The sequence below is a fragment of the Elaeis guineensis genome, chromosome 1 (genome assembly GCF_000442705.2).
Source record: "Elaeis guineensis isolate ETL-2024a chromosome 1, EG11, whole genome shotgun sequence".
NCBI lineage: Eukaryota > Viridiplantae > Streptophyta > Magnoliopsida > Arecales > Arecaceae > Elaeis > Elaeis guineensis.
In genome coordinates, this window is record NC_025993.2 from 81,275,101 (window position 1) to 81,419,279 (window position 144,179).

The window sequence follows — 144,179 nt, forward strand, 5'->3', positions numbered from 1 at the left end:
CTTCATGTGTTACTTCTAACCTATCTCATATTTCTTTAGCCGACATGCATGTTGAAATGCGATTAAATTCATTAGCATCTAAAGCATAATATAAAACATTCATGGCTTTAGTATTGAGTTGAGCTATTTTCTTGTCAACCTCATCCCATTCTCTTTCGGATTTGATTGATTCTACACCATCAATTATCTTAGTAGGTGTGTGTGGTCCATTAACTATGATACTCCACATATCATAGTCAAGTGCTTAAATAAAAATTTTTATCCGAGCTTTTTAAGAGGTGTAGTTTGATCCATTGAAAAGTGAAGGTCAGTTTGTGGACTGTCCCTCGGCTAGTGAAGCACCAACTTGAGTTGCCATAGATCTTTAGCGCTTTGATGGTTAAATCAAAGTAAGACTAGAGTATCGAGCTCTGATACCACTTGTTGCCCAGCTATGCAACCCAAGAGGGGGGGTGAATTGAATTTTTGAAATTTTAAAGTTAATTTAGAACCACAAGGATTAAGTAATAGTAAGCAAGTTATATGTAGTAAGTGATTTAAGAAAAGTGTAGAAGTGAGATGCAAGAATGCAAGAAAGTAAAGAAATTTAGATAAAGAGCAAGTAAGCACATCACAAACAATCAAAGTTTATAGTGGTTTGATGTCAACCTTGCACCTACATTCACTCTCCAAGCTCTTACTTAAGAATTTAAATCCACTAAAACGTATTCAACAAGAATACAACGTCTGTACCTTCGACTCTAGCTATCCTAAGCTAGAACACTTATTTTTCAAATATAAGCCAACCCAATACAATCTGATTCAAGGTTCGGATCAACCTATCCAAATTTTAGAATCCTTTCAAAACTAAAGAACAAGGCAAAAATAGAGTATAAGAGTTAATGACAAGGAAATACAAGTTTAGCTCCTTTAATGAGCAAATAAAATCTTAAATATACTTTACACAACAAAGAAGAAGCTTTCTGATTTTTCTCAAGATTGTTGAAGACTTGAATGAGCTCTTGAGGGGTTGGCAAACTTGAAATGAATGCTTCTTTTGCTTAAAGAGGGCTTTTTGCTTAGGACTCAAATGAATGCTTGAATCTCTTGCTTTTTTCCTCCTTTAACTGCTTTTATATCTTCAATGGATGATAGAGAGTAATCTGGACAGGATTAAAACTATTGAAGAGCATTAAATAAATATTAAATACGATCAAAATGAGCTGAAAAACTAATCGTTATGGAGATTTTCCGTCACAGGGGTCGACTCATAGGGTCGACTCATACGGACAACAAAGGTCGACCCCTAAGGTCATCCCTTTTGGGTGTGCCAGCCAAAAATAACGTGCCATTCAGCCTCTTTTGACAGGGATCGATCTTTTTCTGTAAACATGATTTTCTCTCAAAATATACATCCAAAAAATATAAAATTACCTCCAATAGATCACAAATCTTCTGTTCTTGCTCTTGAGCCTTTCGAAACAGAACTTGATAAAATTATGATTTTATCTTTGAAATATAATAAATCTTTTTTCAAGTCAAAATCATTAGTAATCCCCTCAAATATTTTGTAATCATCAAAATCAATTCATGGAGCAACAATAGGTCTCAACCTTCCCATCTACGTCCCTTTTCCTTTTGAAGACCCACTTACACCTTATAGGTTTTATCCCTTCACGTGGATTAACCAATGTCCACGCATTGTTGATCTTCATGGACTCCATTTCAGATTTCATGGCTTCAAGCCATTTCTCAAAGTCGGACCTCTGCATTGCATCCATTTAGGTGACTGGATCCTCATTGTTCTCATCGAGCTTCACAAGATCTCCATCCCAGACCAAGAAACCTAGGTATCTATCCGACTAACACGATACTCTATCAGATCGCCTTAAGGATGTTTGTATATCAGGCTCTGGATTTGATCTTATCAAATTCGATTCAGATTTAGTTAATGTTGTCGGTTCTTCTACCTATCGAACTTCGTCAAGCTCGACTTTAAAGATACTTGTTCCTTCACTAAGAAACTCTTTTTTTAAAAAGTGTGCCTTACTGCTGACAAATACTTTTTATTCAGTAGGAAGGTAAAAGTAGTATCCCCTCATTTTCTTGGAGTACCGTACAAAATTATACTTATCGGATCTAGGTCCGAGCTTGTCAGTTTGTAATTGTTTGACATAAGTCGGATACCTCCAGATCTTAAAGTAAGTGAGGTTTAGCCTACGTCCTGATCATATCTCATATGGTATTTTACTAATTGACTTGTTTGGAATATTATTGAGCACAAAATAGACTTTCTCAAGTGCATATCCCCAAAAAGAGATCGGTAGATTTGCAAATCCCATCATGGACCGAATCATGTCCAACAAGATTTGATTCCTTCTATCTGAGACACCATTATGCTGTGGTGTCTCTGAAGGAGTCCATTATGAGAGAATCCTATTCTCTCCTAGATATGTCAGAAATTCATTGAAAAGGTATTCAATCCCTCGATCAGACCGAAGAGTCTTAATATATTTTTCAGTTTGTTTTTCTACTTCATTATGAAATCGTTTGAACATTTCAAATGATTTAGACTTATGTTTCATCAAGTAGACATACCCATACTTAGATAGACCTAAAACTTCACTAGCTCGTTCACCTTTTTTAGTAAAAGGTGACTTAGTTATCTTTCTAAGAAGATAAGACTCATAGGTCGGTAATGATTCACAATCATTGATATTAAAGATATCCTCTTGTGCTAACTTGTTTATCCTACTTTTGTTAATATGATCGAGCCTGCAATGCCAAAAGTAGGCATCTGTAATATTATCTAACTTTGGATATTTATTTAGAGTGTACATTATACTCATATGCTGTGATAATACATAGATGTCATTTTTTAATTGTCATCACATTATTGTAACATCATTTATAATGATATCACAATAATCATTCTTTATTGATAAATTATAATCATCTATGGCCAAAAGACCAACAAAGATTATATTCATCAAGAAAGATAGAAAATAGTGACAATCACTTAAAATGAGACTATTAGACTTGAAAATAAGCTCGATGACTCCTAAAGTCTGGATTGAAATTTGACTTCTATCTTCCACATTTAAGAATCTCTTATCATTCTTAAATTTTCTACTAACTTAAAGTCTTTGCAATGAATTGCATATGTGAACTGGACTTTCGGTATCTAATACCTAGGTAGTAGAGTCACATATGGAGAAATTATAATGTATTATTATATAAGCACCTTGATTAGCAATTAATTGCTCATTTCTCTTTAACCTATTTGGGTCATAGTCTGCTTGACTCGATTCAGTCCTAAACTTTTTAGCTAGATAAGGCTCAAGACCATTATTCAACTTCCGATACTGACTATCGAAGTTGGATCCAATAAGCTCATCACTGTCAAACAGTGAGTGGAGCGATAAATTACTAGCCATTTTTGAAAAGAAAAGAAAACACAGACCTAATTAGTATATAAATTAATCAAGCCTAAAAATATGAACTTTAGTCTCTCACTATTTTATACGAATTGGTAGCCTCTATCTCCAATTTGAGAAATTACCTTAATTTCTTAGTAGGTACTAGAATCTACACAGACTGCATACAGGCCCGAGTATGGCTCGGCCAACCCATATGCATCTATGGATAGGTTCTAAACCAATTATTTTTCTAAATAATTTTTAGTAATTAGTTTTACTCCAAATTTTGTTTCAGTAGGCGATGGGCCTCCATTAAAAATCCTGGTTAGATCCAACCATTAACATGAATCTACTTAGTAATTCTAATTAATGAATAATTAGGTTTGAATATGGCTCAGCCAATCCAACCATTCATCAGATAGTATAATAGAGTCATCATATGATGAATAATAATTTTATTATTTAGAAAAACACCAGATGGATGGCGTCTATAATGTCAATCAAAAATAATGGATCCATTATCATTTACCTTAATGGGAGGTTATGATCTAGTTATCACCATAATTAGCTCATTTTATGGACCTAATAATTTAAAAGATTTGATTAACATAATTTATCATAATTAAATACATAGACCAACTAATCTCAATCCTTTCACTGACTTCATCAAGTCAGATCAGGATGGACTAGAAACAAGCCAGTCTAACTGACAAGTCATCAATCCTCTCACTAACTTCACCAAGTCATATCGAGAATAAAGACAAGTTGCATTAGGGGCACCTAAATCAATTGAATTGATTTCCTAGTAAGCATGGGTCAACCCTAATCATTAAGCGATCTGATCAAAACTTGATTTACCATGTTGGTTAGGTAAGTGAGATCGATGAGAGAGATATGCTGTTAACTCATCATAGACTCAATCTATAAGAGTAGCTTCCAATTAAAGATCATCGGTCAAGACTGCCAAACTTATCTTAGACATCAACTGGTTAATCGATTTCAATTGGATCTACTTATGGATTTAGATTTGACCGCTGAGCTCAAGATCAAAGTCCATTTGGGTCTAATCAAAGATATGAAATCGACCAACTACAACTATTGTATTGACTCTAGAGAAATCTTGATTTAATCTAATTTTTCTTTTTAATCCATTTGATCTTTGATTCTAACCCTAGGTCTAACCCAATTAGGAGGATCTGATCAAACTAACTCATAAACCCATCATCCATGTTTTATGCGAATGACATTAGATTTTTAATTCATAATTTTAGATCTAATAGGTTCAACTTAATTCTCAATTAAGTTTGAGACAGTGGGTAGGAGTTCAATATTTGAAAATAATTTTAAATTTTATAAAATATTTTTATAATTAATTTTATGCATAATTATTTATATCTGAAATTTGAATCAGTTCATCTCTGAATTGAGCCTACTCATCACAATGGGTCGACTAAGTTTTAAAACTTAGTTGACTCATTGATAATGAATTATTAATCATAATTTTTAGCCTGTAATAATGAGTCAGCTCAACAGAAATTGAGCTGAGGAACTAGGGTTTTGAGTCGATCCAAATAATATAGAGTCGACTCAACAAGCGAACTACAATAATTACATTAATTTCAGATCAAAATAATATTACGTAAACAGTAATAAAATCTATCATAAATTATTTTAAAATTATTCTAAATATATTCATAATTTTAAATTTTATTTGCAAAGATTAAATGCAGCTACTTTTCATATAATGTATTATAAACACAATCTTAGGATTTTGAAAAAAATAAAATTTTTTTTCGTATTCATCTTCATAGGATATAGTCAAAATGACACTCCTACACAACATAAGAGGATCCAATTGAATAGAAAAAAGAGAGATCTAATCTCTATTACCTCCTATGATCGAACGGTCTGGTGACAAATCCGATCTGATTACTTCGCTACTCAAATCATCTAATCTAAATAATTTAGATCTAATCTAAATCATTTCAGATCTGATTATTATATTTTGATCATACAAAAATTAGATAATAATCATCATAAATAAATTTTACATACTTCAAATTAAAATCAGACTTTATAAAGATCAGAACAAACTAGGATAACCTTTGCACTGTAAGAGGTAAATCTTATAGCAGGATAATTTTATATCAGTTTGCGTGATCAGATCTATAACTAATTTTAGATCTAAATATCATATATCAAATCTAATTAAATTAAATTATAGATCTAAATGCATATAATATCATGTCATATCGAATCTGGCTCTGATACCACTGTTGGGATATACGGAGGTTTCATGCATGCATTTCAAAAATTTTTCAGTGAAATAATATTAGATTAAACTATTTAATCTATAAATATATGTATAAGATCTGATCTTAAAATTTTTACAAATAGATCAATGGTATAAATTTATATGCATAAAAATTTGAATCTAAAATGATAAGCATGTGAACCAAAAATAGCATTTAGTAATAGATCTAATCTACCACTTCTAGGATTTCGAACCTAATACTTGAGCATGGATAGTCAAACTCCATGATCGAGAATATAGATTTGGAAGTTTTCTCTAATCGCTCGTAGCTGTACAAATGTCCGACCTCCATGGATGGTCCACATGGAGCCCCTCGAACCGATCAACCCTCCACGGGAGTGCTAGCTCGCACAGTCAGCTTCTGATGGCAGATCTGACTTGATCTCCTTCTTTGATTATCGTGAACCTTTTTGATATCAAAGATAGATTAGAGAAGGATGCTGGATGGTGGAGAAAAATTAGTTGAAGACTTTCTTCTCTTTAGTTTTTTTCTCACTTAAAAATCTAGAACAGTTCTAGGTCTCTCACCCGAGAGGAGAATGGTCTCCTCTTTTGTTCATGCCAAGGAAGAATGAAACCCACCAAAAGCTCATGTTCCAAAGAAGAATTTTTGTCCCACTTTCTCTCTGATATCGCACAATGATAAGCTCTCTTTTTTTGGTGCATAAAAATGTGGCCTTTTTATGATGTCATGCAAACCAGATAAGACAGGATAAGGGTTGGAGTTTGTTATAATTTAAACTATTTTAAATTTTAATTTAACTCTAACTTTTTCTCATTCTTATCTAACATAAAGAGAGATTTATCAGAGAAAACTGAGTATGAAAATCAATTGGAAAAACTTTTTTTCTCATACACAATGGGCACCTTTAGAAATTGCCAATGTGTGGAAGGATATGGATAAGATTTTAAGTTAAAATTCAAATCAATTTGAATTTAAATCAAAACCAACCAATTCCTATCATTAATGGGAGATAAAAGAAGGGTTATTTTTTGGTTTTCTCATGTACAAACTAATTTTATGCGGTGAGAAAAAGTGTGAGATAATTTAGGTAGCACAAGAGATAGAGTCCTATTCATTTGGGACTCTAAGATTTAACTAATTGGATTTCTTTCAAACCCAATCCAACTAGACCCAAATAAAATATGATGAACCTAATCTAATTAGGCTCCTATAATCTTAATTAAATTTGATCAAATCAATAAATTAATTGAGCCATAGATCTAATCAAATCAGGATCATTTCTCTCTTACCGATTAGGTCATCTCATAACCTAATCAAACCTGATCTGATTGAATCCAATTCAATCATACTTGATCTAAATTTTAATGCTCAATCAAATTAAGCTAATTAATAATTTAATCATTAATTAATCTTTCATTAATGATAGAGTCCAAATCTAGTGGGACTCTTCTCTAGAGTCTCCGTCCAGTGGGATTCTTCAACAGAGTCTCCATCTAGTGGGATTCTTCATCAGAATCTCCATCCAGTGAGACTCTTCAGATTAGCCATATGATCGAAGAGAAACTTCTAATGTGTGTTACCCCATAGGTTCGAACCTAAGCCGGTAGCATAGGAACTGATTTCTGTACCAATCAGAGTAACCATCTAGCAATGGTACCTGACGTTCGGATAGATCGAATGTATGCAAAGCAACACTCAAGAAGCTATTTGGATATAGTTATCATATAATTCATCCCTTTGACCCTTGATGTCAGGATGACTTAGAGTTTAAACTGTCAACTCTTAACAGTATATCTATTATGTGTCTCAACATGATAAATCCTGTGACTCCTCACAAAGATTGTCCTGGCTAAGGTCTTACTAAATTGAAACACAAAATATTCTCTCCAATCTCTTAGAGTAGTTAATTCCATCTTGACTCACGCACCGACTTCACAAGTACTTGACTGTGCTCAAAAATCTTTCGATTCTGAATTAGAAATTCAGATAGTTCGGTACCAAAGTACAATGAGTTGCTTGCAAGTCATCGTGGTAATCTCAAATCGGAGGAATATTTATACCTATATCTTTTTAAAGTGACTCTTGACAGCAGAGTACTCCGGAGTTGGTCATATTCAGTAAAATATACTCCTACATTTCACCTGCATGCCATACCAGCATCTTCACGCTCCTTGGTTAAGAGGCCAACCAACCTATATGGCACACAATGACCTACACTTGATATGTCTATCGTCTTAGTAATAGCATACCATTTAATCGCGAACTCATTTAAGGACTCAATGATAAATCTTCTTTTATCGATTTAAAATAGTCCTAAGGACTTTCATCATAACACAGAAGTTTGATGTAGAAGATGTACAAGCTTATGATGAAAATTATCAAATAAATATTTTATTAATTAATTCATATATAATTATATCAAATAGCACAACCATCAACAGACTGATGATTGGCTTTGGGGTATATTTTTTAACAAAAAGTATTGATATAAATAAGATGAATATACAAAGAGGATTGTAGAGGCTATAGATTCTATGGGAAGAGATATCGAACACACGGTTGGAGTTAGAATACTTTTAATGAGACCTTCACTTACAACAAAAACTTTTGAAGATCACAGTAACAATGGAGTGGTCAAAGCAGTACTATGAGAGGGAGATTATTTACTTTCTTCTTCTTCAGTATCCAGGTCAACTTGTATGGATGATGGATTCTTGATTTTTCTTTACCAAAGACAAAGATTGATTGCCGAACTAGGAGAAGATTGATGAGCTAAAGATTTATGTCTTTTAGGCTTAGGCGGAGCTAAGGTCGATTCTATTTCAGGCCTGGACTCAGGTTCTTCAATAAGAAGAGCTTTTGAAAAATCTTAAGAAGAAAACCAAGTTAGTGAAGAATGTCGAAAAGTAAAAGATGAACATATTAATCTTACCCTTATATGAGGGGTCAATTGCTATTTCTTTTTGGTATGCCGGCCACTCAATATCTGAACAGTATAAATCTGACCAGGTAATCCTCTCATTTTCAGTAGATTCAACGAGTGCGATAAGATTGGCTAGTCCAAATTTGAACGAAGGTCCAAGAGGCCGATGCTTATCCAACCATCTATAAAATTGTCTATAACAAAAGGATCAATCTAGATGTTTATCTAAGACATTTCTAAGTATGTTTCCAAACTAGAGTTAAAATTTAAGTTTAAAGTCTTCTAATATTCAGTCTTTAACCTCTTTCCTATGTAGCATATTAGTGTGATCTTTCTATCCAATATATTTGTCTTCAGAAAAATTTTCATATTTTTTGATAGATTTGTAAAGCTCCAAAAAAGTACCTTTGTTCGAAGGAAATGCCGATGAAGTTTCACTTGCATCCTGTATAGAAAGTTGAATCTCAGCTAGTAGGAAAGTTCCATCTTGAGTAATTTGAGTAAAAATATTGGAAACCGATTCCCATTAGATGATCTTCAGATGAGTCACCCATCATGTTAGGAAGTCTTCAACAGTATCCGATTTGAGATTAAAAGGATGGAATTCGAAAGCAGCATAGGATTGATTGAAAATGTAATCAGCTAATTCTACGATGGAAGGATTGGTAATAGAGATTCGATCAAAAAAGTCATAGTTCAAAGAAAATAAGAAGGGGCATGGTATAGTCTGGGCTAGATCGAATTGACGAGCTACTAAACTAGGAGAATATTGCTCAACTGAACATTTATTATTCCCAATTAGTTCGATAATCGAACCAACATGTAAATATCTAAAGAGAAGGAAGGACCGTCAGAGTAAATTAGTAGACTTTATTTCATTCTCAGAGGCGGTGGATGAATGTAAGAGAAGCCATGAAGGACAAGGAACATGCAAGAAAGAGAAAAAGAAAGAGTCTTTGCATTGGGAAAGTCCTTCATAGAATTTATAGAAATATTCAGAGAAAGATAAAAAAAGGACCTCCCAAGCGAGCTAGCTTAAGTCCAATGGGCATGGAAGATAGAGACATGATTGTATGCCAAAATTCAGAAAAATAGGCATATAGCCAAATTTGAAGCAACTAAAGTAGGTCACCACAACTAATGGAGCTCGAAAAAAATTCCTTTAGTCCTCTTAATAAAGAACCTAAAAGAAGGGGTGAAAGATAAATTGGATGATTTTTGATCAGTATTGCAGTAAGTTTAAGATGAGCTTTTACCATTTTGATAGACTTACAATAATAAAGAAATTTATAAATCCAAACAAAGTAAAAAGTCATTAATTCTTGATGTATCAAAGGATCATTTCGGCTATTATAAAAGTCAATGTATGAGGAATAGCTAGCTATTTTACCTAAATATAGGCCAAAATTATCATCCGAAATGAAGATATCAGATATTGCTGAGAAATTTTCATCAGTCGATCGAAGGTCAAATAAAAATCCTAAGTCAAAGAGAGTAGGGGTGGACATACCATGATTGAAGTAAAAGGTATTCGAAGAAGAAGACCAAAAACATACTGTGGCCAGTAATAGGGATCGATTTTCTACCATCTGAAAGGTGGAAAATTTTATAAGATTGGAAAAACCATTACGTTCCCAATATGCACTTTTAAAAGAAGAGACACGATGGACCAAGTGGTTCCAAGAGGAAGAAAAAGTAGGCCTGGATCTATGAGGGTTGGTACCCTTCCAGACATTAGTCTTAAAGGCAGATTATTGATAAAGAAAGATCTCTTTGTAATAGATTGAAAAAATGAAAGAAAAAGATGAAGGGACAAAGGATTTGAAGATGGGACCTAAGATCGTAAAGTGAGAAGATTTAGATATAGGAAACTTGGGATTAATAGAAGTAAGAACAACAGAAATCTTGAGTTCTCTTTTATGCTTCTCATACCGTTTGGCCAAAAGAAGACACAAAGATGTCATGGAAGAAGCTTGAAATGAAGACACAAAGATTGATAAAGAAGAATGAAGAAGAGGTTTGTTTAAATGCGATGGTTTTTTGAAACATCTATTCAATAAAAGCTATCAACGAAAAGTGAACACATGTGAAGAACACTCGGTATCTTGGAAATGAAAGATTTGCATTTATGGTCAAGATTTCAAAAGGATATTCATTAGTTAAATGAGGCCAAGAGTAATGGATGATGGAGATGAAGCCATGGATACATCTAATAACCTTCCCGACCGTTAAGTTATAAGATATGTAGGGCATTGTTTGTGCCATGAAACCACACCATAAGTGATATGGGTTCGGTTAATCGGTGAGCTACATAGAGGTTTTAGAGAAAACAAAATTAAAGCTGGAAACTATTTTAAAAGATAAAACAGTTATGTAGTAGTGGATTAATGGAGCGTAACCATATTTTAACCTTATGTAAATAAATATAATGGTATGGTAAAGGCATAAAAAAAGATCAATGAACTATTCATTTAACTGCATTTTGTTTCAAATTTTACATTTGTCCTTATTCTTATCTTTATCTTTATCATCATCTTTGTTGATTTCTCAGATTCTATAAAAATAGGTGGTAATTCTGTAATCATAAAATCCTTAAAGTTTTAAGGCAATCCGAATCCAATAGTTCGTTGAATTTATGGCCTTTGGCTGATGGCACGCTGCGCATTTTTCTTTATGTCGCTAATAATTATTCTTCTTAGGCTTCGGCCTCCTTCAACCACGAAAATCAGGGGAACACCCTCCAAATGTGCTTTATCTTTTGACTATCTTGATCGATATCTTTTAGTCCCACATCGGGATAATAAGAATGTTTGAGCATTTTATATAAGAAAAGGATTTGACTAAGCCCTCAGGGACGTTTGAAGAGGTTTGAACATTTTTAATATGCACGCACATTAATTGAACTGGATCAAGCGTGGCATCGTGTGGGTATGGTTGTTGGTGCAAGCTTAGCACGATCCAAAATCTTTATTTTATTCTTTTATTTGATCATTTAAATTTTTAATTATCATTTTAATTTTTTAACATTGGGCCTTTAATATTTTAACGTTCAGAATAGGTTGGCTATAAAAAGGCTCCATTGGGACCTAATCTAGTAAACCATCTAACAGCTTTCTAATCTTTTTCTCTGTTCTTCAATTGTCTACTTTTCCATTATAATTCTTTTCTTCATCTTCTTGGGTGCTGAAAGAGTCTCATCAACTTTCTTCATGATCGTGCTTGTAGATGGAGGATATCGATCGTATCTTAAAATAGTATTTTCGGATATTTCTTGCATGAGGGATAGAAATACGTCTTAGGATAATGCTGTACATACTTCTCATTTTTTTCAATTTTGATTTGCAATCTTCCATAAGTCATTAATTTTTAATTTTATATAAATAAAAAAATAATTTTGTTAGTCTTCTTAGACTACATGCAATCTATTCCTAGACTGTGCTCTGACATAGTTAGGATTTTGAATCTTTTGAGATCGTATCCTAGCAAATTTGATGTCATGTTGTAACCATCAAGATTGCATCGTAACTATCTAAAAATTCATCATAACCACCAAAGACCATTACGGTAATCTCTACTTTCCGCTTAATAGAGAGAAATACAATTTTGTATATCAGGAAACTTGGCTGTGAGCTTAGGATATTCACATCAACTTGGAGAGGATGCTGGTTGAAAATTATTCAACCAAGTTTCGATGTTTCTTGTTAGATGATATGTGACCTAAAAGGCATTTTGGTCTACTTGTCTTGCTTTTCGATTTGATTGATGAGGGATTAGTCTGGCCATATAAGATGCCACATCAATTTTAAATAGACCAATCTGATTATGCTATTTCATTAGGTTCATTTTCCACCACCAACGTAACACTTGCCATTATTTTTAGGCTTCCATTGACCAACATGTCTTTGCACTAATAAAAAAAAATCTATTTTTTTTACTATGTTGAGTAATTATAGGTAAAAATAGATAACCAATACTGCATATAGATATCACCCTTTTGTTTTTTGGTTGAGGTTAGAAATTATTTGTTAAAAAATCGGCCCAGGTCTCAAAATATTTATATTTTTTTCAAATTTTCCTCCTCCAGCCAAGCCAAGATCAGATTACCGGCTCACCTCCCTTTTTCAGTTAAAACTACCCGGACTCCTGTGGGTACGTTTTGTACCGGCAAGCTTACTAGCTCGTAGCGCTCGTCGCCGACTGCGCTCCGTCCCGGTCAGAGTAAGAGTTCTAACCGCACTGAGGATACAACCTGGCCGTGATATGTGACGTGAGTCGGAACAGATGCCCCGTCACCAAAATGATCCCGTTCTCTGGGTCGACAAATGTAGCTCCATCCTAAAGTGGTTTTTTTTTCAAAAAAAAGCAATGGGCCCTTGCCAGGAAAAAAAAAAAAAAAAAAAAAGGAATAGTTAACAGTCTTAATTAGCACCCATGCAGAACTTGTGACAGCAGAACCTAAAGAGTATGTGGAACCCAGTGGTCTCTAAGACACGAGTCGCAATCCTTAGTTCCTTCACAGTATGATGGGAACCCGGTTTCGAACCCGAGATCCGGCATGTGGAAACCGAGAAAAACAAATTCCCAAAAATACCCCTATTCTTTTAATCCTCCTAGCTTTATTCCGACGATCTGAGTTCTAAATATAACCACTCATTATCTCCACGTAAAGCAATAATTAGAAACAAATACTAATTGATTACTCTCCCATTTAAGAAAAGCAGGGGCATTATTAGAATACAAATTTTGTAGGGGTATATCCGGAAGAATCGCTGCACGCTTGGTTGGCCATTAAGAGGCGAACAATCCAAAGACGAAAATGGAGGCGGGTCGTTCAAAACTTGAATATTTTATCTTTCTACCCAAACTATCCCTGTCCTTTTCAGGAATTATGAGAAAGAAGCCGCCGTAATTCCCAAAATGCCCCTCTCCGGTTATACTTGGTAGCACGCGTCCTCTGAGGCGACGGAAAGGACGTGCGGATCTCTCCGTGACGACAGCGCCAGTCATGTTAACGTCCTCACGGTGCGAATCCACTAATTCTACGGTCGAGATCCCCCCCTGACACGGTCTTGCGAGATCACAACCGTATAATGGGTGGAATTTGGGAGACAGGGTCGACGGCAGAAGGTGGGGGCAGTGCGGTTAAGTGGTGACGGAGGTGTATTTTGGGAAATTCCAAAAAGGGGTGGTCTGACACGTGGGCCGGTGCTCTCGGACGGCAGTTCTCAGTGCGAACCGCTCTCAGAAAACACCCGTAAGAAAATTTCTGTGCGGTAAAACACGTTTCGTTCGTCAGCAAGAAAAAGTGTGCGGAGTGTAAACGTGGACGGCAAGTGATGTATGTCGTATACAATTTTTATGCGGTGCTTGTGGGTATGCAGTTTTAGAAGGCGAAAGGGGGGCCGGGGGGTGAGGCAGTAGGGGAAGTACTAAAGAGCGATAGCAGGGAGGAAGAAGCCGTCTGTCTATCTTTTTCTACTTCTCTCTGGGGTAAGCAGGAGTTGATGCTTTCTTCTTTGAAACGGAGAATTAGGGTTCTAGTGGCTTCTCGTGCAGCGTGGAGTAATTTTTTGGGTTAATTTTCTTTTTGATTAGTTCTTTGTTGTCTCTGGTTGAAATCGTCTAGGGTTTCTGCTCCGTTTTTGGGGTATTTTTCTATTTCTGCATGCTACCTTTTTTCTAATGTGTGATTTTATGGTTTATGAAGGATTGGCGAAGAGGAAACGGAGTTGGTGGAGGTTGTGAGGTTTTGAAGAGGGAATACTTAAAAGGTAAAGTGGTTTTCATCTGAATCTTCTTTTCCTCGGTTTTTCCTTGGATTCTCTGTAATGCCGGTGTTGTTTCGTAAGATCTGTTGTGATATCATCATGGCTTTGGTGCCTCTTTTTTTTTTTTTTTTTTTTCCCCTTCCGTGCTCTTAGTATATGTAGACTAGGATGTGTGTTAGTGTGGGTTTTTATAGTTTTAAATAATCTTCTTTCTCTACAGATTTGGTTCTTTACTTGGGAAGAGGTTCATCTCTTGTTTTTGTTTTTGTTGCATTTCTATAGATCTTGTTTTCATGCATTTTTCATCTTCTGTTTCTTTGGTTTTATGCGACATGCTCACTTTCTAAAGGTATTTTGCTGAGCTGCTTCTTAATGTACGGTGTTATGACGCTATTTGTTTGTCGATCTGGATAGGGAACCTATTGTTCATCTTTGTTTGGAATCTATTTGTGCCTATTGTGCAATGTTTATTTGAGCTATTGCTGTTTTAAGTTTTGTTGAGGGTGTTTTTGGTGTTGATGGTGGTGGAGGTAGCAAGCTTGGACAATGCCATTTACGAGATTGGTGCGTGCGCACAACTACCACGTTCGTACCCTGTAAATTAGCTGAACGACTGGGTCACATGAGGGGGCTAGGGTACTGTGCATGCCCTCTTATGCCTCTATGTGAAACGTAATATTCATCAAGTTTGAGCTTATTAGCTCTGGCATTATTAATGTTTGAGCTGGTGTTCAAGGCCTTGTGGTATGCGTTCGCAAGGAGGCCTTGTTCTATGGCCTCATGTTCTTTTTCCTCTCCCAGTTATAAAATCTACTGTAATCTTATTATTATCATATCTTCTGGAGTTATTACGTTTATAGTATGCTTGCTTATTATTCACGGAGACCTGTAAATTTGGCATCATGTGTTTTCCTCCACCCAGTTATAGAAGCCACGCTTGTGTAAATTAGTAGACCATGTGAAATGTAATGTTATTATGCAATATCCTGTAGAGCTATTATGGAGTATGTTGACCAGAGGTGATAATGCCAGTATAAAGTATTTATTGAAGTACTTGTGGCTATGTTTTTTTGTGATGGGATGCGGCAAATTTAAGTAGTCATTTGGACAAAAAGACTTAAAAATTGTTGGTATAATTCCTTACTAATGAGTAGAAGTCATATACTCTGATATGTGATGCTATAACAACAGTTTTTAAGTTTTGCATCTCCTTGTTGGAATGTATTAAAAAGAATATTTGTATATATACTTTTGGAAGATGAAGATTATGGTCTAATTTCTACTTCTTTGAATGTACTTGGTTTTTTTTTTTTTTTTTTTACTTGGTTACTGTTATATTTTCTACCATGCCTATTTTGTGTTACTTGATGCGATCTAAATGTTGAAAGATGTTTGCTTATGTGCTGTTTGATGGGGCATGTTTGATGAAGATCTAGCTTCATGTTATTGTGGTTTGATATGATTTATACTTTTGGATTCTGTTTTTAATTTTTAGCTAGAGATTAGTTTGATGCAGGAGCTTGTCACTTATCCTACTCTTGATCAGACAATTATTTTGTCCAAGCATTGCCGTTTGATCAGTCTTTTTTTTTTTTGCTAAGCAAAATGCCATGCTGTCAAATATTTTATAATGCTTTAGGATAATTGTTAATACTGTCAATTTTGTAGTTCTGGATTTCAGTTTTGCAGCATCTGTATGCTTGTAAATTCATATGTTAGGTATCAAATTTTTCCCACTTGGGTAGGAGATGGAGTCCCATGAGGGTTTTGACCCTGAATCTGATACAACTGATGTTCTGCCTCCACCTCCGCTGGAGATACCTCCAAATGTTGTTCCAATCAAAGCAGATGGTGAACAAAGTTCCCCTCCAAAGAAGGCAGCAAAGCCTAAGAGGGTGCCAGTGACAAGACCTGGCCTTGCAAAGAGAGGGCAGCCGATTACCCTCTTAACCAATCATTTCAGAGTTGCTGTTCGAAATGTGGATGACTGTTTCTACCATTACAGTGTATGCATGTTCCTCCCCTTTTTCATCTCTTTATGTTATCTTGGTTGATGGGAACAGGTTTTGTGATCTCTTGGTTGTCTAGTTGTATTCAATCTTAGATGCCTTGTTAACAGGTTTCCTTAAAATACGAAGACAATCGTCCTGTTGACGGGAAGGGTATTGGTAGAAGGGTAATTGACAAATTGCAGCAGACTTACGACACTGAGCTGGGAAACAAGGATTTTGCATATGATGGAGAAAAAAGTCTGTTCACTATAGGTGCCCTTCCTCAAGTGAACAATGAGTTTACTGTTGTGCTTGAGGACATGGGCTCAGGCAGGTAATTTTCCATTAATCTGCCATTTTTGCTGTTTGTATTGCCTTGGTTGTCTTAATTGCATTCCTTAAGAAAACTTATGACCATATTCTTCATTATTCTCCATTGTAGAACTGCAGGCAATGGTAGCCCAGGGGGGAACGACAGCCCTGGTGAAAGTGATCGGAAGCGACAGAGGCGTCCATATCAGACAAAGACTTTTAAAGTTGAACTTAGTTTTGCTACTAAGATACCTATGCAGTCCATTGCTATGGCTCTAAGGGGTCAAGACACAGAAAACTGTCAAGAAGCCTTGCGGGTTCTCGATATCATCTTGAGGCAGCATTCAGCAAAGCAGTAAGTTGATTTGTTTATGTTTTAATGATTCAAGGCTGAGAGTCATGGGATAAGTAAACAATCTACCTTTCTGATGATTTTGTCCTCATCCTGCTGCATTTTTTTAGGGGTTGCCTTCTTGTGCGCCAGTCCTTTTTTCAAAACAATCCTTCAAATTTTACTGAAATCGGTGGTGGTGTCTTGGGATGTCGGGGTTTTCACTCCAGCTTTCGGCCCACGCAGGGTGGCCTCTCATTAAACATTGGTATGCCTCTATCCTTGTATAACTGCAATATGTAATTGTTCTCATGACTTCCCCATGAACAAACTTGCCCTGGTTTGCCAAAGTCTTCTATTTATATCATCATGATTATTCTTTTGATCTGCACAGATGTCTCATGGTAATTTTTTCCTGCCGTGCAGATGTCTCAACTACCATGATTGTCAAACCAGGGCCGGTAGTTGATTTTCTTATTGCCAACCAAAATGTTAGGGATCCCTATAGCATAGATTGGGCAAAAGTAAGCTGTAACTGCTTGATGTTTTGATGCCTTCCCCTTCCTTTATCATAGTAAATTTATATTGATAATTTAGATGATGAAAGAGATGTGGCAAAACTATTGTGATATTACGGACGCATGGATCTGATTCTTGGTATGTTAACAGGCTAAGCGGATGCTTAAAAATTTGAGGATAAAGGCAGGTCCATCAAATACTGAATTTAAGATTGTTGGGTTGAGTGACTTACCTTGCGACCAACAAAAGTAATCCTTTTTTCTTGGCATCTTCAGATTAATATTTTGTTCTGCGCTAGTACATTTATGTGTTATCTATCATTTTTGAGTGCCTTATTGCCCTATACATTTATGTGTTATCTATCATTTCTGAATGCCTTATTGCCCATGTTCTGTTACTTGGCTAAGAACGGTGGCAACCCTACTGATTTGATTCTATATAGTGTCCATCAATTTTATTATTTTTCCTGGATAGGTTTGCACTGAAGCAGAGGGGCAGTGGGAATGGGGATGATATTCATACAACAGAAATAACAGTCTATGAGTATTTTGTCAAGTATCGTCATATAGAGCTAAGGTATTCTGCGGATCTGCCGTGCATTAATGTTGGTAAACCAAAGCGTCCCACCTACTTTCCCATAGAGGTGTGTGAAACTAGCTCTCTTAATTACTGTTCAATGGATATTCAATGAATTTCTTTTTCTATGATGCTTATAGAAATTTGTTTGCTTCTTTAAATTCCTAGCTCTGCACCTTGGTATCATTGCAACGATATACAAAAGCGTTAACGAATCTTCAAAGAGCTTCACTTGTGGAAAAATCTAGGCAGAAACCCAAAGAGAGGATGGATGTTTTAACAGGGGTACTTTTTTTTTTTTTAATCTCCTGTGTGACATTTTGTTTCTTGAAGCCACGTAAGCTATGTACAGATGACTTGTTTATAACTCTTTTCATGTAGGCTTTAAGATACAACAATTATGATGCTGATCCAATGTTGCGGGCATGTGGTATTTCTATAAATACACAGTTTACTCAAGTAGATGGTCGCGTTTTACCTGCACCTAAGGTTCATTGGTTTTGCAGTATTTGGAGTTGTTTCTTTTTTTTTTTTTAATCCTTTTTGCTTGGCTGCTAGTTCTGGTGTTCATGGCTAAAGTTCTGCAAAACCTTTTGATGCAGTTGAAAGTTGGCAACGGTGACTTCTTTATTCCAATGAGAGGGAGATGGAACTTTAACAATAAAGTGATCTTTGCTGCAATGTTGTGCTGTACTTTTCTCCATGTTTTGTCTGGTAAGTGTAACGATGACACTTTTTCTTGTGCAGAAACTAATTGAGCCCACCACAGTGGATCGATGGGCTGTCGTGAATTTTTCTGCTCGCTGTGACATACGGAATCTCATAAGGGACCTGATCAAATGTGGAAGCATGAAAGGAATTGTAGGTCTATTTTCTTCGTCATTTGCTGTTTTCAAATAAGATGTGCTCTTGTGACTAATTTGTTGTTTGCCAACAACTTGCTCTTGTAGACCATAGAACAACCCTTTGATGTGTTTGAAGAAAATCCTTCCATGCGGAGGGCTCTGCCTGCTGCGAGAGTGGAGGATATGTTTGAAAGGATCAAGTCAAAACTTCCTGGAGCCCCACGGTTCCTTCTATGCCTTCTTCCAGAAAGGAAAAACTCTGATGTTTATGGTTTGTTTCATGCTTATTTGTTTCTGCTATGCTGTTTTCATTTATATTTGTCCTTGCATTTTATGCTGGTGAACTAATAAACATGTTAGGTCCTTGGAAGAGAAAGTGTCTTTCTGAATTTGGAATTGTCACGCAATGTATTGCACCTACTAGAGTCAATGATCAGTACCTTACCAATGTTTTGCTGAAGATCAATGCTAAGGTGGATTTGCTTGTGCTCTCTATCTTGTTTGGACTTGTTTTTCTCATTGCACTAATGTTGCCTGTTTTTGCTAATTGGTGCATCTTACTGGGACAGCTTGGTGGAATGAACTCTTTACTGCACATTGAAGATTCTCCGACCATCCCATTTGTTTCCAAGACTCCCACAATTATTTTGGGTATGGATGTGTCACATGGCTCACCTGGCCGGTCTGACGTTCCCTCGATTGCTGCGGTATGTTGCATGTACCTGAACTTTGTTTACTAAGTTTTTCTCAGGTTTTGGAGTGATAATCCTTTTAATTGAATAGTGCAATACTCATCGCATTACTGTTTTTTCTGCCCATTTGGGTAGGCTTCTTTAAATGCCTAGTTCTTTTTTTTTCTAGCGCTTGTTCATTGATTTACTAATTGCGATTTATTTTTTTTGTTCTTGTTAGGTTGTAAGTTCGCGTGAGTGGCCACGCATTTCTAAATATAGAGCTTCTGTACGGACCCAGTCTCCTAAAGTTGAAATGGTAGACAACTTGTATAAGCCTGTACCAGACGGTGAAGATGAAGGCATTATACGGTAGGATCCTAGGTTATAGTGATTGCTTATGTGTTTTCTTGTAAGCTGTTGAGTTTCAGTTGTCTGTGATTTCTTTCTATGCAATCTAATTTGTTGCCTTGATGTTAAAAAAAATATCCTATACGAAACATGATGCCCATTATCTGTCTTAACATTTTTTTAATAAAAAATTTGACATCAGTGTTATCTGCTGATGTGTTATTCAGTTTCTTACTTGATTTCATTTGATGACTCAAGGGAACTGCTGATTGATTTTTACACCAGTTCTGCAAAAAGAAAGCCTGACCAAATTATTATTTTCAGGTATGCTTTTCCCCAAGGCTGTCCCAAACTCCTGTCTTTCTTACACACACACACACACCTGGTTCAATGCAATTTTATGATTGAATTTTACTGTCATTTTGTGGATATCGTTTGTTTATCTGTGTTTACTGCTACCTTTAGTGCCCTTTCTTTCTTCGTTCTAATTAATCTATCATGTCTGAGACTTGCCACTCATCTTTTCACTGATATGCAAGTACTAGTAAATTAATTTGAAGTTGTAAAAGATGGTCAAGGTGACATTTGGTGTAAGTTGAGAGCATTGTGTTTTGGTTTTATTGCATAATCATTGTAAATCAGATTTGCAGAAAATTGTTGTTGATTTTTCCAGTTCTACTCTTTCTTGATTAAATGTGGTTGTGATTGTGCCTTTGCAATTCTGTCTTTTTCTCCATAAATGTGCTTGTTATCCTTGTTTTTTGTCCACTTAATACTGCCTAAGATGAGTAGTTGGATTTTAGGGATGGAGTAAGTGAGTCGCAGTTTAATCAGGTCTTAAACATCGAGCTGGATCAAATTATTGAGGTACTTAGTTGCACAACTTGTTTTTTGTTGTGGGGCAAACTATGTGAGATTTACTTTCATTTTTTCTGAGGTCCTTGGCATTTTCTATCTTATTGTTGCAGGCTTGCAAATATCTTGATGAAAAGTGGTCTCCTAAGTTCACTGTGATAATTGCTCAGAAAAATCATCACACAAAGTTTTTCCAATCTAATAACCCTCAAGAGAATGTTCCACCTGGTTTGCCTATTTAAGCTCGAACTGTATTTAATTTCACAATCTACTTTGTGCTGTCAATGGTTGAAATCTCCAAGATACTTGAAACATGAGACTTTTGCATTTTGCTTTCTTTTTCATTGTACAGGCACAGTAGTTGATAGCAAAATATGCCATCCACGAAACTATGATTTCTACATGTGTTCACATGCAGGCATGATCGTAAGATTTCTTCACACTTAATGTTTAGTTTGGCTATCAAGTATTGTGGATTTACCTGTAATGGCAGTTTAATTTTGGCGACTTGTCTTGCTTTGTCCACGTTTTGTAATTCGAATGATATTTTGGGGATTCCTTACTATTTGCTCTTAAATGATTAGTTTGTTCTTTCATATTGTTATTGAGGATTAATATTAATCTGTCTCACGCTTACATATAAAATTTGTGGAAGCTTATCTTTTATCTGTCATATAAATGTTTATCTTTTCTTGAACCATAATTACCTTACAGGGTACCACTCGGCCCACTCATTATCATGTTCTTCATGATGAGATTGGGTTCACTGCTGATGATCTGCAGGAACTTGTTCACTCGCTTTCCTATGTGTACGTGTTTCCGTCTGAAAATTTGCTTATTGACTGCTGTACAAAATCGATGTTTTTGACTGATACAAATTTTGGCTACTGTTCAGTTACCAGAGGAGCACAACTGCCATTTCTGTGGGTAAGCGTTTGCACTGAGTTTGAAACCTATATATTGTGCTCCTAATTCATTTCTATGATATGCTATTTCTGACTGGATATTGATCTTTACTAGGCACTCAGATTTCTGGGTTTTGCCATATTCTGTCGGATCTATGTGGCTTACATATTTGTCGTACATTACCTTTTTTTTTAAATAAAAAAAGTGTCTTAATATATGAATGCATGATTGGTTTCAAAATTTTTATACTTGTAAGTGTTGCATTTCTCCCAGTTGCACCGATTTGCTATGCCCATCTAGCAGCGACGCAGGTGGGTCAGTTTATCAAGTTCGATGAGATGTCCGACACTTCTTCAAGCCATGGGGGATTCTCGGCAGCTGGGGGTTGCCCTGTTCCGGAGTTGCCAAGACTGCATGACAAGGTGTGCAATTCCATGTTTTTTTGCTAAGGTGGCTACGTGCTGTATAGCTGAGCCCTTTTTTTGTTAATCTGGATAGAACTAATTTAGCAGTTGCTGGTAACTGTTTCGCATGTGTTAAGGCACCTGCAGCCATTGTGGAATTTAGATTGTGTCAAAGGCTCCTGCAGCCAGGAGATTTAGAAAACAGGATGCAAGTTTTGTTCATAGTCGTTTATGTCTGGAGATTGTTCTATATGAGCATATATTACTCTTTGACCAGTAGGTTTTCAGTGTCTCTTCTACATACAGCTATCATGCTGAATTCTTAAATGCCGGATTGACGCGCTATTTAAGAGGTAAGTTATTAAGTGGTATACCCTGATGTGCGAAGAGGGCCCGATGTGTTTAAAAGCAGGACTGTTAAACTGTTGCTTCTTTATTAGACCCCTCTTTTCCATAATTTTATGATGCATGATTAGTGGGAAGGTCACCATCTCGTGTTGGTGTTTTTGTTATGTTAAATTTAATTGTTCGGATGGGAGATTTTGATGCTGGAGATTTTGGATTTGGGAATAGTAAAATGTCCACGGGAAGCAGGATGCCCTATGGATCAGTATGCCCTATGGATGTGAGGTTTGTTGTGTCTTCTTACCGAGAAATTATTGAATGCACCAGGTGCGAACCAGGGAAATGGCGGAGCATATGCACGGTGGATAGCACGCAATCGGGAATTGGTGAAACACGAGCGTTGCGTGTTTATCCACCGTGGGATCTGATGTGGTGCAATTGCACCTGGTGCATGCGATACGGAGGCCTTGATACTGTGGTTTTAGTGATGTCAGAATCCCAATCACGGCTTTTCAAGTGTCGTTCAAGTTTGTTGAGACAAGTTGGCGGTTTCGTATTTATTCTCGGCGGTAACCATGCTGCAGGGTTCTCTTCTGGTTGGCGTTTTGGCGGGTCCTCTGTGGTGTTTGTTTATATGGCGTTTTGCGTTAAACATTGAGTAAATCTCGATTGAGGTGTAAGCATCATGGGTTAACGTTACAAGGTGGAAGATAGGAGGTTACCGCTGGTATTTCATATAATTTGTCCTTTGGGAAACGTGGAACGGCCCGCCTTCTACCCTCTCCAATCTTCTCATCTGTCTCTAAGGTTGGAAAAGGCATTAGTCTTCCTATAATATCCATCTTCTAGTTTGTTAGACCATCGTTGCTCTTCAGGCAGAATTAACGTCTTTTAAAGTCCGGCCCAGCTCCCGCCGGTTTGGGTGGCTTCTTCGCAAACTCAGGCTCCCACGCTGAGGCTCACGTGGTCGGATTTCAGCCTCATCTTTTAATGTCGGTCACCTCAACTTTCCCCTCCATCTTTAATCCTTTTCACCTCTTGCACCCTGGCCCATCTCTCTTCGTTTTTTCATCCGGATTTATCCCCCGCTGATTCGGCAATCTCGGTAGGAGGATGGAGCTACAAAACGGAAAGATGGATGCACGAAGCAGAGGAAAATTTTTTTAGATGAAACTCAGACGGTTGTACGATGGCAACCAAAGGAAATAGAAAAATAAAGGGACCCATGTAGGCGTTACACTTGTTTCTTATTTTCCATTTTTAAATCATATAAATAAAGATAAAAAACATGTTTGATACTATTTATTATTATTTTTTATTTTTCAAATATCACTATAATTATTTCTTAAACAATAACTTAAGAAAATTTTCATTTCAATATTTTTAAAAATAAAAAAATTATATTTTTCCAGCACCACTATTTTCATCCTGGCCAGGTGACCAATATCTCCCGGCCAGGTGACCAATATCTTTTGCTATTATTGTTGCCATTGTCATTGTTGCCATCTTTGCTATACCATTGTCAATCTTGGCATCATTAACCAACTCATCTTTACTATCATCGTCGTATTTATATTTTCAAAATAATTGATTGATTAAGAATATCTATATTTTAAAAATTTAAAAAATAAAATATTTTTTTATTTAAAAAAATTCATAGTTGTCAATCAAAATTTACTTCACGTATTTTTTTTTTAGAATTCATATCTATCTCAAGTTCGAATCAGGTTGGATATTGGACACTTAATGAGTTAGTTAAAATTACCATCTCTAGATTTTAATTTTGATTTCATTTTGATATCCGATAAGACAACAGATGATGGGATTGCAGTTCATTTGAAGGCATAGCAATTCCACTTTCATATAGAAGAATGGTCATTCACATGAATGTGAGAAGAATAATATTTTTTAATAGAACTAATAAATTATATTAATAATATTAAAACATAATAAATAATTAATAAAATATCAAGTAGTATAGAATAGAATATTATATCTTCTCTTATTCGGAGGTTTACTAAGTACTGCATACTAACAAATAGGTATTTTGGATGTTAAAAAGCAAAAATAGAAATATAAACTTTCAAATAGTATTGAATAGAAAAGATCAAAATTTATTAGATAAATATTTAAATTAATTAAAATTAATTTCTAAAATTACAAAATAGAAATAATAAAATTTAAGAAATAATAAAATAAAGTAAGAAAATTATGATTAATCCAAAAATAGTGTTAGATTTAAGATATGATATATAAATAAAATAAATAATTAAATAATCAATATAAAATTATGAAGTAAAATTAATGATTTATTAAAAAGTAATATAAAATTGATTATGTTATATAACTAGATAAATTGAAATTACATTTTAGTTGCTGTTCTTTTTCTTACGTTCCTTCGTTTCACATCTAAACAAAGGAATTGGAATCATGATTGAGTCTTTCTACCTTTCATCCTCTTTCTTTTCCAATTCCATTTTGATTCTTTTCTCTTTTAGGAATCAGGATGGTATTATATTTTTAATTTAAAAAAAAGGAAATACATTCCATAGTTTTTAGAAAAATACAATTGAACCTTGCTAGTCTGACAAAAGATTCCTTGGGTATGTTGATGTGTCAATAAATAGCATTTACCATATAATTTCGTAGACACATTTTTTGCCACTTATTATATGTTGGAGCTTTGCATGATGGAACTGTTGCATTGGTTTTATTTTAAGTATGCATGAATGAAATGCATAGTTTGAAAGCTGATTCAGACACTATCATCTTATTATAATTTTTTGGTATGTGTCTCAAGTATACTGTTTTTCCGATTAAATTGTTCCTTTGGTGTACCAAAATAGTTAGTAATGAACTCTCATTAAGAGAATATCATAGTCATTATGCTTCATTTTTGAATATTTCATGTTATTTCCCCAACTGTTTGACATGTTTTTTTTTTTTAATCATTTCTCTCAAATGAACATTGGCATTATCATTATTTACTTTTTTAGATTGGAACAAAATTTCCTTAATTTCTTCTTTTATGACATCATAGCTTGACCAAGGATGCTATGCCCTTTCACATATAAAGGTATAGTTTGATTGTTTAGATCATGAATAATAACCATTTAACATAAAGTGGGCTTCTATTTAGTCCACCTAACAAGATCGGGCAAAAAGGAAATGAGAAATTCTTTATGCACCGCGGGTTGTAAAATCCGACATGGTGTATACCATTTTTTTTATGTGATTGGTCCACGTAACTATCACTTTCCAACGCGCATTTAATATCTGTAATTTCACTTTTTCATTTAAAAATTTTATATAACTAAAATATTCTTATTTTTTGAAAAAATTATGACGTCCTGTGGCATATTATGACTTTCTACGTGTAGGATGTCATAATATAGCTCAGAAAATTATGATATCCTATGGCATATTATGACATTCTGCATCAAATTATAACTCCCTGTCAGAATGTCATAATATGACCTAAGATGTAATAATATAGAAGCGGCATTTTTATCTAACCACTTTTTAATGGAGTCTTTTACCAAAATAATTTTAAAAAAAAATTATTTATAAAAATAATATAATTTTTAATTTATTTATCAAACTAATGCAAATCTTATAAAACACCATTCCAAACGGTGTTTTATAGTATCCACGTCACCACCCCTTTTCCACGTGGATGGCGAACAAAAAAAAAAATTAAACTCGTCATTCGAAATGGCGTTTTTGAAAATATCATTTGAAATGGCGTTTTCAAAAATGCCATTTCAAATGACGAGCTTAATTATTTATTTTAAAAAAAATAAAAATAAAAAAAATAAAAATTTTAATTTTTTTAAAAAATAAAAATTTTAATTTTTTTAAAAAATAAAAATTTTGATTTTGATTCAAATAAAAATCATCATTTCAAATTAGTATCCCCATTTCAAATTATTTTTTTAAAAAATTATCTAAAAAAAATGGTGTAAAAAAATAAAAAACACCATAAAAAATAAAAAGGGAAAAGAATTGAAAAAAATAAAAATTATAATTCTAAATTTTAAGAAAATAAAAATTTTAATTTTAATTCAAATAAAAATCATCATTTCAAATTACAATCCCCTTTTAAAATTAATTATTTTAAAAAAAAATCCCAAAAAAATACCTTAAAAATTTAAAAAAATAAAAAATACCATAAAAAAGAAAAAAATAAAAAAATGAGAAAAAAATAAAAATTATAATTTTGAATTCAAAAAAAATAAAAATTCTAATTTTAATTCAAATAAAAAATATCATTTCAAATTACTTTCCCCATTTCAAATTAGTTTTTTAAAAAAAAATATCCCAAAAAAATATCTTAAAAAATTAAAAAATACCATATAAAAAAATGAAAAAAATAGAAAAAAATAAAAATTATAATTTTAAATTTTAAAAAAAATAAAATTTTAATTTTAATTCAAATAAAAAATATCATTTCAAATTACTTTCTTCATTTCAAATTAATTTTTTTAAAATAATATCTCAAAAAAAATATCTTAAGAAATTAAAAAAAATAAAAATACCATAAAAAATAAAAAAATAAAAAAAATAAAATTATAATTTTAAATTTAAAAAAATAAAAATTTTAATTTTAATTCAAATAAAAAATATCATTTCAAATTACCGTCCCCATTTAAAATTAATTTTTTTAAAAATATTCCAAACAAAGAAAAAAAATACCTAAAAAAATACCATAAAAATAGAAAAAAGGGTAAAAATGAAAAAAAATTAAAATTAAAATTTTAAATTTTAAAAAAAATAAAAATTTGAATTTGAATTCAAAAAATAAAAAAAATAAAAAATACCATAAAAAAATAAAAAAGGGAAAAAATAGAAAAAAATAAAAATTATAAATTTAAATTAAAAAAAATAAAATAAAAATTTTAACTTTAATTCAAATAAAAATTATCATTTCAAATTACTATCTCCATTTTAAATTAATTTTTTTTATTAAAAAATCTCATAAAAATAACTCAAAAAAATAAAAAAAATTAAAAATATCATAAAAAAAAATAAAAAAATTGAAATGAAAAATGCCAAAGGAAATGGTGTTTTTGAAAACGCCCTTTGGAACGATGTTTTCAAAAACGCCATTCCTTTTGGCATTTTTGTTGCTTAAGATAAAAAAAAAAAAAAAACTCCCTCTTCTCCGGCATCTTCCTTCTCCTCTCCGACGGCACGGCGGCGAGCTCCGACGGCGGTGAGCTCCCTCTTCTCTCTTTCCTCTTCCTCTCTCTCTCCCTCTTTTTCCTGGGCCTGCCGGCGACAGCCGGCCGGCAGCGGACCTGCGTGCCCCCCATGTCACTAGCCCATCGGTGGGCCGACGGCAGCCGCCCCGCCCCTCCCCTTCCCTTGGCCGGCCGGCCGCCCCTCCCCTTTTCTTGGCCGACCGCCCCGCCCCTCCCCTTCCCTTGGCCGGCCGCCCCACCCCATCCCCACCCACGGCGGTCCCTCCCCAGCGGTGGCCTTGTGGTGACCGACCGACGGCGGCCCTACGGCGGGCCCCCGACGGCCCCACGATGGGCCCTGGGCGGCGGCCCCACGTGGCCCGGCAGTGGCCCCATGCAGCCCGATGGTGGCGGCCCTGCTGCGGCCGACCGATGGTGGTCCCCAGCGGCGGCCCCGCGCCGCCCTGTGGTGGCTGACCGACGACGACCTTGCGGTGCCCTTCTATTTCGATCTTTTTATTTTTTATTTTTGTCTCATTAGATTCAGATTTGTTTTAAAATTCGATTCGACCCTAATTTAATAATTTTAAAATATATTATATTTCATGGAATCATAGATCCGTTAGTTGACCAATATAGGATATTCTACGGTATCCGTATAAAATATATATTTGATTATATATTTTTGTACGAACATCGTAAAATATATATATTGGTCAATTGATTGTCCAGTTTGGACAGTTTAAGAATTTATTTAATTCTATAGGTAATTATATTATTCGAACGATATGCAGAGGGTTCGAGAGAAATTTTGGATAGCATTTTTCTTTAGTTCTCCTCATACATTTTCAGCCGTGTGGGAAAAACTAAAGAAAAATACTGTCGAAATTTCTTTCGGTTTCTATTGCATATCGTTTGATTAATGTAATTAACTTATAAAATTAATCTAATTCTCGAATGGGATAGGACCTATCTGTACCTATTTGTTGATGATATGATGCATTTATCATGTAAATCTTTTGAAATGATAAAATAATTATTAATACTAAATTTTTTGATTTTGATTTTGTCATAGATTTCTCTGAGAAAATGGCCAGTACTCGGGTTCGTGTACTATTGTATTATGATGGCATGATACAGAATGACAAAACTGGTGTGCAGTACAGTCACCTGCAAACTGAATGATTAGAGTATCTTCATCGTTATCACGTCAAGAATTATTGGACCATTTATACAGCAATATTTCTGTAGACAAAGAAAAATATGAAATAAAATTGAAATGGAGATCTCCTAATCTGTCAGGATAGTTAGTGCAGAGTAAGTATATCTTAGTTCCAATTGATGTTGATGAAGATGTCGAAGAAATGCTGAGCTTTCCTTTGAAATATTCAGAATATTGATTTTTAGAATTATATATTAAAAAGGAAGATGTATCGAGCTTTGGATATTATAGTCGGCTTTTAACCCAAGTGGACAATACTGTTGGGCCTTTCTCGCCTTTTATAATTCCTATGGTGCAAACCGACAGTGTTAAGGCCATATTTGTAGAACAACATTCTACTACTATCGGTCCTAGTTGTCCAATTATTCAAAGTCCTATAGTGACTTCTTCTGTGTCTTCTGCTATAGTGACTTCTCTTTTGGTAGAAGTAGTGGTAATACGGGAGACGACACTCATATAGGGAATGATGACTGAGTAGGTGGTGGAATAAATTACGATAATCTAGGCTTTGAGTCAGATGAAAGTGGAGATGAAGATGATTGGATGGATGAGGATAGTAGCAGTCAAGATGATGATGGTGAAGATGAGGATGATGATGAAGATGTTCAGCCTAATATTAATGTGGAAGAACCTCAACCTTGTTTGTATGAACTTCCATAATTTTTTAATGATATAAATTTAGATGATGGTGGTTGTGTTAGTACTGATCGAAGATTGAACTCTGACTATCAGTTTTGGGACTTCTCGATGACTGAATTTTCTAAAGATCTAATGTTTGAGAGTAAAGATTATGTAAGGAGAGCTGTTGATCTTTATCACATTATGAAGCATCGAATATACAATGTAGTTCAATCGCATTCAAAGTTGTGGTCCGTACGATGCGCATCATCAGATAATGTTCAAAATTATAAATGGAGGCTTCGTGCTGCATTGTTGAAAAAATATGAATATTTTCAAATCACAAGATATGAGGATCCTCACACTTGTTTGCTTACGGGATTGAGTCGAGACCACAAACATATCAGTGAAAGGATTATTAGCACACTAGTCCGACATATTGTTGAGAAAGATCCTAGTGTTAGAGTTGAAGCTATTGAGGCAACCGTTAATGATCAATTTCAATATACAGTGTCATACAGGAAAGCATGGTGTGGAAAGCAAAAGACATTGGTTGATATTTATGGAGAATGGGAGCCGTCTTATGCTAAATTACCCTATTATATGGCTGTACTTCAACATGCAAATTTCGGTACAGTTGTTTCATAGATTTTTTTTCAAACTGCGAATTTCAATGTTTGGATTTTAAATTATATTTTCTGGGCTTTCAAACTATCCATCCAGAGTTTTAGACACTGCCGTCCTGTAATCAGCATTGATGGCACGCACTTGTATGAAAAGTTTAAAGGTAAGATGTTAATGCAACAGGAATTGATGCAGAGAATGGGATATTTTTATTAGCATATGTAATTGTGGATGAGGAGATGACTGCAAGTTAGAGTTAGTTTCTTTTCTAGCTCAGAACATATATCATCAAAGATAGAAATCGAATATGCTTAATTTCTGACAGACATCCAGGTATATTAAATGCCATCGCAGATGAGTCTATTAGATGGAGTCCGCTATGTGGCTATCATCAACACTGCTTAAGACATATCTGCAGTAATTTCAACACTCATTTTAAAAATATGCAGCTGAAAAAAGCAGTATGACAAGCAGGAAGCACTCATCAAGTTCGCAAGTTCAACTTTATCATGGATAGGATCATAACAGTGAATGAAGAGGCTTGGAGCTAGTTGTCTGAGTTAGAAAAGGAGAAGTGGACATTGACACATGATGACGGCCTGCGCTATGATATTTTAACTATAAATTTGTCAGAGATTTTTAATAGTATTTTATGAGAAGCTAGAAATGTGCCAATTACAGCTTGTGTTCAAATAACATTTTACCGTCTCGTGAAATACTTTAATACGAGGCATGCCCAAGCCTTGAGATATATACAGGAGAATCCAAATAATCTTTTTACTCCTCATATTGCAATTAAGATTGCTGAAGATCAAGTTAAAGCTAACCAACATCGAGTAACAGCATTCAACCTTCAAAGAGGCATATATGAAGTGCTTACAAGGAGAGCAAGCGCAGAGTTACGAGATAGATAAAATTTTCATACTGTTACTTTAACTGAAAAAAAATATTTTTATGGAAAGTAAAGCATGTATAAATATCCATGTTCACATATTTTAGCTGTGTGCCAAGAAATTGTTGTACATTTTAGTGGGTTTGTGGATGATGCATATACAACTACATCATATATAAATGCTTGGAGTGGCGAGTTTAATCCATTACTATATGAAGATTATTGGATGCATACACGTATGTTCAAATGTATTCATGATCATTATCGTTTGAGACCCAAACAGAAAGGCAGACCAAAGTCAACAAGACTGCGAAATGAAATGGATGATAGGCAAACAAGAAGTAAGAATCACTGTGGTATTTGTAAGGAACAGGGTCATGATCGTTGCCGCTATCCTAGGATACTTCAACACACTTCAACTTCAAACAGTGGAAGAAATTAAAGATTCTGAAGATGTATTTGTAATATTATTTTATGTATTTATGTGGGATATTTTATGTATTTATGTGGGATTATAATTTTAATATTGCTTTCTATCCGAAGATGAACTATATTGTGTATTTAAGTTGTATTATATGACAATATTGTGTTTAAAATATATTTCTTATAAAATAAATGGCTATCATATTTTTCATGCTCTAACACACTTAGGATAATATCATTATTTTAGATTCATTAGTATGCATAGCTTACGATCCGCAGTATCCAGGCCCTCGAGATACGAGTATTCTTACATTGCAGGAGCACCATCGGTCACAGACTATTTTAGATGACGATATAAGCTTTCCAATCCTATTCTTATTATTAATATTTTTTTAAAATCATATACATTATCTAATTATTATATCTTATTGTAGGAGCCCAGACACCTTAGACTACGACGATCCGATGCTGACTTCTGGAGAACAGAGCATATCCCACTTAGAGTGGTGGATTATTTGCGATATCTTAGATTCTATGGAGTATATCGGATTAATCGCATACAGATGGACGTTGGTCTTATTATTGCGTTACTTGAGAGATGACGTCCAGAGACACACACGTTTCATCTTCCATTCGGTGAGGCGACCATCACATTACAGGATGTCAGCATTCTTACCGGACTATCGGTTGATAGCGATCCAGTTACCGGAGTTGATCCCACGCTTACCATTTCAAAGTGGCAGGCTTTATGCTTACGATTGTTAGGGTTTGAGCCCGACGTTCAGTTTTTCGATCATTCATGACTCAGGATAGAGTGTTTGGATGATCGTTATCGATATTTTCACATTGGGGATGATGCACCAGAGGAGATGGTGTAGCAGTATGTCAGGGGTCAGGTATTGCGGTTACTTGATGGTGTTCTATTACCTGATACTTCATCGAACAAGATGAAGTTGATATTTTTGCCATTATTGAAGGATTTAGAGTTCGTTCATAGGCTTAGTTGGGGCAGTGCAGTACCAGCTTGTCTGTACAGGGCTATGTGCTGGGATTTTTATACTGACCAAAGCGAGATTGATGGTTATCTTGTATTACTACAGGTATGTAAATTAAAAATTTATATTTTTAATATTTTTAAAAATTTAATATTGTGGCTTTGATTTGACATATTAGGTATGATTTTTTTTAAAATTTGCAGATTTGGGCATGGGAAAGGATGCTGACTATTAGTCTATTATGGTGACAGTTGCTCGAGATGCCATCAGAACAGCATGACCCTGATATTTCATTCAAACTAGATGGACCATTAGGATATATGTATAAAAATATTACTTTATTTACTTAAAATTTAGTATTGTTTTAAATCCAAAAAAATTTATTTAACATGAGTAGACTGTCAAGCAGATGGAACATTGCATTCAATGTTCATCATATATCGACGAGCGTGGCACGGGTTTATAGGTGCCAGCTGGATACATTAGTTGATACACATAGATAGATAAATTTTATTTATTTATAAATATTATTTTATAGTATTTATAATCTATTAAAATTTTAGCTTACTAATTTTTTTATTTTAACTTTGTCAGTTTTTGTGGGAGCCATATACATATGAGATATTGACTATATTGCCGCAGATATGTACAGTTGGACATGACATATAGACTGCTAGGGTGCCACTTATTTGTTTTGATGTGGTAGAGTGGCATCTTCCCGATCGTGTCCTGCGGTAGTTTGGTCAGATTCAGGGCATCTCAGAGTAGTTTGATACCAGCTAGAGATTTCATCGTATTGATTGATGAGGGAGAGCTCGTATTGACTGGCGTATCAGACATGCAGAGTACATCGAAATTTAGGATGCACGTCGAGATCACATTGTTCATGGTGATCCCATTTTGAGAGGCCGTTCATATACCGAGGACTACATAGCTTAATTTTTTAGCATTACAGTGCGAGTCATTAAACAGCCTCGGTATGCAGTTTTCGGATACGAGGATGAGAGTTTTGCTGTGCGTCTTTTGATAAGACTATGAAACTTATATTTTATATCAATATTTTTACTTCTAATAATTAAGATTTAAAATTAGTTTATATTGTTTGTGTTATATTTTTATTTTATATTTTACAGTATATTACTAATTTTATTTTTATTATGTAGACTGATTCTATGTCGGGTCTTATGTTGGATATTCGTCGTGCTTTTCTATGACTGATGAGGACGAACGGATTTGGATACTGCGTGAGATAGAGAGAACAAGTTTCGAAACATTGGTGGCGATTGGTGTTGACCCATATAGCTGTGCGTCTTGGTATGGAGCAGCTGATGCACCAGATATGAGATATACGCCGTCACCATATATTCCACATATGTCATCACTGCATATTTCGCAGATGTCATTACTAGACGCTGCACAGATGCCACCACCTTTTGATCCACAGATGACAGTGCCTTCTTCTTCCTACATCCCCCAGATGACATCACCGGGTACCAGTTGGCCACATGAGTATGACACTTTCTTTTTAGGCCCATCCGTGTATTCAGATGAGAGGGTTAAGGGGGTCGCTCAGTCCGTAGATGATCCGACAACATTAGTTATTCTTAAGCAGCATGACCAGCAGACCTTCACTGATATAGGAGATGAGCCATCACAGCAGATACAGGAGTAGGAGCAGCCGTTGAGGACCTTCCTGAGAAGGTCCAAGCGACCACGGGCACCACGACATCCTTGTGGGACTTAGTATTTTTAAGATTTGTACTTAGTATTTTTGAAACTTTTATTGTACTATTTTTTGTACACTTGATATTTTTATTCTATTTTATATTATTAATTATTGATTTTATTTTATATTATTTAATTTCAAGTGATCGGATATTATATTTTGTGGACATGGATACACATACTCTCATGTGTTTCAGAACATTAGGGGAGAAAAAGTTATGCTAAAAGGACTATAAAAATTATAACGTAAATAATAATAATATATCGGATAATTTAATTATATTTCTTAAAACATCTAAAAATAAGCTAAATCAGATAAGTCGGTGGGGAACCATCAAAGTTCAAGCCGATTTTTTGATAAATGAGATGAATCAGACTGCACTGGTACATCTCGATCTGGTACGGGCTCGAACAGCTACGTACGGTGCGGTATGGGCCGGTATAGGTCGGTAAGATTTCGGTACATTATGGTGCTTTTACCAACTGCTCGGTGCGATGCGGTTTGGACTGCTATAAGTCGGTACGGAGATGATACGGATTGGTTTTCTATTTTTTTTTTAAATTTATTTGAATTAAAATTAAAATTTTTATTTCATTTTCTCTTTTTTTAATTAAAATTTTTTTTAATTAAATTTTAAATTTTTATTTTTTTAAAATATAGAATTATAATTTTTATTTTTTTATTTTTTTTATTTTTAAAATTTAAAATTTATATTTTTTTATTTTTCTTGATATTTAAGCTCATTTTTAAAAATGTCATTTCAAGTGATTGGATATTATGTTTTGTGGACATGGATACACAGAGTCTCATATATCTCATGTATCTCAGAATTAAATTTTTTATTTTTTTAAAAAAATTTAAAATTTTAATTTTAATTTTTTTAATTTTTTTTCTATTTTTATTATTTTATTATTATTTTTAATTTTTTAGGTATATTTTTTCTTTTTTGAGATATTTTATTAACAAAATTAATTTGAAATGGAGAAAGTAATTTGAAATAGTGATTTTTTTAATTCAAATAAAAATTATAATTTTTTTACAATTTAAAATTATAATTCTAATTTTTTTTTTATTTTTTTACTTTTTTTCTATTTTTATGGTATTTTTTTGTTCTTTTTTATATTTTTTCTCTTTTTTTGAGATATTTTTTAAAAAATTAAATTTGGAATGATATTTTTTATTTGAATTAAAATTAAAATTTTTATTTTTTTCAAAATTTAGAAATATAATTATTATTTTTTTTTCAATTTTTTTCTTTTTTTATGTTGTTTTTTCTTTTTTAAATTTTTTGAGGTATTTTTTTATTTTGGATTTTTTTAAAAATTAATTTGAAATAGGGATGCTAATTTGAAATGGTGATTTTTATTTGAATTAATTTTTAAATTTTTATTTTTTTTAAAATTAGAATTATAATTTTTGATTTTTTTGATTTTTTTGATTTTTTTATGGTATTTTTGATTTTTTTATTTTTTTGACTTATTTTTTTAGATATTTTTTTAAAAAATTAATTTGAAATGGGGATACTAATTTGAAATGATGATTTTTATTTAAATTTAAATTTTTATTTTTTTTTAAATTTAGAATTATAATTATAATTTTTTATTTTTTTATTTTTTAGACCTATTTTTTTAGATATTTTTAAAAAATATTAATTTGAAATGGAGAAAGTAATTTGAAATGATGATTTTTATTTGAATTAAAATTAAAATTTTTATTTTTTTATAAATTTAAAATTATAATTTTTATTTTTTTATTTTTTTTGGAAGTAAATAATTAAAGTCATCATTTAAAATAGTATTTTTGAAAACACCATTTCAAATGGCGACTTTACTTTTTTTTTTTGTCGTCCACGTGGAGGAGAGAGGGTGGTGATATGGCGGCTATAAAACGCCATTTCAAATGACGTTTTATAGATTTGTATTACTTTTATAAATAAGTTAAAAAGTATATTATTTTGATAAATAATTTTTTTAAAAATTATTTAGGTAATGACGTATTTAATATCTGCAGTTCTACTTTTTCATTTGAAAATTTTGAATGATGAAAATATTCTTACTTTTTGAAAAAATTTATGACATCCTATGACATATTACGATATTCTGCATCAAAATTATGACTTCCTACATGCAGGATGTCATAATATGGACATGAGATGTCATATTTTTTTACAAAAGATGGGGATATTCATCTAAAATTTTTAAATCAAAAAGTAAAACTGCAGACATTAAATACGCATTGAAAAGTGATGGCTATGTAGACCAATCACATAAAGCGGTGCATTTCATATCAGATTTTCTACACCGCCCACGATGCACAAAGAATTTTGCAAAAAAAAAATACTTAGTCCACCTAACATAAATAAATTTTTAGTTGTTTGTCCCAGCATAATAGGATAGGGCCCACTAAATATTTTTTTTACTAAAATGACTGCAACAAATATGATTCATTCATTGTAGATTTGAAGCAGCAACACATCTGAAAAGCACCCTTTTCTTGATGTATCTTCTCCTTAATGTACCCCAACACACCCCCCACCCCTCAACACCATCCCCACAAGACACACACACACACACGGTTGTCCACAAGGGGCAATAAGAAAAGAAATTTTGCTGTTCTAAAAAAAACCTTATTGGTTGATATGATGTGGACACTCAAAGCGTCATACCTTTGACTCAAAAGTAATTTGTGAGTACAGCAACCACAACATACTCACAAAGGTTTAGCCCTACATGTGTGTCCCATCTGTTAAGCATAAGTACGATCATAGGGGTTGGCCCTATTTGCTCTTCCTAAAAGAGGTTACTAGGCTAGTTTTTAGGCCTTAGGATATAAAAAGCGAAAAAGGAGAAATAATGACCTGATAATTCAGTAAGTAAAAAACTTGATCAAACAAAAATCTAGCAAATCTAGCTCAACAAATCTATATAATAAAATTATTCATTTTCACAAATGTAAAAATCACAATATTATCCATGTAGTGAGATAATCCATTTTTACTAGAGTGCAGTATAACATCCAAGTCTTATATTCAGATTGTACTTATGTTCTAATATTCGATCACAGATATCAAAATTTAAACCCATTTGAACACTATGGCATATACGACTACGATCATATTTATACCTTGCAATAGAGCCAAAATATTACAATTATATACTACAACGGACCTAGAATGTATATTTTAAAATATCATAAATATTAAAATACAACCTCCATTGATAGGATTGGAGCTGAGAATCAGACAGATGCATGCATGCACACATGGCCACACAAATACATGATACACACACATATCCAATACAAAATGTTTGTTTTCAAATGTTTACAATTATTAGGATAATCCAAGCCTAATTTTCAAAAAAATGAAATTCTTTTAGAGTTTCAATATTTCTAAACATTCACAATTTACAACAATTTGCAACATGCTAACTTATTTGTAAAATAAAATTTTATATGCTCGATCCAATTTGTGAAAATATCTAAAATATTTGCAAAATAATGTGTAGAAACAATGAATCTAATTTAAAAGATATAATTTATCATACACCAATCATGAATTTAAATAATTGCAGTATATCTAATATTAGTAAATCCAAGAATTCAGTTCATACAATTGAAATTATGCAACAAAATTTGAAGTTATGATAATTTTTCATTATTGGGGAAAAGATATTTTATAAAATTCTTATAAAATATTTTTTGAGTATAGAATGTTACCTAACCTTTAAGCACTAATCATTAAGTAGATCAATTACTTTATAGAGCTCCCTCGATAATAACCCCAAATCACAAATATATCAAATTAGTTCCTTTTAAAATAATTTCTAAAATTTCTGAGAACTCTAATTTTAAAATAATTCTATTACAGCTTGGAAAAGCGATACTATTCTAATAGGTAAGCCACAAACATGTTTTTGTTTTCTTCCAAAGAGAGCAAAAATTATTGTGTGCATGCATGGCCATGATAGTGCATGTCACCGATCGCTATGGTGTATTATGGTAGGCCATCACTAGATGGCCAAGTGATGAATGGAACCATGATCACATGTCGATGATGGGTGGTAGCCATGTGATGAATGAAATCCACGCTCACATCTTGGTGATTGGTAGCATGTATCAGTGTGGTGGTGAATGCAATAATTTCTCCGTGGAGAGATGGAAGGTGCAATAGAGACTATATAAGTTTGCCTAGGGAGAGAGCCACTGCAAGTGAGAGAGGATCATCAAAAAAGAAAGAAAGGGAGAGTAAAAAAGATGAGATAGAGAGGGAGAGGGAGAGGGAGAGGGAAAGAGAGATGGCGGATGAGACGGTGTCTGAGACCAAGGTGAGGATATTAGAGAGTGAGAGAAATGGAAGACACTAGCAAGTGTAGGTGGCAAAGCAATTGTATAAGCCACTTCACCAATCTTGTTCAGTGTTTCAAATAGGTCAACTTATAAACATTTAGCTTACCCTGAATCCTAAACCTTACAGTTCCTTTAGTAAGGGGTACCTTCGAAAACACATGGTCATCTATCCTATTGCGGCCAATCCCCCAGTCGCCCGATCATCGGTATCGCACACCTGCAAGAAAAGTCCTCACAGACCGGAGATGCCTCCGACGGAGACCCTCCGACGGTCAAGTCAGAGAGGAGACTAGACAACAATGAAAAATCAGGAGCTCAACGGGGGAGAGAGAGAGAAAGAGCTCAGGAGCTAAGAGGTGCTTCAGAGAGCTTGAGAAAGCTTGCTCCCAAAAACTTACCAAGACTGTTGCCTTACCCCTTTTATAGTAGAATGCGGTATGGTCCCGTCATTAATGGTGCAGACAACTGGAGAGTTGTCAAATCGTCGGAAGCTGTCAAATCACCATGGGTTGTCAAGTCACTGGGATTAATCCATGTCTTTGGCAAGACAATGCCCCAGGACGGCCATACCGCATGTCCTTGACAGGACAACTGCCCATAGCGGTTTACGGCGTTTGGGCGGACTGGCCGACCATAGGTTAGTATTTGACTGTTGGGACGTCGGATGATGACCCGGAGACACCGTCGGCTGGCCCGATACCTTGTGGAAGTCGGACGTCGGCTGCCACTCCTGATAGTGAGTCGGTGATTTGGGCTCGACCGCTTGGCCGGTCTGGAACAGTATGAGTCTGTTCGGTCGACATACCTTCGATCGGATATCATCGGCAGCCATTGTCGGCAGTCATCGTCGATCGATCGGTAGAGTCGGACGTCGGTCGGACCGGTCCGAGAGTAAGTCGGCGTACAGAGGTCGATCGATATATCCCAACAGTTGCCCCCCCACTCCTGAGTCGGATGTCGTATTGGCCAACGTTTCCATGCGGGCGACGGCTTCAGACGAAAGGAGTGATTTTCCATCACGTTATGCTCTGACTCTGGCAACTGTACCAATGAATGATCCGGTGTCGGACGTCCCATTGGGAACGCGAACCGCCATCTCCTTGGGAATGTGAACCGCCGTCTCCTTGGGAATGCGAACCACCGTCGGTTAATCAATTCTGAGATGTAGTTTTTCCACCACGTGTCAGGGGGCTATTGGGCCAGAATCGTTCACGCGGATGGAGGCGACGTGGCTTGATTTGGGGGCAGGTGCGTCGAACCGTCGGATCGAGGAAGGGCCCAGGCGCTGCCACGTGTCGGCATCCGGGAAGCCCTCGTTCGGTGCGCTCTCATCTCGATCGTTGAAGGATCTTATATATATGCGGCTATTGACATCCAAAACTTCACTTTTACTACAAATCTGTTCCTGGCGCTGAGACTCTGTCGAGTTGTCCCCCAGTCCCGGATAGTTGTCTCCGTCCTCTTCCTTTGAAAGCTCTTCTTGAAGTTTTTCCATTCCTGTCTCCTTGTATCTTTTCTCCTTTGCCATTTTCTTTTTGTTCTCCTTTCTGGGGCTAGCGTTATGGCTAGAACCTCTCCTCGAGGAAGTCCGTCGAGAAACCCGACCGACGATTTTCGATCGACCCCGGAGGTGGAGGCTTCTTCACTTTCGGGGGCAAACGTCGAACGGCTCAGGGAGCAGTACAGTATCCCGGAGCAGTTCGAACTCTTCGCCCCTGGGGCTGAAGGTCGAGTTAACAACCCACCTCCGGACCAGGTGGCCTTTTATATCGAGGACCTTCGGGCAGGTCTTTGCTTCCCAATTTTGGAGTTTGTCCGGAATGTTTTGGATTATTACGGGCTTTGTCCGACGCAACTGGTGTCGAACTCAGTCCGGTTAATAATCAGTTTTGCTCTGTTGCGTCAGCTTTTGCCGACCTTTCCCCGCATCTCTCTCTTTCGGGCGTTCTTCATCCTCCAACCCCATCCGAAAGCCCGAAGGTGGTGGTTCTTCAATCTCCGGAAGGGTCTTTCGTTCATCACCGGTCTTCCATCGTCGATCCACGGGTGGAAGAACCAATTTTTCTTTGCTTCTTCTCCGCTACCTTGGGGGTTTCCTTCTCGCTGGGGCAACCCTCGGACTCAGCCGAATGAAAACAGTCAGGTGGAGGCTGGAGACCAAGAGGACTTTCACTGACTGAAGGATGTGTCGGTGCCGAAGCAGAGGGAGCTCGTCACCGAGCAAGCTCTGTACGATACCGGCCTGAGTTCGGTTCTCCATGTAGGTACAGTTCGATCTGTCAGTCATTTTTTTTTATCTTTTTTATCCATCTTTGGTCTTGTGCTGATCCTTTGTTGAAATTGCAGGCATGCCGCCGAGAGTGAGGCTGACAGATGCTGACATTCGGCAACATGCGACGAGGAAGAGACCGGCGCCCGGGGCCAGACCTTCACGACCTCCCAAGAGGCCTCAGATATCATCGCCGACCGACATTGCGATGACGGCAGCGCAGCCCGACACCGAACGTGCATCGTGCTATGAGCCGGTCATCGCTCTGTCGGCACCGGCGGTGCCACCTGAGGCACCGTCCGAGGAAGGGGCGGCTGAGGGGGCAGCCAAAGGAGTGTCGGCTCCCCCACCCACGGAAGAGGTTCGGGCCGAAGCACGTGAGCCTGAACGATCTGCGGCGGCCCCCATCGCGCCCTCGGGAGGGACCCAGTCGAGCTCGAGCTTCCTGTCTCTCTCCGACCTCTGGGTCTGGGCGACCGACCGGGGGAAGGCACCGATGGTGCCAGCGGACGACACAAGGTCGGCAGGCCACGTCGCATCATCCGATGTCCAGGTTCCCAAAGGAGCGTCGGCCCTGGCCAACCATAATTTGGCTAGGAGGTTGTGTCAGGCGACCATCCTCCCGACCGACCGAGAGCTCCTGAAGGGTTGGCCGGTGTCCAACATGCTTTCTGCCTTTTACCCGACCATGATCCAGGTGAGCCCTTCTTCTTTTCCTTTCCCCTTCATTGTTATTTTTATCATTTTATTTTTCTGACGACCGGCTTTCTATTTGCAGCTGATCTACAGCATGTCTAAGCTGGAGGCCGGGTATCGGAGGTTCGGCGACGTCCGAACGGCCTGAAAGAATCGAGTCGAAACCGTCGAAGCGGAGAAGGCAACGCTGGTGGACCAGCTAAAGCTGTCGGTCGACCGTGAGGCTAGGCTCGAGGAGAAGATCTCCTGACTCATCAACGGCCTAGTCGCCTTGGAGGTCGAACTTCAGTCAGCTCACGAGCAGATCCAACGCAAGACCCGCTCCGTTCACCGACTGCGGCGTGAGCGGGATGGCTGCGTTAGGGAGCTCGAGGTCGAGCGCAAACAGCTTTGCGTTAGCCTGGAGAACCTGGCTAAGGTCGAGGAGAACTTGTCCTCCGTCCAAGCCGACGCTGACATAGCGAAGACGGAGGCGGAGTCGACCAAGGAGGCACTGAGCCGGGCGATGGAGGACTTTCGTGGCTCGGACGAGTACCGAGAGGAGCTCCTCGAGAGCGGCTTCGCCTCCTATCGGGTGGGGTACGAGAATGCCCGGGACGCAATTCAGAGTCTGCACCCGGAGCTCGACCTGAGCGGCATCATTCCTCTAGGGTCGGAGGACTGAGCCGTAGAGGAGGAGGCCGACCCACTGCCGACGGAACGAGTTGTCAAAGATGAGGCGGCTCCAACCCCCAGTCCCTCCCCGACCCGAGCGGGCACGTCGGTTGCTCCCGAACTCTATCCGGTGCAAGAAGTCGACTCTGACGAATAGTCGAAGTATCTGTCCATTATCTTTATATTTTTTTTTTCTGTTTAGTCTTTGATATCTACAATCGGGCTTCGTCCCAATTTTGTAACCGAACTTTGACCCAATTTTGTAATCGGACTTCGGCCCAATTTTGTAAGTCATTTTAACTTAACAAAATTAAAAATTTTTCACACTTTTTTCCACGTGCGATTGAATGTGTTTAATTTATCGAGCCATCTCCGAGTGCATAGGTCGTAGCTCCGATATATCTCATTAGGACGTTCGGTAGGGTCTAGCGTAGCCGATCAAAGTAGTCAGTAGCGTGCACCATGCCAAGGACAGCGAAGCCCCGATAGCAGGCCGGCATCCCGATCAGCATACAGATAGCGTAGGATCCGATGGTCGAGTGTCCGTCGCCCGAACCTTGGTGGGGCGTATACGTCAGGCCGAGTGTCGGCCGATCACCGAACGTAGCTCGTCGGATAGGATAACGATGACAAGTCGAATATCCGTTGTCTGGTCCTTGGTCGAGCATGCACATCAGGATGCATGATAAACGATGGCAAGTCGAATATCCTTCGATCGGTCATGACCAAGTCGGTTTGTCGCAAGTCGAATATCCGTTGCCCAGACCTTGATCGGGCGGGTACGTCATGGTGTATGATAAACGGTGGCAAGCCGAATATCCTTCGATCGATCGTAACCAAGTCGGCATGTCGTAAGTCGAATACCTGTTGCTCGGACCTTGATCGGGTGGGTACATCACGGTGTATGATAAATGGTGGCAAGCCGAATATCCTTTGATCGGTTGTAACCAAGTCAGCATGTCGTAAGTCGAATACCCATTGCCCGGACCTTGGTCGGGTGGGTACGTCGCGGTTGTCTTGACATTTTGCCCTTCTTAGTCAAAGCTAAGTGGGCAAGTTAGCCAGCCGTGTTGCTCGAGAGTCGACTGTGGAAGGAGCGCGGCTTCAACTTAGAGAGATTTCATCGCCAGCACTGGCCTTCCGTTAATGTAGACAGAGCGGTTCTCGTAAGAGTCATGTGTCATCGGTGATCGAGCCGTAGATTCGGCGATCGAGTCGTAGACTCAACGTAGGGTTGGCAATCGAGTCATAGATTCGGCGATCGAGTCATAGACTCGGCGTAGAGTCGGCGATCGAGTTATTCGACGATCGAATCATAGATTCGACGATCGAGTCATCGATCGAGTCATAGATTCCCAACGAGGCATGGGGCTCAAGTCGGAACGTTGAGGCTCGTACTTCTCGCAAGGGCCGACCCTCGACGGAGAGCCAAACTTTGTAGACTCTGGAGTTTTGAAATTGTATTGTATTCCGAGCAAGAGGGGCATACAGAATTCATTGATAATATAATTTCAAGTTGTCAGCATTCCAAGTCCTGAAAATGGCCGTCCCTTCCAAGGTTTCAAGTCGGTAGGCATTTGGCCTGCAGGTGTCTGTAATCTTGTAGGGTCCTTCCTAGTTCGGGGACAGTTTTTCTTGATCTTGAGGCTTCGAGACTTTTGCCTTCCTTAGAACCAGGTCTCCGGGTCTGAAAGACTTTGGCCTAACTTTAGCGTTGTAGTATCGGACCACTCTTTATCGGTAGGAAGCCATGCGGAGTTGAGCTTCGCATCGGAGCTCGGGTAGGAGGTCCAAGTCAGCTCTCCGACACTCAGAGTTGTCCGGCTCACGATATTGCTCAACTCTAGTCAATGGTAGCCCAATCTCTAGTGGGATCATTGCCTCCGTCCCATAGGCCAGGTTGAAAGAAGATTCTCCGATCGGGACCCGGGGTGTCGTTCGGTATGCCCACAGGACCGAGTGCAACTCTTCGACCCAGAGGCCTCTGGCTTCATTCAGTCGAGTCTTCAACCCATGCAGAATGGTTCGGTTGGTTACTTCGACTTCTCCGTTGGATTGTGGATGGCCGACTGAGGTCAGCTTGTGCGTGATATGAAATCTCGCACAAAACTCCCTGAAATCATTATTGTCGAACTATCGCCCATTGTCGGTGATGATGGTGTGCGGTAGTCCGAACCTAGAGATGATGGATTTCTGGACAAAGTCTTCCATCTTGCGCTCGGTGATTTACGCCAGGGGTTCGGCCTCCACCCACTTGGTGAAGTAGTCTATTGCGACGACTATGAACTTTCTTTGGCCAGACGTCGGAGGGAAAGGGCCGAGTATGTCAATCCTCCATTGGGCGAAGGGCCATGGGGCGACAATGAAAGTCAGTTGGTTGGCGGGCCGGTGTTGTAGGTTGGCATACTTCTGACACGGCTCACACCTCCGAATCAGATCAGCCGTATCTTTCTTCATGGTGGGCCAGTAGTAACCTTGATGCAGGACTTGGTAGGCCAAGGATTTGCCCCCCAGGTGACTCCCGCAGATCTCTTCATGCACCTCTCTGAGTGCGTAGTCTGCATCCGTCGGTCCCAAGCACCATAGCAAGGGAAGGGAGAACAACCTTTTGTAGAGTCGCCCGTCCATCATTATATACTGAGAGGCCGTCCATCGGAGTCGCTTGGCTTCCATGGGATCTTCGGGCCTGGTTCCGTCAGTCAGGTACTGAACGATCAGGTCTATCCAGCTTGGCTCGATCGTCAGTTGGAGTACCTCCTCAGTCCTGTCGATTCTCGATTGCTCAAGACTCTCTACGAGTGTCCGGCCCAAAGTGCCGTAGGCAGATGTCGCAAGCTTGGAGAGTGCGTCGGCCCAAGCATTCTCCGACCTGAGAATGTGGGAGATCTCAAAATACTTGAGGTGTGCTACGAGTTCTCTTACCTTTTGGAGATATTTCGCCATGGTCGGGTCTCGTGCTTCGAATTCGCCTTTGACTTGCCCCACAATCAGCTAGGAGTCGGAGAAGACTCGGAGGCTATTAATCCCGAGCTCCTTCACCACTCTTAAGCCAGCGAGAAGTGCTTCATACTCAGCTTGATTATTGGAAGCTTTGAAGTTGAATCGAAGGGCGTACTCGGTAACCACTCCCTCCGAGTTGGTGAGCAGGAACCCGGCCCCGCTCCCTTGGGCATTGGAAGCTCCATCTATGTGTAACACCCAGGTTGACCCGGGGTCATATTCAGAAGTCGCAGCTTCTTTGGAGCTCCCACCTTCCGACATTTGGTCGGCTGTCGGGCATTCCGCAATAAAGTCGGTCAGGACTCAAGCTTTCAAAGCAGGTCACGGTCGGTACTGGATGTCAAACTCGCTCAACCTCACCGCCCATTTCACCAGTCATCCTGATGTGTCGGGGTGGTAGAGGATCACCCTTAGAGGCTGGTCGGTGAGGACCACGATGGCGTGTGCGTGGAAATACGGACGGAGTCGTTGCGCAGATATGACCAAAATAAATATCATGTTCTCTGCCCTTGAGTATCGAGTTTCAGCCCCGTGGAGTACTTTGCTAGTATAGTATATGGGCTGGTGGGTTCGGCTCTCGTTCTTCCGGACGAGTACCGAACTAACCGCCTCTGGAGCGGTGGCCAAATAAAGGTACAATATTTCTCCGACCTCTAGCTTTACAAGCAGGAGTGGAGAAGTCAGGTACTTCTTCAAATCTTCAAAGGCTTGCCGGCACTCATTTGGCCAAGAGAAGTCCTTCATCTGCCTCAGGATTTTGAAGAACGGGAGGCATCTCTCAATCGATCGAGAGATGAATCGACTGAGCACGATGATCTTTCCATTGAGCTGCTGCACCTCTTTTTTGATGTTCAGGTGCCGCATGTCGATGATCGCCTTTATCTTCTCGGGGTTGGCCTCCATTCTGCATTGAGAAATGAGGAACCCGAGGAACTCCCCGAAGCTACCTCGAAGGTGCACTTAGTCGGATTTAGTTTCATCCAATGTCATCGAAGAGTGCAAAAGGTTTCTTCCAAGTCTTGGACATGATCTGAAGCCTGTGCGCTCTTCACCAGCATATCGTCCATGTACACCTCCATGTTGTGATTGATTTGATCTTTGAAGACCTTATTGACGAGGTATTGGTAGGTGGCTCTGACATTCTTCAGACCGAAGGGCATCACTCTGTAGCAGTAAAGGCCCTTGGCGGTCACGAAGGCCGTATACTCTTCATCCTCAGGCGTCATCCGGATTTGGTTATATCCGACGAAGGCATCCATGAAGCTGAGTAGTCGATGACCGGACGTCGCATCCACCAGTTGGTCGATCTTCGACAGTGGAAAGCTGTCTTTCAGGCAGACCCAATTCAAGTCGGTGCAGTCGATACAGATCCTTCACTTTCCGTTGGCTTTCTTCACCATGATGATATTTGTGAGCCAGTCGGGATATGTGATTTCTCTGATGAAGCCCACCTCGAGTAGCTTGTCTACTTCCTCGTCGATGGCCTTCTGTCTTTTGGGGGCGAAAGTCTGTTTCTTCTATCTCATGGGCTTCGCACCAGGGGTGATGTTGAGTCGGTGAGTCATTCATTCCGGAGGTATGCCGGACATATCCGCTACCGACCAAGCGAATATGTCAGCGTTAGCTTTCAACAGGTTTATCAGCTACCGTCGTTTCGGGTCAGACAACTGCGACCCGACCCAGACGACCTGTTCAGGATTCTTTGTCATCGGAATGGAAATCAGCTGTTCAGCCGGTTCACCCCGCTCCTCTTCCCGTTGGTCCAGTTTATCGACCGTCAGGGAGTCCTTCGATTCATTGCTCTAAGTAGAGATTTGGAAGCACCGCCGGACGAGCTGTTGATCCCCGCGCATTTTTCTGGCTCCATTTTTAGTCGGAAACCAGACCAGCAAGTAGTATGTCGAGACTATTATCCTAAGGGCATTTAGTCCGAGTCTTCCAAGTATGGCGTTGTAGGCCGAAGGTACTTGGACGATCGTGAATGTCATATGGACGGTGCTTTGTCGTGGTTCGGTCCCAGCTGTCACGGGAAAAGAAATTTCTCCTTCCACCACGACGGCTTCCCTGGCGAAATCCACTAGGGGTGTAGAGACTCTCCTGAGTCGGTCGATCGACAGTCGCATTTGGGAGAAGGTCGAGTAAAACAAAACATTAGTGGAGCTTCCATTATCAACAAGAATCTTTTTTACATCATAGTTTGCTATTGTCGCCGAAACAACAACAGCATCATCATGGAGAGTTTGGATTCCCCGAGCATCCTCATCTGTGAAGATGATTATATTATCCTGGCGTGGCCTCTTCATCGACTCCCCTTCAGCAGTCGTCCCTCGATCCAGTCGTCTGGAGATCATGTTGATGACTCCAGCAGTAGGCTGATTATTTGCTGCCTCTTCAGTCGGTTGGGGTTGTCGGTCGGGAAGGAGCCGAGCCGGTGGGTTCCTTCGGTATCTGAGATACCCTCATCGTATGAGGGCCTCTATCTCATCCTTGAGTTGGATGCATTGCTCGGTGGTGTGACCATGGCCCCGATGGAACTGACAGTACCTTCTCCGATCGAGGCCTTTTGCCTTCAGAGGTGGAGGCCGTCGCAGATATTCTGCTCCTTCGATCTCCATCAGGATCTGCGTACGAGAAGCAGAGAGAGGAGTGTAGAAGTCATACCTGCGATGCGTCGGTCTCAGACTCCGCTGTCGAGGTGATCTCGGACTCCATCGTCGGGGCGAGACCCGTTTATCAGTGAGGGGCCTGCTAGGTTCAGCAGGAAACTGATTCTTCTTCCACTTCTCCTTCTGGCCCGCACTCTCAGTCAAGTGCTGGTCGGAAGCTCCTTCATCCGCACGCATGTATTTTTACGCACGCTCCAGCAATTCGGCATACGTCCGGGGGAGGGTCTTGTCCAAGGAATATGTGAATCGGGACCTTCTTAGCCCCCTCTTCATGGCCGAGATAGCCATGTCTTCGTTGAGGTCCCAGACCTCAAGTGTGTCCACGTTGAATCGGGCCGCAAAGTGTCGGAGCATCTCGTTTTCTCCCTGTTTGAGGGAGAAAAGACTGTCCGAGGTTCGTGATGGTTTCCGACTGGTGCTGAAATGGGCTACGAAAGAATGCTCGAGTTGCCTGAAGGAGTGGATACTCCCTAAGCGGAGGCCAGAGTACCAGGCTCTGGCAGCTTTACATAGCGTGGCGGGAAAGCCGATGCAAAGGAGGGCATCGGTTGCCCCTTGAATTATCATGAGAGCCTTGTAGCTCTCCAGATGGGCAACTGGATCGGTGGAGCCATCGTAAGGCTCCACGTGAGGCATCTTAAACCGACTAGGGATCGATTCATCGAGGACAAATTGGGAGAGAGGTTGGGTGGTCCGGAAGTCGACGTCGTTCGAAGACTTCTGACCATCCGCCTGGAGTTGGGCAAGCCGACGGTCGATTTCTTCGAACTTACGTTCGTAGTCGTCCAACTGTCGATGTTGTGAAACCCCAGGGGTTGAACCTCCCGACGAACTTGAGAGTGAGGCGGACGGTGTCTGCGGTCGCTTCTCCTTTCTCGCCCGCTCCAGCTGGGAAGGAGAAGGATGCCGAGACCGGTGGGTGTCGCGCCATGGCCGCCTCGCCCCTTTTCGGTGGGAGTGCTTAGACGGCCGCTCTTGAGGAGGAGACGGAAGTTGACGCGGATGTCGGCGGCTGCTTCTGGACGGCATAGGGTGTGCCGCTGGTTGTTCCACGGTGGTTGCGGCAATTGAATCGGTTGCTGTAGGAGACTTTTGACCGCGTCCGTCAGAACGGTCATTTGCCGCACGATCGCTGCGATTTGCACCTCCGTAGTTACCACCAGATGCGGAGAGCTGGGCTCCGCCATGGAAGGTGAAGGAGGGGCTTCTTCCCGACGGGAAGAGCGCCTTGCCGACCCGATAGCTCTAGATCGCTGAGCTCTGGTTTTTGCCATCTCTAGAGATTTTTTTAAGCTCTATGGAGCTCGCTGGCTTACCTCTGTCGAATCCTCCTTCCTAGCACGCCAAAACTGTTACGGCCAATCCCCCCATCGTCCGATCGTCGGTGTCGCGCACCTGCAAGAAAAATCCTCACAGACCGGAGATGCCTCTGGTGGGGACCCTCCGACGGTCAAGTCAGAGAGGAGACTAGGCAACAGTGAAAAATCAGGGGCTCAGCGGAGGAGAGAGAGAAAGAGCTCAAGAGCTAAGAGGCGCCTCAAAGAACTTGAGAAAGCTTGCTCCCAAAAACTTACCAAGACTGTTGCCTTATCCCTTTTTATAGTAGAATGCGGTATGGTCCCGTCATTAATGGTGCAGACAACTGGAGAGTTGTCAAATCGTCGGAGGTTGTCAAGTCACTGGGATTAATCTATGTCATTGGCAGGACAATGTCCCAGGACAGCCATACCGCATATCCTTGACAGGACAACTGCCCATAGCGGTTGTATGGCGTTTGGGCGGGCTGACCGACCATAGGTCGGTATTCGGCTGTTGGAACGTCGGATGATGATCCGGAAACACCGTCGGCTAGCCCAGTGCCTTGCGGAAGTCGGACGTCGGCTGCCACCCCCGATAGTGGGTCGGTGATTTGGGCTTAGCCGCTTGGCCGATCGGAAACAGTATGAGTCTGTTTGGCCGACATATCTTCGGTCGGATATCGTCGGCAGCTATTGTCGGCAGTCGTCATCGGTCCGGTCGGTAGAGTCGGGTGTCGGTCAGGCCGGTCCGAGGATAAGTCGACGTACAGGAATCGATCAGTATATCCCAACATATCTGAAAATTATAGTTCTTGCCTTCTCATATCTTTTTAGTTTTTCTGTTTAGTCTGGGTTATATGGAGCTATTCTTCGATCAATAAAATCTTTTCTACTATTTATTGTGTAAGTCCCATCAATTATTTTTCACTAACATCATCCTTAACATATAGCTGGGAAGGTAGTATTTTACTACTAGCCTGGTAACTATTATTACTGGCAAATTATACCAGAGGCAAATGTTCTTCCAAATAATCTTTTATATCAATGGCACAACTTCTCAATATATCCTCCACTTTCTAAATAGTTCTCTCTAATTGTCTATCTATCCAAGGACGGAAAGCAGTACTATAATTAAGTTTAGTTCCTAAGGCTCTGTGTAAACCTTTTTTTAAATTCATATGAAAATGTAGTGTTCTGATGTGATTGATACAATAACCCCAGGACTGCCAGGCAATCTCACAACTTCTTGGATATAGGGTTTAGCCGATCTTTCAAGAGCATGACCAACTACGCAAGCCAAGTAATGAGCTCATTTTGTTAATCGGTTGACAATTATCCAGGTTGTATTATTGCAATTAAGAGATTTATGCAAGTCTATTACAAAATCTATAGTGATATGTTTCTACTTCTACTAAGGGATGGCTAGAAGCTGCAAGTATCATCCTAGTTCCTAAAATGGTCAGCTTTTACTTGCTAACATACTAGATATCGCGCAACAAACTAAGTAATCTCTCTTCGTAATATTCCATGAGAAGATTTCCTTTAGGTCCATATACATTTGGCATGCACTAGTAGGGTATAATATATAGTTGGTATTATAAGTCTCCTCCGAAATTTTCTTTGTCAAATCTAAAATATTTGATATTGCTCACGTTTCTAGAAGCAAGAGAGATTGGACCAAGATGCTTGGCCGGACCAATGCATAGGCATGCCACTGGTTTAAGCTAGAAAGGATAGAGAAATAATAGTAGATCCTATTATCTTCAACCTTGAGGATTTTTGTTACAAAGATGCTGCCTACCTGGGAAGTGGTAACTAAGCAACTAGACCAAGAGAAGAGAAGTGAAGAATAATATTAACTAAAAATAAAAAAGATACAAATAATATAAATGTGGCCATGATTCTTAAAAAAAAGGTTGGTCCTCTATAATTATAAGCCTTTTTAATTGCTGGATAGATGTCTAACTATTAACTTGCCATTTGTCTACCTGCATGTACCATTCCAACCATTTCCTGATGATTATTACTCCTAGTTTAATTCTTGTGCATTATCTCCATTCTTCACGTTTCAACTTTTAGTGATTACCCCCCATTCATTTGATGTAGTTACATCCAACGCCTTGCCCTAGCCTAATATTTCATTCATCCATATCACATTCCAAGTACCTTAACTGATATCCCACCATTTCAAGTCAATAGTCGCTTTTGCTTCTCTAAGTGCGTAAGCCTAAACTGATATCCTTAACCACCAGACTAACATTCTATGTTCAGCCCACACTCTAATATTCATCCCAAGATAAATTATTCGTGCACCACCAGCGGTGAAGAAAATCTAATGCGGAGCACACTGCTTCATTCTACTGGATAATGTAGATATCATTTTGCAATGCACATTTAATGTTCATAATTTTATTTTTTCATTTAAAATTTTGAATGATGAAAATGTCCTTCTTAAAAATTATGATATCCTTAAACATTATGATACTCTTTCACAGAAATTATGACACTCTTTTCCTTCCGAAAAAATTATGACATTCCTTCACAGAATTATGACATCTCTTCATAAAAATTATGATACCCCTTCACAAAAATTATGACATTCTGTGCAAAAAATCATAATTTCAATACAGGTTTCTGGTAGGCCATAGTTTAGTGACTAAAGATTCTCAAGTATCCACAAATAAACTGTGTGGTATTCTATCAAAATCCAAGATCACTTATTATATAATACTAAGAGTATCGATAATATATTTCATAAAAAATATATTTATTAATCATATATAATATATTATAAATAAAATATTACTATATTTATTAATATATTAATAATTAATAGATTCTATAAAAAAATATTTATTAATTCTATAAATTATTAATGCTATAAAAATATACTAATTGTCATTATAGAACTAATATTTTTATTTATACTTATAATATATTATTTATTAATGTGAATATTTATTTTGATTAGAAAAATAAGATAAATTGAAGTAATATATTAAATATTTTATTATATAAATATAAAATACAATAAGATATTTTTATTCTAATTTAAAATTATCAATAAGATATTTTTACTCTAATTTAAAATTATCATTCAATCATAATACGATAATTATATATTATCATATAATATATATCATAAATATAATATATAATATCAAATATAATATAATATTATATATAATATTAATATAATATATTAACAGTATATTGATATATCAATTTTTTTATTAGACTAAGGGATATTTCTATTCTTATATCTCAGTTCAAAATTATTGTCTGGGGATGATTTTAGATTCCTGATGTTGAGGATGAGTATCCCATCATTGGATTGGGGGATGATTAGAAATCATATAGGATCAATATGGTACAATCAAATTCGATGATCCTATCATCTCTATCCATATCATCCTTGATTTTGGATAGATCTCCCCATATCAAACACCTTCTAAATCTAAATCATGGCATGTATAGCCCTCACCTTTTGAATTTAGAATTCTTCTAAATCTCAAGCCTACTGGTGAAGACTTTAATGCCATTATCCTTGTTGACATCCCTGAGGAGTTTGGTTTAGATCTAGGCTAGAAGGCTAGCTTCTCTGTTTATATAGGTACGAACTTATGGTTAAGAAAACAGCCCATATAACCAAACAGGAATGCATAGATTATTTCGTAGTCTATATTTGCAGGTATCTTCTTCCTTTCCAATCAGTCAAGATCATCAGGGCAGACCTTCACATGGCAATTCTCAGCTCACACTGGTTTTAGATAATTAATGCGAAGGTCCCAGGGAACTCTGGTTGCACGCCTACTTTATAGAAGTTTGAAATCCACCAACTAATTCTTCTTCTTGCTCAATTAGAATGGCTTTTCCTTTCTTTTTCTAATACTTTAAAAAAAATTTATGAGGGTCTGGCTCATTGGGCCAATTCCTTCTTCCCAATCACATGGGTTCCTCAACCTTGTTGGCTCTTTTTCCATACGGCGGATATATCTTCTGTCGCTTCTTGTAATTCTATTTCCACACCACTCGATCTATTCAGATGGCCAGGCAACTGCCTGCACATATGATGTAAATGCAATGTAATGCTTGCACCTTCAAATAGAAATGAACACAAGAAGCTAATAACAAAGAAACCGACCCATCATCCTCCAGCCACCTCTTTCCTCCTGTGTGCTGTTAAGTTCAACTACAAGCACAGCGATGAAATCTGCCCGATCTTCTAGCATTAAATTTCATGCAGAATCCAACATCTTGTGCAAGCTTCACATAAATGAGGATAGATTATATATATATATAATGTTGTGAAGCCACCGAAAGAACAGCCACTCATATCATCGACAAGAGGTGCGCTTGGACACGAGTCAATGCCGGAAGACCGCACCATGTGGATATTCCATTGGTTACGCAACTCCGCGCCAGTCCCACCAATTTCATGGAGTGCACGGGAAACATACAACACTTTCCTACCAAAATTTAAACTACGGTCATAAACTTTAGAACAGCATGGTTAATTCCAAGCTTTCTTATTTGTCATTTCCGCAATTCCAGATACAGTCATTATTTATATTCCTTTACCTTATGTACAAATCCGGGATGGAGGGAAAAAGAATTCCTGACCCAGCCACCTTCAACTACCGGCAGAAGGACTCCAAAATCTGCACAGATGAAGCCTAGTTACTCACAACCCTCTTAGCCAAACAAAAGTCCTCTGTCAACCGCCCAAGATGCAAACTAATCTATGGCTTGGTTCGTGCACGGAGGATTCCCAGACTCTGCAGCCATAACTAACAGTTGGTTGATCTATCTCTATCATTAGAACCACTTCTGCTGCTGCTGCTGGTGCATTCTTTCCCTCCTGATGCCTTCTCAACCTTTTCCTTGGCCTTGAAATCTTCCAAGCTACGAAATTCTTCCCTGAGCAGCCTATCCAACTCTGGGTGCTTCTTTAGAGGCTGAACATGGACCCGCATCTCTCGGAAATGGTGAAATGCCCTGCCATATGAACAAGAGAATCATAGCACATAGTGGCAATCTCTGTTCATGCTAGTACCTAGTTATAATTTTGTACCAAAAATATTTTGCCCATGTAACTACCCTGCATGTGTCGAATGATGTCATACAATGCGCACATCCAATTGAACACCAAGTAGATAAACTAACAAGTAGCAGAGACAATAATGGCAGCCAAATGGCTAACGTGAGAATTCAATACTGAAGCTCAAATGGCTATCATCAAAATGGTTCTGATGGTTACAGCAGCAGGCTATATCCGTCCATCAGAACAGTAACATACAGAGGTAAAACCAAAGCAGGCACAAGTAGAAGCAACCAACAAGCTTCTCAAGCACAAAGCAACAGATGACATAAGTTTCTAGTGCACTCTCCTAAGGTTGCAAAAGAAAAAAAATATATATGTGCATAGATTTATGCCCCCTAATATGCATGATGAAAATTAGACCTGTATTTGAGATACAATTTGGAGCCCCATGATTGAAAAGGTAGTGGTCATTCCTGACCTAAGAATTTGGGTATATAATCTGTGCGCTAATTCCATATCAAGAAGCTATGTCTGATCATTTCTGATGGAGGATGGAGCAGCCTCCATTTTAGTCATTTCAAAAGTCTACACATGAACCGGCACACTGATAAACTGAGTCAAGCTGGTGCAAGGAAATGGTTTGCTTTTAAGGTAGTATGGTTCATGTAAAACATTTCTTAAATTCTGAAGGTTGAGAATAAGGAAGCTAAAGTATGAAGAAATATTCAGTTAATGACGAGACTTGCCAATGAAAAATAAGTATAATAAATTAAATTAGCATTAAGTATTACCAGTATTTTTCAAGGCCGTAAATATTGCCTTTATGGTAAAATTCAAGCGTAAGCTGTTCAAAGTCTTCATACAAATCCTCTTTAAAATTCTTCTCCAATCCATAACTGGAAAAATGAAAGCAATGAAGTTTAAAAAACTGTGGACTAATATGTCTAAACAGAGCATGCTTCAACATTTAATTTCAGCATTTTTTTAAGGTCCAAAGCTTGCTAAACTAATACCTGTAAAATCTAAAGAGACATTCTAGTCCATAATTATATTTAGCAGCTGCATCTTCCAGTGCTAGCTTACGAAATTCATTATACATGGATCGGTTGAACATGTCTCTCAGAAAATATGACCAAAACCGATAAAGTGTGTTCATTTCCTGCAACATAAAAAGCAAAACATGATTCACACAAAACATACATTAAGAATAGAGACTGTGTGCTCTGATAAAAGGCTAAACCATACTTCTTATGACCAATGATAGGAGACAGAAATATCTCGAGAAACTAAATTTTAGCAAAATATAAAAAGAAAATTGATTGAAATTTGCAAAACATAAAAGTCAATGCACTGTTGGACAAGCATCAGAAAGGGAAAGAATTGACATTGGAAAGAGTTGAATACTACCGAAAAAATTGATTAATAAGTGTAATAAATAGATATCATTATTCACTCAGGTGAAATTTTATATAAAAACCATTGTTACGCAGAATACTTTAAGGATAATAATCAGAATAACCGAAGTGAGGAACACAAGGTGTTATGCATAGATAATTCGCTACAACAACTTTACATATCAAAGCTCTCATGCGAACCAGTAAATTTGCAAAACTGAAATATTTGACATGAAGCATTTTCGAATATTTCAGAAATAAGTATCTGACAGAAGTCCTTTATGCTATAGCCTACCTCACTACAACCAATTCCTAATCTCTTACGTTCATTAAGACAGCGCTTATGATACTTCAGGTACCTTCATCAATGAATAACAGAATCAGAATCACCTGATGTTGCAGTTTGGGAATAAAAAATAAGGAAATTTTGATGAGAGGTGAAATTATCAAAAATATCAAAGTATATTTAAAAAAAAATCCAAGTCATCTACTTTTGCTGCTTAAACTCATTTTCTTCTAAAAGCCGATGGCTTGGATGCTGAAAAGGTAGCATTGATCCCACAGGTGGGCTGCTTCCAGAAAGAATACCATGAGGAGACCCACTCAATTTGGACAACATCAGGCTGCACCAGTACATCCAAAAGATCAACAAAACAGATCCGGGTTAATATGCAAAATAAGCAGAGCGCGGTGTATTAATTCAACTGGAATAACTGAAAAGTACTCACCCACAATTTTCAGGTGGTGTTGATCCAAAGAAAAAGCCAACCGAATTGCTTGGTGGACTTTCTGAAACAATTCCATTGTGGTGACGGCCATTGCCATGACTTCTAAAATTACCAGGAAACAACCGCTGTTTATGTGACAAATGCGACTTGCTGGTGCCTTTATTTTGCCGTCTTCGAGAATTAACATGTCCAGCCTCTTCTGGGCCATTACTTATAGCAATGTTCACATTTACCTTTGAACTCGAAGATGAATTTCCAAGGCTGGAAGGTTTAAAGTATCCATCTTTTGTCTCCATTCCATGATTATTTCTTTGATTATTGGATCGTTTGGCTCGCAACTCCTGCTAATAACGAGAATTTTAGAAGGATTTAAACTACTAATTCTTAGATGGCGATAGAAGAAACATTTCGAAGATGTATTTATACAATTGAAGAAAGATTAACAAAAAGACACATGCACCATCACATACATACAAAAATTACATTCATGCAAGGTGGACAAAGTACACAAGTAAATAACTTTTTATATGCAATAAGAAGGCATTACCTGTTCATAAAAATAAAGGCCATCATTGATGGCAGTTGCAAGCTCATTTGAGATAAGTTCAGATTCCCCTGAGCCAGTTCTATCATCTTTGTCCATCCGAATTTCCTGTTTAGAAGTTAGACAAAATGAATCCATAAATCAATTCAGAGGCACATACATGGTGATATAGATGGATAAGGACCCTGTTGCTATTTATTAAACCTATGAAGGTTGAAATTTGCATATATCATGTCAACTAGACTTGTTCAACGGCCTGCTTGGGCCAGGCCTAGGCCGAGCTTTGCCCAAGGTCAGCACACTTTTCTTAGACCTGGGTAGCCCGGGCCTATCTTCTAGGCCCTCCTAGTTGGCTTTGGGCTTCGGTCCAGGCCTCGCGTTTCACGCCATTCTTTACATTTTTTAAAGCTAATAAAAGCGCTTCAAAATATCTAAACAAAAAGATAAATATGAATAATTAAATATTGCTAACAGCCTACAACATGTCTATTACCCCATTAAGCTCACATATCAACAACAGTTTTCGATTAAATTTACAAATACAACAAACATAAGATAATAATAAATAAATAAATGGGCAAGGCCAAGCTCTAATCCTCAAGCACAGGCCAGACCTGCTTATTAAACAAACCTATTTCTAGGCTCGGCCCAGCTCAACGCACTCAAATCCTTTGATCCGAACCCATCCAATAGGCTTCAGGTCAAGCAGGGAAGCCCGGCCCATTTATTAAGCAAACCTATTTTCTAGGCCCAGCCTGGCCCGACAGGCCCAAAGCCTTTGGCTCAAGCCTATCCAAAAGCTTCAAGCTTAAGTGGGTTGGGTGGTCCACAAGTCTAACGTCAACACACTAAATGTTTCTTTTCCTTTAGGAGAAGTTGATGGAATAAAGTTGAATTGTGAACAAAATTAACCAGTTCTAGCACCAAAAGAAATCACAAGCAATGACACTAATAACCAACCATAACCAGCTGTCCATTTTAGGAAAGTGCAACACAAGAAAGTCCATACGAGATCAGCTGAAACACTTTAAAAAAAGACTAAATTATGGGAAATTGAAATTATGCTGGAGAAAAAAATGCAAGCCTACAGCAAACCTGAAACCAAAGACTATGGAAAAGCAATAAAGCATTTTAAAAACATATTGATTAATCATGCATCATATATATAGATTATATTGCCATTCATCCCAGATAGCACCGACTAGAATTTATCCTATCTGTGCCACATGCTTAACATGCTGCAAATCCAGTATCTGGTCATCTTTATCAGGTACCTGAATGACACGGTTTATCCAATGCCAATGCCTGTGCCAAGCCAGTATTGCAGAGGCATGCAATACTTTAATCCTCAATTGCATGCATGGTTTGCTACACCACCCCGAATCACCTGGTTCAAGCAGTACCAAGTCATATCGGTAGCAGACCAACATGGTTCTACCCCTAGTTTGAGACACCGACGAGGAAGGAAGGGGGGAGAGAGAGAAAGAGAGAGAGAGGATTTTCGAGCCCCCTCTTCTTCAATGCTATGTAATAGGGGTGGAGCCCCTATTCCAAAACAAAGCACAAGCTGCATCCGCTTTTTCTTTCGAAATTTATTACATGAAGTCAATAATTTTGTACTGTTAAAAATTTTCGAAAAAAAAAGGGTCGGAGCCCCTATTTCATTTCGAAACAGGGGTGAAGCCCTTATTACACAGCATCGGAGGGGACTCTCCCTCTCCCTCTCACTCCCTTCCCCCCTCCCTCTCTTGCTCTTTTCCTCTCTTTCCTTCTTCCTCTCCCCTTCCCTCTTCAACTCCCCTTTGTTTGTATGCTGTGAGTCGGTGTGGCATGGTACTGTACCATACCGCACCATCAAGCAACTGGTATGAATCTCAATACCAGTTCTACTGACCTTGATCACATGTATATGAAATACAAGGGAGTCAAGCAAAAGAATTTGTTCTAGTAGTAGAATACATATAGAGCTTCAATTTTATAACAAAAGGTTGACTTTACCAAAGCGTAGCTGGTATGGGAGTAGAAGATGTTGAGACTAATTAGAAATTAAAAAAAAGTGATACTCAACAATTTAGCTAAGTGTTTGATAATGAGCCTGCACAACTTTAGCTTCTCCTTTAATGTGATGGAATATAGATTAAGTAACTACTTTAAGGTCAAGGATTTCCATTCATCGAATCCCCAACCTTCATGGCCAACAACTTTCCTTTAGGGTCTGTTCTTTTATGGGTAAAAAAATTATCTGAGAATCTATATTTTCCTAGATAAATATTTTTCAGACAACATTTACATAGAAAAATAATTTACCCATGTTCTTTTATATATAGGAAAGTGGCTTCGAAATATTTTACCCATGTTTTTTTGCATTACTTTCCTCGATAAGTTGCTAAAATTTATCCATATTTTCAATAATACCTTTTATGCTTTTATTTGAAAAAAGTGGATGATTGAGTTATTGGGCATTGAATGATAAAGGTATTGGAAATGAAGATGGGGCATTTTAGGAGTAAAATTAAATACCTACTTTACTTACTGATGGAAAAATGATTTAGCCACCCCCCAAGTGGATAAAATTTTTCTCTATTTCATAGGTAAATGCTATCCATAGGAAAGTAACTTACCCATCTTGAAAAGCATGAAAACATAAGTTGATCAATGGAAAAATTGATCAACTTTCTCATGATATTTATCTACAAAAGAACAGACCCTTAAGGTCAATGAACCAAATGGAACAATAGCCTTCAAAAGGAATGTAAAGTTAAAATTAGAGCAGTTATCTCCGGTTCAAAGCATGGCATCAAGGGCATTAGTTCAGTGGTGCAGCCTTTTTCTATTTTCAAATTTTTGACAAGGATTGAAGTCATCTAGAAGACAATTTCCACTCATTTCACCGGTGCAATCTCTTCTGTTTATGTACAAAATCCAAAGAATGTCCTACAGTTGTATCCATTGCCTCTTGCAAAGCAAATCAGTTGTGGTATGAACCTAGCATCTCAGTAACCTTGGTAACCTAAAGATCATAATCCAAGTACAAGAGCAGTTGATATCTGTCACTGGATTAAAATCTTCAAGGAGGCTGGATTCGTTTTGGTTTATAATTTAGTTAACCATTTTTAAGTTTCAGTTTGATTTAGTTCCAAGAACTGTAGAGTTTGTAAGTTATAGTTCTAACCAGGATTTAAGCATTTCAGCAATTAGACAAAGTTTGATATAATGCATGGTACACTAACCAAATAAGCTTTAATTCATATCATAGACCCTCTATTAACAAAACTTTACATAAAAAAATATTTAGTACATGCAACCTTTCAGGAAGCATGTTACTTACTCTAGATAATGAGCATCTGCAATCTGAATTTCTTTTTGGTTTTAAAGCACAATATTAGCTATAAAAATATTAGCATCCACACAAATAATGCTTTTGCCGACATGAATAACCTAATTTGCAACCTAAATTAGTTAAGTATAGAACTTAGACCTACATAGCCACACTTGAGCACTTTATTTGCAGGTTCAGATCTGATTTTAGCTAACCAAATAGTTCAGACAGGGCTCAATGGTTATTGTTATTACATTTTGCCGAATAAAGCAAATGGCACAAGGAAAATCACAATCACATCATTCTGTTAAATCAAGATGTGGATTAAATCCCACATGCTTTGATTTCTTGTCTTAGACATGTTTAAATTGGATGTTGTTCAACCCAACAGATGAATTTAAAGGACAAGTCAAGTTCCAATACTGCATAAGTCGTATGCCAAAACAATAAGGTGAATTTTCAACTGAAAAACTCTGACAAATAGGAGTGTAATGGTATAATCTGACAACCTGATCAAATTGTTATATTAAAAAAAAGACTTTGAACACTAAAACCTAACCAATAAGACCACTGGATCAGGTTTGGATATGGCTTGAAGCAAGTGGATCACCTGATAAATGCAATCATAAGCTGCATGCATAACTGAATAGATATGTGATAAATTAACAAGATTTTCACTAACATCAAATTATTTACGCCAATCTACTATAGACTATTTTTTCAGTTTAGACACTTTTCTGAGAAAAGTTTAGACGCACTTTTAAAATAACTAGAATCTAGAAATTGTAAGATAGCACAGAATCATCAGTCTCCTATCAGGTGAAAACAACATAGATTCATTAAAAAATTTCAAAAATATAATTATGCTAGTTATTTAATTAATAACTGCACAATTATAAGGTTATTTATGTCGACAGTAAAATCTGCAAAAACAATGATGTTAGAATTCCAGTATCATCTAAAAATGGACCCAAACCAAATCCACCCAATAAGTAAAAGTCTAACTTGATGTTTAGATTCAATATCTACGAACAACTAATATTTTCTGCACTTTGTATTAGTTACACAATAAAGAATATGGTGGTTATCTAAACGTTGTTGGTCTAACAATTTGTCTGGATGACTAATCCATATTTGCTATTAATTTATCTTTGAGAAGTGTTGACAATGGTCTTGGCTTTAAGCTTCTAAGCATTTGGCAATACAATTTTCTTCAGGAATTTGGTTCTATTTTAGGTACTTGATTTAAGTCAAGCAGATAAAGGAGATATGAAAGGTGATGCTGTAAGATAAATATAGCAAATGCCAGCCACAGACGAGCAACAAGCAATGTTCGAAGACATGAAGAGGGCACCAAAAAGAGAAAAAGAAGGAGGATACAATTCTGGAGCAGGCCTAATGCCCTTACCTATGTGAACTGATCCATCACAACTCTAATTCACACAGTTTCCTTTCTCGATGAACCTTGAGACTTTTTGATGCAAGGCATATTTCTCTTCAGGTACAACCGAAGCAATGGATAGAAGTTATTTAATAACTAATTGATGTATACCCAAAATAGCATACATATGGAAAACCATGCAAAACCAGTAGCTTTGACATCCTAGTCGAGCACTAAAAAATTACTAAGTACCTACAAACCTTTCTAGGACACAATTAAAAGGAAAAACATTCTCAAAGCCCTGCCTCACTAAAAAACTCTTTTTGCTGCAAAATGTTCCACTAAATTTCACTTTACTGTAATAGAGAAAAAGCTAATAGTACAAACAAGCCATGGTCATTGAAGATCAGCAGCTAAGACCTAAAGGAGGGTGTTATGGCTACAAGAATCATTTCAAGAAAAACTTAGGTTGGTAGAATTAGAACATTGGTCAACCTCACCCTGCTGCGAGGAACATTTACTAAGCAATGAGCAGCTGGCATTTCATCCAATGGCCCAAATTTATCATTTATTAATTAGCTTTTCCATTTTTATTTTTAATGCTTTCAAAGCAGTTTAGAAGTTAATTAGGGGTTATTCTGTTCATGCATTTCTGCAGTATAAATAGTGATCACTACCATTCTGGCTGAATTGGAAATCTCAGTAAGTCTTGGGTTAACTGCGAGGTTTTAAATATCAGCAGGATGGTGGGGAGTCCCATATCAGGACGAGATACCATCCCCACTGTTGGGGCAGGCCAGGTTGGAAAATGGCCTAGGATGGGACAGGACAACCACAGTCCTGTGTTCTCAGGATAAACTAGGATGACCCTTTTTAAAACCTTTGTTAGTTGCATAGTCAAGGAGATTTTGACAGGCTTTGTTCTCTGATATAGTTGAGTCCTAGTTAGACTCAAAATAGGAAGCTGCTGCTGGTCTATTAGTTATTTATGGGATTGCTTTAGGTGTTCTAAAGTATGTACACTGGTTCAGCCAAGCTACTCCCCTCTCTCTCTTTTATTCTCTTCTATTAAATTATCTTTCTTTCTCTATATATTTTCCTTCCCTTTGATTTAATTCCTCTTTCTTAATCTCTGTTATTGCAGAGAACTGATTTGGTAGTTTTAAACCTGCATATACTTTTGATTTTTACATGTTTGGAATCTGGCTGACCTGGTTTAGTTTAGTCTAAATTACCTGGTACTTGTGATAAAGATTAAAGTCTAATCTTGCTGTTTTTGAACTCTCCTTCTTCCTATTCTTGGATTCTACATACTGCATCGCCGTTATCTGAATTTCTTTATAAAGTAAACACTAAGGCTGTTTAAGATTGCCATAAAAGTTTCTCTATTACTGCATACTTATTTCAGCTTTTGTTAGGCAGGACACTTAAATTTTGACACATTCTGTCCTGTTTCCTGAAACTGGACAGCAAGTTTAAAGCAGAGCCTTAACCTAAGGTTTTCCTTCAGTTTAGATCCTTCCATGCATTTTAGACCATCCCTAATTGGTCAAATAAACAAAACTTTCCACTCACCTACAATTTCTGATATGTTGTTTGATAAATAATGAAATTTTAAGAAATCATGAGTTTGTTTTTTTTCCCCCCAATGGAAGGCCAGGAATGAATAACCAGATGTTAGATAAATAAATTACTGGACCAAAAAAAAATCAAGGTCCAGCAAAAACAAAATGTAGCTAATAACCCTGATTAACAAAAATCAGTCTGATACCATATATCATTGGATATGTACATATTAATATACCCATCTCAGAGTCATATTTGATTTTTGTTCTCAAAATAAATGTCCATTAAAAATAGTTAATAAATCCCGCGGTGGGGGGAGGAGGGGGACGTTGAAGCAATATAAGCCAAGAACAATAATGTAACCTTACCTGGGTAATGATTATAAGTTTATGCACATCTTGGTCGTTAACATCCATCTCATCCCCCTCATCATCAATCCTGTTCAGAATAATATTATTTGGGAGAACAAAAGGATTTTGCAAGTAATAAAATACATTAACAAACTATAATATTCTTTTACTTAAAGTGCAAGTAGATGGGATCCAAATGAAATAACAGTTTTAAAAAGCATATACAGACTATTCTTCCTTGTAATTGTCGTTACTGCTACTAGCATTTAAAGATGATAAGCTTGTGGAAAAATGTAAGCAGTTTGCACTAAGAGTTGCCATAAGCTCATGAAACATGTCATTGAAGTCTGATGCCTCAGCCAAGGATTCAAATCCAGGGTGACATGGTTGTCCCGACTTTTTAGTAGACTAGGACATGCTGCATCCCAAAACCTGGGACAGTGGATGTCCCCATAACAGTGCTGTCCTGTACCGGTCTCATCTCAATGCCTAGAAAGACACTGCATCCTTGCACTCGGGATGGTGGGACTCCCAGCGTCCCACCAAGAGTTAAATCCATAGTCTAAGCCTCCAAATGGGAATTCTTAGGATGCCAATTAACCAACTGCCAGTCTGCCAACACCAAGTCCAAGTCTCCTTTCAATTGATGTATCGATATGACATATTTTCCCTTTCTGATAGCCATGAACTATAGTATTTAGCCACTTGAAGATGCATTAACTCCTCCAAAAAAAAAAAAAAAAAAAAAGAAATCTTTATCATCTATTTTGATCAACCACAATAAAATATCAAGGATTATGACATTTACTGGTTTGTCATTCTTCAAACTACATGTCAAACATTTATACAAGCACCAGATTCCTTTAATTCTTTTTTTACTTTTAATATTATTTTAGATAAAATATCATGGTTCATATCATCATCGATTCCCTAGTCTTGCATCCAAATCCACTCGCATAGACACTCTTGCTACTGCTCACCTGATATTTGTTTTGTGCAATGCTACAAATTGATATTTTGGTGGCTTAATAACAGAAGTTGACTTTCCTACAAAGTCAAAACTCTATGGTATTCCTAGAGAAGCACAGTTTCTCACATCCAGAAATACAGTGATTAACTAGTGCATCCACAAAATTAATAGACTTTAACTTTTGACCCATGAGAATCAATTCCAGCAGTCAGATATGCAATCACATTGATCAGTATCTCTGAAATTAATCTCTTGGAATATCAATAACACTATCATGATTCACAGCTTACTGGTTTCATAATTTCATGCAAAGGTGCTAAGGATGAGGTTTGGGGAAGTATTTGAAGGATAAGTTAGTCACAAGCAGCAACATTCATTGCAGATATATCCAAACAAGAGCGCCCTGAACCATGAGATTATACCTTAATCACTGAAAAAGGAACAGAAATAAGTAAAGAACTAAACTATAAAAAATAATCTAAATAGGGGTTTATGGATGTATTAACTCCTTTGTGGGTTTTCGGCCTCTATGGATTAAATGGATCTGCCAGTAAGTCCACTTTCAACTCTTCTATCTTCCCTTATGATGCTTTATGAGTTTTTTTTTTTTGCAAGTTGTGAAGGCCTTAAAAATGGTGACCTCTTTATGTTGCAAAATAGAATTAAACTAGTGTTGACCCAAAGTGGCATCAATGACAAATGTCTTACAGTGTTATAAAACTATTCTTGAATTTGCTAGTGACATCTTTGTCTTTGGACAAGCCATCTCAGATCAGATTGAACATCTTAATTTCTTTTGGTTTTTGATACTTCTATATTTGAGAATAAACTGTAGAGAAGAGTGCTTTAATTTTACTAGCCAAAGACCTTGCTATGTCAAGAAAGGCATATTGTAAACCATAAGTTTGCAAAGTTCCCTGTTACTCTTGAGTCTCGATAGTCACGAACCATTAGAACCTGGAACTGCAAGCTAGAATCTTGGGGCAAATATTAAAAGAAGATAGTCTGGCCAAAAGGGTGAAGCCTATACCCCATAGAATGCTAATGCTCGAGAGCATTCTACCTCACTTCATATCTGCAATCTCTTTTCCTATAGCATATATTACTGAAGTGATAAACAAAGAAGTACTTTATTTGGAGACTAGCAGCCAAGATTGGAAAAAGTTACCCCGTAGAACAACAGAAAAAAGCATGTGAGAATTAAGCACAAGGAAATTGAAGGGTTCCCAACTAAACTGTGTCGTTCAAATAAATTTTAGTGTTTCATAACATATGTGCCAAAACAGAGACCCTAGGACAGGTGAAGAACCCATTCTTTTATCATCTAGATTCCATTTTAAGTGCTTTATGCTAAGACATATAAATCATGAAAAATTAATAAGTTCATAGACTTTGTAACAAGAGGTAATAAACGAATGACCATCTGCTTCCTTTTTCACTCCATCTATTGATGCCGCTTTCACGACCAACCACTAATATGACATTACTTTTAACCACAAGGACCTATCATGTCCTTAAAAATATCTCTTGAGAGTAGCTTGAACTCAATGAAACATAAATATCACAAAATTCAACTGATACCCAGTTAATTAGGAGAGTCGATGAGCTGAGCTCAAGCAAACAGGGTTTAGCTCAAGCTTGGCTCAGTAATTATCCAGCTGAGCTACACCTTACTTGAGCTCGAGATGAGCAGCGAAGACCCAGCTCAAGCATGACTGAGATAATCCAAATAGGTTGATATCAGCTTGATTTGGTGCATGATGGTCAATAGGATTAGGAGAATGAAAATTGGCCGAGCTTTGCGGTAGCGACAGCAGAGGTGCAGCAAGGAAGACAGGAGATGTAGAGACCAAACAGCGAGAGTGCAATAGGGGGGCTGGCATTTCATTGGCTGATGTGAAGGAATTGAAAATATGGGACTCACATGGATTAAGGAGAAACTAGAGGTGTGAGTCAAAGACAATAGAGGCAGCAAGGGTCCATGGATGAGCAAATATCACCAGACAGTGAAACAAGAAAGATTCAATGCTAGTCATGGAAGTGACAACTATGATAGAGAAGGGGGTAAAGGGAGGAAGAAGAGAGGAAAGGGACCACTCAAGAGGCATAGTTGACTTTAGGTTAGGGTCATCGGTGTAGGGTCTTATCTTAGCCGTTCAATCAATACATGATAGTTTAGATAAACCTCTTCTATATATTTTTGTTGATTATCAACCAACAATTCCTAACCATCCATGGTTATGTATGACTTAAGCAGATTCACCATCTTTTTCCAGGCCTTCTTTGCTCATTGATCATTAGTTTTAAACCAAAAAAACAAAGGAAATGATGGCAGCCAAAGTGTTTATGTATCAAGTTACTTACCATTGGAAATAACCTTTGTTTATTAAGCAAGTGCATATGTGATGGACCAAGGCCGAAAACCTACATCATCTCACAAAGGTTTGTCGTATCGGTTGGTACCATAGTATATCGGGCATACCATACCGGTACCATTCCGATATGCAATCTCACATCGTACAGCTACTTGATATGCCTCGCTGCTCATACCATATAGTATGAGGTCCAGTACCGAGATGGCGAACTATGTCGAGTTACCCTTACAGTAAAAATCTTCTAACCCTATCTTGAGGTTGATTTTTGATAAAATATAATCCTAGTCTTGTTAAAATTTAAGATTTTTTTGCTTAATTGGCAGAGTAAGTATTCAATTTAATAAGCTTGCCCACTGGGTACTAAGTATCTTCATTATTTAATCAAGATGTTGCACATGCATTTATTGTCTCCCTTGCTCTATCATAAGAAAATTGGCAAATATCAACCAACTACAATGTTAAGAAACAAGATTTTCCTACTCTAATTGGGTTCTAAGATAATAATAATGTTATGTTGAAGAAGACTTACATTTGCCAAGCACATGGCCATCAAGAATGCACTTGAGCAGACTAGAAATGAGAAAGCAAAACATCATTATGATTTAGTTAAGGATTCAGGTCCCAGCAGGACATCCCACGGGACATCAAGATGGGGTACCATCTCATGCATCAAGATAAGACCGTCTCGCTAGCATCTCAGTGTCCCGATAGGGATATCTTGAGACATCCCCTGTCCCAAGTATCAGGATGGGGCAGGATGGCGGCATCTCTCATTTTATGAAAAAACCGGAACAGCCCCATCCCACAGGATTTAAAGCCTTGGATTTAATAGATGCAATGATTTAGGGATATGACTGCAATCAGATAATATACACATACCTTCAGATTCTAGTTACTTTTATATTTGTGAATTCAGAGCATTCAACAGGATTACAAGATTGGTAGCATTTTTTTTAAAATTCAATGAATCTAGAATCTAGTAACCATATGGCTCAAGGGATGACAAAGTAAAACAATCATTTTAATACCTTCTATTTGATGAGAGATGGTCTTTTTGACTTGTTGTCTGCTCTAATTCAAGTTCTTCATCAAGCATGAATGTGCTTTGTTCCCCAGCAAAGCTGGGAGACACATTATTTGCAAAAGAATTTGAGAAACCTCCTAGACTTGGCATGTCAGGTCTCATATTTGACCTCGTGTTTACTTTCTGAAGGGCAGGAGCACCACTACTGGAAGGATCGATTTTTTCCTGTGAACTTTCAGAGTTAACAGAAATGTGAATGCTGCGATACTTAACATCAGAAATGCTGCTGACAGAATCCTTGTCTAAAACACCGCCACATTCTCCACAAGGTTCTCCTTGTTTAGTGTCCAAAAATGGTCCAGATGCTAATTCTTTGCTCCTTTCCTCACTATCCCCGTTGCATGCTATTGATTCACCAACAGTTAACGGCTTCACCATGTTACATTCCATATTATTCTTAACTTCTGCCTTAGAATAATCAGTCAATGAAGATAAACACTCATCTTTATCTTCACATGTAGTTTGGCCACCATCATTTTCACCAGAGATGCCAACGTTATTACTTCCATTATTGTCATTTTTTTCCATGCCAACAGGAGATTGGCCCTCTGTAGGCTGAGATTTTGTCAAAACTGCATGCTGAGATGATGCTGGAATCCACTTTGACCAGTCATTTCGCCTTCTTATCTTGTCATCCTAAAAATTAATATATAAAAGGAAAAAGACAAAATAATCTATAGAATGGCAAATAAAATTTGAAATTTAACTTGCAGTAGATAACACAAGCACAAACAAATATAAATTGGAATTGCACATTATCTGACAACTGGAGAGAGATAATAACCTCAACTTCTATCAACTCTGAGCTCCACAAAGCATCCAGAATCAAGGATATGTTTGTTGTCATTTTTCTAACCTGAAAGGTCAAACATAGCAATCAACAAAAAGGTAATATTTTCTCAACCAATAACAAATGCATACACATTAAAAAATGAAAAAAGCATGACCATGTAACTCTGAGAACACAAATAGCATGAAGATAAAGCATACCCTATTAAAGTCTGCAATTTTAGATATAGAAACCCATCCCTGTTCATCCAGTAAAGATATCAAGTAATGGTCCTTCTGCAAATTCTCATCACTGCAATAAGGATAATTATTATCATAGCTAAAACAGTGAAATAGGAATACACACACACACAAAAAAAAAAAAAAAACACATACATTTAAGTGCAGATTTTGATGGAACCATTGCTCACATAATTGCAAATCTACATATGTATGTATACAAATATAAATGAATGAATGTCTACACACACACACACACACATATATATGTGTGTGTGCGTGCATGTATAGTATATAATCATATGTCCATCACACACACACACACATGCATATATAAATAGTATATAATCATATGTCCATCCATCTATTTACCTTCTGTATCTATCTTATATCTATATCTATATCTATATCTATCTGTCTATGTGTGTGTGTACATATTGAAAGCATACTGGTTAAAGATACTTCACAAACTTCCTTTTAGAACCAGAATAATGTATCATAGTGGACAAAATAAACCACTTTCAATATAAAATGACGAACTCCTTTCATTCTAATTGACAAAACCAGACTGTTTTAATGATTCAAGGTCACATAGATGCTAAATAACTGAGTTACGGATCCAAACAAATGGTCATGCGTGCTGGTGACTAGAAGAACCCAGAATTGAAAAATGAATATGCTTTCTCCTCGTGATACTTGTGAATGAAAAACTGCAAGAACTAATTGTATCTAGGCTTAAAGAACGAATGCAGCATAAACTAAAATTACGTACCTGAAATAGTACTCGATTTGTTTTACTATGTTAGCTCTCAAGTCTAGTGGCTCTTGTGTCAGAACAGGATATGGAGGAGGGGGAGGATGTGAGAAAAAACGAGGACCCCTCACCATCTCCAGTGGAGCAGCAGGGACATAATACATGGGAGGGGCAGGACCTGCATTTCGAGCATTATTAATTTATGATAAGGGAGAACAGAACCCAAAAAATGTGCAAGAATAGACTCAAATGTTATTCATAATTCATAAGGAATTACCAGGATAACCAGGTCCACTAACAAACCCTGGAGCTAGACCAAAAAATTGTGGAACCGGCCGGATGAAAGTCCTGTGTCCAATACCACGTGGCATATTTATGTTGTCTCTTGGATTCCGTTGATTATGCCATGTCTGGTTGAAATGGTTACCAGGCTCATGACCATTATTTGGTCTGCTGCCAAAATTTCTGGCATTGGGTCGCCAAGCATTTGGATCTCCTCGGGGTGGCGGATGGAAATTTCTGCTACCATCATTTCCTCCTGCATGACCAGCTGGAGTAAAAGCCGGCAAGGGAGTTTCACATCCAGACTTTGCAATATGTCGTTCACCATTAGGAAATGGCGCAGGGCAAGGCTGATAAGCATACTCATGAACCATCAGAGGTGGAGCTGGCACAATAGGATATAACATCGGTTGACCTGGTTGTTGGTGGTATGGCAGGGGGACAGGAAATGGTGGCACACCATTTGCAGGGGCATTACGCTTGGGACCATGTTTATGAGGGTGGACTGGATGATGCCTATTGGAAGAATTACCTCTTCCAAATCCATCAGATTTACGCATTCCAATTGATCCCTGAAAAGGAACAATCCAATAAGCATTGTGTACTAAAATTTCTGCTAAATAAAAAGCAACTGCTGCTCATGAAATAAGTAAGGTGTTGTTGAAGTAACGAGAATATTCAAACTAAAGAAAACCCAGTATACTGTCATCTTTAGATGGTGGCAATAATTAAGATTTCATGGATTATTATAATATCTTTACCATATCTTCTGTGAAAAAGTTACCCAGGAAATGATCATCATTAGAGAGCCAGCTTCCACAATTATGGCTGAGAGGGTTCTCAAACTCCTTCAAGACCAACCCTTATGTTCTCTGAGACTATGGAGATTCCCCAGCAAAACTGCTTATTAATTCCTGTCAATTAAGTACATCTGAGCCACCTCTCAGGAAATGTTATCTCATAGTTTGCCTACCATTCATCTCGCTTAGTGGATCATTTAGATTTTCTCTAGAAAAGGAGGACAGAATTAAGTGGTAACAATCTTATTGATTTCATGATTTTACATTTTCAAATAAAGAGGCAAAGAACAAAACTGTGATTACAAAAATGTTGATAATTGTCATGAAAGTACAAGAAGCGAGGAAAAAAAGAAAAATTTAAATGGAAAAAAAGAAATATAAACACTTGCTGCTTCTTGTTTTTAGGTGAAATTGAAAAATACAATCATTTGATCTAAACAATCCATGATCCAGATTGCAAGGATGTGGAATTTAGGTCCTAATACAACTCTGCAAGCTGAAAACTGGTCATTTGGATTATCTCGATATCATATAATCATAAATATTTCACTGCTGCTCACGTTAACAACCAGATGCAAATCTAAATTTCTTATTTTACCATATTCATCAGGAAAATAATGCCCAAAAATCCACAGCAAACCAGCAGTTGGCATGTCAGAGAAATCCTTGCATCAAAATTTGTAAGCAAAAACATCCTACTCATACCAACAAAAAAAAAAAAAAAATCAGTAGCCAAAAGAACAGAGAAATATCCTCAGAGCAGGGAGTCATCCGAAACAAAACCAGAAAACATGCAGGAGCAGTTAATTCTTTCGTTCTACAAAACAATTTTCATTGAAGGTACATAGACATGGGCAACTTCGACAGTTTGATTAGAGTTGTCTAAGTTTTAGGAAACTAGGAACATGTATAAACTTACTAGTCTACTATTGAATTTGTTTACAGCTACAACTTTTAGGGCATATTTGGCAAAATCCCTCTGCATCCACGAGGATATGCAGGGAGAGAGTGTGGGGAGCAGAGAGGAAAGGAGGGTGCAGGATAACGGATATGAAGAGAGTGGGGGGTCGTGGCCTGTTCCTGCAAGGATTACATATAAAAAAAGCGGGACCTATTGAGGTCCTTTTTCTCTCCCAGCAACAATTGAGCCCCATGACCTTCCATCTCCTGCACCCACTCCACCCCTACACACCACATAGCGCCCCAACGTGCGCCCCCACCCCCCCCCCCCCAAAAACACCCCACACACACCGGCCCCTCCTCTTCTCCTGCTATCTCCCCAGCAAATACTCCAGATCCAGCAGGATTACAACCTGGATTATATTATAGATGTTGACCACGAAAGCTTAATTCGACATGTATGCATAAGCAATTCTGTGTATTCAAGAAGTGTTAAGTGTACAATAAAGGTCCACTGACATAGTTAAAGACAATTTACTTGCTTATACATGTCCCACAAACAAAATCAGCCTAAAGGCATGACCTATAAGGGTGCAGAACAACAAGAACAACATGATCGCAAAAATTTAGGTTTGCAATCAGGCTGGGTCAGGTAGGTTTCTGGTCAAGTAAAATTTTAGTAAATCAGGATCTGGGCTAAAAATTACAAGATCTATCTTTGGATCCATACACAACCCATAGGCAGGCATATGCATTCGGATAGGGTCTGGCTAGGGTTCGCACCAAGTATGGATCTGCAGGTCATAGTGACAACCCTAGACTATTACTGGAAATTAAAAAAAATAAAAATAAAAAGCATTGATAGCTTATCCATCATCTTACATTTGAATAAAAGGTTGGCACCAACATTTCAGTAGCAAAGTACACATACTCAACCAAAACTAAATTCTACTATGCTCATTGTCCCCAAACAAAAACTTGTAAAACATCAAGTTCCCCTTGTGCTTGCTGAGACACTAACCTAAACTTGGATCTGAAAGTCAACTTCCAATTGTCTCATCCCTTTAGATCACCAACAACGGCATGTCATGAACTTAAAAACAAACATATAAGAACACAAGAATGTTACAAAAATGTTGGATTTTGATATGAATAAATAGTCATCAAGGTTGACCCTAAATAAAATACAATCTGACCCTACAATTTTTTCTTTGCAATTGCAGATTCTCAATGTAAGTTGACACAACATGCACATCTGCAGTATGGCAAAGCAAAATTTTTACAAAGAGGGGACTAGAAAGCCTGGGGGTTGAGCTTTGCAATCACATTTTCAAAGTTATTTGAGCATTTTTCTCTTACATCTATCCTGTTTGGTGGCTTTCTTTCTATGCATTTCTTCTTTATTTAATACTTGAGCATTCTACTTATTTCTCATCATCAGTCTCAAACCATGATAAATATGATGCTGATTCCCCCTTATACTTCTCAAAAAAATTTATCAAAACATTTCCTTATTCTTCTCAAAAGAAGATCATTAAATATGATGCTGATTCCCCCTTATACTTCTCAAAAAAATTTATCAAAACATTTCCTTATTCTTCTCAAAAGAAGATCATTAACAGAACCCATGTTAAGAGTCTTACAAGTTATTTCAGCATTTTTCTCTTACATTTATTCTGTTAAGGGTGGCCTTCTTTCTATGCATTTCCTCTTTATTTAACACTTTAGTAATCTACTTGGTTCTCATTATTGGTCTCAAAGCATGATAATATGATAGAAAGCATTTCATGTTGATATCCCATCATACTAAAAAAAATATCAACACATTTCCTTGTTCTTCTCAGAGAAAAAAAAAAAAAAAAAAGATCATTAATAGAATCCACGTAAGTGTCTTACAAGTCAAGATTCAGCAGTTATCCTACAAAGGCAAGAATATCCTCTGTAATTTAAAAAAAGAGTTATAACTTTCTAGAATTGAAAGAGAGATGGAAGATTGAAGAAATTTGAGGTATAATGCTGAAGAAAAATATTCAACAAAATTTTCAACATGGTTTGTGATTTTTTCCAGAAATTTGGTGAAATATTTTTGATATGGATTTTTGAATATATATGCCTTGAAATATTTCTTGTTGCACATTTACTCAAAAGTTATTATTATTTGCATAGTGGTCACATGAAATTACTTTTACAAAATTTAAGAGCATTTGGACTCAACTCCAAGCACACTTGACGACTGTGAAAATTGTATCACTTCCTCAGATATAAATTTATCCAACAAATAAATTATGTAGACCTTGGAAAAATCATAATCCGATGCAAATAATGGATAATATATCACTTTGATGCTCACCAACAAAAAGTATTGATCAATAAGAATTGTCTTCCATAAGCATACCAAAAAGCATTTTGCATCATCTGGTATTATTTGTAAGTACCCTCTTTCAACATTAATCCAATACTGAAATACAAAGTGCCTTATCGATGCATGATATACCTGAACGGGATAGGATCCACTAAGGTTTAGGATAAGGCTAGGCCTATAGGTTGCTGGAAACTTCAGCTCAGTAGTAACTTGTAAGTTTTAGATAAAATTGTAAAATAGTTGAATCAATGCAAAATAAATCATGAAGAAGGTGAACCTAAGGATATGGATCTACAGTTAAATGAGGGAATTAAAGGGCTTCAGGATGCTTAGGTGTGAAATACTTAGCTTGCTATCCCATATGTTTGATATTTGAATTTTTGTTACAAGTGAACGAGCACGACCAATTTTCTAAGAGCAAGAAGGAAAAGATGAAAAGATATGAAATTTGAGTTCAAATTTAAGGTATGCTGTTGGTAACATTTCCAAAGAAAAGATGCAGGTATCAGGTTTAAGATTTGAGAGAGTAAGATGGAAACTTCAAGAACTAGGAATGGGGATCAAAAGGATAAAAGTTAGTGTAGGGTTCAAACAATTAAAAGTAAGGTCAGAAAAACAACACAATCCAGAAATTAAGAAAAACTGTAAGCCAGAGAAGAGAGAAGTGTTAAGAAATGGATGATACTTAGTAGCATCCCACCACCAAAAAGCCCAAATCTAAGAACTAAGTCCTCTCACCTCTTTCCATGGAAACATGTGGCAGAGAAAAGAACAAGAATAATTTTTTCATATTCTTTCCTCTCATTCATCACTAGTAACTAAATAAAATAGAAAACCATACAAAAAACAAAATGGAATCACATAGCAGAGATAGCAAAGAAAAGAATATACAAACTAAAGATAATGTAGGATGCTAACTGCTTAAGGTGATGGATGGCTAGGATTTATCAGGAGCGAGCTGATTGAAATCCAAAAAAATTAGCAAGCCCTCAATATTTTCACTAATGTTTCTCACAAGTAAAAGGATACTCAAAGCTTTTTTTACAGCTCTGTCATCCATCCTTGATTGGTTATAAGAATACACCTCTCTTGGACTCCTTTCAGAAAGGTATCCTATACCAAGCTGCTCCATTTAAACTTTTCTTCAATTTCTTTCTAAATAAGGACTCCTCATCTCATGGTTCTTCTCAAAATTCATAAATTTGACCCAAAAAAAGGAAAAGTCCAGCAACTGGCCAGTGGTACATGTGAACAATGTTGTCAGGTTCAGGTTGTATCACAAACCACAAAAGGGCTTAGACTGGATCATGGACCACATAGTCCCTTTTGATTCCTTTAAACATTTTCACAAAAAAAAAAAAAGAAAGAAAGAATAGACAGATATCTAAATCAAGAAACATGATCAAACTGTAATTTTAAAAAGGTAAGAAGCCATCATTTAAGGACAATCATGTTCTTACAATCATGAGCCCATCTTCGGCAACTCCAAGACACAAACATTATGCTTAGTTATATGATGTAATTTTTACCACCATATAAGATATCTTAATTTGAGTTAGGAAAAGATTTGCACGTAAGAATAGGCTTTATTAGACTTGATATACAAGATCTCCTCCATTATTTTGGCTCCTGACGAACAAAGTTTTTCCCTCTCCTCAGCCACTAGTTGAACTTTGTACAACATCCTGATATGTGTATTATTGTCTTTACAAACAAACAACATACTAATTTTAGTACAAACATCCTGCAAATGCATCAATTCAACTCTCATTTAGTATAAGCTTGTACAATAAAAGGAATCATGGTTTTAGAAACAGCTGCAAACAGAGAAAACTTTACCTCTAGATCTTACTTGACTCCCAACTAAGTTTCTTTTTCTTTACTTTGAAAGCTGAAATCAGCTGAAAGACTGCCAATTTTATGTTCTGAAAGGTAATGAATGATGCTTTGGTCATTCTAAGAGTCAAAGATATCAAATCGATTATAAAAAAAATGGATGTTCTAATTGCTTCAATATGTAGCAAGATAATCCAGATTTAGATCTTGCAAACCAAGTGATCATATGATCCATGACCAGATCTTATGATCCAAGTGAATCTATGATCTAAATACATCCTGATTTAGGTATCTGAGCAGAATTGCTAACAGCCATTTAATCCAGATTCAAGGATCAATAATGGATGGTAAGATCCTTATAGTAGTGCATGCAAAGCCTCCAATAAAAGGATTCCCCCTTTCAGAATTCCTGCCTTTAGGATTCTCAAATATTAAGCATTAGTAACTGGAACCTCTTTTCATTCTCATAATAAGTATCCTAGACATAATATGAAGCTCTAAAGTGGACAATCATCAAAATCAAGGGAATAAGCTCTTATTTTCTCCTTTTTTTGATCTTGGCCTGCTGCTTATCATTTCTTACTTCCGTAATTAAACTCATTTCAGTATTCTACTCTTTTTATTATAATGTTTCATCCTGTAATTGAAACACTCCTGACAACAATCAAGAACTTTACAACATGTTTCCATCTATCAGATGCCCAAACCATCTGAGACAGATTTTTCTCACCTTTATCATACACTCCTGTTGGTTCTACTGAGCATCCAGATGCTAAAAGTATCCTTCCTAGCTTTACTAGGCATAGAGTTTGTCATTGAAATCCTAGATATGTTTGTATTTAGTTTGTGGGACTTTGACTGAACAATTGCTCAACGAATATTCCAAAAGATATTTTCGACAGTATACTCTTACCTCTCTCAACCTTTTACTAATTCACTCTTTTCTAACTGTTATTAGTTATTCATATCAGCATCTGGTTCCTAATGCACTATATGTTTATAACATGCTTATACATCTTCTTGCATAACATTCTTGCCAACAAAAATATTTAATAGTGCAATGCTAAAAACAGAAAAAAAATCAACCTCATGAACTTGCAACTTTCTGAATACTCACATACTTGTAACTATAATGTTTTCTTTTTTTTATCAACAATAAAGCTGACTTACAAGGTTCTACTTATATGCCTTACACAAAGGCACAGACAAATGTTTCTGCATGTTCCTTCATCACCATCCCAATCACCACACCCTTAATGACTATTATATCTCCCAGCTTAAGCATTACCATTAACTAACAAACATAATCATTTAAATGAACTGAGTTAAAATTTTAGCATAATTAAAATTAAAACCAAAAAAAATTATGGATTGCATGTTATGCATATTAGCATTAGAATCAATATGAAGGACAACAGAACAAAACAAACCTCGCATCAAGAAATTCAAGAGAAAGAGATACATAAGATTTCAGAATTCATATTAATTAAAATGGTAATATATCCCTCTATCGAATGAATATTGGGTTGCAACAGTGTCTGTATTCTACAAATGCAAGTGCATCAGTGAGTATAAGATGCACTGACATAAGTATATGGTTTGAAAGAGTATCTTAGTAACTTACATCAATTCAATGCATTTATGATAATAATTCACAAAACTGAGAAGCATGGCAAAATGATAAAATATAGCAGTACCAAGTTCAGGTCATCCCCCAGCATGCATGATCATGAATCATGACACCAAAGCCAATGAAAAAAGAGCCCAGTTCCAATGAAAACAGTTGTAAGCGTTGACTAACTTATTTGTCGTTATTTAGACAATTAACAATTTGAAATATGACTTCAGACTTGCACCGATATTCTCTCAATTATAAGAGAGATAGGCTATACAATAACAAAGAAATGGAAAACTTTGTACCTTTCTGGAGAACCAGGAACAAGAAACGACATTAGGAAAAATTTACAGGTTCACAATTCAGGGTAACCCGGCTATGCGAATAGCTAAATTCACAGTTCAACAATGCATCACACCAAAACAATAACAATCCCAGCTTTCAATGCAGGAGGGAAAAAAAGCCTAACTTTCTAAGTATAAAATTGTCTATAAAGAGTTCCAGTAAAATTTATCTATATATTGGCACATTCAACAAGATGAAAGCAAGTATCCACACAAAAGAATGATGTCTAGAAATACTGTATTCCAACTGCATCTAGGGTTGAGAACACTTAGGAAGGAAATCAAGAAGGGAAAATTTTATTTTATCAGGAAATTAAAAATTTAGATTGCATAGAAGTATGTTTTCAGCAGTATAACAGTGCGATCAAACTAGAACTTACAAATAGAATTAAACATAAACACTAGCAAGCATCGAGTCACCGACACGTTGAAAACCTCATTAATGATTAGAATCTTGAATATAAGACTATTGTTTAACTTATTGTATAGATTCTTAAGCCTCTTTCCTTTCATCCTCATCACTACGAAGTCTCAAATAATCTTAGCTTTCACAAAACAGCAGACCAGTATTCGATTCAAGAAACCAAAGTTCAAACAAGAAAGCCCAAAATCGATTCTTTCTAACTGACGATGAATATACATTCCATCACCTCAAGAATGAGTACCGAAAAACTGACCTGAAACGGAAGAGGCGGTGGTGGTGGTGGCCCGTTCTTTGGGACCGGACCCACAGTACCCGCCGGGGACGCTGCCGCCGATGGAGGCATAGGCGGCCTAGCGGGCCTCGTCACAGCGGCATCATAGTCAGCCTTTGGCCTGGCATCCGTGAGCGCCGGCCACGACTCCGATCCCATCACCGGGCCCTCGGGCCTCCTACCCTCCGCCGCCGCAACGGGCGGCGCCGCCGGCATCCTCCACGGCGACCTTACCGCCACGCCGTCCTCCCCCGCGATCTCGGAAGCCCCACCCTCCGGGGTCTCAACGGGATCACCGCCTCGTGCCGCCGCCGTGTCGCTCTCCATTGCCAGTGAGTTTGATTGGAAAAGAATCTAGCGTGAAAGGGACCGTACCGCACGAAGGAAGTCTCGCATCTAGGATCTAGATTATCACCGAACTCCGTGGATTCGGCATGTCACTGCCATCTCCGCCGTCAAAGGGGACGCCAACCTAGGGTTTTTGGAGGACAGAGGGCGGCATTAGGGTTTTCGGAAGCAGGCGAGTGACAGTTTCGCGAGTGGTAAAAGGAATAACAAACGCCGTCGCGATTTTATGAAAGGGAGTGAGAGACCAACTATTCCACTGTCGTACGTCTTAATTCCCTGAATGAGTGCTTTTACACGCTTTGTTTTTTAAACTTCTTAAAATTTATTAAAAATACTACTTTACTAATAATTCCGTCCGGCTTGATTCAATCCAATCGCAGTAGGGTAGGTTTTATCTAACTTTAATGGGATAAGTTTCTTCCTATCCGCAGCGATCCAAAGAAAATATGTGCAATAATAACCACCTCTAATTATATATACATATATATATATATATATATATATATATATATATATATATATATAAAGTGAAAAAATTCTAGTGGAATTGAAATCTTTAATCATATTTTTTATTTTTTAACTTTTTTTTCTTATTTTATTTCAAATTTAGCATTGAACCCTGCATTGCGGAACCTTTAATCATATTCTTAGCTTTTTATTTTTTAGCTAATATGTGCAAATAATAACCACCTCTAATTATATATACATATATATATATATATATATATATATATATATATATATATATAAAGTGAAAAAATTCTAGTGGAATTGAAATCTTTAATCATATTTTTTATTTTTTAGCTTTTTTTTCTTATTTTATTTCAAATTTAGCATTGAACCCTGCATTGCGGAACCTTTAATCATATTCTTAGCTTTTTAGTCTTTTTCCTACTTTATTTCTAATTTAGCATTGAACCCCTGTATAGTGGAGATTTAATTGATAATAATAATAATATTTTACTTTAAAAGACTATTCTTACCATTTCATGATGAGATCAAAAGGATATATGAGAGTTTTTCTCTACAAAGATAACCTCTCAAACTAGTGAAAGTTACTATATTTGATATTATTTTTTTATCATATTATTTATATTTATATTTTTTATTTAAAAAATAAAAAAATAAAATTTGATATGTGGCATTGTGAAAAATTATCCTATAACCTTACGTGTCAATATAGAATATCATCCATAATATTCATATATTATTTTACTATAATTATTATATAGATTAATCTTATGATGAGATCAAAAGGGTCTCTGAGAATTTTTCTTTCCAAAAAAATAAAATTTGATACGTAGTATTGCGGGAGATTATCTTATAACCTTATATGTCAACACGGAATACCACCCTTAATACTCGTATATCGCTTTATTATTATTATTATTATTCGAAAAAGAAAGATGCTGATCTTCTCCCGTTCTTCTCACCACCACCTCCCGCCACTCTCCTCGCTCTTCGTCCTCCTCCTCACGGAGGTAGGCCTCTCCTACCTCCCGCCCAACATATCTAGTCCTTCAAGCTTTGGTGGATCCTCATTGTCGGAAGGCAACGGACTATGGTGGCATCCCAGTTGTCAACCGTGACCCCTCCATGGACCCCCTCCTACAGCTCCATCGTGGGGGAGGCCTCTTCCACCTCCCGCCCCAACACATCTAGCCCCCTGAGCTTCAATCAAATCCTCACCATTGGGTGGTTGTGGACTATGGTGGCATCCCAGTTGTCGATCGCGACCCCTCTGTGGACTCCAGCTCCATCATGTGTGAGACCTCATGAAGACAAAGCTGCAATACGCGCCGACCCTGAGCCAGCTGCATCTAATTTTTGAGTTTTTTTCCTTTAGCAGATGTGGCGAATAGAGGAGTGCCCATGTGGTGGATGGAGGCATCTGCATTGAGATGCCTCCATTTTAATATAAGGTGAATGAAAAAAAATGAAGATATTTTTTGTGGAGTGTCCTTTTTGTATGTTTGAGTTTCGCTTCATGATTTTCATTCCCCTCCATCTCTTCGAACTGGATAACTCATCAATATAAATCTTTCAGATAATTGAAAAAAAAATAAAAAATAAAAATCTAAAAATAGGGAAAAGAAGATATTTCAGCCTCTCCTTCCCTCCCCACCAATGGAAAATCCCTTCCTATCCTGCAACACCAAATACCCAGTCCCAACTCTCTTCTTCAAACATCAAAACTCACACCAAATCCCTACAAATTCCATTAAAACCACCTCCTCGCTCTCCCAAAACTCCACACTAAAATCATCACAACCACCCCCACCACCAAACCTCAACACCATTGATCGCCCTTCCTATCCTGCAACAACAAATACCCAGTCCCAACTATCTTCTTTAAATACCAAAACTCACACTAAATCTTTGCAAATTCTATCAAAACCACCTCCTCACTCCCCAAAAACTCCACACAAAAACCATCACAACCACCCCCACCATCAAACCTTAACACCATTGACCGCGCCTCCTATCCTGCAATACCAAATACCCAGTCCCCACTCTCTTTTTCAAATACCAAAATCCACACCAAATCCTTACAAATTCCACCAAAACCACCTCCTCGACTCCCAAAACTCTACACTAAAACCATCACAACCACTCCTACATCAAACATTAATACCACTGACCGTCAAGTGAACCGCCTCCACTGCCATGTGAAGCTGTAAGAAGCCATCTCTATCCTGGAACAGGGTCTCTCCATCAGGACCAAAACCTACACTTTCTTGCTCCAATCCTGCATTGACTCAGATGCCATCGAGGAGGGCTGGAGGCTTCACGCATCAATTCCATTGGTGTGTTAAGGAAAATTAGTTTTTGCCACGTGGCTCCTTCTCATTTTCTCTAAAACCCAACATGTCAAATAGAGATTTCTTCATTGAGCAGTCTTTATTTTAATATATATATATACTAGCATGGTAGCCGACGATGTCCGAACCTATCAATTTTGCAAATATAGAAAAAGAGTCACCATAATAACTTCAATATAAAGTAAATTATAAACATAATAATTTATATTTTCCTACCATTTATCTTATGTCCCTTTTGGCCTACAACATGGAACCCTATAAATAGCATTATTAACAAAATTGAAAAAAATAAATTTTAACCTAGCCATGGACACCACATAATTTATAATAAATATGCCTATATAAAGAAGCTTCCAGAGATGGCCTCTCAAACCAGTGAAAATTATTGTATTTGGTATTATTTTTATCATATTATTTATATTTTTATTTTTATTTAAAAAAATATAAAAAATAAAGCTAGACGCATGGCGTTGCGGGAGATTATCCTATAACCTTACGTATCAACACGAAACACCATCCCTAATACCTATGTATTACTTTACTATTATTAAATAGATTATATAGATTAATCTTATGATGAGGTCAAAAGGATCTCTGAGAGTTCTTCTTTCCAAAGATGACTACCCAAACTAATGAAAGTTGCTGCATTTGGTATTATTTTTTTATTATACTATTTATATTTTTAATTTTATTTAAAAAATATATAAAAATTTTTTTTTTGACATGCAATGTTGCAGGAGATTATTTTATAATTTTACGTGTCAACATAGAACGCCACCCCCAATACCTATATATTGCTTTACATTATTATATAAATAGATAGATAGATTTTTTTTATCATACTATTTATACTTTTATTTTTTATTTAAAAAAATATAAAAAATAAAAAAAAAACTTGACACATGGTGTTGCAAGAGATTATCCTATAATCTTACGTGTCTATATAAAATGCCACTCCTAATAACTAGAGCTGTCAACAGACTGGGTCTAGGCCCGAGACTCACGGGTATTTGCTTGACGAGTTCAGGTCTGGTACTAGCATCAGACCCATTTATCTGGACTCAAATCTAGATCCGATAAACCATAATATAAGCAGAACCCAAACCTGATAGACCCGAGACCTGAATAATATAATATAATAATATTATATATATATTAAAAATATTTAATACCCAGATCTTTTCTTTATCTCTCAGTCTCCTCTCTTCCTCTCTATCTTCCTCTCAATCTCCCTCTCTCAGTCTTTCTCTCTCCCTCTCTTTATCCCTTAGTCTCCCTCTCTCCCTCTCTCAGTCTCTCGATCTTCCTCTCTTTATTTCTCTGTCTCTTCGACGGTGCCTCTCCCTCCCCTCCTCTTCTGCTCCGAGCATCGCTGGATTCAAAGCCCATTATTGATGACTTCTCCCTCTCCTTTCATGCTAAAGACCGCTGCCTTCTTGTCGGATCCAACTAAGTAGGTCGGTAGTGACCCTTCTCCGACCGAATGATCGATCGATTTGTTTTGATTTTGATTGAGAACATTGAGAGATTTCTTTTGGGTTGCGGTATTGGATCGGATCTTTGTTTTGTTTTGGATTTTAGGGAAGACAACGGTACTGAAGATATTAGGGGGAAAGCACATGGTGGAGCCGAAGATGGTTTGGGTATTGGGACGGTCAGCCTTCCATGACACTGCTTTGAGTCTTCTTGATGGTGCCTCTCTCTCTCCTCCTTTTTCACTCCGGGCGCCCTGCCTCTTCCTCTCCGTTGTGAGATCTGCTCGCCGACGGTCAGACCCCAACCCAAGACCGTAGATGGAGGAGATCCTCTCCCTCTCTCTGTCTCTCAGTCTCCCTCTCTCCCCCTCTCTATCTCTTAGTCTCCCATTCTCCCTCTCCGTTGAGATCCGATCTCTCCGATAGTGCTGAGCCCTCCCTCCTCTCCTGCTCCCGGCTTCCTCTCCCTCACCAAGGCTGAGATCCAATCTCCTCTCCGTCTCTCCCCCTCTACCCCTGCCTTCCACGGCTCTGCCACTCCGTGCCCCCTCTCTCTACCTCACATCATCTCCGCCATCATTCGGGCCGCCTCTCCCTCTCCATCGCCGCCGTCCATTGAGAATCGGGTCTCGAAACTGGGTCCAGATACCCAGGACCCATTAGAGTCTGGGTCTGCTATTTCAAGGTCAGATCCATCGGATATTCGGATCCGGATCTGGTACCAGTAACTAAGATCGAATTCGGATCTGGATATCCAGGTTTCGACCTAAATCTGATCCATTAAAAGGTCTACTAATATCTATTTATTACTTTACTATTATTATATAGATTCTTTTACTGTTATGTTAGGATTTTTTTCCTATAAATATGACCTCTTTGGCCAATGTTGTAAGTAGATTATTTTTGTGTTATTGAATTAAAAATTCTAGACCAAAGTTTTTTGTCTCTTTTATCCTTTTTCTCTGTTTCATACATCTTCCTTCTCTCTTTCCCCATCTAAACCTGGTTTAGGCTGCATCACACACACACACACATACATACTTAAAATTCATCTCCATCTTTTTCTCTAGTCATGATTAGATATATAAAAATTTATATATCATGATACCTAGTTCATTTGCTTAGTTGATTATTTTTTAGTTTAAAAAATATTTGATTTCTTACAAAATAATAATTTTATTTGTTGTATTTCTGATTGAAAATTTTATTTTTTATATTCTATTTTTTTGATTTTTTGATTTAATATTGTGTAAAGCACTAAATTTTATTTTATATTTATTTGACTTATATGTATAAATAATTTTATAATTTTATTAGATCTGATATGTCCATCCCATCCATCCACTCATCCAAGCACCGAAGCAACGGATGGATACAAGTAATGGCCTATCTAACTTGTTGCCATCTCTAACATCTTTCAAGATTTGCAATAAGAAGAAATTCTTCATGCATCACGGGCAATATAGAAAATCTAACTTGGATCATACCATCTTGTCCTATTGATTCATGTAGTCACTGCTTTTCAATACATATTTAATGCCTGCAGGTCAGTTTTGTCGTTTAAAAATTCTGCACGATGAAAAAATCTTTGAAAAAAAATTATGACACCCTATAGCATATTATAGCCTAGAATATCATAATATGACCCAGGATATCAAAATATGGAAGGAGTATTCTTATCCAACCACTTTCTAACATATATTTAATGCTTGTAGATCAATTTTTTTATTTAAAAATTTTGAATGACGAAAATACCTCTATTTTTTGAAAAAATTTATGATATTCTGTGCCTATTATAATATTCTGCATTATATTATGACATCCTATGGACAAAAATTATAACTTTCTGGATGCATGATGTCATAATATAGATATAGGATATCATAATTTTATCAAAAAATCGAGATATTTTCATCATACAAAATACCTCCCAAGGAAAATTCTGAATTGGATCCAAAATTGATGGGTTGGCATGAGCTTATTTATGCGGTTATGCACTCTTCAAAATAAAAAAAACTAACCTATAGGTATTAAATATGCATTAAAAAGTAGTGACAATGTGAAGCAATTGGACCAAGCGGTGTGCTCCATATCAGATTTTCTACACCATCTACGGTGCACAAAGAATTTGCCTTGCAATAAGTACATGAACAGATAAGTTTGGCCCAATTAAGCTAGGTAAGACCAGACTTTTGAGCTTGTCTTTGACTTGAGTAATTGAAGATTTTTCAATTTTCTAAAAAGATGCATGTGCAATGCACGAGCACATGTACAGTTACTAGATAAGTTAATTGGTGAACATCTGATAGTGGCATAGTCTTTTTTTGCATTGGGCATTTGCTTCAAATCAAATAAACAACTTTCTTCTGCTTCATTCTTTTTGAGATATCACTAACAATCATTTATTTATTAAATTTTATATAATATTTAGAAGGTAGAATTAGAAAAAGATTTATCTACCTTAATACAAGAAATTTAGGTAAAAAAATATAATGATAATTATTGTGGACATGTATCTTGGCCTCGGCCACGACTGTAACATCCTCGGCTCCGATCGAGCTACATAAGATAGATATCTATCAGACATACGCATACACGATAGAGAAGAAGGTCGTCGGATATACCCCATCTACGGAGGTTCTTTATCCTTCAGCCTTGGATGATCTATTTTGGATCATCTTCGACCTACCTATTTCAAATCACCTAAGATCAACATGCATTATACAGTCTCCATGACCTCAACTTTGGATGACCTATCGTAGCTCATCCATAGCTGAGCTATATTTTCCATCGATAGATTCGCCTCTTCTTCTAAATTGAGAAAGTTCAGATAGAGTAAAATTCCTCCACGATCGAGTCTTCCATAAAAGAAAAATATTTTATCCGAATCAATCTATGCGATAAATCCGAAAGATTATCAGAACTCCAAGACGGATATGACTCCAACTCCTTCCTTATAAATAAAGAGGCTCTGGAATCTTCAAAGTAAGTTCTTCACTCCTCGCTCTTTCCTTCTCATTGTTCTCCATCTCCTAACTTAAGCGTTGGAGGGTCTTCATCGAAGAATACCTCGATAAAGATTTTTTGTAGGTACTCGAGTGGTGCTCTAGTGGTAATCTCTTCCTTGGCTATCTCCACCTCGATAGCCGACCTCAAGTAAGGAGATCAAGAGCAATACTTGGCACTAGAGGAAGGGTTTCGACTAGATTTGAGATCCTATTTCAAGAGGAAAGAGCTCACCACCAACTGCCATGAGGACTTGAAGGGGTGCATCCAACGTGTCGCAATGCTCCAATGGTAGACAGGCTAATAACATCCCACCAACCAATGCACTACCACTGGTGATCCAGGAGAACCCCCCACCAGTAGCATCGGTGGTCTTCCATGACCACTACAATAGCCTCGTCCAGTAGGTGCAGACACTTTCGGCTGTGGTGAGAGGGATGCAATAAAATACAGAACCACATCCGCCCATGGAGAATCCACAATTGGTTGGAAGAAGGTTTGCGGACCGACCACTCCATAGCCTAGGGGCAGGAGCCAATCGTCATAACCAACCTAATAGCCCACTTAGCCACAAACCAAGGTGATCACCTACTCCGATTTCGAGGAGGGATTCTACTCTGACTCATGTTTCTCCTCGGCACCATCCAACTCGAGAGGATGATTTGGAAAGAAGGCTCCAAGAAATGCAATAACAGATTGGTGCACTACAGGCATCGAGGTAGTCGGATGATGATTTGGGGTTCAATGTTGACCCACCATTCACGTAGAAGATTATGAGTGAGCCCCTGCCACTGCAGTTCAAGATGCCTCATATGGAACTGTACGATGGAACTGCTGACCCCATGGATCATCTGGAGAACTTTCGATCTCTCGTGCTTTTGTAAGGGGATAATGATGTAACTCTCTACAATCTTTCTGAGGAGGGCAGCTTGTCATTAGTATTCTTATCTGCAGTCAAACTTTGTGGACTCTTTCACTCAGTTGACCAATTGTTCATCATGCACTTTGTCAATAGTTACCAACAACGCTACAACTCAGACTTCCTCATGAGTATCAAGTAGAGGGAGAATGAACCTCTCCGAGATTATATTAACTGATTCAATGCTGCAACCTTGGAGGTTTGAAATCTAGATCAGTTCGTGACGATGACCACATTGAAGGTCGGGCTTCTTCAAAATGACCTCCTCTTCTCGCTCAACCTGAACTACCCAAAGGACTTCATTGAAATGCTAGAGTGGACAGAGAGGTACGCTCAAGGCGAGGAAGCTTAGGATCAATAAGGGGAGAACCTCAACAGCAAATCACAATAGAATGTCGGGCAGAAAAAGAAGAAAGATTATCGATGAGTGCAGCATCGATGCATGAAACCAAGGCCTCGCCATTTTTGGACCCCACCTCAGAACAACCGACCTAGATCTCCTATGGCACCTCGCCGATCTAGGACCTCTCTGTAGAGGTTTCACTACTTCACTTCGCTGAATACTTTTTGAGCTCAAATTCTCATGGAGATAGAATGATAAGAAGAGCTCCCTCGATCGAAGAGGATGGTCACTCTGATGCAAGTGAGAAATCTAAGAAAGTACTGTGGATACCACAGACATCAAGGGCATGATACAGAAGAATGCTGGTAGCTCAAGGAGGAGATAGAAGTGCTCATCTGATGTAGATGCCCTCGTCAGTATGTTAATGAACGGTGGATCTCAGGAAACCCATACGATGAGCATCCTCGATAAGAAGATTCCCACAAAGATCAACCAATAACTGAGGATATCCGAATGATCTCTAGGGGGCAGCTCGACCACGGTATGCCTAAATCAAGCCGAGCTAAAGAGAAAGAGTTGAAGAAGAGAAAGATCGATGATGAAATCACCTTCTCTAATGCTGATCTAGAATGGAATAAAATGTCCACACAATGATCCTGTAGTTATTTTTTTGAATATCGCTAATTATGATGTACATTGAGTCTTAGTTGATATGAAAGCTCCATTATTTTATGATGTATTTGTTTGTATAAACTTAAATTCTGAGCCACTGACAAAGAGAAACACATCCCTGATTGTGTTCTCGAGTAGTACAGTACCCATAGAAGGAACTATGCCCTTGATCATGATAGCTGGATGAGCTCCAAAACAAGCGGTCTCCAAAATAAATTATTTTGTAGTGAAGAGCTCATCTGTCTATAATGTTATCTTAGGTCGGCCTGGGCTAAACATTCTTCGAGCCATAGTATCGACCTACCACTTGATGGAAAAATTTTCTACTCCATATGGGGTCAGTGAACTCTGAGAAAATCAGTAGCTTGCAAATAAATGCTATATGGTGACCTTGCATGGGGTCACACCTGCGGAATAGCCGATGAATGAGCTAGATATATGGGATGAGCTAATTGAACAAAGAGGTCATCTAGTGAAAGATCTTATCTCAGAGCCAATTGATGAGGATCCAAACAAAGTGATCAAGATCGACTCCAACCTACATGAAGAGGATCATCGCCACCTCACCTTCTTTTTGCAGGCCAATGCTGATGTATTCACTTGGTCAGCTTCTGATATGCCCAGCATCGATCTGGAGGTTATAGTTCATCCGCTCAATATGATCCAAAGCTTCATCCGATCAGACAAAAAAAGCATAGTTTTGCTCCCGAGTGATAAAAAGTCATATAGGAACAGGTGGATAAGCTTTTGAAGGTAGGGTTCGTCTGAGAAGTCTATTGTTCAGAATGATTAGCTAATATTATCCTCGTTAAGAAAGCAAATAAAAAATGACACGCATGTATCGACTATACCGACCTCAATAAGGTGTGCTCGAAGGACAGCTATCCTTTATCTCGTATTGATCAGCTGGTGGATGCGACCTCAGGGCATCAATTTTTAGCTTTCATGGATGCGTTCTTCGAATACAACCAGATGCGAATGACCCCCGAAGATAAGGAGAAGACCTCTTTTGTTACTGACAAGGTCTTTTTTGCTACAGGATCATGTTATTCTGCCTAAAAAATGTAGGTATGACCTACCAATGGCTCGTCAACAAGGTCTTCAAAGAGCAGATCCATAGAAATATAGAGGTGTATTTCGATAACATGCTTGTCAAAAGCAAAGCTGCCAAGCATCACATTACCAACCTTAAGGAGATATTCGCCACGCTGCGGTGCTATCAACTGAAGCTTAATCCCAGCAAGTGCGTGTTTAGTGTCACCTTTGATAAATTTCTCGATTTTATGGTGTCTCAACAAGGGATTGAAGCAAACCCATAAAAAATCCAAGCTCTCCAAGAAATGAGACTTCCGAGGACAATCAAAGAAGTACAATATCTAACTGAGAGAATCACAGCTTTGAATAGGTTTCTCTCAAGGTCGATCGAGAGGAGTCTCCCCTTCTTCAAAGCTCTCAAACAAGAGAAAAATTTTCAATGATCAGACGAGTGTCAGGCCACCTTTGATGACCTAAAATGATACTTTAGCTCACCTCTCCTCCTAAGTCAACCAGAACTTGGAGAAGTGCTATACTTGTACCTTATTATTTCGCCCTCCAATATCAGTTCGATCCTTATCTAGAAGGAGGCCAAAGTGCAGAAGCCAATCTATTATGTTAGATAGATGTTCTATAATGCTGAGACTAGATATATGAAGCTCGAGAAGGTAGCCTATGCTCTCGTGATATCTTTTAAGAAACTATATCCATATTTTCAGGCACATACTATCACCGTCCTCATCGACCAGTGCATCAGATCAATATTCTATTGGCCTGATACCTCCGGACGACTAGCTAAGTGAGTCATCGAGCTAGGAGAATTCGACATCAAATACCTATCTTGACCATCCATCAAAACTCAGGCATTGGTTGATTTCATCTTAGAATATACTATCCTAGATGAGGAACAGAATGGTAAGGAGGCAGCTCCGATGAACGACGAGTGCTGGGTCCTTCATGTAGATGCTTCTTCGAACACCACAAGTTCGAGAGCTGGATTGATCTTGACTAGTCCAGATGGGATAGTCATAGAGTATGCCCTACATTTTGAATTTTTTGCTTCCAATAACAAAGTCGAGTATGAAGCACTGGTGATCGGGCTAAAAATGGCGAAAGAATTAAGCATTCGGCACCTCAAAATTTATAGTGATTCTTGGCTTATCATCGGCTAAGTTCAAAGAGAATATGAAGCTCGAGCATCGAATATGACAAAGTACCTATAGAAGGTCAAAGACTTTGCTTCTAACTTCACTACTATAAACATCCAACAAATATCGAGAACGGAGAATGTGCGAGCTGATCTTCTTTCAAAGCTAGCAACACTCGGAGCAGCCAATCTAAAGAGAAGCTCATATCTTGAAACTCTTGGAAAGTCCTGCAAATAGATCCCGAGCTGAGCTGGATAGATCCAATCCTTCAATATTTGCAAGATGGTGTATTGCTAGTTGATCGGGATGAAGTCAAGAGGTTGAGATATCTAGCACCTCAATACCTTATGTATGACAGGAGGCTATACAAAAGATCTTTCGCTTTACCCTTGCTCTGGTATCTCTGCCCTTCAAAAGTTGACTATGCCCTACGGAAAGTCCATGAGGAGATTTGCGACAATCACTTGGGAGGCAAGATCCTTACTCACAAGATACTATGGAAGGGGTACTTTTAGCCGACCATGCAGAAGGATGCTGCTGATCTGGTGAACAAATGCGACCAGTGCTAAAGGACTTCAAATATCCAATGCCGACTTTCAACCCCTCTGGCTCCAATCACCATGCCTTGATCTTTTGCTCAATGAAGGATGGACATCTTCGGATCTTTCCCCATCGTGACAATACAGAAGAAAGTTTTGCTCATCACGATTGACTACTTTACCAAGTGGATAGAAGTAGAAGCATTAACAACCATCATGGAGGCCAAGGTTCATGACTTCGTGTAGAAGTCGATCATTTGTCAGTTTGATTTGCCACGAGCCATCATTACTGACAACGGATGACAGTTCGACAATCCGAAGTTCATAGGGTTCTGTAATGAGCTCGACATCTCTCACAGGTTGACCTTAATAGCTCATCCTCAGAGCAACGGTAAAGCTGAAGTGACGAACAGGACCCTACCGCAGGGGTTAAAGGCTCGATTAGGCCAGGCTAAAGGATTATGGGTTGAAAAACTATACCATGTGCTCTGGATGTATCGCATGACTCAATGGGCTCCAACCGGAGAGACCTCCTTCAAGCTGGCTTTCGGGACTAATCTGAACTTACTGGAAGAAATTTGAGAGCGAGCACGGATTCAGATGGCCAACTACCAACAAAAAGTAGCCCGGTACTATAATTCTCTAGTAAAAAAAAAGTCATTCCTTGCTAGATAATTTGTTCTCCATCGAGCTGAAGTTTCTCATCCGACCGAACAATCAAAGCTGGTGCCGAACTTGGAAGGCCCATACCGTATTGCTGAAATAGTTCGATTGAGAGTCTATCATCTTTATCGGCTGGACAGAACTCCGATTCTCAGGACTTGGAATGCCAACAACTTGCATATCTATCACCCTTAACTTGTAATCTTTTATTGAATTGAATAACAAAGAATTTTTTTTATAGAGCTATGTGTTCTCTTGAAATAACACGTGCTCCTCGTCCACGGATGAAGTACAGAGCGTGCCTTCCATCATGTTGTTCTACATGTGGTTCTCCATCGTGTGCTCCTCGACCACGATTGAGGAGAGGTATGCATCTCCATATGGTTCTCCATCACATGCTCCTTGACCACAATAGAGGAGCGGTATGTATCTCCATGCAGTTCTCCATCGCGGGCTCCTCGATTACGGTCGAGGAGTGATATGTGTCTCCATACGGTTCTTCATCGTGCACTTTTCAACCATGATCGAAGAGCAGTACGCATCTCCAATCGATCTCCATCATATGCTCCTCGATTACGATCGAGGAGTAGTAGAGGAGCAGTATGCATCTCCATATGGTTCTCCATCATGTGCTCCTCAACCATGATTGAAGAGGGGTATGTATCTCCATGCGATCTCCATGGTGGCTCTTTGACCATGGTCGAGGAGCAATGCGCATCTCCATGTGGTTCTTCAATGTATGCTTTTCTGCTATGGTCGAGGAGCGGTACGTGTCTCCATACAGTTCTCCAACATGCGCTCCTCGATCATGATCGAGGAGTGTTATGCATCTTCATGTGGATCTCCATCGCATGCTCTTCGATCACGATCAAAGAGCGATACGTGCCTCCATTTGATCTCCATCACACGCTTCTCGACCATGACTCGAGGAGTAGTACGCATCTCCACTTGGTCTCCATACTCTCCTCATCCTCAGACGAGCTAAATGTAGCTCACTTTTATGATCTCCTATGTGTTCTTACTATGAACTATATAATTCATCCGAAATACTCCAAAGACCGACCTCTTACCTACTGAAGCACCACAGCTATTCTCCATAGCCCAGAAGATGACCTAAAATTTGGATATTGAATTGCCTATGATTGGCTATGTCTAGCAAAGGTCGGAAACTGAACTCATTTACTTAAGATTAGCCGATCTCTGCAACTTAAAAATATTTTGACAGAAAGAAAGTACTGTATTCATTAAAGAAAGGTTGTTCTTATAAAAGTGTTGGTCGGTCCAGTATAAAATACCTCGATACATGTCGAGGTTCCCAAAAGGGATCGACCAACCTTTAAGCTCGGACATGCTCGAGTTGAGATACAAAAGACTTAAGCTCCCTCGGGAGCATGAGACTCGCCGACCTTAGCATGGTTGGAGAGGATGATAACAGTTGGAGGTAGAGCCGATGTAGCATCCTCAAGCACCCGATCTTTGCAAGCTGGGTTGAAAAGTTCCTCAACTTGCAACGCCTCATCGTCGACCTCACTGACCTCCTCCTCACCGTCCGAATCCAGGGGTCCAACGTCAAGGTTAGGAAAATGACTTTTGACCCACTCCTTGAAATCTTGGATCCCTTATAAGTACGAGGCCGAGTCGTACTCCACCTTGATGTCCTGAAATTCGATTGAAGATCGAAAGGCCTCAATCGCAGCAACCTTGGCGGCCTTCAGCTTCTCCTCGTATTTCTTTTTCTTGATCGACAATCGAGCTTCGGTGTCAGCCCAAGCTTTGAAGAACTCGGACTCCAGTTGCTTCATTTCTTCCTTCAGTGATCTGGCCTCATCCTCGGTCTTCAATTTGGACAATTGGGCATCGTCTGCCTTTCAGGTGGCCTGAGCAGCCTTTTCCTCAGCCTCTCTCGAGATATGTCGAGCTTTCCGCATTGCCTTCTCAAAATGATCTATATGGAGGACGAGCTAAAAAAAAAGGAGAGAAAGGTCAGCACCAAATTATAAGGTCAAAAAAAATTGAGGAATGGCAGGAGGTCATTACTTATCTGGAGTATAGAATCGTACGAGTAATGGACTCAAAATGCACCCCCTTCAGCATTGAAGGCTTCGACATCAGTCGGTAGAAGAATCGATCGAACTAAAGATCAGGTAATCTAGTAATTACCGACGCCCTTTCTAGTGTCTTGGGCTTTGTCGTCCGATGAAACTCCCATCGAAGGAGAGATTTCAACTAGTACGTCAGTCAGACACGATGACATACGTATCAAGATTCGGGACCCATCGAAACTCCACTGGGATGAGGAAGCGAAAGGTCGGGGGGCTGCATCCCTCAGCATAGCAAATCGAAGTGGCACCATCATCTTTGTTGGCATCGAAGATTCCTTCCTCAGAGCACTGCTTGGCCCCGAGGAACCCCCAACTGCAGGCTGAGTGAGAACGGCCTTAACTCGGCCTCATTTGAGAGCAGGGGCTGTGCTCGCCTTCTTCCTCTTCATGGCTCAGCGAAGAGCCTCGATGTCTTCGGGATTCATTGCTGCAATAGAGATGAGGTTAGTTAGAAAAAAGAAGAAAAATGTCGAACTAAATGAGATGTTGAAAAACTTACTTGGGGTTGGCTAAACTCAACCCAAAGATCTATGCCAATGCCTCCTCCTCGGTGTCTGATAACGTGTGAGCTCTGACCATCGACCAATGAGGTTGACCTCATAATGTGTTGAAGTCTCAGGATTGCTCGATCGAGACAAAGAAAAAATATCCTTCTAGTTATGCACCGATGAAGGAGTATCTCGAAAGAGATGATGTTCCTTTCGAAGAGAGACATACCACCACCCAACCTTTGTAGGGTACTCCTTTAGTGTAAAGCAAGCTCGAAGAGACAAAAGGTTGGTTCGACCTCGAAGAGAAGGCAGTGAGTGAAAAAAGCTAAAATTTGATGCCATGAGTTTGGCGCTATGCTACAAAGATGTACTTTATACAAGTTTAAAAATTCTACAACGAAATAATGGAAGGATAACCGAAGACTGGCCTTCAGAGATTCCTTATAAAGGCCTACTCGGCCTTGATGAGAAAGAGCTATCTATTTCTCGAGAATGGCGACCTCTAGCCTGAACTCAACTGGGACTTGATATTTCAACCTAAGAATTTTTAAGTCCTCGGGGGTGAGGATGGAGTTTACTCTAAACGGACCAAAGTCTGAAACTTTGGGCCTACCTGAAGAACAAGCCATCTCAGACCTAGGATCTGCACCCCTAACGTCATCACCCGAGCTCCAGCTGGATGGGGATAAACTAGATGCACTCATGATGAAGGGACAAGAAACTGACCTATAGGCTGACGCGATCGAGCAAACAAGGGGTAAAGATGGGGTCGATGGCAGCTCGGCTTCAACTAAGCAGAAGCTTCGAGAAGGTGATGTGGCAGAGTTCTCCCTCTGAATAGCCAGAATAATAAAATTAAAAGTTATAGTGGTCCTATTTATAGAAGACCCAGATAGCTTCGATCTATTGGCGATTTACCTTCCCGATCAATGTTCGACAAATGGCAGCCTCTGATGGGTCAGAGCATGGCTCCCGTAGATCCAAGGATTCAATGATCTAGGTTTGAAGATGGTTCATCTAAGGAAGTCGATCTTCAACACATGTCAACAGAGGATAGCTTGATGGGATCAACCTCGACCTCGGATTGGTACTCTCTTAAGCCGACCTATTGAAAATTCGATCTCGAGAGTGAGGGGCATCTATTGTAGATATATACCTCAGTCTTGACTGTAACATCCTCAGCTCCGATCGAGCTATGTAAGATGGGTGTCCATCAGACTTATGCATATACGATAAAGATGAAGGTCGTCAGATATGCCCCATCTATGGAGATTCTCTGCCTTTCGATTTTAGACGATCTATTTTAGATTGTCTTCAACCACTCAATTTCAAATCACCTGAGATCAACGTATATTCTACAGTTTCCATGACCTTGACTTTGGATGACCTATCGTAGCTCGTCTATGGTCGGGCTATATTCTCCATCGACAGATCCGTCTCTTCTTCTAAATAGGAAAAGTTCAGATAGAGTGAAATTTCTCCATGATTGAGTCTTCCGTAAAAAAAAAATATCTTATTCTAATCAATCTGTGCGATAAATCTGAAAGATTATCAGGACTCTGAGATGGATATGACTCTAACTCATCTCCTATAAATAAAGGAGCTTTAGGATCCTCAAAATAAGTTCTTCACTCTTCGCTCTCTTCTTCTCATTGTTCTCTATCTTCTGACTTGAGCGTCAGAGGATCTTCACCAGAGAATATCTTGATAAGGATCTTTTACAGGTACTCGAGCGGTGCTCTAGCGACGGTCACTTTCTTGGCTATCTCCACCTTGACAGCCGACCTCAAGTGGGAAGATTAGGAGCAACAATAATCATGACAATGACAACGACGATGATAATTATTATGATTACTAAGAACTTGGGACTTCTACTTGAAGCGATGATCTGGGAGAATAGGCAGGTTGTGGTGGACCGCATCAATGTGACAGCCGTCAATGCCAAGTTCTCGATTGGTCTGCTCATCGATAAAATATTGGTTAATAGAAATAACTCAATCAAAGGATGTATTAATTATCATAAATATGTAATGAACTGTAAATAGTTATATATCTTATAACCCGTTAGGACCAAACACATGGACACATATAAGGTGCTTCTAACATAAAACATTTTATTATTCCAAAGAGTATTCAAAATAGCAAGCATAATCAAACCTGGAGCCATGCCTCACATCTCCCTTGCAAGGTTATGTTTTAGTAAATTAAGAACCTCCGATGTAGGCTAGGTTTATGATGTGGTTGGTTTCATGTTTTAGATTTGTTGTCGCCAATCTCCTATTGCACCTATTGTCGGTGAAGAGTACCTGTAAAATAAAGTCTACACTGACCAGAATTATGTTCGATAGGGATCTTTCGATACTTAAGTCAGCAAAGATTGGTGAACAACAGATAAGAATTTAAAGAGACAGAGTTTCAGCTCTCAAGAGACCTTACCAAATGCTATTCATCTACCTCCTTTTATAGATGAGTAGTTGGTAACCGTCTGTAACGGTTAGAGATGTGGGTCCCACTCATTCCGACATTATATGATCGTGGGATGGGTGATTATACCCACCATTGATCATGTTCTGACCATTATATATTTTTTGCGTTGGTAGTTTCTGATAAGCCAACAATATGTCGGTAATCAAGATATGTCGATCGTACGTCGGTAGTTATGGGAGTCTGAATGACCATCGATCGGTAACTCTAATATGCTGATAGTCATCAGTCTGAAATCAATCGAGTCACCATAATTGGAGTCTATTAAATTTGCAGATTGCTGACTGTCAGTCGGCCAACTAATTGATAGTCGACAAATCATGCTTATCAGGCCAATCGAAAGTCAGAATCGGAGAGTCGGCTGAATCGCTCCAATATTTGCCCCCCACTCTCAAGTCCAAGATAATCTGACATGCATGTTGTTACATGGTTCTCACATTGGATGAAGGGAGTTGCCACATGTTGTCTCGAGCTCCAATTTGACTGCAGACATTAATGATTCTTCGAAATACGAAAGATCTTCATTCATTTTATCATTTCGATAACTGCAACCTTATCATTGAGGTATCGCTTCGAGAAGATAGTCCAACATCTGAAGAATTCGGACGATTCAATTTTAACTAGTCGATTTTGGCCATCTGTCTAGATATCATTGGCTCAGCATCGCTCACGTAGATAGTGGTCAGGTGGCATGATCTGAGGGTAGGTACGTCGAACCATCTGATCCATGATCGGTCTTGATGTAGCCATGTGTCGATATTTAAGAAAATCCTGATTTGAATGACTTCATCTGGACCATTAAGGGGTCCTATATATATAAAGTCACTTTCATTTAGATTTTCTGCTTTTGCATTCATCATTCTCCTCTGTAACAGAAGGTTCTGCCCCGGTGTTAGGAGCTTTCAAAGTTTCTCTATTCTTCGTGTCATCCCTAGTTTCAGGTTGAGTTTCCATTCCTCCCTCTTAGATTTTTGTTCTTTTTGTTCTAGGTTCTTTTATTTCCAATGGCAAGTAAGAAAATGAAAGCTTCATCTTCTTGAGATAGTCAGTCGAAGAATTCGATTGACGATTCTCCTTTGGATCTGGAGATAGAAGTCTCTTCCTTGTCCGGGTCTAATGTCGAACGGCTTCGAGAATAGTATTGTATTTCAGAGCAATATCAGCTTTCTACTCCTGATCCGAATGGTCAGGTGAACTCTCCTCCTCTGGGTCAGGTTGCATTCTATGTCGAGGACCTTCAGATCAATCTTGGATTTTCAATTCTGAAGTTTGTTCGAAATCTTCTTGATTATTATCAACTTTGTTCTGCTCAGCTGGCTTCGAACTCTATCCGAGTGATTATCAGCTTCATCTTATTATGTCTTCTTATCCTGATCAATCCTCATCCTTCTCTTTTTTGAATTTTTTTTATTCTTCATCCCGATTCCAAGGCCAAGGGTTGGTGCTTTTTCAATCCGAGAAAGGATCTTTTTTTCATCTCTGATCTTCCATCATCTATTTATGGATGGAAGAATCAATTTTTCTTTGTTTCTTCTTCATCTCCTTGGGGCTTTCCTTCACGATGGGGTGATCCGAGAACTGGCCCCAACGAGCATAGTCAGATTGATACCATCGATCGAAAAGACTTTCTTTGACTAAAAGATATGAAAGTTCCACCACAACGAGAGCTGATGATCGAGCAAGCTCTTTATGATGTCAGACTTAGTTCAGTAACTTCTTTAGGTATAGCACAATCGATCATGTCACTTTTCTCTTTGTTTATTTCTAAATTTTGTACTGAACTTTATCTTTTGATTATAGCTATGTGGATGAGGATACGAGTTTCGATTGCCGACATCCACTTACATGCTGTCAAGAAGAAGGCAGCGATCGATGCTGGATCCTCCCAACCATCGAGAAAAAATTGGGTTGATTCTCAGTCGGTACTGACAAGGGAACCCGACATTCCGTCGGTGATAGCTCCTAAGCCGATTATAGCATTGTCGGCTCCAACAATGCTTCCTCTAACTGAAGTGCCGTCAGCTGGAGTTGGGATGGCAAGAGACGAAGATGCCATGGTAGAACCATCAACAGCTCCATCAGTAGGGGTTCAGGCCGAATCAGGAGTCACGATTGAATCCGAACAATCTGTTGCTGCGCCAGTTGTTCCTCCAGCGAAGCAGTCTCGGATGCAGTCAAGCATCGATTTCGTCGTGGTCTCAAGTGCACGATCGCTGACTAGGCATCGAGAAAAGGTGCTGGCTACTTATGTCGATGATGGGCCATCTGCAGACCTCCCCACCCTCTTCGACATCCAAATCTCTGTCGGTGAGTCAGCTTTGGCTAATCCAGCCTTAGCCAGATGACTCATCGAAGTAGCTCTTTTCCCATCTGATAGGGAGAGCAGAAAAATTCTAACTGTGTCCAAAATATTTTCTTCATTTTATCCGACGATGCTTGGGGTGAGTCAACAAAACTTTTCTTTCTTTTCTTTCTTTTTTTTTGATCTGACTTGTCCTTTTCTTTCAGTGGGTACATGATATGTACGCTCTAGAGAGTGGATATTGCAAAATTATCGAGCTTCGTCAGGCATGGATGGATAGAGTAACAGCCGCCAATGCTGAAAAAACTACTGCCGTTGAACAACTTCAAGCGACAACTGAACGAAAAAAGATGCTCCAAGAAGAAATCTTTCGTATGACGGCCGACCTACAGTTTTCCAAAGCTGAACTTGAGTTAGCTCATCAGAGCATCACGTCTCTCGAATCTCAGATTAAGAGCAAGAAGCATTCCATCAGTCGACTCTGGAGAGAGAGAGATGGATACATCAAGGAGCTCGAAGCGGAGCATGAAAGGCATTGGGCTACCATGGAGAGACTGGCACTGGCCGATGTAGAGTCGGCCTCTGCAAAAGAAGAAGCTAAGTCGGCGAGAGGTGCTCTGAGCTTGGCCATCAAGAATTTTAAAGATTTGCAAGAATTCAAGGATGAAATTCTCGAGGGTGGATTTGCCTCTTACTGCATCGGATACAAGGATGGAAAAGATGCAGTCGGGAGGTTGTATTCGAACTTGGACCTGAGGAGCATCATCCCTCCTAGTTTGGTAGAAGAGGTTGCTGAGGAGACCGCCGCATCGACTAAAGAAGATGCACCGGCTGCACCAGAATCTGCTCTAATTATTGAAGTAGCTCCAACCACCAAAGCCATACCAGAGCAAGGCGATGAGGAAGCCAACTGGTGATCGGTGTAACACTTCTTCTTTTGTAATAGGATTTTGTAATCGAACTTTTGGTCCAATTTTGTAATTTTTTCCTCAATGAATGAAAAACATTTTTCTAAGTACCGAATCCCTTTTTACATTTGTATTTTTAATGTTGTTGAATAATAGTTGGATTTTCGATCATTCATCGATGAACTGAATGTCGACCATTAGTCATAGTAGAGTTTATCTACTAGTCGGATGTCAGTCGACTTAGCGTATATATTTTTTAGATATTTAATAGACGATGGTAAGCCAAATATCCTTCGACTGACCGTAGTCAAGTCGGTGTATTTTTTACTCGATCGGAGTCGAGTCAGCGTAATGTTCCACTTAGCTAAAGCTAAGTCAGCATGAGTAGTTATTTGACTTCAATCAATTTTTACAATGGAAAAATTAAGATATAGTCGGTATAAGTTGATTGATTATATATCGACTTGATGTCGTCATTCGACTTAAGTCGATTTTTACAGTAAAAATTGAGATGTAGTCAGTAAAATTTGACTGATTATTTATCGATCTAATGTCATTTTATAGATATAGTTAATTGAAGCTTTCATAATTTTAAATTTTAATATTTCATTCTGAACATTGTACATGTGAACAACTTTATTGATAGTACATCTTCAAGTTATCGATATTTTAAGTCCGAAGAATAGTTATCCCATCAAGAGCTTCCAGTCAGTATGCTTCCGATCGAAGTATTTCGATTATTCTGTAGAGTCCTTCTCAGTTTTGAGATAATTTTCTCGGATCTAGAGACTTTGAAACTTCGACTTTTCTTAGGATCAGATCTCCTAGATGAAAGACCTTCGGCTTGACTTTTGCATTGCAGTACCGAACTATTCTCTGCTAATATGCTGCCATCTGAATTTGAGCTTGCTGTCGGACTTTCAACAATAAGTCTAGATCGACTCTCCAATATTCAAAATTACTCAGCTCATTATATTATTTCACTTTTGCTGATGGTAATCCAATCTCAAGTGGAATCATCGTCTCTGTCCCATAGGCTAGGTTGAATAGTGATTCTCCCATCAATATGTGAGGAGTTGTCCGATATGCCTATAAGATCAAATATAATTCTTCTACCCAGAAGTTCTTTACTTCATTCAGTCCGGTCTTGGACCATGTAGGATTATTCGGTTTGTTACTTCTACTTCACTGTTGGATTGTGGATGGCCGACTGATGTGAGCTTGTGCGTAATATAAAATTTTATACAAAACTCTTTGAAATTTTGATTATCGAATTATCGACCATTGTTGGTGATAATACAGTGTGGTAGATCAAATCTGCATATGATTGATTTCTGAATGAAATCTTCTATTTTTCTTTCAGTGATTTGTGCCAAAGATTCAGCTTCTATCCATTTGATAAAATAATCGATGGTAACTACTATAAATTTTCTCTGATTAGATGTTGGAGGGAAGGGATCAAGTATGTCGATTCTCCATTGTGCGAAGGATCAAGGTGCAATAATTAATGTCAGCTCGCTGGCCGGTTGATGTTGTATTCACATCTTCGGATAAGTTCAGCTGCATCTTTCTTCATAGTGGACCAATAATATCCTTGTTGTAAGACTTTATAAGCCAAAAATTTATCCTCCAAGTGATTTCCACAAATTCCTTCATGAACTTCTTGGAGTGCATAGTTAGCATCCGATGGTCTCTAACACTTCAGTAAGAGAAGGGAGAATGACCTTTTATAAAGTTGTCCATTCATCAAAATATATTGTGAGGTCATCCACCTTAGTCATTTAGCTTCTAAAGGATCTGCAGGTAGAATTCCATCAATCAAGTACTGGTGATCGGGTCCATCCAGCATGCCTTGTCATTAATTTGTAGCACTTCTTTGACTTTATCAATGCTTAGTTGCTTGAGACATTCGATGAATGTCTGATCCAGCAAGTTAAATGAAGTGGTTGTAAGTCAGAAAAGTATATCAGCTCGAGCATTCTCTATTCTTGGAATGTGAGAGATCTCGAAATATTTTAGAGTTAATGTAAGATCTTTCACTTTCTGAAGATACTTTATCATAATAAAGTTTCGAACTTCAAACTCGTCCTTAACTTGTCTGATAATCAACTCTGAGTCAGTTAAGACCTTCAGATTGTCAATGTCAAGCTTTTTGGTAATCTTCAAGCTGACTAGGAGAGTTTCATACTCGATTTGATTATTTGAAGCTTTAAAATTAAACTGAAGGGCATATTCCATTACAATCCCTTTAGAATTGATGAAGATGAGATCGGCTCTGCTGCCTTATGCATTGGATGCTCCATCAATATGTAGCACCCATACTGATATTAAGTCGGTCTCAGGAGTTTCAACTTACTTTAATTTATTATTGGATTCATCCTCAGAGTTTTATCGAATATAGTATACTCGACAATGAAATCAGCCAAAACTGTGCCTTCATTGACGATCGTGGGCGATATTTAATATCAAACTCGTTAAGTTTTATTATCCATTTTATCATTCGACCTGAAGTATCAGGTCAATATAAAATTACCTTCAAAGATTGATCTGTCAAGATGACTATAGAATGTGTTTGGAAGTACGGATGAAGTCACTGTGATGATATGATTAGAGTGCAGATCATCTTCTTCGCTCTTGAATATCTTATTTCAGCACTATGAAGCACCTTGCTCGTGTAGTAAATTGACCGTTGAATTCAATTTTTATCATCCTGGATGAGTACCGAACTAACTGCTTCTGTCGAAGTCACCAAATAGAGATACAAAATTTCTCTGATCTTTGATTTCATAAGCAATGGTGAAGATGCTAGATATCTTTTTAGATATTTGAAGGATTGTCGGCACTCGTCAGACCTTAAGAAGTCTTTTGCTTGTCTTAAGATCTTGAAGAAGGGCAAACATCTTTCTGCCGATCTTGAGATGAATCGACTAAGTGCCGCGATCCTTCCATTAAGTTGTATCTCTTTTTTGGAGCTTGGATGCTTCATATTGATGATAGCTTTTATTTTTTTGAGATTGGCTTTAATTTCAAGTTGTGACATAAGAAATTCAAAAATTTTTTTAAAAGTTACTCCGAATGCATACTTAGTCGGATTCAATTTCATTTAATATCATCAAAGTGTGCTAAAGACTTCTTCCAAATCTCGAACATGATTAGAAGTTTGGGAGCTTTTCACTAGCATATCATCAACGTACACTTTCATATTTTATCCGATTTATGCCTTGAATAGTTTATTGACCGATCGTTAATAAGTAGCTCCGACGTTCTTTAAACTAAATGGTATTATTTTGTAACAGTAGATGCCTTTATCGATTATGAAGATAGTATGCTCCTCATCTTCAGGTGCCATTCGAATCTAATTGTAGCCTGCAAAGGCATCTATAAAGTTTAAAAATCGATGTTCCAAAGTCGCATCAACTAATTGATCGATCTTTGATAAAAAAAATTATCCTCTAGATAAGCTTCATTGAGATTTGTGTAATCGATGCAGATTCTCTATTTTTTATTGATTTTTTTTATCATTACTATATTGACGAGCCAATTAAGATAATTTGCTTCTCAGATGAAGCCGGCTGCGAGGAGGTTGTAGACCTCTTCATCGATGACCTTCTGCTTTTCAGGAGCAAAGATCTTTTCTTTTATCTCACCGATCTAACTTTAGGATCAATGTTTAGCCAGTGGGTTATTATTTTTGAAAAAATTCTTGGCATATCGATTGCTGACCAGACAAAAATATTGACATTTGCTCTTAGTAGATTCACCAGTTGTTACCACTTCGAATCAGCCAATTGCGATCCAATTTGGACCATCTTCTCAAGATCTTCCTTTTTTTAATGGGATAGAAACTAGTTGCTCAGTCAGTTTACCCATTTTTTTATTTTTTTCATTGATCCAATTTATCAACGGACAAAGAGTTTTCAGATTGATTATTCTTTGTAGAGATCAAGAAGCAATGTTGAATAAGTTGTTGATCTTCACGTATTTCTCCGACTCCATTTCTTGTTAGGAATCAGACTAGTAAATAGTATGTTGAAACTACTGCTCTCAGGACATTAAGTCCAGGTCATCCAAGTATGGCATTGTAAGTCGATGGAACTCGGACGACTGTGAATGTTAGAAGAATAGTATTTTATTGTAGATCTATTTCCATGATTAAAGGAAGAGTAATTTCTCTTTCCATGATAATTATATTTTCAGTAAAATCGACTAATGACGTCAAGATTTTTCTGAGTCAGTCAGTCGGTAGTCGCATTCGGAAGAAAGTCAAGTAAAAGAGAACATCAGTTGAACTTTTATTATCAACTAAAATTTTTTTTACATCATAGTTTGCTATCATCGTCGAAACGATAACAGCATCATCATGGAGAGTTTGTATTCCCCTAACATCATCTTTTGAAAAAGAGATTACATTGTTTAGTCATCATTTCTTCACCGACTCTTCTTCGAAAGTTGCCCCCCAATCCTTCGATCACCCAGAGATCATATTGACTATTCCCACCATTGGCCGATTGTTGATCATTTTCACAACTTGTGGCTAAGACTATTGGTCGGTGGGAGGTTGAGTCGGACGGTCTCGTAAAATTTTTTTGAGATAGCTATGTCGAATTAGGGTCTCTATTTCATCCCTGAGTTGAATACACTGTTTGGTATCGTGATTGTGATCATGATAAAATGATAGTACTTCTTTCTGTCATGACTCCTCACAGTGCTTTCATCCGTAGGAGATGTTGAAAATACTCCTCTCCTTCGATCTCCATTAAGATCTATGTATGGAGAGCAGAAAGAAGAGTATAGAAGTCATACCTATCATAGTTGTTCGACCTTGGACTCCATCATCGAGGTGAAGATCGCTTATTGGTGGTTGATCAATTTGGTTCAATCGGGGCTTCACTTTTTTTTGCTTCTTTTTTTGACCTTTTTTATTTATCTGGCGTCGGTCAGAAGCACCTTCATCCATGCGAATATACTTGTACGCATGCTCCAAGAGTTCAGTGTAGGTTCGGAGAAGAGTTTTATTCAGAGAATAAGTGAATCTGGATCTCCTCAAACCCCTCTTCATGGCTAATATGGCCATATCTTTATTGAGATTTCTGACCTCTAGTATGGCCATGTTGAAGCGAGCCACAAAATCCCTCAATGTCTCTGTCTTGCCTTGTTTGATGGAGGAAAGACTGTCTGATATTCGTGACACCTTTCAACTAGTGCTAAAATAGATCATGAAAGAATACTCAAGCTGCTCGAAGAAATTTATGCTCCTCGACTGCAACCCAAAATACCAGACTCGAGCAGCCTTCTGAATAGTCATCGAGAAGCCAATATATAGAAGGGCGTCAGTTGCCCCCTAGATTATCATGAGAGCCTTTTAGCTCTCCAGATGATCAATTGGATCAGTAGAGCCATCATATAGCTCCATCTGCAGTATTTTGAATCGAGATGGAATTGGCTCGTCCAAGATGTGCTGAGAGAGAGATTGCGTAGTGTGAAAGTCATAGTCCTTGGAGGACTTCTGACCTTCCACCTGAAATCGAACAAGTTGGTGGTTGATCTCCTTGAACTTGCGCTTATAGTCATCAAGCTACCGTTGCTGAGATAATCCAGGAGTAGAGTCCTTCGAAAAATTTGAAGATGGAGAAAGAGAAAGTTCACGCAGCCTTTTTCTCTTCTTGATATTATGTACATGAGAAGGAGAAGGAGATCACCATGAAGGATGGGCGATGTGACAAAAATATTGAGAACGAGGTTGCTTGACTCGATGAGAATGCCAAGATGGCCGTCATTCTGGAGATGAAGAGGGTGAATGCCGTGGAAGACGGTGGCTGTACCTGGACGGCACCGAATGAGCTACTGACTCCTCCACCGGTGGTTGCTGCTGTTGTTGTGTTTATTGCTATTGGAGGCTGTGGATCGTCTCTGTTAACACCTTCATTTGCTGCATTAAAGCAGCAATTTATACGTCCATAATAATTACTGGACGTGAAGAGCTTGGCTCTGCCAATAGAGATGGGAGAGGAAGATCTTCCCGATGGAAAGATTGTCTCACTAATCTAGTTGAATATTGAGCTCTGGTCTTAGCCATAATTGCTCGTATTCTTCTCCTTCTTGATTTGCCAATCTGTTGTGGTTAATCTTCTATTATACCAGTTGTCAGTGAAGAGCACCTACAAAATAAAGTCCACATTAATCAAAATTGTGTCCAGCGGAGACTATCCGATGCTTAAGTCAGTGGAGATTGATGTACAGCAGATAAAAATTCAAAAAGATAGAATTTTAGCTCTCAAAAAATCTTAGCAAATGCTGTTCAGTTATCTCTTTTTATAGACGAGTAGTTGGTAACCATCTGTAATGGTTAGAGACGTGGGTCCTGCTCATTTCGGTATTATATAATTATGGGATGAGTGGTTATATCCATCACTGATCATGTTTTGACTATTATGTATTTTTTGCATTGGCAGTTTTTGGTAAATTGACTATATGTTGGTAATCAAGATATGTCGATCGTACATCGATAGTTGTAGAAGTCCGAATGACCATCAGTCGGTAACTTCGATATACCGATGGTCATCGATCTAAAATCAATCAAATCATCATAATTTGAGTCTATTAAATTTGTGGATAGCTGACTGTCAGTCGGTCAACCGATTGATAGTCAGTAAATTGTACTTATTAGGCCGATCGAAAGTCAGAATTGGAGAGTCGGCTGAATCGCCCCAATAAGACTAGCAGGAGTTTAGACTTGTTAGTATGCCATGGATTTGTATGCCTCAGTTATCTGTTTACGACTACTTGTTTATATTTGTATATCTATTGATAATTTAGGAATGTTTTATGGTGTTTTAGATATTAATTATAATTGATTGCCGAGCAAACCCATATATTTTTTTCTGCCTAACTCTTTATATTTTAGCATATATATACCTTGAAGCTGGGCGAATGAGTAAATAAAGGTGCACATGACTTGGTTGAAAAGCCAAATGTTTCGTAATTGAAGAGCCAAATGTTTGGTAATTAAAAGTCATGAATTAGTTGAATAAATTGAATTAATGGGGTGGTTCATTTGTTTCGAGTTTCATAAAGAAACTCCTATATATATATACAAAAGTACCCACTCAAGCTTGATATATGTAAGCCAAGGGTCAAAAATATTCACTAAAAGGTTCTCTCTCTCTCTCTCTTGTTTTTTTGTACTTTAAAGCTTTTAGGCCATGGATTTATATATCACAATTTAGTAGTGTATACCTATAATACCCAAGGGCTTTATACCAAATTGGGCATGTCTATTTGACCAGCTAGAAGCAATATTCAGCCTAAAATGAAAAAAAAAAATGATGAAAGAAGAAAACTCCCATCAAGCCGCTTGATTTGTTATTATCATCTCACAATCTTTAATGGTCTTAAATCTAAACTCTAATATCATTTTATCTATCACACCCCAAATCTATAATGCATAATTGAAGCCACATCTCTACAAGGCGAATCGTACAAGCATGCAAGGTTAGTGATTAAATCATAATACTTTTAGAATCCTAATAAAATTTCTTTAATCCTTAAAAAATCAATTTAACAAAAGAAACCAATCAAATCATTCTCATAATCAAATATCACAAAATAACAAGAGTCACGATATTCCACCAAGCATTCAAATTGAGTAGAATATCCAAAACTAGATTGAACTAAACTAAATTAACTAAGCTAAAAGTCCAGATGACTCACATTTCTTCTAGCAATTTAAAATACTTCCCCAAGTCTTGAGTAATTCAAGGTTCAAGATTTGAAAATAGAAAAAGAAAGAATAATGAACTACACTAGCCAAATAAGCAACATAACACATTAAAATAAGATCTAAGCATGCTAGCAGATAGTAGATTAAATATAATTTATAATGTATGATTGACAGAGTGTATCAAAATTTAAAGAATAGTATCCTTTTACTTTCCAACAGTATGCTTCTTAGAAACTAATACTAATCCTAATATCAAACTATAGCCATACGCATAGAATATATATACGTGCACAAAGTGCCAGATAATAGATACCACTATTCTAATCACCGACAGCTCGATGTTCAAACTAGTTTCTCAAATTATAAGTCAATGACAATCTAATATATAATCTCCATTGATGGGATAAAATCATAGCTATGCTAAGAATATATTAAAAAAATAATTTCACAAACTGCTTAATTAAATTTTTAAACTCATTTCTTAAAGCAAATCATATGTTCAAAATAACTTATTTATAAGAATAAAATAATACATGCTTGATCTCTTTTATCAAACATAAAATAGAGCCATAGACAGATTTAATAAACTAATTGTAATTGGCAAAGGTCATTAGAAAATACATATTGAAGCATTGGTTATTTACCTCTTCTCGCTTCAAATTTCCACTTCAATCTAACAGATTTGATGCACCTATTCAAGGACATTGACATACAATTAATTCGCTATCAATGTTTTAGAAGTCTTAATAATATAAGAAGCTTTGAAGAACCTAGATGGATCAGATTAAGATATTATTGGAGATATGGGTCCATGCCCGACAAGGATGAAGAAGAATGATAGGACCCAAGAATTTGATTGGTTTGGCTAAACTAATTCCATCCGATCAAGGATTAGATCAGAGTATAAGTAGCTTACAATAAACAATGATGTACAAATCTAGTGGGATCTAATAAGGATCAAGATAAAGGTAGATGCACTACCCAATGGCCATAGATCATGACTTCTTCATCAGGATCTATCAAGGTCATCGAAGAGGGCTCTCTACTAGATTCAACAAACCCTAGAGAGATTGAAAGGGAAACAATCTAGAGAGAAATATTATAAAGAGAAAAACTAGAGAGAGAAATAAGAAAGAGAAAATAGAGGGAGAAAGTAGAGAGAAAATAGAGAGATAAGAGAGAAGAAGAGAAGGACGAGGATTGGGCTCTCTCTTTTTCTTTTTCTTTTCTTTTCTTTTTTTCTTTTCTCTTCTTCCTTTGGTTCTGTGGCAAAATAGTGGACTCCTAAATTGCCCCTTTTTTCAAAAATAAAGGATCTCTTATAGGCAGTGGCTATGGCTAGTGATGTTGGCCATGGTGATGTAGTCAAGAGATCCACTAACCAATATTGGTAGTGCCAATTAGCACAAAAAAATCAGAAAAAATGGATGAAAAAATAGGAAAAAACGTAAACCAAATAGGATCTTTTCTTTCTGACTAAAATCCGATGATAGCTGGTCAAAATCAAAGCTCTACGGGTTGAAGAAGAGAGAGAAGAGAGTAAATCAAATGATTCTATCCTCTTACTCAGCTTTTCGACAATGCTTGGGCCATTTTAGTGGTGGAAGCCATCATGATGGAGCTCTACAAATTGCAATAAACTCCTGTGAACTCTGGTGTGGGATTCAAAGGGGAAGTTGGGGATGTTTAGATAGAATGGAGGATAGGTCAAGTTCCTCTCGGCATCGGCTTCTCTCCGGCACAATTGAGAGGATCAAGAAGACTCCTACTGGGAATCTTCTTCTTCCATCATTTTCTTATTTTGGGCTAAACATTGCATCTGGTTCGGTCAAGTGGATTAGGTCCAATTTAGTATCAAGCTTTGGGTATTACCTTTTGTGATAAGAACGTGACAGAAATAGTGGTGTGTGTGTACATATTAGAATCCTTAGGATTCATCTGAAAGGATAACAGATGGGTAAAATTAGATTATAAGATATCTTTGTTTGCTTTTCTTATTGATAAATTTGTAATATCTTATTTAAATCTTATTTATGATGCTTATTTTATTTTTCTAAAATTAAAATGACTCCTCATCATGTGTATTGCCAAAGTATAATGAGCTAGTTAAGAATTCTCAAGGCCGAGCAATTCATGTTTAAAGTTTTGATTTACTAGATTTTGATCCAAATTAAGTGTAAGAAGATTTGCCATAGAATACTATTATATATTATGATTATTTGTTTATTGGTTATTTAAGTGAATTTGAAAGTTCAATATGATATAGTGGTATGCTATGATATTATTTCTAGCTTTTAAAGTTAATTACTTGGGTGCCAGTTTAGCATTCATTTATAAAAAGTTGTTTAAGGCTTGAGCTAGAGAAGGATATTTTTTTTTAATGATATTAGATTGAAATATTCTTTGAGGTTCATAATACATCAGAAATTACATTTGATCTACTATTCACTACTGTGCTTAGACACCATTTTGATATAATATTTTGCTTATTGGATTGATGTAGCTCATTTTTTTTTTTTTTCTATTTTCAAATCTTGAACCTTGAATTGCTTAAGACGGGGGGGGGGAGTATGCTAGATTGCTCAGAAAAATTTGAGTTTCTAAACTTTTAACTTAGTTCAATTTAGTTTTGAATATTTTACTCTATTTGAATAATAATAATTGATGGAAGATCATGGCTCTTGTTCTCCTGGGCTATTTGATTATAAGAATGATTTGATTGGTTCTTTATTAAACTAATTTTTTGAGGATTGAAGAAATTTTATAATGGCTCTAAAAGTATTATGACATAATCAATAGTCTTTCGTGCCCGTATGGTTCACCTTGCAGGTATGTGGTGTGACAAATATCACCATGAGTAAATGGTTCGATTCATAACAAAGTTCTGCTTCATTTTTGGTGCCCTGGTCCAAATTTCTAGAGTCATTAGTTGTCCAAAAAGCATCATATAAAGAAATGTGAAATACCCTTTCAAAGATCCTAGGTAGTTGGTTTTTGGTGAGTGAGATATATGCCAAATCGATAAGTTTTTGCTTGATTTTGAAAAGAACCAGTATTCTATAACTAAAGGATCAGGAAAAAATTTCTCCACATAGTGTGGCAGAGGAAAAAGAAGAATTTACTAAACCTCCCAGGGCCAGTGTGAGTGTAAGAGTACACTATAAAAAAAAATGATTCACAGGAATTCCAACAGCATAGAAATAGCGATAGAATCTTATCAAAAAAAAAAAAAAAAGCTATAGAAAGATTCTTCATCATCAATTTGAGATCGAAAGGGAAGCCTTTATGGTTGCTATGCATGATGATGATGAGTCAAGGACAAACTATTATTAGGAGTGATAAAATATGATCCGACTCACATTCGAGCCGCTATAAATAGGTTTGGATTTAGGTTAAATGAATTCGGATCGTAAACGGATTAATCTATTTCATCTGTTTATTATTTGGGTTGGTGATCAATACATAAAAATAAAATAAGATATTAAAAATATTAAATTTTATTTTATTTAATTTATATTAGTTTGAATTTGATACTTCTCGTTCCTTTTTGTAGGAAATTGATAGATTGGGTCCATTCAAATTAATTCAAAGTGATTTAGACCCAAGTATGATGGCTAAAAGCAACCACACCAAGGGAGGAAGATCATCTAAAGGTTTAGAAGCAACATCTCCAGGGTCTAAGATTCATGATGTCACTTCAAGGAAACCAAGCCCCTTCGTCACGCCAAATAATCCAAGAGGTTTAAGCCAAAGCCCAATCACCAGGAGCAAAAAAAAAAAAAAAAATGTCCACCGTGGACCATGCAGAAAAAAAAAAAAAAAGAAAAAAAGAAGATGAAGAGGTGGAGTGCTGGGCACTGGGCTTCACACGTGGAAAAAACTTTAGGAGGGAAAAGAAGAAAAGTGATGGGACTAGGTGATTTAAAGAATGGGATGGCTGGAAGCTCACGGTGACTTGGGTGCGGCTACGAGGCACCGGATGCAGGAAGTGGACCCATGCAGACGAGCAGCTTCTGGTTAGATCAGGGAATCCAGAAAGAAGGGGATGCGGACAACAGGTTAGGAGTTTTAAAAGGAAAAGAATAAAAAGAAGGAAAGAGAAAATTGTGAGGGATTAAGAGATTTTATATCTATTTTTTTTAAATTCTATATCTAAAAATTATAAAATTCTCTTCCCTCCTAACATCTATAAAAAAATTTTAATCCTTCTACTCTAAAACATCTTTCTCCACACCATATTTCTTGTTGGGACTATGTGACAGATGAAAATACTCATCTTTTTAATTATTTAAAATTTTTTTTAATTCTTCATTTTTTCAATATACGAAAAAAAAAGTCAGCCGAAGAGAAGTGCAAGAATCAAAAAGCTCTGCAAAAGAAGACTGTAGGAAGAAATCTTAGTTTAGATTTTTTTTTTAGTTTTAACTCCAAGTCCGATTAATAGCTTAAGAGTTAAAGAGAATTTTTATTCCAGCAATAAATTAGTTTCTTTCTCTTCAATTTAATTTATGCATTTTTTTAATTTCAGCATTAAGATAGTTTAATTTTTTTGTATTTATTTTTCTCTTATTTAATTTTTGTAATTCTTTAAATTCTTGCATGTTAAATTTTTACTATTAGAATAATTATTATTTTATATTTTTTAATTAACTTTAAAGCTTCAAATTAAATTATGTCTAGCTAAGTAATCTTCTTAGGATTTGCGATGAAGTTAGATCATGATTAGAAGCCTTGTTCTCTAGATTTTTTTATGCTTTTAATTTTTAGAGTTCTTCTTTCTTCATCCCTCTTGCCAAGAGACTTGATGGACTATAGTTGGATTGTAATTCCTTTATAGTCCATGCTTGATTCTGTGCAAGAAGGGTAACAGGTAAAAGACTCATAAGTTTTTCAAATCCTTTCCTCTTTTTCTTTGTGGAAAACTTTGATGGGTTATAGCTAGGTTTGAGTCCTTCAGAGCCCATACTTAGGTAACACAAGAGAAGAAGTTGAAAGGAGTGTTACTTAATTAGGATGAAAGCGAAATGCTTGATGGATCATAGTTGAGTTAAATCTCTTCATGATCCATACTTGTTCATATTTTATACCTTAATCAAGAGATATCATAAAAGAAACCATAGAAAAGTTATCTAATTCATTGGTCTAGTGGATTCAATAGCTCTAGATCTTTTAGATTATTTATTTCTATATTTAAGTATTTTTTTTATTTTGATAGTTAGTAATCCAATATAATCTATCCTTCTCATCGTAAAGCTTACCTAAATAAGAATTTGAATACACCTTAAACATCCAATTTCTCATAGGATCGATCCGTACTCGCCGAATGTGCTACACTGCACACCATGTGCTTGCGGTATAATTTAAGATACATTAAGTTTTTAGCACCGTTGCTGGAGAATTGGCGTGTTTTAATTTGTGTCTAAATTTTTTGCTCTTTATGCTTTTTAGTTTTTAGCATTTTTTATCTATCTTCTTTATCTTGCTTTACATTAAGTTGGTGAGTGCTGAAAGTTAGGTACGTATTCTAACTTTTTTCTTTTACATACTTATTAGATTTTATTTGCTATTAATTTTTTTATTAAAACTTGTTTGTTTTTGTTGCTCTGTTGCATTGCATATTCATAAACTTCTTTAAGGGCATAACCCATTAACTAAGATAAGATGAAGATTTGATCATCCTTCCTTAGCCTATAAATTATTTTTTTGCATCTGCATAATTTAACCTTTAAATAAAATCAATTAGACGTCAATCCTAGGGACATCTAAGTTCATTAGGACAAGAGAACTCAAGAGTTGGACTGGGTTCAAGTTGGTTGGCCTATCGGTGTTTAGAAAAGTGGTTTAGGAACTACGTTCTGAAGAAAGGTGATTACTTAATTAGGTTCATTGCGAAAGCAAGGGGAGCCTCTCCAATCTTACACTTATCTGGTCAATTCAGTTAGTCGATTTCGAACTTAGAGTATTCGAAGGCAACCTTGGTAGTTAGGAGCTATCTAGATCTAGGCTAATCTTAGGTAAAGTTCAATTGCTTGTACAACTTGTTTGTCAATAAAAAAAATTTAAATCTAATTAAAGCACTCTTCTCTATCATCTATAGATTTAGGACCCTCTAGGTTTTTTATATTTAGAATTCTCCTCTCATCCATCTCTCCTTCTTCCTCTTGCTTCTTTAAAAAATAATTAAAATAAAAAAATAATAAGTATATTAAAAAAAATCTCCTATTAGGACAATTGATGATTGGTCAGACAAAATCTAAGCCTACGAATCTCTAAGGTCATTAAGAAAGAAATAGATTCCATTAGACAACCTAAAACCCCGTAGGACCTGTGTTATCCGATTAGCTTTGTCCAACTGTCTACAATTAGATCCTCAACCAATAAGTTTTCAATTGATCCTCAAATGATTAGCATGCATCCTACATTTACTAGAATTGAAGATGCATACATTTATACAAAGAAGTTTGAAGACACTAGAATTGCAACTTTAACCAATATAATTAAAGCCTTAGAATTCGAAAGACATCCAATTTAATCAAGTGCTAGCACCCATGTGCACTGGATGCAATGCACCAGATCATATTCTAGAGAAGTGTCCTTACTTGATGAGTCCAACCCAAAATGGGTTCACATAGGAAAGTGCATTCAATGAAAGATATATGAATGAACCTTATGCACCAACCTATAACTCAGGGTGGGAAGATCATCCTAATTTTATATAGTCACAAGATGTAATATCAGGAGCCCATATTTTTGATCAACCCTATCTAAGGCCCAATCTAGCACTGAACAATCAACTAGATTTAGATCCTGAGGAAGGAATCAATACATTAGAAAAGAGTTGAAGTTTTGGCACAATCAACTTCAGACATTAAAAATATTTTCATGCAAATCACTGACCAGTTATTAAAATATTTGAGCCAATAAGCTACAGCAGTCAGTGAACTAGAAGAGAATAGATTAGCAAGCCAACTCAAGGTTGACCCTACTTTTAGTGATTTCAGTGCAGGGGTAAAACGGTAATTTTAAATTTTTTTTAAAATTATAATTTTACAGTAAAAATTATTAATTAATCTAATTAATTAATATGTATTAACCCTACACAAGGATCTAAATATGATATATATAGCATGTATTTAAATTTAAAATTTTGAATTCTACAGTAAACGTTTTACTGTTATGTGTTCAGAATACATTACCTTCGTGCAGGTAGTCGATCGTTGCAGTCTGATCACCGTTGAAAAAGTCTGATCATTGCAATACAGTCACACAGTATGTTTGACCTCTGCGGATCATCCACATGAAGCTTTCGGTCTGATCAGCTCCTCATGAATGCTAGTTCGTTGCAGAACCCTTTCGATGGCCGATGCTGATCAAACTCCTTCGATCGGTGTCTGTCGACTCCTCGGATGCTCTGGATCATCAGCAAAGGAACTTGAGAAATTGATGAAGCTCTCCCTGAAGTTTGGTGGGCTCACGATACTCGTAACTCACCTTCTCACTTCCCGAACCTTAGGCAGAAACCCTAGGATACTCATAAAAGACCCTGCGCCCTTTCTCTCTTCTTTTCTTTTATTTTCTTTTCTTTTCTTTTCTCATGCAGAAGGCCTTTCTCACGCCACCCTTTCTCTCTCAGATTAGATATGCGCATGCCCCACCTTCTCTTTCTTTTTAAAATGGTGCAAGACCGCGTCTTTACAACATTTTCACCGCATGAGAGGATAAAGCTAGGTGGTTGCTCACTTGAATTCAAATTGAATTTGAATTCAAATGCCAACCCACCAATCTTTATCCACTCTTGGCGTGAGAAGAAGGGGGCGTGGGTTCTTTGTGCGTGGAGAATTTACACGAGAAATTTTTTCTCGTGTAAAGTAAGTGGTGCACAAGTGGATAAGGTGGCGCATGAGATTAGTTACCCATTCAAATTCAAACATCATTTGAATTTGAATGGCCAACCAACCATCTTTATCCACTCAAAATGGCACACACAAGTGAGGCATGGGAAGACTTCTGCGTGGGAGAAAATTCATGAGAACTCGTTTCTTGTGAATTCAAATAGGCGCAGGTGAGGTGAGGTGGCGCAGGGAGATAAGTCAAGGTGGTTTCAAATATTAAATCAACCTAATTGAACCAACCTTATTAAAATAGGTTAGGCACAATTAGACTAAATCAAACCCAACACAATTAGGCTTAACTAGGCTCAATAAAATCTTAATCAAATCAAAAATTGACTAAGCCCAATCCTTGATCAGATCAGAGACCAAACCACCTTGGCGATTAGGTCAACTCTCAACCTAATCGAGTCAAACCCAACTGAATCCAATTTAATTAGACTTGATCCAAAAATAATTACTTAATCAAATTGAGTTAATTAGCGATCAAATCACTAATTAAATCTCTCATAAATACTGAGTCCAAATTCGATGGGCAATCGGACATCAAAGTCCATCGATATGAAATCTTGATCGAAGAGTCCCAAACCAGTGGAACTCTTGACCCTGATACCCAAAATGTGTGGAACTCGTGATCAAAAAATTCTGATTCTCGATTACAGAATTCCAGACACATAGGATTCAGAGTCCCCGAGCATTAGGACTCTTGATCGAAGAGTCCCAGTCCAGTGGGACTCTTCACCAGCCATCAGATCAGATAGGAACCTCTAATGTGTGTGACCCCGCAGGTTCGAACCTAAGTCGGTAGCACAGAAATCAATTTCTGTACTAATCTAAGTGACCATCTAGCAATGGTATCCGACGTCCGGATAGGTCGAATAGTCGCAATCGCAACATTCAGAACCTACGCGAATATGGTTACTGTATAATTCATCCCTTTTGACCCCTGTGTATAGGACGACTCAGGGTTAAACTGTCAACTCTAATAAGATCATCCGGATTGTGCTCAACTCAAACAGTCCTGTGACTCCTCACTAGGACTACCCTAGCCAAGATTTTGCTAAATTGAAACATGACTGTACACAGCTCCTGAACTAGAGTGGTCAATCCCATCTTGACACACGCACCGATAAGTCAAGTACTTGACTACACCCAGCAGGCTTCCGTCACTGAATTAAAAATTCAGGTAGTCCAGTGCCTAAGTGTAGTGAGTTGCTTACAAGTCACTGTGGCAGTCTCAGATCGGAGGGACAGTTATATCCATATCCCATCGGAGCAAATCTTGACAGCAGAAAAAGCTCCGGAGTCAGTCACGTTCAGTGCAGATGTACCCTTACATCTCACCTATATGCCATACCAGTGTCTCCACACTCCTTGGTTAAGAGGACAACCAACCCATATGGCACACAACGACCTATGCTTGATAAATATTGTTGTCCTTGGTAACAACGTATCATTTGGTCGCGAACAGGTTTAAGGACTAAACGACAAATCCTCCTTTGTCGAGTCTAAATAGTCCTAAGGACTTCACCACAACACAGAAGTTCATTAGAAGATGAAATAATTTGTGATGAAAAATATCAAAATAATTTTTATTAATTTATAATTCATATACTAATACAAGAAAGAGCACAACCGTCAACAGGCTGACGATTGGCTTTGGGACACTATTCCTAACAATCTCCCACTTGGCTTAAAGCCAATCGATGCAGTATCTAATATCCATCTTCGACTTGAAGTCATCGAACTCCTTCACCACAATGGCTTTAGTAAATGGGTCGGCCAGGTTCTCCTTTCCGTCGATCTTCTGAAGGTCAACGTCACCTCTATCCATGATTTTTCGGATAAGATGGTAGCGGCGTAGAATATGTTTTGTCTGCTGGTGTGCCTTCGGTTCCTTCGCCTGAGCAATGGCTTCAGAGCTGTCACAGTAGAGCAGAACTGGACCAACAAGGGAGGGTGCTACTCCGAGCTCGGTAAGAAATTTTCTCAGCCACACCACTTCTTTGGCAGCATCTGATGCAGCGATATACTCTGCCTCGCAAACTGAATCAGCCACAGTGTGCTGCTTGGAACTCTTCCAGCAGACAACCCCATCATTAAGGGTAAAAATAAATCCCGACACACTTTTGCTGTCATCATGATCAGACTGAAAATTGAAGTCTGTAAACCCTATAAGTCTCAAGTCCGATTCACCATAAACAAGGCACTGGTCCTTAGTATTTCTTAAATACTTCAGAATGGTTTTAACAACCTTCTAGTGATTTTCTTTGGATCAGATTGGTATCTACTCACTACCCCTAGTGAGTATGCCACATCTGGTTGTGTACATGTCATGGCATACATGATAGATCCCACTACCGAAGCATATGAAATTCTATCCATATGCTCTCTCTCTTGAGGTGTTGTTGGACAATCTCTCTTCGAGAGAGAAATTTCATGGCCTATCGATGGATAGCCTTTCTTGAAATTCTCCATGCTGAACCTCTTCAGCATAGTATCAATGTACGTGAACTGGGATAAGCCAAGCAACCTTTTAGATCTATCCCTACAGATCCTCATCCCTAGGATGTAGGAAGCTTCTCCCAGATCCTTTATGGAGAACTGTGATGACAGTCAAATCTTTATTCCCTGTAATGCCGGGACATCATTCCCGATTAAGAGAATGTCATCCACATAATACAAGAAATACAACTACTGAACTATTAGCCCACTTATAAATGCAGGGCTCTTCTTCGTTCTTAATGAAGCCATACATTTTGATCGTCCTATCAAAATGTATGTTCCAACTCCGGGATACCTGCTTAAGTCCATAAATGGACCTCTGTAGCCTGCACACCTTAGACTCATCTGTGGATGTGAACCCTTCAGATTGTATCATATACACCTCTTCGTCCAGCTCTTCATTTAGGAAAGCTGTCTTCACATCCATCTGTCAAATTTCATAATCCAGATGGGTAGCTATCGCAAGCATAATCCGAATGGATTTGAGCATTGCCAAAGGAGAAAACGTCTCGTCATAGTCTATACCATAACGTTGATGATATCCTTTGGCAACCAGACGGGATTTATAGGTCTCCATCTTTTCATCTGCGCCTCTCTTCCTCTTGAAGACCCACTTACACCCTATGGATTTTACTCCTTCGGGTGGGTCAACCAATGTCCACACATCGTTGACCTTCATGGACTCTATTTTGGATTTCATGGCCTCTAGCCATTTCTTAGAGTCAGATCTCTGCATTGCATCCATGTAGGTGATCGAATCCTATTCGTTTTCATCAAGTTCGATATGATCGCCGTCTCGGACCAAGAAACCATAGTATCTGTCCGGTTGACATGGTACTCTACCAGACCGCCTTAAGGGTGCAGGAACAATGGGCTCCGGATCTGATCTAACCAAATCTGGTTCAGGTTCAGCAACTTGTGTCGATTTTTCCACCTGCCGAACTTCCTCAAGTTTGACCTTAGAGGCAACAGCCCCTTCACCAAGGAACTCTTTTTCCAAAAAGATTGTCATAAGGCTGACAAACACCTTTTGCTCATCAGCTAGGTAGAAATAATACCCTTTGGTCTCTTTTGGGTACCCTATGAAATAACACTTGCCAGATCTAGGTCCAAGCTTGTCCGTAATTAAACGTTTAACATAAGTCGGATACCCCCAAATCCTAAGGTGCGAGAGTACTGGCTTACGTCCTATCCATATCTCATATGGCATTTTGGTTACAGACTTACTCGAAATCCTATTTAGAAGGTAACAAGCCGATTCGAGCGCATATCCCCAGAGGAAGATCGACAGGCCAGCAAACCCCATCATGGATCGAACCATGTCCAACAAGATCTGATTCTTCCTTTCAGACATACCATTATGCTGTGGTGTTCCAGGAGGAGTCCACTGAGAGAGAATCCTATTCTCCCTAAGATATGTCAGAAACTCATTGGAAAGGTATTCACCTCCTTGATCAGATCGAAGAGTTTTAATACACTTCTCAGTTTGTTTTTCTATCTCATTTCGGAATAGTTTGAACATTTCAAATGACTCTGACTTATGCTTCATTAAGTAGACATACTCATACCTCGATAGGTCATCTGTGAAGATTATAAAGTAGAAATATCCACCTCTTGCACTTGAGCTCATGGGTCCACATACATCAGAATGTATCAGACCCAAGAGTTCACTGGCTCGCTCACCTTTTTCAGTAAAAGGTGATTTGGTCATCTTCCCAAGAAGACAGGACTCACAAGTTGGAAGTGATTCACAATCACCAACTTCAAGAATTCCTTCTTGAGCCAACCTGTTTATCCTGTTCTTATTGATATGACCTAGCCTACAGTGCCAAAGGTAGACTTCTGACATATTATCCATTCTAGGGCATTTATTGGAGGTTTGAACCATATTAACAGGCTGTGATAGTAAGTAAATTTTATTATTTAGTTGTCCAACAAATATTGTAATACTATTCAAAATGATATTGCAAACATTTTCTTTTATTAAAAATTCATAACTGTACATGGCCAAAAGGCCTACAGAAATAATATTTAATAAAAAACTTGGACAATAGTGACATTCACTCAGAATTACATTACGAGAGTTGATTACAAGGTTCATGATTCCTAAAGCTAGAACTGGAACTTTGCTTCCATCTCCAACGTTCAGGAACCTCTCGCCTTCATCAAATCTCCTACTGACCTGTTGACCCTGCATCGAAATACAGATATGATAAGGACTTCTGGTATCCAATACCTAGGCAGTAGTATCACAAATGAAAAAATTGCAAGGTGTTATCATATAATTACCTTACTTCTTCTTCGGCCTGTTCGGATCTAGGGAGGCAATGTATAGAGGATAGTTCCTCTTCCAGTGCCCCTGCTTCTTACAAAAGAAGCACTCTACCTGGCTCTAGTCAAGCTTGCGCTTCTTGGTCTGACCCTGTGCAGACATCCCTACATGCGACTGCACCTTCTTATTTTTTTTCTTCTTGTTCTTCTTCCCTTTCTTAAAGGGTCGACGACTAGAAGAAGATCCTCTTACAATATTCATCGACTCCTTATGGAGCTGGTGGTCCTTCTCAAAGTTCTGCAGCAACCCCAACAAGCCGTGGTAGTTCACTGTAGGTTTTGTCATCCGAAAATGAGTAAGGAAGGGGAGGAAGGACTTGGGCAAAGAATTAAGGATCGCATCCTTACCGAGCTGCTCATGCAAGGAAAAGCCCAGTTTACTTAGGCACTCAATCATTTCGATCATGTACAGTATATGATCAGTGACTGAGGCCCCATCCCTCATCCGAGCATTGAAAATGGCACAACTAGTTTTGTGCCTTTCAATGTCGTCAAGCATGCCAAAGGAGTCATTCAACATTTGAAGCATCTCCTGCGGCTGGACGTTCTCGAACCTGCAGCTGAACTCATCATTCATTGTCGCCAGCATTATGCACCGAACGATGGTGCGGTCATTGAGCCACTTCTGGTAAGTGTCTCAGACCGTCCCTCTAGTATTCGGGGCTGGCTCCTCAGGTGCCGAATCTGTTACTACATAAAGGATCCGTTCATACTCAAGGATAATTTTCAATTTTCGATACCAGCTATCAAAATTAGGTCCCATGAGCTTGTCATTATCTAATAATGATCGGAGCGACAGGGTAGTGGCCATAGCTGCATAAAGAAAAATCAGACCTTTATTAGTACATAAATTATTAATACTAAAGACTTGGACTTTAGTCTAAAGTTTCTCTCAGTATTTTAACGAACTGGTAGCCTCAACCTCCAATTTAAGGAATTACTTTAATTTCTTAGTGGGTACTAGAATCTACATAGACTACACACGAGTCCAACTTTGGCTGGTCAACCCATGTGCATCTATGGGTAGGTTCATAACCAGTTATTTCTCTAAACAACTTCTAGTAATTAATTTTGCCCCAAAACCTAATCAGTAGGCTTTGGCCTCCACTGAAAAGATCTAGTTAGGTCCAACCATTAACATGATTTGATTTGGTAAATCTGACCAATAAATGATCAGATCCGACTTTGGCCGGCCAACCTGACCACCATCAGAAAGACTCAAGCAAATTATCATATTATGAATGATAATTTCATTAGTCAATAAGCACCAGGCCTTTGGGCCTCCAGTGATTATTAAACTAATAGACTTATTATCACTCACTTAATGGGAGGCTATGACTTAGTTATCACTATAACTTAATCATTTTTAGGAACCTAATAATTTTTGAGAATTTTATTAAAGGATAGAAGAGAAGAAATTAACCAGCCAATTTCAATCCTCCTACTGACTTCACCAAGTCAGATTAAAAAGGATTTAATTAAAGCCGGCATTAGGAGCACCTAAATCAGTCACACTGATTTACCTAATAACATGGGTGAGCCCTAATCACTAAGTGATCTAATCAAAATCTAACTCACCAGGTTGGCCAGATAAGTGAGATCAGTAGAAGGGATATGCCATTAACTCGTCAGAGATCGAATCAATGTGAGTAGCTCCCAGTTAAAAACTACTGGTCAGACTGCCGAACTTACCTTAGACACCAACCGGTTCATTAGTTTTAATTTGATCAGCTTAGTAAATAGGGTTCCACCGTATAGCCATGAATTAAGTCCATCTTGGTCTAGTTAAAGATATGGACCCATTCAACTACAACTATTGGAGTTGAGTCTAGAGTGTCCTTGACCTAATCTAATTTAACTTTTGATTAGATTTGATCAATTACTCTAATTTAGTTCATTTCTTTAAGCTAACTTTAGGTCTAACCCAATTATGGACCTAATCCATCTAACCCATTGACCCACAAGTTTATGCAATTGTCTTAGGTCTTAATTCACAATTCTAGACCAACTAGACAACACTTAATTCTTTTAATTAAGTATTTGGGCTGATGGATCAGGGTTTGGTATTTAAAAAATAATTTTTAAATTTGAAAGATTTTATTTTCTGTTCATCAAATATATTGACTTATTTTACAAACGGATCAGCACATTTCATAAACAGCAATCCTATTGCTAATTATATAACAGAAAATAACTCAATCAAAATAAATCATGAATATTTTTTTAGATCTAATCTAACATATTCATGATAAATTTTATAATTGAATCTTTACAATTAAGTCCTTTCGCTGCTTCGTCTGCATGGGATATAATCGCTCGGCACCCCTACCGCCATAGGAGAACCCCATCGAATGGGAAGAGAGGGCCTTTAAACCCTACTTGTCTCTTATGATCGGACGACCATGACAACCAACCCATTTAGATTACTTGCTACTTGGATCAAGTATATCTAAATATATCAATTTCAAAATTCAAATTTTAAATTTCAAATTTTAAATTTTAAATTTTGAATTTTAAATTTTAAATAAATTTCAAATTTCAAATTTCAAATTTTTGAATTTTAAATTTTGAATTTTAAATTTGAAATTTTAAATAAATTTTAAATTTTAAATTTTAAATTTAAACTTTTAGATTACTACTTAATCTACGCATGTAAATGTATATCATATTTTAGAACCTGCTCTGATACCATTTGAAGTATCTCCTTTGGTGCCGGGGTTAAACGATAATTTTAAAACTTTTTTAAAATTATAATTTTACAATAAAAATTATTAATTAATTTAATTAATTAACATATATTAATCCTACATAAGGATCTAAATATGATATATATAGCATGCATTTAAATTTAAAATTTCGAATTCTACAGTAAACGTTTTACTGTTATGTGTTCAGAATACATTACCTTCGTGTAGGTAGTCGATCGCTGCAGTTTGATTACCATCAGAAAGGTCTGATTATTGTAATACAGCCACATAGTATGTCTGGCCTCCGCGGATCGTCCACACGAAGCTCCCGATCTGATCATCTCCTCATGAATGCTAGTTCGTTGCAGAATCCTTTCGATGGCTGATGCTGATCGAACTCCTTCGATCGATGTCTGTCGACTCCTCAGATGCTTCAAATCATCAGCAAAGAAACTTGAGAGATTGATGAAGCTCTCTCTGAAGTTTGGTGGGCTCACGACACTCATAACTCACCTTCTCACTTCCCGAACCCTAGGTAGAAATCCTAGGGTACTCACAAAAGACCCTGCACCCTTTCTCTCTTTTTTTCTTTTCTTTTCTCATGCAGAAGGCCTTTCTCATGCCACCCTTTCTCTCTCAGATCAGATATGCGCACGCCCTACCTTCTCTTTCTTTTTAAAATGGTGCAAGATCGCATCTTTACAGTATTTTCACCGTGTGAGAGGATAAAGCTAGGTGGTTGCTCACTTGAATTCAAATCGAATTTGAATTCAAATACCAACCAACCAATCTTTATCCACTCTTGGTGTGAGAAGAAGAAGGTGTGGGTTCTTTGTGCGTGGAGAATTTATACGAAAAACTTTTTCTCGTGTAGAGTAAGTGGCGCACAAGTGGATAAGGTGGTGCATGAGATTAGTTGCCTATTCAAATTCAAACATCATTTGAATTTGAATGGCCAACCAACCATCTTTATCCACTCAAAATGGCGCACACAGGTGAGACGTGGGAAGGCTTCTGCGTGGAAAAAAATTCATGAGAACTCGTTTCTTGTGAATTCAAATAGGCGCAGGTGAGGTGAGGTGGCGCAGGGAGATAAGTCAAGGTGGTTTCAAATATTAAATCAACCTAATTGAACCAACATTATTAAAATAGGTTAGGCACAATTAGACTAAATTAAACCCAACGCAATTAGGCTTAATTAGGCTCACTAAAATCTTAATCAAATTAGGAATTGACTTAGCCCAACCCTTGATCAGATTAGGGACCAAACCACCTTGGCGATTAGGTCAACTCTTAACCTAATCGGGTCAAACCCAACTGAATCCAATTCAATTGGACTTGATCAAAAAATAATTACTCAATCAAATTAAGTTAATTAGTGATCAAATCACTAATAAAATCTCTAATAAATATGAGTCCAAATCCGATGGGCAATCGGGCATCAAAGTCCATCGATATGAAACCTTGATCGAAGAGTCCCAAACCAGTGGAACTCTTGACCCTGATACCCAAAATGTGTGAAACTCGTGATCAGAAAATTCTGATTCTCGATTACAGAATTCCAGACACATAGGATTCAGAGTCTCCGAGCATTAGGACTCTTGATCGAAGAGTCCCAGTCCAGTGGGACTCTTCACCAGCCATCAGATCAGATAGGAACCTCTAATGTGTGTGACCCTGCAGGTTTGAACCTAAGTCGGTAGCACAGGAATCAATTTCTGTACTAATCGAAGTGACTATCTAGCAATGGTACCCGACGTTCGGATAGGTCGAATAGTCGCAATTGCAATATTCAGAACCTACGCGAATATGGTTACTGTATAATTCATCCCTTTTGACCCCTGTGTATAGGATGACTCAGGGTTTAACTGTCAATCTTAATCAGATCATCCGAATCGTGCTCCACTCAAACAGTCCTGTGACTCCTCACTAGGACTACCCTGGCCAAAGTTTTGCTAAATTGAAACACGACTGTACACGCTCCTGAACTGGAGTGGTCAATCCCCATCTTGACACACGTACAGACAAGTCAAGTACTTGACTACACCCAGCAGTCTTCCGTCACTGAATTAGAAATTCAGGTAGTCCAGTGCCTAAGTACAGTGAGTTGCTTGCAAGTCACTGTGGCAGTCTCAGGTCGGAGGGACAGTTATACCCATATCCCATCGGAGCAAATCTTGATAGTAGAAAAAGCTCCAGAGTCGGTCACGTTCAGTGCAAATGTACCCTTACATCTCACCTGTATGCCATACCAGTGTTTCCACACTCCTTGGTTAAGAGGACAACCAACCCATATGGCACATAACGACCTATGCTTGATAAACATTGTTGTCCTTGGTAACAACGTATCATTTGGTTGCGAATAGATTTAAGGACTAAACGACAAATCCTCTTTTGTCGAGTCTAAATAGTCCTAAGGACTTCACCACAACACAGGAGTTCATTAGAAGATGAAACAATTTGTGATGAAAAATGTTAAAATAACTTTTATTAATTTATAATTCATATACTAATACAAGAAAGAGCACAACCGTCAACAGACTGACAATTGGCTTTGGGACACTATTCCCAACACCTACAGCCCACAATGGTCTAGAACTTAAAGACCAGTTTGATCAATTGAGAATATTCAGGTTTGAGGAACTGGAGGAGATACCCGAAGATGATAATAATAATGAGGTATCCAAACCTAATGACCATTATATTGAACCAAGACTAGAATTACTAGTTGAACCCCTCGTGACAATGGTTGAACTTTTGCCTAAGAAGGATGAGACAATAATAGGAGATTCAGAAATACTTCCTCAGCACATCGAATACATAGATCTAGGTCCCTTAGAACCCCGACTAGTATTTAAGTTATACTTAGATCTAATTATAAAGAAAGAATTGTTAGTTGTCAAAGGTATGAGTTACATACTGGTCCCACGTAGGAAATACTTGTATTTTAATTTTTCTTTTTAGTTTATTTAGGTGAAGGCTATGTTGAATAAGTTGGAGGAAAGAACTAAATATGCACTCTTAAGGACGTCTAAAGATCCCTGCTGAACTAAGAACACAACAAGTCAGGTATATTTTTTTCTATTCTTTTTTTTATCTATTGCATCCTCTACTTTTTTTACTCCATTGAGGATAATGTCAATCAAGTTGGGGAGAGAATAATAATAATAAAAAAAATTTAAGTCCTCAAGTAAGTTAGCATGTAGCGTTTAGCCATTCGATTATGCTTAAAAGAATCAAGCTGAACTAAGCAATTTTTTTTAAAAAATAAATTGATGCACAGATTAGAAAGTTGCAAGATATTAAGAGATCAAATATTAAGAAAATTTAATAAAGAGTTAAGTTTAGAATATAAATATTTTTTCTATGAGCATTTCTAAATTTCTCCTACTTTCATTAAAGAAGAATTTACTTCTTATGGGCTAGTATAGAGTAATTATATATTTTTATATATATATATAAAATATATATATATAAATAAAATAATTTTCATGTACTTCTCATCAAGTAACTGACCCTTTGATCAAGCAAGTATTGAGATTCGAGTCGAAAAGTGAAAAAGATAAAGAAGCTCATTGTAAGGTTAGTCTTAACTCGTAGCCTGCTTGATTCGAGTAAGTCCAAGAAATATTTTATACCTAGCACCCTAAAATCATCTGATTTGAGAGTCATTGACTGAAAATTTACTACATAGGTCAGACAGAAAGCTTAAGGAGTTAGACACTCAATAGCAGTATAATGTTAAAAAAAAAGAGAGAGTAAGAGAGAGAGAGAAAATTTTAATATTGATCTCCCACCGAGTAATCGGATCCCTTCGTCTGAGTAAGCATTCGATCTCATGTCAAAAAGTGGACAATGTGAAGAAGTTTTTATAATAAATGAAGGACGGAAGTAATAATACACTTGCCCATATGAAAGTTAATGATTTAGAGATAAAGATAGAGGCAATTAAGAAAGAGTTCAGAAAAGGTTCAATGTTCTTCACTTAATTCTCATATTGGTTAAGTACTAATGTCCCAATGATATACTCTCACTCTCGCTCTACTAAATATCAGTGGCTTTTTAAAAAAATTGCTTGGTAAAACTTGAAATTCTAAGCTAAAAGGTATCTAACTCTAATTCTTTCTTTACTCGAGGATGAGTAAAATTCAAGTTGGAACATGTATTCAATATATAAAATAGGATATTAGAAGTATTAAATTTTATGTTATTTAATTTATATTAGTTTGAATTTGATGCTTCTTAATCATTTTTGTAAGAAATTGGTAGATTGGATCCATTCAAGTTAATTCAAAGTGATTTAGATCCAAATATGATGACTAAAAGCAACCACATCAAGGAGAAGAAGATCATCTAAGGGTTTAGAAGCAACATCTTTACGGACTAAGATTCATGGTGTCACTCCAAAGAAACCCAAGCCCCTTCATCACGCCAAATAATCCAGGAGTTCTTTCACATATGAAGTTGGGCCCAAGTAAGCCAAAGCCCAATCACCAGTAGCAGAAAAAAAGAAGTTCACGGGTTCATGGTGGTCTACCAAAGATAGGAGTTAGACCCGATCCACCGTGGACTTGCATAAAAAAGAAGAAGAAGATGAAGAAGTGGAGTACCGGGCACTGGTCTTCACACGTGGAAAAAAAACTAAGGGAAAAGAAGAAAAGTGATGGACCAGGCGCTTTAAAGCATGGGATAGCTGGGAGCTCACGGTGGCTTGGGTGCGGCTACGAGGCACTGGTTGCGGAAAGTGGACCCATGCGGACGAGCAGCTTGCGGCTAGATCAGAGAACGCGGAAAGAAGGCTGGACGCAGAAAATGGGTTTAGAGTTAAAAAAAAAAAAAAAAAAAAAAAAAGGAATGAGAAAATTTTGAGGGATTAAGAGATTTTATATCTATTTTTTTTTTAATCTCATATTTAAAAATCATGAAATCTTTCTTTCTTCTAATGCTTAAAAATAAAAGCTTCAATGCCTCTATTCTAAAACATCTCTCTCCGCAAGAATCAGAAGACTCTGCAAAGAAAGACTGCAGGAAGAGATCATAATTTAGATTTTTTTTTTTTATTTTAATTTTTATTTTGAACTCCAAATTCTGTTAATGACTTAGGAGTCCAGAGTTTTGTATCAAAATTTTTATTTCAGCAATAAATTAGTTTCCTTCCTTTCAATTTAATTTATTCATTTTTTAATTTCGATACTAGGATAGTTTAATTTTTTTATATTTATTTTTTATTTAATTCTTGTAATCCTTTAAATTCTTGCATGTTAAATTTCTGTAATTAAAATAATTGTTAGTTTATATTTTTTAATTAACTTTAGAGCTTCAAATTAAATTATGTCTAGCTAAGCAATCCCCTTAGAATTTGCGATGAAGTTAAATCATGATTAAAAATCCTATTCTCTAGATTTCTTTATGCTTTTAATTTTTAGAGTTCTTCTTCCTTCATTTCTCTTGTCAAGAGACTTGATGGACTATAGTTGTGTTGGAATCTCTTCATTGTCCATGCTTGATTCGGTGCAAGAACGGTAACAGATAAAATATTCACAAATTTTTCAAATCAATTCCTCCTCTTCCTTGTAAAAAATTTTGATGGATTATAGTTGGGTTTGAGTCCCTTCATAGTCCATACTTAGATAATACAAGAGAAGAAGCTGAAAGGAGTGTCACTTAATTAAGGTGAAAGTGAAATGCTTGATGGATCATTGTTGAGTTAAATCTCTTCATGATCCATACTTGTTTATGTTTTATACCTTAATCAAGAGACATCATAAAAGAAATCATAGATGGCAATTTAATTCATTAGTCTAGTGGATTCAATTACTCTAGATCTTTTAAATTATTTATTTATGTATTTAAGTATTTTACTATTTTGATAGTTAGTAATCCAACATAATCTATCCTTCTCGTCGTAAAGCTCGTCTGAGCAAGAATTTGAATACACTTTAAACATATAATTCCTTACCGGATTGATCCGTATTCACCGAACGTGCTACATTGCACATCATGCGCTTGTAGTATAATTTAAGACACATTAGTTAGCTTTGGATTTGAACTTGTTAACCTATTTAACTCATTTAACCCATTTTTTATATGGGTCGGGTCAGGTCAAGTGCCCATTTAATAACCTACACTGCTGGCCAGTCAGTCTGCTCCTTGTCCCTAATGCTCTCATCGCATGGCCTTCTCAAATCACAAATATGTGATTCAAATTTTAAAATAAAAGAGTCTATCGTGAGTTGTGATGTCCATCTCCCACATATCACGTGATTCCTTGCTATTCGTTAATCTAAAGACTAAATTGGGAAATCCTTTTATCGGCCCGCCCTTTAGTTCCATGGTCCTCCAGGGGCTTCCAAAAATCAAATCACCCCTTTCTTCAGTTTCTTTCTACCATACTTTCCAGCCAATTAGGGTTTCTCCTTTGCTTGCCACCCCTCTTGTTGCCCAGCTATGCAACCCAAGAGGGGGGGTGAATTGGGTTTCTAAAAATTTTAAGCTTAACTAATGACTTATGGAAAATGTTTGTCAATAGCTAAGTGAATGAGGAGAATAACCTAAGTTCAAGATTAATTGCCTAAAGCAAGAATGCAAAGAAATAATGAAGAGTTAAAGAGAAGCAATTATGCACACCATAAACACAAGGATTTATAGTGGTTCGGTGCCAACCTTGCACCTACATCCACTCCCCAAGCTCCTACTTGAAAATTTCAGTCCACTAAACTTGTATTCAACCCGAATACAAACATCGGAAGCTCCGACACTAGCTATCCCAAGCTAGTCCACTTGTTTCTCGGGTACAAGCCAACCCAATACACTCCGATTCTAGGTTCGGATCAACCTTCCCTTGTTTTGGAACCCCTCCAAAACAAAAATAATCACTCAAAATGAGTAAAACAATTTATAGCACAAATAAGTACAAGAAAAGCTCCTTTAATGAGCGAATATAACTTTAAATATACTTTACTCAAGAGAAGAAGCTCCTTTTTTTGGATTTCCTCAAAGTGGATGGAGAATTGATTGAGCGCTTGAGGAGTTGGTGAGCTTGGATTGATGGCTTCTTGGAAGCTTTAAATGAGCTCTTGATTAGGGCTGAAAAGTTGGCTTGAGAAACCCTTTCTCTTTTGAATGCTCTTGAATGCTCTTCTTTTTTTTTTTAATCTCTTGCACTCTCTCTTTCTTCTTGTTGTTTGTTTCCCACCTTTGAATCTTTTTATAGCTTTAAGAAATAGAAAAAAATATTCTAGGCTGAAAAAGAGCTGTTAGACCACATTAAATGAGCATTAAAAATACTTAAAACGGGTTAAAAACTAGCCGTTGCGGAAAAATCCCGTCGCAGGGGTCGACTCATGAGTCGACTCATGCCTCAGGGGTCGACTCATGAGTCGACCTCTGTTGAAGCAACCAGAAAACAGTGTTCTGTAAATTTTGACCTAAAACTGCAGGAGTCGACTCATGAGTCGACTCATGCCTTGAGAGTTGACTTATGAGTCGACTCACAGGCCGTGCCAAGCCAAAAATTTAGCGTGCCACACTGCTCATTGTGCCATGAGCTGACTCATGAGTCGACTCATGGATTTCAAACATGCATAACTTCAAAATACAAGTCCAAAAATAATAAAATTTTCATCAATAGATCACAAATCTTTTGTTCTACCAAATGATACTATTAAATTAGGGTTTTGGTAAAATTACGATTTTGCCCCTGAAGAGCACAAAGACTTTTTTAAATAAAAAATATTGGTACCCCTTCAATCTGCTTTGTAATCATCAAAATCAATCTAGGAGCAACAATCTCCCCCTTTTTGATGATGACAAAACACTTGAACAAAAGCATTTATGTGAATCATGAATTTCAAAAGGATGCATTATAGGTGCATATGCTTGAAAAGAATATTGATTCTTTTGGCATGTGATACAAATGGTCATATGCATAAATAGTTTGCCCATTTGCTTGAAGATTTGAAAATTTGCACATTGGATTATGTGATTTCGGTGTTAGAGCAAAAAATTTATTTTTGTTATCAGAGCAAGCTGTATCTTGAAAATTTGCTCATTCTCATTTGATTATTTAGTTTTAGTGTTAGAGCAAAAATAATTAAGTGTGCCAATGCATGTCTAAGAGTTAATTTGTAAAGTATATTAGAGCATGTTAAATTTAAGATGTATCAGAGCAAGTAAGAATTTTAAAGCATATTTAAAGTAGTAATTTTAAAGGTTGCTCATTTGCATTGTACTTAGCAATTTACTCATTGTATTTTTAAGTCATGTAATAATTTTACTTTTGATATGTTTCTTTTTCTTTAATTTCTCATAATTTATAATTTTGCTTTTGATGGGTTGCTTTTTCTTTAATTTCTCCCCCTTTTTGTAGTTTTGCTTTTGATGGGTTGCTTTTTCTTTAATTTCTCCTCCTTTTTGACATCATCAAACATTGTTAACTCCCCCTCTTTTTCTGAATATGTTTTCTCTTTAATACTTCTAGTGCTAATCATTGATGTTTGCTCCCCCTTAATACAGCAATCATTAATAGCAATCATCAACAAAGAGAAGATATTTCAACAAGGAGAATATATATAACCAAAAAGATGATTGACATCATTACAAAAAGTAGATATATAGGTAAAAGATGATTAAAACCATAATTATTTCAATACAAATTTCATAACATAAAAGTCAGCTAGCTAATGTCATTACATGGCCCCAAAATACAGATCCTAGAAAGAACAAGAGACTAACACCTAGGATCTAGTAAAGATCATGACTAGAAGGATCGGAGTCATCAGATATAGGGTGAGGAGATGATGGATCTCGACCAGAAGAACGTCCTCTATCCCGTCTGCCTCTGGCACGAGCAGGTGAGCAAGATGAACTAGGAGGCTGAGAACGTTGAGAGGCCAAGGACTGGACTGAAAGAGTGAGTCTGATGGAATCAAGAACGTTCAGTGCTCTGAAAACAGACTGAAGTAGAGCAGTGAACTGAGTAGATGCATGCTCACTCGAGCCTCTGATCTCTCTCCTCAATAACTCATAGCCACCCTCCAATGCACCTCTGAGCCTGCCAGCCTCTGCAGTAAGGTCTGTGACCTCAATAGTGGACTCCTGTGGCTGAGGATGGGCCAAAGCTAGGACTTGCCCCTGCAAGTCAAGAACTCTCCCAGTCAGTCTCCAAACAGTGTCCTCTAGCTGCTGAATCCGAATAGACTGATCTGAGATCAACTGAAACACAGTGGAGATATGGAGAATCAGGGTCTGATCAGATGAATCTAATGAAGTGGACCCTGGTGCAAATGTAGTAGTGCTCCACTGTCGAGATAGCAATGAAGCCACACGCTGAGATATCTGCTCGATCTGATCATCAGCCAGTCTGAACTCTGAAGAAGGTGCACTACTCTCTGGCTGATTTACTGGTGTGTGCCTCCTGGTGAACTCCGAAGGGCCAGCCTCTGGGTCTGGAATAAACTGGATATCTGGAGATGCAGCCCTGAAGTCATGGATAGGAGATGATGGACCTTCTTCTTCAGCTCTGTCTTCTACTCTGTCCTCAGCTCTCTCCTCAGAACCCTTGATCCAACCACCATCAGTTTTAGTAAATCCCATGCGGTGCAGAGTATGTTGGTTGATGGTGTCTACATGAGAAAGCTTTGCAGATGCCTCCCCCTCAAAGCTGACTCCAAACCTCCTAAAAACTCGTGTAAGGGCCATACCAAAATGCAGATGTGCCTTGGATCTGTTCAGTGTCTCTCTCATGGCCTCAATCATTAATGCCGGGAGGTTTAGGGGGGTTTGAGTGATCACATGAAACATAATACAAATATCTCTGTCAGAAAGTAGATCATGCCTACCACTCCTAGGGAAGAAGAGCTTTGTCACTAACTGATGTAAGATCCTCATCTCAATAGACAAAATTTTGGCTTCCAATTTATTCAAACTTCCTGAGTAGGTTCCCCCTAAAATCACACTGATTCCCTCTTCCTTCACAGGGAGTTCCATGTAAGAATAACCCTCACAGGGCAAATGAAGTATTTCTTCCAAAATGATAGGATCCAGACAAATATCAACTCCCTTAACTGTCGAAGTCACTGTTCCATTCCCATAATGCAGATTCTGATAAAATTTTCTAACTAGGTCTACAAAAGTGACTTCTTTAAGAGAGCAGTAGAAACCTCAACCCTGGTTTTTAATCTTTGTTCCAAAGGTGAAACCCTCTTTTTCAAAGAATCTAAAATCTACATTCTTTCCGGTTTCAACCTTCCTATCAGATAGAGGGATCTTACTGGGGCTAAGGGAAGACTGAGAGGGACCTTGAGCTGACACAGAAGCCGGAGTGGGAGCAGTGGAGGACTGAGCAGCTTGCCTTTTTCTGCGGACATTTTCTTTTAGCTCACGGACCGACTTTCTTCTCTGAGGGAGCTTCATCTTCGGAGCCATTCTCACCACAGCAGCAGGCAGAGAGACTTGGAGGATCAAGTGGATGAGTGGAAGAAGGGCTACAAAAGGATGGAGAGGGATTTTGGCGGAGAGAAGAGGCGGTTTTGAGAAGAACGGTGGAGGCTAGGGCACGCTCCAACCGTTTCAATCAAAGGGGAAAGATGCGAAAATCTTCTTTCCCAGGCGGTGATTTGTGATGGAGAGGAGAAGGGAGAACAATCTTGAGCTAGATCCTTGGTTTTGGAGAGAATGAGGATGAGGATGTCGGTTCTTGGAAGGAGGAAGACGAAGAGATGAGTCGGCTCATGAACAGGCTTCCAATTAAAAAGAAAGAGCCCGTGGAAAGTTGGCAGTAATTACAAGTTTGCCAAGGGGTCGACCCTAGGGGGTCGACTCAGGAAACTCAGAAATTCAGAAAAAATATGAATAAATTCTGAAAAAATTTAAAATTTTAGGAGAAGGAATTTTGCTCAGTGACAAGTTGTGAGAGTGATAATCTTGAGCATTTAGAACCAAGAGAGATGATGAAAATTGAGCTCAAAGAATTTTTGACATCAAATCTTTGGAATTGGAAAAATATTTAGGCATATGGATCAAGAATTCCTAGATTTCTCCTAATTTCACAGAATCTGTCCTCACTAAGGGCCTTTGTAAAGATATCAGCTAATTGATTTTCAGTGCAAACATATTCAAGAATTATATTTTTGTTTTGAACATGTTCTCTTATAAAATGATGTCTAATTTCAATATGTTTGGACCTGGAGTGTTGAATTGGATTTTTAGATAGATTTATGGCACTTGTGTTGTCACATCTTATTGGTGTTTCATTAAGTTTGATTCCAAAGTCTTCGAGTTGTTGCTTAATCCACAAGATTTGAGCACAACAACTTCCGGCTGCAATGTATTCGACCTCAGCCGTAGACAGTGCTACCGAATTTTATTTTTTGCTAAACCAGGAGATTAGGTTAACTCCAAGAAATTGGCAAGTTCCACTTGTGCTTTTTCTATCTAATCTACATCCAGCAAAATCAGCATCTGAATATCCTAATAAATCAATTAGTGAGTCCTTAGAGTACCATAACCCCAGAGTTTGAGTACCATTCAAGTATCTAAGGATTCTTTTAACAGCATTCAAATGAGATTCTTTAGGATTAGATTGATATCTAGCACACAAGCAAACACTAAACATGATATCAGGCCTACTTGCAGTTAAATATAATAGAGAGCCAATCATATCTCTATAGTATTTTAAGTCTACACATTTACCTTCATCATCCTTGTCAAGCTTACATGAGGGGCTCATTGGTGTGCCAATTGATTTGGAGTTCTCCATTCCAAATCTTTTGAGTAGTTCCTTGATGTACTTGCTTTGGGTGATGGAGATTTTCTCTTTTGTTTGTTTGATTTGGAGTCCGAGGAAGAAGGTAAGTTCTCCCATCATGCTCATCTCGAACTCTCCCTGCATGAGCTTAGCAAAGTCTTGACAAAGAGATTCATTAGTAGACCCAAAAATTATGTCATCAACATAAATTTGTATTACTAACATATCATTTTGATTTCTTTTAATAAAGAGGGTTGTATCTACATTACCTCTTGAAAAACCATTATTTAGTAAAAATTTGCTTAGCCTATCATACCAAGCTCTAGGTGCTTGTTTTAATCCATATAAAGCTTTATTTAATTTAAAAACATGATTAGAAAAAGCATGATTTTCAAATCCAGGGGGTTGTTCTACATAGACTTTTTCAGCAATATATCCATTTAAAAAAGCACTTTTGACATCCATTTGAAATAATTTGAATTTCATAAAGCAAGCATATGCAAGTAGAAGTCTAATGGCTTCTAATCTAGCAACAGGTGCAAAGGTCTCATCAAAATCAATTTTTTCTTCTTGATTATATCCTTTAGCAACCAATCTTGCTTTATTTCTAATTACATTACCATGTTCATCTAATTTGTTCCTAAAGACCCATTTTGTGCCAATTATTGAATAGTTTTTAGGTCTTGATACTAAAGTCCAAACATTATTTCTTTCAAATTGATTAAGTTCCTCTTGCATTGCATTAATCCAATTATGATCATTTTCAGCTTCTTCAATAGTTTTTGGTTCAAGATGAGATATAAAAGCACAATGATTAAATACATCTCTAAGTGAAGAACGAGTTTTTACCCCATGCATAGGATCACCAATAATCAACTCCTTAGGGTGATTGTGAACATACCTCCATTCCTTGGGTAGGTCATTTGTACCTTGAGGTTGTTCTTGAATTTCTTTACCTCTCTCATCATGTTTGTCTTCTTGTTCCTCGTCCTCTTGTGTTGTTGAATCTTTCAGAGTGATCTCCTTCATACCTTCTATTAGAGGATCTGCATCATCAACACCCTCATTCTTCCTTGAAGGAAGATCGTTAGATTCATCAAAAACAACATGTATGGACTCCTCAACTACTAAAGTTCTTTTGTTAAAAACTCTAAAAGCTTTACTAGTGGAGGAGTAACCTAGAAAGATTGCTTCATCTGATTTTGCATCAAATTTACCAAGTCTTTCTTTACCATTATTTAATACAAAACATCGGCAACCAAAAATATGAAAATATGCAATATTTGGTTTTCTTCCTTTCCAAAGTTCATAGGGGGTTTTCTTTAAAATTTGTCTAATCAAAGCACGATTTAAAATATAACATGCTGTGTTAATTGCTTCCGCCCAAAAATATCTTGGAAGGTTGCTTTCACAAAGTATGGTACGGGCCATTTCTTCTAAGATTCTGTTTTTCCTTTCAACTACCCCATTTTGTTGGGGTGTCCTAGGAGCAGAGAAGTTATGGCCAATTCCATTTTCATCATAAAAATTTTCAAAGTCTTGATTTTCAAATTCAGTTCCATGATCACTTCGAATATTTTGAATTGAAAATCCTTTTTCATTAGTGACTTTTCGGTGAAATTTAGTGAAAATATGAAAAGTTTCATCTTTGTGTGCTAAAAAGAAAATCCAAGTAAAACGAGAGTAATCATCTATAATTACAAAACCATATCGTTTTCCTCCTAGACTAGTGGTTCTAGTTGGTCCAAATAAGTCCATATGCAAAAGCTCTAAAGGTCTAGAAGTTGAAACAATATTTTTGGATTTAAATGAAACTCGAGTTTGTTTACCTAGTTGGCATGCATCACAAATTCTATCTTTTTCAAAATTCAGTTTAGGCAAGCCAAGAACTAATTCTTTCTTAATTAATTTTGAAAGAGAAAGCATGCTAATGTGTGCAAGTCTACGATGCCAAAGCCAACTAGTCTCATTAACTTTAGCATTCAAGGATACTAGGCATTGCATGTTTATTTTGGCTAAATCATTTAAATCTACCATATAAACATTGCCATGTCTATGTCCAAAAAATTTAATGCCATCGTTAATAGGACTAGTCACAATGCAAACAGATGATTCAAAAACAACTTTATATCCTTTATCACAAAATTGACTAATGCTAAGTAAGTTATGCTTTAAACCATTAACTAACAAAATATTTTCAATGTATTTGGAGGGAGTGATACCAATGTTACCTATCCCGATGATCTTTCCTTTGCCATTGTCTCCAAAGGTGACCATCCCTCTATCCTTAGCATCAAGCGTGATGAATTGTGATTCATCACCAGTCATGTGTCTCGAGCATCTACTGTCAAGATACCATTTTCTGTTTCCTCCTTGGGATGCTAGACACACCTGCAAGCAATAATCAAGTTTTTGTTTTAGGTACCCAAGCTTTCTTGGGTCCTTTTTGGTTAGTCAAAATGGTTCCTTTTGGAACCCATATTTTCTTTATAGTTGAGTTTGCAGATTTGTCAAAGAAGCAAGTGTATGACTTATGTCCTACTCTACCATATTTGAAACAAGTAATATTGGTAGACTTGTTACTTAAAGAGTTTACATAAATATTTTTCAGATATTTTTGTTTCTTCAAGGGGTTATAGCCAAGTCCAGCCTTATCATATACAGCTTTTTGATTATCAAGAATCATATTGAGTTTGTTTGAACTTAAGGTGAACTTTTCTACTATTGGTTTTAGCTTGGCAATTTCATTCTTTAAGCTTTGATTTTCTTGAAGCAAGGTGGATTTTTCAATTGAAAAGTTTTCAGCTTGTTTCACTAAGGATTGATTTTTCAATTTCAGCTCTTTGTTTTTCATCCCTAGTTTCTTTAATTCATCAACTATATCATAGAATGCTTCATGCAATTCTTCAAAAGTAAAATCATTAGGAGTTTCAGAAATTATCTCATTTTCGTGTACCATAAGGCACAGGTTGGCTTGTTCGGTTGAGGTTTCCTCATCGGAGCTTGAGTCATCACTCGCACTTCATGTGGCCATCATGGCCTTCTTCTTGAACTTCTTGGAACCTTTCTTCAGTTGTGGATATTCAGATTTGAAGTGTCCCGACTTCTTGCACTCGTAGCAGATAAGGGGTTGGTCTTTCTCTTTTTTTTTGCTTTGTTTCCCTTTTGTGAATGGCCTCTTTCTCATCCCCTGTTTCTTTTTTCTCAAAAATTTCTTGAATCTTCGGGTGATGAGAGCCATCTCTTCATCTTGTTCTTCATCTTCAGTGTCATCAGTTTCTTCATCAGGAGGAGCTGTGGATTTGAGAGCGATGGTTCTTTTCTTTTTGACTTCTTCCTCTTGATGTTGCTTCATGCTTAGCTCATGAGTCATCAAAGATACAAGAAGCTCTTCTAGAGGTAGAGTGTTCAAGTCCTTCGCTTCTTGGATGGCAGTCACTTTGGCTTCCCAAGTTCTTGGCAAGGACCTGAGAATCTTTATTACAAGCTCACTGTTAGTATAGGACTTACCAAGACTCTTTAAACCATTAATGATATAAGTAAAACGAGTAAACATTACAGTTATGGACTCATCATGCTCCATTTTAAACAATTCATATTTATGCACAAGCATGTTTATTTTAGACTCTTTTACTTGATTGGTTCCCTCATGGGTTACTTCTAACCTATCCCATATTTCTTTAGCAGAAGAACAAGTAGAAATGCGATTAAATTCGTTTGCATCAAGAGCACAATAAAGGACATTCATTGCTTTAGCATTTAATTGGGCCATCTTTTTATCAACCTCATCCCATTCTTTCTCGGATTTGGTTGATTCCTCACCATCTATAATTTTAGTGGGTGTGTGAGGACCGTTCACTATGATACTCCACATATCATAGTCAAGTGCTTGTACGAATATTTTCATCTGAGCTTTCCAATAGGTGTAATTAGACCCATTGAAAAGTGGAGGTCGGTTGGTGGATTGCCCCTCGGCTAGAGAAGTACCGACGTGGGTTGCCATAGATCTTTGGCTCCTTGATTGTTTAGATCAAAGACGGGCTAGAGCACCGGGCTCTGATACACTTGTTGCCCCAGCTATGCAACCCAAGAGGGGGGGTGAATTGGGTTTTCTAAAAATTTTAAGCTTAACTAATGACTTATGAAAATGTTTGTCAATAGCTAAGTGAATGAGGAGAATAACCTAAGTTCAAGATTAATTGCCTAAAGCAAGAATGCAAGAAAATAATGAAGAGTTAAAGAGAAGCAATTATGCACACCACAAACACAAGGATTTATAGTGGTTCGGTGCCAACCTTGCACCTACATCCACTCCCCAAGCTCCTACTTGGGAAATTCCAATCCACTAAAGTTGTATTCAACCCGAATACAAATGTCGGAAGCTTCGACACTAGCTATCCCAAGCTAGTCCACTTGTTTCCCGGGTACAAGCCAACCCAATACACTCCGATTCTAGGTTCGGATCAACCTTCTCTTATTTTGGAACCCTCCAAACAAAAACAATCACTCAAAATGAGTAAAACAATTTATAGCACAAATAAGTACAAGAAAAGCTCCTTTAATGAGCGAATATAACTTTAAATACACTTTACTCAAGAGAAGAAGCCCCTTTTTTTGGATTTCCTCAAAGTGGATGGAGAATTGATTGAGCGCTTGAGGAGTTGGTGAGCTTGGATTGATGGCTTCTTGGAAGCTTTAAATGAGCTCTTGATTAGGGCTGAAAAGTTGGCTTGAGAAACCCTTTCTCTTTTGAATGCTCTTGATGCTCTCTTGAATGCTCTTCTTTTTCTTTTTAATCTCTTGCACTCTCTCTTTCTTCTTGTGTTTGTTTCCCACCTTTGAATCCTTTTATAGCTTTAAGAAATAGAGAAAAATATTCTAGGCTGAAAAAAGAGCCATTAGACCCACATTAAATGAGCATTAAAAGCACTTAAAATGGGTTAAAAACTAGCCGTTGCGGAAAAATCCCGTCACAGGGGTCGACTCATGAGTCGACTCATGCCTCAGGGGTCGACTCATGAGTCGACCTCTGTTGAAGCAACCAGAAAATAGGGTTCTGTAATTTTTGGCCTAAAACTGCAGGGTCGACTCATGAGTCGACTCATGCCTTGAGGGTCGACTCATGAGTCGACTCACAGGCCGTGCCAAGCCAAAAATTCTGCGTGCCAAACTGCTCATTGTGCCATGAGCTGACTCATGGTCGACTCATGGATTTCAAACATGCATAACTTCAAAAATACAAGTCCAAAAATAATGAAATTTTTGCCAATAGATCACAAATCTTTTGTTCTACCAAATGATACTATTAAATCAGGGTTTTGGTAAAATTATGATTTTGCCCCTGAAGAGCACAAAGACTTTTTCAAATAAAAATATTGGTACCCCTTCAATCTGCTTTGTAATCATCAAAATCAATCTAGGGAGTAACACCCTCCGACACTCAAGTCAGTTCTTTGCCTCAACAAGAATGGAGTGCTCGAACAGAAATTTTAGCAGAGTTTCTAGGTAAAAATGAGAGCTTATAGAATAACGTATCTGGGGTTCCCCCTTTTATAGGCAGAGGGGGCAACAAACTGATGGTGATGCCTGTAACCGTCTGGCAGTGGGCCACCCAGAGTCAGAAAGAATTTATTACGGAGGGTAGTGGAGTGGAATCATGGCTATCATCGTGGCTCGCCATGTGGAATCAGTTATGGGAGTGGAGCGGCGTCCGCTGTCGTGACTCGTCAGGGAGTGGTGGAATCGCACAGGATCCGCCGCAGGGAGTGGAGCAGAATCGTGGCCATTAGTACGGCCTGCCAGGGAGTAATGGAGCTGCATCGGGTCTGTCGCAGGGAGTGGAGTAGTGTTGTCCGTTACTGTGGCCTGCCAGGGGTCCAGACTTGTCGGCCGAAGTTTGGTTGGAGTCGGTAGCGAGGTCCGGCACCTATAGGAGTTCGGGCGAGGTCTTCCCGCAGTCGGAATAGAAGATAGAGTCTGGCTTCCGTAGGAGTCCGGACGAAGTCTACTTGCAGTTGGGGCATGGGCAGAGTCTGGCTCCCGTAGGAGTCCGGACGAAGTCTATCTGCAGCTGTTGAAGTCGAGGACGGAGCCCGGCTTTCATAGGAATCTGGGTGGAGTCTTCCTGCAATTAAAGTCAGGGGCGAAGTCTGGCTCCCGTAGGAGTCCGGACGAAGCTTACCAACAGTTGAAGTTGGGGATGGAGCCTGACTCCCGTAGGAGTCTGAGCGGAGTCCACTTGCAGTTGAAGTCGTGGGCAGAGTTCGGCTCCCGTAGGAGTCCGGGCGAAGTCTGTCTGCAGCCGTTGGAGTCGAGGATGGAGCCCGGCTCCCATAGGAATCCGAGCGGAGTCTTCCTGCAATTAAAGTCAGGGGCAAAGTTCGGCTCCCGTAGGAGTCTGGACGAAGCTTACCAGCAGTTGAAGTTGGGGACGGAGCCCGGCTCCATAGGAGTCCGGGCAGAGTCCACTTGCAGTTGAAGTCGTGGCGAAGTCCGGCTCCCATAGGAGTCCGGACGAAGTCTGTCTGCAGTCGTTGGAGTCGAGGATGGAGCCCGGCTCCCGTAGGAATCCGGCAGAGTCTTCCTGGAATTAAAGTCAGAGGTGAAGTCTGGATGAAGCTTACCAGTAGTTGAAGTTGGGGACGGAGCCCGACTCCCGTAGGAGTCCGGGCGGAGTCCACTTGCAGTTGAAAGTCGGAAGAGACTTGCGAGGGTCAATCCCATCAAGATCTTCGACCGAGGTATTTTATACCCAACATTAGATTTTACTCAAATTTGGATGTGAGATAGAGAAGAAAAAAGCTCTTTGGTGTGAAAAATCTCATACAAAAACTATTTGTGCATGGAAAAAAGTGGCATCCAAAGTAGCAGGCGCAAGGGAGAAAAGTCTAATGTAATATGGACTCTTCATTTCCTAATTTGAATCCAAAACAATCACATCTGATTTAGTCCAAATAAAATAGATAAAATCTAATCTAATTAGGTTCATAAATTTTTAATCAAATCTTAATCAAATTAGAAATTGATTGAATCAAAATCCTGATCAAATCAGGGATAATTCTTCCTTAGAGATTCGATCATCTCATAGCCTAATCAGGTCAAACCTAATTAAATCTAATTCTATTATATTTTATTTAATCAGTAATCTAATTATTAATTAATCCTTCATTAATTCATTAACACTTGGTGAATAAATTTATTACAACTTTTACATAAGGTTAACCATCAATCGAATTGACAATTAAGCCTTTGAACGATTCTCAATCATTGATCAACCATATGATCAGTCAAAAATTTTTTTGAATATGATCCCATAGGTTCGAACCTAAGTCAATAGCATAAAAATATTTTTGAACCAATCGATATAACCATCTAATAATGGTAACCCAACGTCTGGATAGGTCGAATGATGGCAAAGCAATATTCAAGAACCTACTGACATATTGTTATTGTATAATTCATTCCTTTGACCTTAATACTCAAGGATGACCTAGGATTTAACTGTCAATCCTAGATAAGTTACCTACATTGTATTTCAATCTTTCAAATCCATCACATGGATTATCCAAGCTCAGATTTTGCTAAATTAAAATATATTGATACATTTACTCTTACTAATTTGGAAGGATCAATCTCATTTTGACTCACGCACTGACTTGATAAGTACTTGACTGTATCTAGAAATCTTCCATCACTGAATTATAAACTCAGATAGTCCAATGCCAAAGTACAATGAATTATTTGCAAGTCATCGTGATGATCTCAGGTTGGAGGGACACTAATATGCATACTCTTTGCGAGCTACTCTTGACAGCAAAGTGCTCCACAGTTGGTCACATTTAGTAACGATGTACTCCTATATCTCACCTGCATGCCATAACCAATATCTCCACACCATTTGGTTATGAGGACAACCAATGCATATGGCACAAAATGACCTACATTTGATATCGCTATCATTTTGGTAATAGCGTATCATTTGGTCACGAACCAATTTAAGGATTACGTGATAAATCCTCCTTTATTGATCAAAGTAATCCTAAAGACTTCATCACAATATAGGAGTTCGTTAGAAGATGTAACCTTGTGATGAAGAAGGTCAAATAATTTTTATTATTTATCAATTTATTTACATTTATATTAGTACAATCGTCAAACGATTGGCTTAGGACACAATTCTCAATAACTCTCACTTGGACTAAAGCCAATCAGTGTAGTACTATATATCCATCTTCGATTTATCATCTCAGAACTCCTATATGTTGAGGCTTTAATAAATGGGTTGGTCAGATTTTTTTTCCATCGATCTTTTAAAGATTGACGTCACCTTAAGAGATTTCTTGCATAAGATGGTAGCGATATAAAATGCTTGGTAAGCTAATGAAACTTCAACTCGAAGGCATGAGCTATGACTCTGATGCTGTACAATATAACAAGACCATCATCGGAGGGTGCCACTCCTAGCTTGCTAGTGAACCTGTACAATCACATAGCTTTCTTGCAAGTATTGGATGCTATAATATATTTTGCCTCACAATTTGAATTTGCTATATTATTCTGCTTAAAACTTTTCCAACAGATTGCTTCATTATTTAGGGTAAGGATGTATTCCGATACGTTCTTGCCATTATTATATCCAACTAAAAATTGAAGTCATACTCTATAAGTTTTAAGTCAGATTCTCCATAACCAAGTTATCGATCTTTAATATTTCTCAAATACTTAAGGATGACCTTTCAGCGATTCTCACTCAAATCTTGTAGGTATCCACTATGAAAGGAATATGCCCTACAAGCCATTCAAAATTTATATTTTGATGGGTTTTCCTTGTAATCTCCAGACTCATGTATTGACTCTTTAAATAATAAAAGATATTTTTCATCATATGCTGGATCTTACTTTTGTAATGATTAGGATGAACTCCATAAATCAGGGTAATGGATTTAGGGTTATGATGAGATCATACCTATGAGATCTAAAATCTTAAAAATCTTGATTTAGAATATTTCTAGTCATAGAAGCATTGAGAAGGGGATCAATGTTCTGGATAGACTAGCACTTCCTATGTATGCTCCATGAAAAAGGTGGCTGATATAATATGCCATATGTGTGAGACACTAATACAAGGAAGTAGGTGCTCATTAGAGAATGAGTTCACTGAATTGATCTGACTTAAGAAACATCTTATGGAATTTACTTATCCGTCAAAAGATATTTTCTTATAATGGAAGTTGTGCATATAATTCCTTGACCTAAGACTACCATAGAACTTTATATATATGAATCTATATTTTTGGTTCATACTCATTCAGGATTTAGTCATATATGTGTTAGATGTGTGCCCTAGATGTTAGATCGACTGACACATTCCTGTACAGATCTAAGGGCAAATTTATAATTTTGACTATAAATGAATAAAAGGGTTATTCTTCTATCACATTATGTACATTGTGCCTGTGATACATCCTTTGAGTTAGTGGGAATATAAATTCATATTTTCAAGAGTTGAAAATTTAAGGCATGAATTTACATAACTAACTCATAAACAGCTCTTGACCATAAGATCATCACGAGGATGGTGATTGATCCGGAAGGTTGGTGTACGAT

The 144,179-nt window shown here is 37.7% G+C and overlaps 2 protein-coding genes across 14 annotated transcripts; one reads left to right on the forward strand and one right to left on the reverse strand.

Annotated features, from left to right (window-relative positions):
• Positions 1-14,007: 14,007 nt before the first annotated feature.
• Positions 14,008-22,408, forward strand: LOC105061038 (protein argonaute 4B). 5 transcript variants are annotated; one of them, XM_010944964.4, is made up of 24 exons: positions 14,008-14,090; positions 14,308-14,371; positions 16,088-16,374; positions 16,488-16,693; positions 16,802-17,026; positions 17,134-17,270; positions 17,429-17,526; positions 17,672-17,769; positions 17,996-18,164; positions 18,266-18,382; positions 18,479-18,586; positions 18,700-18,762; positions 18,845-18,958; positions 19,048-19,213; positions 19,303-19,415; positions 19,512-19,649; positions 19,855-19,985; positions 20,223-20,288; positions 20,768-20,831; positions 20,933-21,047; positions 21,172-21,245; positions 21,534-21,628; positions 21,715-21,746; positions 21,999-22,408. In XM_010944964.4, exons 3-24 carry the CDS (start codon positions 16,117-16,119, stop codon positions 22,172-22,174), a joined length of 2,763 nt encoding a protein of 920 aa, XP_010943266.1. In that variant the 5' UTR covers positions 14,008-14,090; positions 14,308-14,371; positions 16,088-16,116; the 3' UTR covers positions 22,175-22,408. The 5 variants fall into 5 exon arrangements, 4 of the variants coding, with proteins under 4 accessions (XP_010943266.1, XP_010943265.1, XP_010943268.1 ...); XM_010944963.4 differs by having other exon boundaries at positions 16,114-16,374; XM_010944966.4 differs by having other exon boundaries at positions 14,083-14,174; positions 16,114-16,374.
• A 30,754-nt stretch (positions 22,409-53,162) lies between these two features.
• Positions 53,163-109,154, reverse strand: LOC105061040 (la-related protein 1A). Of its 9 annotated transcripts, none has more exons than XR_012140459.1 (15): positions 78,421-79,052; positions 69,882-70,458; positions 69,623-69,782; positions 68,833-68,923; positions 68,627-68,698; positions 67,787-68,478; positions 63,432-63,501; positions 56,801-56,905; positions 56,254-56,597; positions 56,017-56,148; positions 55,821-55,884; positions 55,145-55,290; positions 54,923-55,027; positions 53,669-54,085; positions 53,163-53,551 (listed from the first exon to the last, which is right to left on the reverse strand). XR_012140459.1 is itself a non-coding variant. In XM_073255090.1 (15 exons), the coding sequence occupies exons 3-15, from the start codon at positions 70,444-70,446 to the stop codon at positions 53,878-53,880; spliced, it is 2,754 nt and encodes a 917-aa protein (XP_073111191.1). In that variant the 5' UTR covers positions 70,447-70,458; positions 108,060-108,106; positions 108,982-109,154; the 3' UTR covers positions 53,601-53,877. The 9 variants fall into 9 exon arrangements, 7 of the variants coding, with proteins under 7 accessions (XP_073111191.1, XP_073111187.1, XP_073111173.1 ...); XR_012140456.1 differs by having other exon boundaries at positions 53,163-53,556; XM_073255090.1 differs by lacking the exons at positions 53,163-53,551; positions 78,421-79,052 and adding exons at positions 108,060-108,106; positions 108,982-109,154 and having other exon boundaries at positions 53,601-54,085.
• Positions 109,155-144,179: the final 35,025 nt, after the last annotated feature.

Excerpts from the sequence above, each read along its gene's own strand:
- LOC105061040 (XM_073255072.1), bottom strand. The coding sequence starts at position 78,765 with ATGGAGAGCGACACGGCGGCGGCACGAGGCGGTGATCCCGTTGAGACC. Across the intron at positions 63,502-67,786 it reads CATCTCTCATCAAATAGAAG|GATTGATGATGAGGGGGATG; the intron begins GTATTAAAATGA and ends TATTCTGAACAG. Across the intron at positions 56,906-63,431 it reads AACTTATAATCATTACCCAG|GAAATTCGGATGGACAAAGA; the intron begins GTAAGGTTACAT and ends ACTTCTAAACAG.
- LOC105061038 (XM_010944964.4), top strand. The coding sequence starts at position 16,117 with ATGGAGTCCCATGAGGGTTTTGACCCTGAATCTGATACAACTGATGTT. Across the intron at positions 18,383-18,478 it reads GGATGGATGTTTTAACAGGG|GCTTTAAGATACAACAATTA; the intron begins GTACTTTTTTTT and ends CTTTTCATGTAG. Across the intron at positions 19,986-20,222 it reads GAAGATGAAGGCATTATACG|GGAACTGCTGATTGATTTTT; the intron begins GTAGGATCCTAG and ends TGATGACTCAAG.